The sequence below is a fragment of the Pseudopipra pipra genome, chromosome 4, assembly GCF_036250125.1.
Source record: "Pseudopipra pipra isolate bDixPip1 chromosome 4, bDixPip1.hap1, whole genome shotgun sequence".
NCBI classification, from domain to species: Eukaryota; Metazoa; Chordata; class Aves; order Passeriformes; family Pipridae; genus Pseudopipra; species Pseudopipra pipra.
In genome coordinates this window covers 7871790-8015968 of record NC_087552.1, presented here as the reverse complement: position 1 = coordinate 8015968, position 144179 = coordinate 7871790, and the positions used below count along the sequence as shown (strand labels likewise).

The window sequence follows — 144179 nt, the reverse complement described above, 5'->3', positions numbered from 1 at the left end:
AATCACATGGATGAGCAATAGCTGCACCTCTGCCTCAAGACCTCTGACAAGCCCAAGATTTGCAAATTTCCTCTTCTTAGCTAAAAATGGTGCAATAGAAATGTAATGGATTCTTTCAGGTTCTATAAACCTGTTTTACTCTCCTTACTTTCTAAGGAGAAAATATTAAATCTATTTTTCATCCCAGTACAGCCTTCAAAAGGAAAATTTGAAGCTTCTAGCACATTTGGAAGAGAGTGACAACTATTCATAGGATCCATGAATAAGGTTGGTCATTTTAACATTTCAGATATCTATTAGACAAAATGATGGGTTGTCTCTTGATTCTAAATTATTTTTCTGTAATTGATGTTGCCTAAATATAACATCTCTGGTTTCAGATACTGGCCCTGTAACTTTTATTCATTTTACAAATTGCTAAGGACTGAAGGCTTGAAAAAAGTTACATGCCTAATTTACAACATACAACTAATATTCATAGAATCATAGAAAATACTGAGTTGGAAGAGCCCACAAGGATCATCAAAGTCCAACTCTTGGCTCTGCACAGGGCAGCCTCAAGAATCACACCATGTGCCTGAGAGCATTGTCCAAATGCTTCTTGAACTCTGGCAGGTAAGAATTAGTGGTTTAAATTACACTACTGGTAAATACATGTTCAATTGCATTGAATAATTGTTGTTGGACTGAGATCTTTAGTCCGAAAAACAAAACACTGCAACTGCTTTCACTCAAGTATGCTACCAAATTACTTCATTTTTTATTTTGTTGTGGAGATTCACCAGTAATTAACCCTGAAAGATTTCCAGAAACCCAATTAGGGAAAAGGGAAAAAAAAGAAAGATATCCAGCTGAAGTGTGACAGCATTTCAGACTGAACTTGTTAGATGAAGGGACAAACATACTGAAATTATGAGACAACCTGTTATTTTCTGCAAGAATATTTGCAATGCTCTGCTGATTCAGGTTAATATCTTATGATGCTCTTAAAAAAAACTGGAGTCAGCTGTTCATCATTTTTATCTAACTATCTACTCCTTCTGGGTTTCTTAGAAAAGGAAGCGATTCACAGGTTTTCTCTAAAAATTAAGGATGAAATTTGCCAATGTTTAAACATCTGTTGCTCTATACTTGTGAGGAAGATCTGTCACAGGGAAAGATAGACAGTCTGGAACAAACACAAAGCGTGTTTCATTCTACAGCATTTTTTTCTTAGACTCTTATTTATATTTGCTTAATTGTTTCTGCTTTAATTTGTAATATATGGGGAAGCTCTGTCAGCTACTGGCTCTGTCAGAACAAGCTACAAGACTTTAACAATCAATGATATGATACAGTATAGCAAGTTCCATTTTCTCATTTTCTTCAGAAAAATTACTATATACACCTTTTTCTACACTTACATCATTATTTCTTTTATTCAAAGCTGACATTCTACTTAAACTGATACAATACACTAAAGGAGATACAATCCTCAGTTCTGAAGAGTTCTGGTTTTTTCCATTTATATACACATACATATACACACAAACAGATGGAACTAAGAATATGAAGCTAGTTTATTTAAATATTTGGTTTATACTATAACTTGAGACCTTATGGGAGAGAAAGACATCAGGCTAAGATGAAAATGAGAACATTCTTTTACTAAAGATTGTGAGAACCTTACTGTAAAGAAACCGAATTTGTGTTCTAAGCTGTACGTGAGCTGCACTTAGCTCCTGTGGTTTTCCCATAAATTTAGAATAAAGGAGGTTGATATTTTTCTCTCTATAATACACCACAAAAGAGAGTTATATATTGTTTCAGTAAGTTTATCTTATATTGAGAAGGATGCTCTTTAGTATGGTTATGTAATGAACAGAACTCCACATATGGCACTGGGCAGGATGGTTTAAGTGACAGTTTGAATAAAAAAAAAGAAATTGGCTCTTCTGCTATAATGTGGCCATGGATTACTTTTAATGGGCCTCACAAACACAGAAGATCAGGTCTCATGAGGAAAAGTTGAAACATTCCACCAGCCAAGCAATTTAAATTCTAACCATTTACCAGAAGACATAAAGGTCAGATATGTACCAGTATCTCTAGACAGATAGATATGTTATCTCCTTCTCTGAAGGAAAATAACTATTAGAGAGAGATGGTACATGTGAATCAGAAATTAGATGCAGGCACTTATGCTAGAAACAGCATCAGGTGAAATCTTACCCTTAGGTTGAAGAATCCTCCCAACTCAAGTTCAAAAAAATCTGCAGATCAAAGGAGAATACTCAACATCAGTCCCAAAGCATAACTATTCGTACTGAGCATCTTTTTATTCTTACAATACTAACTATGTGAACTGCTAGTCTCACATGAATATTTTGGAATAACATGGAAATATGCGTCAATACTGAGGGAGTAAAGGTATTGAAAATTCATCAGAAAGAGCGACTGACTGTGGATGCTTGGATAACTGGGATTCCACTGTCTTTTCCTCTAAAAAAATATCCACAATGCTATCTTACTTTGGAATAATGAAAACTAAATGAAAATTACACTGTTAATTTGATTTATTTTAGTCTCCCACAAAGCTTTTTTTCCCCAATCTTTTCAGTTCCTGCTGTTGGTTAGAGTTGATCTCCCTCCTAAATGAACCTCTTCAGAAGGATAAATCTATTTATAAATAGAAAACAAATCAAGTAGGCAGACAGAGCAGTGTCTCTGTGATTGCTGACCTGAAACAAAGATTTTAACCAGGAAAGGGAAAATAACTCTGATAAACTCTTTCTTTAAATGCCTGGAGTTCTTAATGCAATTGCTAAACTAAGGGGTGTATGGCCACTAACCCTGCCATAGATTTAGCTTGGCAATGACTAACAAATCTGCAGGGGCAGAGCACTAACTGGGGTAAATGATGAAGCACATAAGAAGCTATGTTTAACAGCAAAACCATCTATATAAACAAAATAAAAATCAGGTTTCTGGTTCTCATTCAGGTCCTGCTAATCTCAACCATGTAGTTGAAAAACAATAACTTTAAATGTTGTTATCAAGTCTGAAAACATAAATGGGTTTAGAGGAGAAGGACTTGGGGTATATAGAAAAGAAGAATTTAAATAGTAGATGAAACAATAGCTTTTATGTACCTCATGCCTCTAGAGCTTCAGGTCTTCAAATCACAGCTTGGTCATGCTGGAAGATGTGATAAAGCTGAAACTCTAAATGTTATCAGCATAGCAAAACAAACAAAATGTGCTTCTTTCTTTTCTTCTTTGCTTCTTCTTTTTCTTTACATCTTCTTTCTCAGCCACTTCTTCACTTTGCAAGACATCTACCTTAAGGTAATTTGAACTGAGTTTGATTTGCATTTGTTCAAAGTTTGAAAATCCAAAATCTAATCCCATCATTGTGTCTGACTACCACAACTACAACAAAAAGTTCAGTCTTTAGGGAACTCCTTAACACAGAGGCAATAAGGACACCTTCCTGAACACAGAAATACAAAGGAATACAGCAGATATACTCCATGTTAGCTTTTCTTAAAGACATTGTTAATTCTTTGTCCAGAGTCTTATTGGCAATTTCAGACTCAACAAGAAAGACATCTAACAACACTAAGAATATACAAGAAGTAAACACACCAAGGAAAAATTAAGTAAAGAACTTCGTGTTAGAAATAGTTTTCAGGCTGAAAGTACAGTTATCTTCAGACATACTTTCAAAAGTATAGTGACTGATTTTTAAATATATGGTCTTCTACACTAATAATAATATCCTAGAATTGCCATGATCTCATTCCCATGAGAGATTGTTTCAGCCCAACATTATTCCAAATCAATATAATATTTGTAAAAGGATGGAAAGATTATTGGGGTTTTTTTTTTCTCTGTTCTCTTCTTTTTGTTCCCATCTTAATAGAAAAGTTGCCCAAAAATCAGATCTGAATTAAAAATTAGGATATCTGTTACACAGACAGGTAAGTCTGAAAAGGTATTTTTGGAGGAAACTGAAAGAGAAAAGTGAGCTGTGAAAAAGAGACTTGCCTGGATTTTTACGCCAAGAAGCAGAGAAAAGGAGTCAAAATATCCCTCAAAAACTGATATATATATTGTCGTATTTTCCGAAGTCAATACTGTCATCCTTTCAGCAAGAAATCCATGATGTATGTTGCTTATCCAGGAGAGGAAGTATTGCAAAAATATGCTGGGCTTTTGAAAGTATGAGTGTTTAACAAATTTTAGTAAGAACTCTTACCTTTTTGCAGCCAGCCTTGCTGTTGACAAGGCTTATTCTATATGAAAAGGCAGACAACTAGGGCAGGCTGCAGAGCATGCTGCTCTCCTGTATGTATTGTACAACTTCAGGTAGATCTTCTGCTGCAAACTGTACTCACTCAAAGGATTCAGACCTACACAGACCCCGTTTGTTTTTTCTTTTATTAGCATTCCATTGCTATGCAGTAATACTTTGAAATTAGGGAGATAAATTAGTCTTTACAGAAACAGGAAGGTACATCTTCTTCTACACCCATGAAAACCTATGCAGACTAAAGCATTGTATAAGCCAGTGGGATGTCCATGCCTTGCACAAGCTCTGCAAGACTCCATAGAATTTCACAGATTATTTCCCACATGCTCATCAGGGCACCACTGGATTTCTCCTGAATTGCAAATTCTATACTAGGGCCATAGCCTACCACTTTACTTACATGGACAATATCAGGACTTTCCAAACAGAAAGAAATCTGTCTGTTCTTCTTGATGTACTGAGTTGCTCAGTTCTCTTCTTCACACTGCAAAACTCAGGGATTCTGTGAAACTGATATAGCATGAGCACGCTTTGTAAAAACATGCATATTTCAGAAGCCATATGAAAAAACTGGGGTTAAACAGGCTACTTCAAATTCGGGCTTGCTTAATTTGAGAATATTTGTGGTAAAAACTACTAACGGTATGTATGGCATGTCAAAGTAAATAATGTGATTTTTAAATTGATTAAGACCTTTTAGAATTAGAGAAATGATGCTAATTTTCAGAGAGGCAGACTTTTGAGCAATTGATCATACTATGGACAGAAAATATTTTGTACTTTTAAATGCTCACTTTATATTTATCTTTTATTTAAAAATAAAATCAAAGAAGATACTTGAACTGTTCATTCCTAATCTCTATTAGTACACATCTTCCTTGAACCTGAGCTATCATGTCTGGGTCTCACTCAGCAGAGCTTACCCAGCTTGATCTGTAGCTATTTGGTTTTGTACCTCCTGGACCAAGTCCCTCTGGACCTATCTGACCTTAAAAGAATTGCTGTTGACTCAGACATCATTAATTCAGCTGTCAACTTCAGTAGTAGTTTGACTGAAGTTAAATCATCCTTTACCTAATCTAGTTTGGTGGAATCCACTCAGTCTAATTGAGGTATCCATTTAATAAGAGACCTTTCATTAAGGTCATACAGGAAGAATACATCAAACATTAAAATCCTTGTGAGTTATAATACAAAATTATACCTATAGTTTTTTTTTTTTTAAAAAAAAACAAGACTTTTTTTCATACTTGGCTTCATTATTAAGGCTCAAAACAATCATATCTGTCATTTTCAGGTAATTATTTTTGAGTTATTTCATAGCAAAACTGAACTGATTATATATGAGAAGATGTACTCTGCCTTGCTCATAGAACTCACAAACATCTGCTTCAGCTCCTCATGGACACATTGGGAGTGATTTGCTAGGGAATCAAGGATATTTTCTTCTCCACATGTTTTAAAATTGTCTAGTATAAAGTAAAACCCTAAGTCATGCTGTACTGTAGCAATTAATATAGGCTGAATTTGCAGCTCTCCCAATTGAGCTTGAATGTGCAAAATGTTATACTAAAATGAAAATTGTGCTGAAAGGCTCATTTACAAATTCTGTAATGGGTATAGAGATGAATGGGACTTTCATTCTGCCTGTAAGTTGTCCTGATTATGCTTGAAATAGTCTGTGCAGTAGACAACCATCAGCTGCTCCATAATGATTGCATCCAAACAACCCCCTGAGTATTCAGTATCTGTGTCACCCATTTTTGAAAAGCATAGGCAATTGCTAAGGTTTTCCAATTAAAGGCTCTATGGAAAATATTTTTTAAAGTGTTTTAGAAGTTATTAATATTATTGTTTCAGTAAGGCAGTGAAATGCTCTTATATTTATGTGACATTAATTCCATGCTTCTAAAACAAAGATTATAGGTCATATTTACAGTCCTATTCTAGCAGTGATTCTGGAAAAAAAAAAGAGGTCTTTCTAAATGTCCATTTCACATTGACTGCTTAGAAGGTTGTCCAGCTGAAAGAGTTAATATGGTCTTTAGCAGAAAGCTTCCAGAAAACTCCTCTTTCTTGCTGCCAATTATTGCTACACTTTATTGCTGCAAGTGGACATCTGGACAAAAATAAAGTGATCTTAGACAGATCTTAGACAACTGCAAGAGAAGTGCAGGGAACAGAACAAAAGTCTCTATGTAACCTTTGTTGACCTCACCAAGGCTTTTGATACTGTGAGCAAAGGTCTATGGCAGATTTTGGAATGTTTAGGTTGTCCCCCTAAATTCCTTAAAATGATCATCTCACTCCATGAGGATCAGTGCGGCCAAGTCAGATATGGCAATGCACTTTCTGAGCCCTTTCTAATAACCAGTGGTGTGAAACAAGGCTGCGTTCTTGCACCAACCCTATTCACAATCTTTTTCAGCATGATGCTCCAAAGGGCCATGGCAGACCTCGATGATCAGGACGGTATCTACATTCGATACCGTACTGATGGAAGCCTATTCAACCTAAGGTGACTGAAGGCCTATACTAAAATCCTAAATTATCTTGTCCAGGAGCTGCTTTATGCTGATGACGCCACCCTTGTCGCCCACACAGAAGCAGCTCTGCAGCATTTAACATCCTGCTTTGCAGATGCTGCTGAGCTCTTTGGGCTGGAAGTCAGTTTAAAGAAGACAGAAGTTCTCTATCAATCCGCGCCTCAGGAAGTCTTCCATCATCCCCATATCACCATTGGCAAATCAGAGCTTAAACCAGTCCAGCAGTTTAATTACCTAGGTAGCCTCATCTCCTCGGATGGTAAGATTGACGGAGAGATAGACAACAGGTTAGCAAAGGCTTACAGTGCCTTCAGAAGGCTTCATAAAAGAGTTTGGCGGAATAAACACTTGAAGAAAAGTACAAAGATCAATGTTTACAGAGCGACTGTGCTGTCTACTCTCTTATATGGATCCAAATCATGGGTCATCTACCACCACCACCTGCGTCTCCTAGAACGCTTCCATCATTGCTGTCTCCGTACAATCCTAAACATCCACTGGTCAGATTATGTGACCAATACATCTGTTCTAGAATGAGCAGCAATCACAAGTATTGAGGCCATGCTGCTGAGAACACAGCTGCGCTGGGCAGGGCACGTCTCAAGGATGAAGGACCACAGCCTCTCCAGGATCATGCTTTATGGTGAACTTGCCACTGGCTGCTGCAAGAGAGGAGCCCCGAAGAAAAGATACAAGGACTCCCTGAAACAACATCTCAGCCTTGGCCGTATTGATCAACATAACTGGTCTACTCTGGCTTTAACGCTGTTGATACTTTTGAGAAAGCACGCAGGATCACTCTTGAGGAGAAAAGACAACACAGAAAGAATAGTGCCTTGCAGAATATACCACCTAAGGAGTCTTTCTGCTGCGCCTTTTGCAACCGGATGTGCCTATCTCGAATTGGCCTCTTTAGCTACCAGCACACTTGTAACAAACGTGGGTAGAGCCCTCCCCAAATCTTTGTTCACGAAGCCTAACCATGATATCCAGATCTATTCTCCACGTGCTTAAAACTATTTTGCAGTAAGAAGCTGCAAGAATTATTTAAAACTGGGAAATCTGCCCTATGGAAAGAGATTTAATACGTTCTTTTAATTTAACTCATCAAAGTCAAGCCTAATGGATCTATAAGAACAGACATGAAAAGCCTATATCTTACACCAGAGGGCTTTTCCACATAGCAGGGTATATGCCTTGACTGGAAGTTAAAGCTCACAAAGTGGAAATTAGAAATCAGGTCTGTTTTAAACAGTAAGAATTACTAACCAGTGAGAAAAAGAATGTTCTGGATTCTCTCATATTTGAAATATTTAAAACAAACCTAGATTTTCCCTTTTATTTCTTAAAAGACAAGATATGGCAGTTTTGATGTTGAGCTTGAAGATTGTGAGCCAATGTTTGTAGTCTCCTGTGGACGGTTCCAAGTTTGTGTTGTTCCCTCTCTGGAAGAGCCAGCAACAAAGCTTGTGTCTAGTTTGTTCAGCACAGGCAGAGAAAGCTTCGGTCTGTCAGACAAATCCTAGTAGGGTCTTATCCATTAAATGTTCCTGAGGGGTCAATCAAGGAGCTGACTCATTTTCTGGTCAACAATAACAATTAAAAAGGCACTTTCATGGTGGTTTTAATTAATCTATTGGATGAGATTAATCTCCGTAATAAGCTTCCAGAAAACTCCTCTTTCTTGCTGCTAATTATTGCTACACTTTATTGCTACAGCTATAATCTTATTTGGAAAATGGGAAAACAGAGTGCATGTGGAGTGAAGAATTTATTACTGTTTTAACAGGTTATAATTAGAAATTATGTAACTGAGATCTTAAAGAGTTGAACCTTTAGGTGTTTTTAGGACTCATCCCATTATTTTAGTTCTGAATTACTTGATAAAAAGAAAAAAGGTGCTAGTTTCTCTTGTGTAAACTTCTCAAAGGTCTTGGTTGTTTAGTTTAATACAGAAATATCTTCTCTCTGTATTTTTAAGGCAACCATACCATCTAAGCAAGTAATCAAATAACCTTCCAGCTAATCTCCAATAATAGCTACATTTGGTTCCTAGGGTAAAAGGCATAAACCCCTTATCCAGAAAACTGCTCACTTCTCAGTGGTACAGATTTTGATGAAACTTATTCTTGATCCCAATTAGTACTCACCATGTGTCCTGAACCCCAAGGATTCATGAACTTCATAATTTTCATTACAGTTGGTGTAACTGTAAATGATACTACTCATAGAGAAAAATCAGCCCTTAAAGCATCATAGCTGTATTATTACCCTTTGAAGCCTAATCAGCAAAGCTGCAAAGCTGGTATTACCACTCTGAATGGCAGGGAACTTCCTATCTGTATGAGGAATCTGAATGGAATGTAGCTGCTTGGGACTTCTATCAAAAGAAAATATAATTAACATTTATGTTCAAATCCTGATTACTTTAAACATATCCCAGAGTAATTATTGACTTTTCGTATATCCAAAATATGAATCCAGGAACTAAGAAAGCACTCTTTTGGTTATTTTTTAAGTTTTGTCTCTATGAAAGTAAGTATCACGATCCTTCAGAAGTTGTTTTCCCAGCTCCCCTTCCTGTTCAAATGATGCAACTTCAATCTCTCTGATCAGCTGCTTCTTATAAACCCTCTATTTACTCAAACATTTAATCTTGTGCTTTTTTGATGTACATTTACTAAAATAGTGAAGTGTAGGAAAGGGTTTTCTTGGTAATGCTTTCTTTCAATGTTATATTGGAAGAAATTGTGGACTAATTTTCAAATGCACCATGTAACCATTATACAGTTCAGATAATATTTAGATACATAATTTGACCTCTTGGCAAGTGAAGGCATTCAGAAGCTCTTTAAATTTTTCCCTGTAAAAGAATCAAGAAAAAAAGAAGCATTTTGAAACATGTAAGTGAATACAACAAACACTGAAATTATTTCTTTAATGCTTGCATTAAAGGCTTATGTAGCTGAAAGGCCAGCTGACACAAAAAGATGCAGTTCACATTAGTATCTAAGATGAAAAGGGAGAAGAAGTGAACATAGGTAAAAAATCAGGAACATAGGGGGTAGGCAGCCCCAGAAAAAAATATTTCACCAGCACAGCAGGTGGGAAGCAACTGGAGGGGAAGAATGGGAGGACAGTCTGAGGAAAAAGGTGACAAAAGCAACATCATTTGGGTTCTAGCTGCTCTACTACCAATGACATTCTTTTCTTGTACCAAAAACCCCACCATTCATCAATTACCCAAAATTGGGTTCTCCTGCTGCTTTATTGGACGCTTTACAGGTTAAGAAGTGACTTTAACTTTGTACCTTCAGATAGGGCATATGAGTAGTACATTTCATACCCCTCAGTTATCATCCCACTTGCATTTTCAAAACAGAGTTTAGAAGGTGGTATTCTTTGAGGGTAGATTTTAATCACAGCAAGTGCAACAAATTTATGCACAGCTTCTGATAAAAGCAGTGATTAAGATTGCCAGAGGCTATGAACAGGCATACTGAGGAGCATTCTAACACCTAGATACAAACACCACAGTAGTGGACCACATGTAGAGAAACATGAAAAAATATTTCAGCACTGAGTGCTGCCAACCAGTAGAAAACTACAGTTCACCAGAACATATCTCTACATGTAAAATTACCTTCAATCCCAATTATACAATTTATGAAGCAAAAGTTGGACACACACACACACACGCACACTGAGTCAGCTGGTGCTGCTTTTTTTTCTTTTGAATTGTTTTCTAGTATCAGATATCCGCTCTGAATCTGCAGAGCCCAGCAGTTTAATTTTTTTAAAGTTTTTCTTATTTAATACTGACATCAATGTGTTTGTACAATATTTAGAGTGTTCCTCAGAAAAACTCAGTAGTCAGGCTTTTTTATGAATACCATAGTTCAAAGACTGAAAGAGACAGTTGTGTGCAGACCATTTGGCATTTCTTTATTTCTTTATATCATATATTGATTTTTGCTCCAGAGGTGGGAAAACACTTTTGTGAAATAAACTTAAAGAAAAAACACTCAGGTGAGGCCCTGGAGTTTCTTTGTCAAAAGAAAAAAAAAATTAGCAAGCAACAACAACCACCAGAAAACCACCAGGAAGAATATTTGTTAATTCAGAAGATCAAGTTTGTCCTTATTAGGTCTTTTAAATCTGAAAGAGGCTGAGGAATCACTTGCTTAAAATTTCTGCAAAGAATGGGAGACTTCAATTCTTCTGAGATTAATTTCCATCTGAATTGGAAGAGACATCATTCTATTTTGGACCATCCACACAGACCACAGTTAATAGCTGGTGAGTGTAGGACAGAAGTGACTTGGTTTTTAATCTCAAAGTTTTTTATCAGTTTCTTGATAAATGCCCCACAAAGACCTTGTCCTTGCAGAGAAACCTCAGTAGCAACTGGAAGCACCAGTGCTGTTCTGGACCACGATAGTACAAAAAGGAACAATGATGTATATAAGAATCTAGGAAAGACCATAAATATAACCCTTCCTCCCTGAACCCCAGTATGCACACCTTGTTGATTACTTTTTAGAGACAATGATTCCATCGTGTGGCAGGCATCTTGCAGAATTCAATATTCTCATGTGAAATACTTAATGATAAACAATTCTACTCAATGATGTAATGCACAAACCTGACCATAAGAAAGAAGCTTTCAAAAATTATAATTGAACAGGATTACTTTATTTCTCTAGTTTTCAATAGCTTTTTATTTATTTCAATAGTTCTCACTGGGACTTTTTCTTCTCTGCCATAAGCAGTGCCAGAACAGTTAATTAAGAATTGTTACATTGAAAGTACATAATTAAAACCTCTATTACACACCAGAAACGATTTGTGCTTTACTTCCAAGTTATAGGATTATTACATTTTTTTCCCTTAATCATGCATTATATGGTAATTCTGCTTTCTTAGAGTCATTAGCATATAAATACAGACGTTGGCCCAATCTGCAATTCTCTGTAAAAGATTAAGTTTTTAAATTTCAATGGACTAACTATTAAAAAATAAATATGCTTCATGAAATTACTGTTGCCCTAACATTTCCATTAATAAATGCACATCTAGAATAGAAGTGATTTTAAAACTACATTGGGCAATATGGAAAAATGAAATTTTAAATGATAAAATGCGTATGTACTGCTATAAATGCTATATTTTGTTTAATATATACACCTTTGGTTTAGAGGCTGTTTTCCATTTCAAATCATTCAAAAATACATGGTTAATCATTTCTTTGTTGACATTTTTATCTTTTGTAGTAAATCAAAAGAGCAGATGAATAGCCTCAATATTAATTACCGAAAACTGTGGCAATATTCTGAAAAAAAGTTGCTGAATTGGAAGAAATCTCAGAAATATGTTTTTCTACAAAATAGAAGAATTTAAATATTCAAGTGCCCCTCCTCCAAAAAAAAAGCAGGAATCTCAGTTCTTCTTCATATCCTGTCCATTCTTTGTGCTGTCATCATTTGAAATTATATACATACCTAGATCTATTATACTAATAATAAAACAGGCAAAGACCATGCATTCTACCCAGTGATATAGATAACACTCACAACATCACTGGTGAAAATGAAAGGCTGCTGTGTGAGAGATGGTATGTTTGTTTTCAGTTTTATACTACATTCCTATAAGAGGGGTGACAAAGAACCTCTTGCAGGAGGGGGATGTTATTCCTACCTCCTGAGTTCTTGCTCAGCTTCTTTAATGTGGCAGAAGCTGTGGCAGTCACAGCAAAGAGCAGCATTCATATCTCAAGCAGAGACCCTACAGAAAGATCAAGGAGCTCACAATCATGGGGTGCTTGACTTGGGCACTTTTCATTTTAGTCTACATTTTGGAAAACCAGGACTTCTTTGAAAGAGAATTCAGAATTAAGTAGCATAGTCTTTCTCCTGCAGCTTTGCAAATGTCAGGGCCTCTTCTGTCTTATGCTGACAGCCTTTGTAAATCAGTCTGGGTGATGTCTGTCAATCCATAGGGAGTTTCCACATCTTCCTTTGCTTATGAATCAGATGGTGAGCTCTTGACAGCTGACCAGAAAGACAGTACCTTTTCTTTACTGTATTATCAATCAGAAAAGTTTGTTACTGTTCTCTGCTGCAGACACATTCTTTCATGTATTAAATTATGTCAGATGGACCTACTGCAGTGAGCTTAGGACACTAAACCCATTTGACTAGAAAGCATAAAACTCTTTATTACTACACAGACACAGTTGCACCAGCAAGGTGTTCAAAGGAGTTTTCTGTATGGCCTTTTCAGTAGTTAATGTATGTTCTGTAACAGCTTCTCTGGCAAGTTTCCTGCAGCAGTGCCCTATTAGGCTGTATCGACCACTAAACCCACTAAATATCCTGGTGACATAGAAAGGGAGCTGAGATAACACACATGGAAAACAACAAGCAATTTAGTGCTCCACATAGCCTCAGTTCTGCTCTGCAAAATCCATCCAACTCAGTCATAATATTGTTAGAAAATATTGGCAAATCCACTGAAATATCATACCAGAGCAAGAAAATGCTCCTTCCCTTCTGACCTCAGGCAAGACACATAAAAATCACCTAGTTCGTTCTCAATGATCACAGTTATCAGTGATGTCCCAACTCTTCTTGTAGTCTTCTCTAGCCCCCTCCTCTTTCTACAGCATTTTGGGTTTTTTGACTTGGTTACTTTTTTTCCTAATAACACTTCTTTAAAAAAGTAAATTATGTCCTCTTCACTTTAAAGATACTCAACCTATCTTCCACAGCATTGATTTGTAAAATATAGATGTTTGGGTTGGCCAAGCAGACTGACAGAGGACCATGAACTGGCTGGACAACCAGAGAAATGACCCAGCACATGCTGGCAGCTGTTAATAAGCCAGTGCTTGAACATGGGATCCACATTTGTAAACATTTTCATCACCAACCTGGAAAATGACACAGACTGGAGATAAAAATACACTAGAGAACAGAGTAAGTTCTGCTGTGAGACAGAGACACCCAACATATTGGTACAGGCTGGGGAAATGAATACTGTCTTTTCTGAAAAGGACCCGGCAGCTACAGAGGATGCAGGAAAGAATTATGAGCCAATTCTCACTGCAAGTAAGACAAACAGTAGATTGTGCTGCATTTGGAGGAGTGTGGGAAACAGTTTGAGAGGAGCTTTAGTACCTCTACTCGGTGCTGGTGCTGCCACAACACTGAGCTTCTTCTTGGGTTCACTTTTGACTATGTGGAGAAGCTCAAGAGGGTCCAGCCAATGCTTACCAAAATAATAAATTTTGAGGCAGCTGGGCTTGTTCAGTCAGGGGAATGGGTGGCTAAGGGACAATCTATAATAGCAATCTACACATACTGGAAGGGTAGTTATGATGCCAATATTTTGTCCCCAAAAAGGTACAAGGAGAAAAACTGCTCAGAGACAAGTTTTAGTCTTTAAGCAGTGAGGTATGTTTATTTCACGGGCCTCCAGAGTGCCCAGGGAACGGTCAGGTTGTCCTGGAAAAACTGCTCCCCCTTCCCAGTGAAATTACAGGATTTTATACAATTTCTATGAGTGATTGCAACATATTTACATACATATGGACAGGCAGGGAAGAAGAGGTGGAGGGGTGGCTTTATATGTTAGAGAGTCTCTTGACTCTGTTGAAGTTGAGGTCAGCAGTGACAAGGTTGAGTGCCTGTGGACCAGAATCAGGGGGAAGGCCAACAAGGCTGACATCCTTGTGGGTGTCTGTTATAGACCGCCCAACCAGGATGATGAAGGAGATGAATTATTCTACAAGCAGCTGGCAGATGTCTCAAAATCTCCAGCCCTTGTGCTTGTGGGTGACTTTAACCTGCCGGATATCTGCTGGGAGCTTCATACTGCAGAGAAGAGGCAGTCAAGGAGGTTCCTGGAGTGTATAGAGGATAATTTCCTTCATCAACTGGTAAATGAGCCTACCAGGGGTAAGGCCCCACTAGACCTACTGTTTACAAACAGAGAGGGGCTGGTGGATGATGTAGTGGTTGGAGGCCGCCTGGGGCATAGTGACCACGAAATAATTGAATTTTCAATCCTCAGGGATGTAAAAAGAGCCATCATTAAAACCTCTACTCTGGACTTCCGGAGGGCAGATTTTGGCCTATTCAAAAAACTAATTCAAGGCATACCCTGGGAAACAACCCTTAAAGGCAAGGGGGTCCAGGAGGGATGGACATGCTTCAAGCAGGCAATTTTGAGCGCACAGGAACAGGCTATACCAGTGTGCCGAAAGGCCAGCCGGAGGGGAAGACGGCCGGCTTGGTTAAATAGGGAGGTTCTAAAAGAAATCAGGGATAAAAAGAAAGTTTACAGACTGTGGAAAAAAGGGCTGGTTACTTATGAAGAATTTACGAAGAGAGCTAGGTCATGCAGGAAAAAAATTAGGGAAAGAAAAGTGGAATTTGAAGTTAATTTGGCTAATTCAGTTAGGGATAACAAAAAGTCCTTTTATAAATACATTAATAGCAAAAGGAGAGGCAAGGAAAACCTCAGTTCTCTGTTGGACTTTGAGGGAAATATAGTTAACAAAGATGAGGAGAAGGCTGAGGTACTTAACACCTACTTTGCCTCAGTTTTTAGCAGTAAGACAGGTGGCCCTCAGGACAACTGGCCTCTAGACCAGATAGACAGAGACAGAGACCTGAATAGCCCTCCTGTATTCCAAGAGGATGTAGTTAGCGACTTACTGAGCCAGCTGGATCCCAACAAGTCTATGGGACCAGATGGGATCCATCCCAGGGTGATGAGAGAGCTGGCAGAAGAGCTCGCCAAACCGCTCTCCATCATCTTCCAACAGTCCTGGCTCTCTGGGAAGGTCCCAAATGATTGGAGGTTGGCGAATGTCAACCCAATCCACAAAAAAGGCTGCAAGCAGGACCCTGGCAACTATAGGCCTGTCAGCCTGACCTCGGTGCCTGGCAGGGTTATGGAACAGATCATCCTGAGTGCAATCACACAGCACCTTCAGGATGGACAAGGGATTAGACCCAGCCAACATGGGTTTAGGAGGGGCAGGTCCTGTCTGATCAACCTGATCTCTTTTTACGATCAGGTGACCCACCTGGTGGATGAGGGGAAGGCTGTGGATGTGGTCTATCTAGACTTCAGCAAGGCCTTTGACACTGTCTCCCATAATATACTCCTGGAAAAGCTGGTAGCCCATGGCTTGGACAAGTATACCCTCTCCTGGATTAGGAACTGGCTGGAGGGTTGGGCCCAGAGAGTGCTGGTGAATGGAGCTGCATCCAGCTGGCGGCTGGTCACCAGTGGTGTTCCCCAGGGATCAGTGTTGGGCCCAGTCCTGTTTAACATCTTTATTGATGATTTCGATGAGGGGATTGAGTCCATCATCAGCAAATTTGCTGATGACACTAAATTGGGAGGGAGTGTCGACCTGCTGGAAGGCAGGAGGGCTCTGCAGAGGGATCTGGATAGACTTGAGAGATGGGCTGATTCCAATGGGATGAAGTTCAATAAAGCCAAGTGCCGGGTCCTGCACTTTGACCACAACAACCCCATGCAGTGCTACAGGCTGGGCAAAGAGTGGCTGAAGAGCAGCCAGGCAGAAAGGGACCTGGGGGTACTAATTGACAGGAAGCTCAACATGAGCCAACAGTGTGCCCAGGTGGCCAAGAAGGCCAATGGGATCTTGTCCTGTATCAAAAATAGCGTGGCCAGCAGGAGCAGGGAAGTGATCCTTCCCCTGTACTCTGCATTGGTGAGGCCACACCTTGAGTATTGTGTTCAGTTCTGGGCCCCTCAGTTCAGAAAGGATATTGAGGTGCTGGAGCGGGTCCAGAGAAGGGCAACAAGGCTGGTGAAGGGACTGGAGCATAAGTCCTATGGGGAGAGGCTGAGGGAGCTGGGGTTGTTTAGCCTGGAGAAAAGGAGGCTCAGAGGTGACCTCATCACCGTCTATAACTACCTGAAGGGAAGTTCTAGCCAGGTGGGGGTTGGTCTCTTCTCTCAGGCACTCAGCAATAGGACAAGGGGGCACGGGCTTAAGCTCCACCAGGGGAAATTTAAGTTGGATATCAGGAGAAAATTCTTTACAGAGAGAGTGATCAGGCATTGGAATGGGCTGCCCAGAGAGGTGGTGGATTCACCATCCCTGGAGATTTTTAAACGCAGATTGGACGTGGCACTGAGTGCCATGATCTAGTAAATGGACTGGATTTGGACCAAGGGTTGGACTCGATGATCTCGGAGGTCTTTTCCAACCCAATCGATTCTATGATTCTATAATTCTATATTCATATAATTGCAACATCTAGTTATAATATTCATAATAGGCGGAGCTTGGGCAGAGTCTGGGGTGGAGTCATCCTTTTGGGGTGATATCTGGTGGTCGTTCCTGTTTCTTCATCCTCTGGGGGTCATATTTTGCTCCTCTTCCTTGGCTGAACTTTTCAACTTTCTTGGTTTTTGCTGATTCCATGGTGAATTTTGGAAGACTCTTAGACCCAAGCCCCCATTTCACCTCTTATCTTACTTAAGTTAGGTGTGTGTGCATTCTTCCAGTGTACAGTACCACTTAATCTCCATCTCTAGGTTCTGTCAGTACATCCTAGCTAAGTATTGGCAAGGTTCTTCGTGCTCTTGTTTATACCTATATTCTGACTTATATTCTATACCTAAATTCTGATTTTTAACTCTCTACCTGCTTTCTGGGCCTTGTCTGGCTTCAGTTACAAAGATGATTGAGCTAAACTCATGCTCCTGGATCTCTTCAATGATTTCAAGACCGGCAGAGAAAGCCTGAATTTGGCTAAACACCAGTATGTAAAGGGTGTTGAAGAAGACAGAAAAGAGATATCTCTCATTCCAACTAGCTGCTCTGGAAAGCAGCATTTTCTCTTAAGTATATAAAATAATCATTCTTTTAATGAATATATGATGATTTCCTGTATGAAAGTCATTTATTTTTCCCTTTCAAGGGGAGATTTCTGTAGAAATGTCCTTCTAAAAATCCAAGAGAATAGGTACTGAAAAACAGATTCAAAACCAAATTCTAAAGATCTGGCCTCTTACAAGTAAAATTTAGACCCCATCAGGGAAAAGCCAAATTTCAGATCTAAATTCACCCTAATTTTACCAATGTTAGTGTTTCAGATCAAGCACTTAACTCCAGTAAAGTAGTATTGGTAGTTGAAAAGAAATTGATACTAAAGTGCTGTCTCGGACTATTAGTTATTCTATTATCTTCCCATATGATATATAGGCATGTTAAAAAATTTTTATTAACTGCTGTTTGAAAAGGAAATAAAAACCACCTAGCAGCCCAATATTCCGTCATTCCATGGAGGGAAGAGCAAAAAATACTATCAGTGAGAGGAGCATTGTATAGAATATGATAAGTACATAAATTTTGCTGTTCACAGCTCTTTGTATCTAAGTCTTGTGCCAGGCAATATCTGCCACTTAATAGCAGTGGTCTGGAGTGGAAAACATCTGGCTGTAGCTAATGAGCTGTTTTGCAGCCTCCTTCAACGTTAATAGCACTGAGCAAACGCGATGGTGGCTTTACAGGAAGGCATTACAGGAAGTTCTCTTTTCTAGTGCAATGCTACTAGTCTACAGTGTATTTAATTATATTCTTATGTATGGTTCTCCTGTGCATTATTAATGGTTTATTATTATTTTTGATATTATTTTTAAATATTTACTGTTTCCCAGAAAGCACAACAAAATGAAGCAATATGCAGATTGAAGAAATTCTGTACAATCAATAAATCTGAAGAATACACTCATAAATATGATAATTTATGTCATGGCTTCTATCTAATATACACATTCTGTGCAATGATGAGGCTGCTGGTAAAATGACAACGGAAATGCCTTTTTTTTGTCCATGCATTCATTTAAAATAAAATTTTACAGTACATATAAAATATTGCAGTAAATTTTTTTAACCAATGGATCCAGTGTATACACTAAACACTCAAGAAGGACAATAGAAACTAACCAAATAAAGAGGCAATTAATTGTGTGGGATTTAGCTGCAAGAAATTTTGGTATATATGTCAAATTAGAACAAATTTCAGTTGGGGATACCAGGAGAAATACCATGCTACTGGCTTTCAAAGCCAAGTCTCAAGTTAAAAAATTACTTTGTTTTTATACTTTTATTTACACAAAAATAAAAAATATGGGCTCAAGGAGATCTGATGCATTATGATAACTAGGATTGTTGCTTACAAAAAAATTCTCCAAAACCCTGTAAAGCCTGTTGCTATAAAATATTTGCATTTAAAAGAAAAACAACTGAATCAGATAAAAAATTTTAAATGTTCCTTTAAAAATTGAGTCATTTCCTATTAATGTAAGATATAGAATTTAATAAAGAACAGACAGATTTTTGCTCACAAAAGATAAACGATTTTGATGAAACCAAACCTTCCCACTGTACAAGTGAGATATACTCATCTCAGGGCAAGCACTTGTATCTCTGTATAAAAGACAGTTTTCAAAGACAAGTATTGAAGGTAACGGATGAACACTGGGCACAACCTCAGAAAGGTAGATGGACACAGGGGTCTAATATTAAAAGGAAATATTTGGTTTGGGTTTTTTCCTATCCAGTTCAAGTGAATCAGACCACTCAGCTGAAGTATAGCTTCTGAAATGAGAAATCAGCCTAAAATAACTTCTGTTGACCTCAGCTGACCCTAAAAATTGTGTTCAGATGGATATTCATCACCAAAGAATCTAACTGCTTTCTCCAAAGAGCAATATAAGAAAGACAATTCTCTTCTTTTTTGTTGTCTAGCAAGCAGGCGGCCTCATAGGTAGTCTCATTTTTTTTTTTAAAGTCTGACGAGTATTTGTGGGAAAGCTTGGGCTCAAAGATGGATTTTGCATTTTCTTAGAAATAAAAAAAGCAAAAGGCATCTCATATTGACTTGCCTTGGTGAAAATACTATGGACACAATAATGTTTCCAGAGACTGGCCCTTAATTCAATTCACAGTAGTCAATAGCCATTCTGAACATTTCAGAGATGAAAATGGTACCCTTTGAGGATTACTGTGTGATAGATTCTGCCAAAGAGATCATCAAGAGGAAAAAAAACCCACTGCATATACTGCCTAATTCCTCTTCACAGGCCAGAACTCTAATTTGTCATGAAAATCAGCCTGATAATTTCTGTGGAGGAAAACCAAAAAAACAACAAAACCAAAAAAAAATAATCAAAAAACCCACCCAAAAAAACCCATAAAACAAACAAAGAAAAACCAAGAAAAGACAAAACAATAGAAATTATCCCACCCAAAACCCTTCTTATCAACCCTTCTTATCAACATTCTTTTTGAAAGAACCAAATCTCTGGTTTTTTAGGAAGATTCAGAACAAAATTATAAATCATTGCTCTCCACAGCTGGGTCAAGTAGTTTATATCTCTCCATTCTGAGGTCACTTGAAAACAGTAATTTGGCTTAAAATGTTCAGAAGCAAAAATTAACCTACCCTTTTTCAAGGTACCACTTACAGGTAGGACTTGATGTGACATTTACAGGTCACACTGTGATTCTGCATATACAGTTCTGAATGAATACATGAACTGAAAAGGTAATTAATTTATTACAAAAGGCTATTTTTATAGGTTATAGTAACAGCTGAAAGCTTAAAGGTTTTTCTGCTTTAAATAGTTATATTAAATTTTTTTTGGCAGATCAAAAGGAGATTGAAAAAATTATTTCTGTAAGAAGTAGTAGTCTTCTGAAGCAATGTCATTTACTTTTAGCCATGATGTGATTTCCTTTGGATATAAATGTGCTGAGCCTCAATCAGGATGCAGAGCAGCCAGTTAAAGGGGAACTTCAAAAAGCCCTCAAAAAGGGAAACCTGTATAAAAGTTCACAGTAATTTCTGCATACAGTTCTGAAAATGAAAGGGCTTTGTAACATGAGTTCTCAGTGCAATTTAACATGCACTGTTCATCTAAGATGCTTTTCTTAAGAGTGCTTTTTGCTTTAAGATTCAGACAGACAAAAATTGGCCTTTAGATGTTTTCTCTTTTTAAAATTCTGTTTCTTCTTACATTTCAGAAGCCTGAAAGTCTTTAAAATGGGGCCTTCTTTATGTTGCATTTTTTGGACAAAAAGAATAGCATCTAACTGTATCATTTTCCACACTTTTAATGTGAAACGTTAGAATAAGAACTCACGTCAGTGGAGAAGAATGACTAATCCTTCAAAAATATGGATAAAGAAAATTGAGAATAGCTAGAATGAGGCCATAAAATAAAGCATATCCTATCTTAACACAATTTTAATATTTCAATACATTTCAAATATCTTTCTAATTATGAAAAACTAAAGCATATGATTTTAATAAAGTAGCGGGAAAGCCTCCAGGAGTCATAGGAGGCTTAATACAAGGCATATGCAAATCCAGCCCTATGACTTTGTTATAAGTACATGGCATATTGTAAAAAACATATAAATATACCGAGTTTAAAATTCTGTTTTAAAAAATGGAAATTTTTATCTCAGCTATATTTTGATACAAATATAACAACTTGCCCAACATAATAAAATGTAAATAAGCAGTTCCCATAGCAATGACAGTGAAACACAGGGAAAAGCAGAAGTGAAAAAAATTGTGTAGGAAGAGGAAGTATCTAAGAGCAAGTCCCTTTGGCAAAATATTGACAGATGCAATGAAGAAGTACCAGTAAAGGATGATAATACAGTAGGTCATACTCTTGCTGAACACTGCTTTGTAACAGAGGAGAACAGATTGTGGGAAATGTAGCAAACCATCAGGCCAAAAGAGAAATTAAATTTCCAACAGGAGACAGGGATGTAGCAGGTGTTACAAAAATATTTTCCAACAGAACTCAGGTCACTGAGACCAATCCATGATGGAATGCAATCATCAGATAATGATCTCCTGGGAGATAATGCCTTTAGTACAGACCACAGAAATGACTCTAAATAGACGAAATATCGCACATGAGGCTGCTTCAGTGCAAGAAGGGGTCTTCCTCCTTGGCAGCAACTTTCTGGCTCATTTCCCATTGCTATAACCAGAATTATGATTCTGCTGATTTCTCACGAAACAATCCCGAGTAGAATTGCAGTCCCTTGCTGGGAAACCATGGAGATTCTAGCAGCAACAACTGTAAATGTCTGTTTCATCATTACTGCTCTAAGCTCTATTCATACAGTTTCCTACAATCCTGATCCCAGCATGAAGAGCACACCTAACAAAAAGGTTGGCATAATACATACATAAACAATCTGCTGAAGACCAAGACTTGAGGAACCATCTAAAAGTTGACTCAATATTTTAAGAACATTTAAGTTTAAGAACAGAGTTAAAGCAGGACTGCCATGATTCTGCTGCAAGGTGAACACTCCATAGTGGTTGTTTAAGCATGGGATTATTATTAAATCTTCTCTTATTTTGGTGGAGTCTGTAAGATTCTGTTCCTCAAGCACTTTAAGGAATGAATGCACTTCACATTGCTGTAAAGGGACTGGCTAGTATTTATGCAAGTCATCCAACATCAGGACTCTAAATGTAGTATGGAAAATAACTTTTTTATAACCATCTAAAATGCGTATGTAAGCTTTACTCAGAACAATGAGCCTAAATTCCAAAGAGCTCACTCTGAAACCAACCCAGCTCCTCCTTGCTCTCCACATTCTAGCTCCTGAATTTCCTTCTCTATGTCTATATGATCTCATACTGAAAAAACAATGACAGTTGTTCACATACAAGTCCTTAGTTAATTAAATAACTTACTTAGAGCTTTGATAAGCTGCTTCTCACTTTGAGTAAAGAGGACAGATCAAAGAAAATTACGCAATTACATTATACCCCTGCTCAAAGTATACAGTGACGTTCTAGTTAGTCAGTTTCTGAAACTCATTGCCAATCTCTAAAATGTCCAGAATTTTGATTGTTTCTTTCTCCTGCCACACTGGAGCATTTGATATTTTGACATTTTGACTTGCACAAAAAAAAATTTTACTTTCTTAAATGCAGAGAGAAGCATGGACACATTTGATAATTTTTCTTGGCTACTGAGTGATTGTTTTAAATGTATTTTTATTGAGTAATATGTAGATGCCTACCTAAGATTAATTCCTTAGAAAATGAATGCGGTCATTCTACTAAAATTATATTACCATTATTAAGAGGGAAAAAAAAGGCATAAACATAATCAAGGTTCCATATTGGGTAATATTTTTTCTTCAGGGTTCAGCAACACACGAGAAAGGAACAATATCTAATTTTCTAAGTCTGCATGCATTACATCTGAAGCAACTAAAAAGATTGAGTCCATCTATTACAGAGCAGGACTAAAATTTTGCTGTCCATGTGTTAGTTTCCACTTCCAAACATGAAATTAAATGTATTAATGAGATTTTAATTATTAATTTGCTCTATATTTTGGCATTAGGAAGAGAGAAAGGTGAATAGTCCTACCACATAATACACACAGATTCATAGAGGTTAGCTTTGGAAGGAGACTATAATAAATTGCATTTTAGGAAGCATATTTTTTGGAATGGAATGACTGATTTTTTGGTGTTGCCTTGTTTTTAGTGGGTTTGGAAAAGAAACATAGCACTATGATGCAGAAGATATATATTACTACTGGCTTCCTAATAGATGGCTTGTTATACATATGAAAAAAATATACTAATATATATCAAAGTCTGCTCTGATATAAAACCTTCTGCCATGTAAAGTTGGTAAGTAATTTTCACAAGTTTTCATGAATTTTAGAAGAGTTTGGTCAACTGAGTCTGATTTTAAATGCAAAATTAGAAACACTAAGAATAAATCTCAATTATCTAAATACTCAAGAAATAAAAACACTGACATCAGTATGAACAAGAAACTGAATACAGAAAGAAAAGGAATAAACAGAGGACCATCCAGAAAATATGTCCCCCACCCCCCGCTGAAAAAAAAGATAAATATTTTTAAGGATTATGTGCATACATATGTTTTGAGAAAGGTGAGTAACCAAGATTTAAATTTTGAGTTCTAAATGCTAACTGATTTTATACTACTGGTGTTAATCCTTAAAAATCAATACTGAATGCAATCAACAGTATATATCTTAAGTCACTGAAAGAATTCTCTGCTTTAACAAGAATAGGCTCCAAAGAGTAGAATTTATATTAAATCAGGTTAATGACAACAAGAATCATACTTCTAATACTGTCTCACTAAAATGTAAATAAAAGCACAGCCTCAAAAAATCATTTTTTTTTTTCTCTTTCCCTTCTATAGCAAGGCATACCAAGACTCCTATCATTCCTTCATCTTTGACTTTTATTTTCCTGGTCTTGTAGCTTTCAAGCTGCGTTCCTGCATAGTTCAGACACACCAGCTGAGGGAAAGAAAAGGAAAAACAGATGAAGAAAATTTGAATCAAAATGAAATCATGCAGATAACCCTTGAAATACGGTACTGTGAAAAAAAAAGTACATTCCTAAGGTTCTATTCTGTGAGTGCCACCCACTAGGAAATAAAAAATAACTACCACTACCACTGATAGGAAATAAAATAATCTGCACCACATTAATTTTAGTCTTAAATATGGAGATTAAATAAGATCTGCTCATACAACTTGCATGCAAACCTGGATAAATCTTAGTAACTGAGTTGTCTATTTTCATGTATTATAAGCAAATATTTCCATGTGTTTTCCTTAATCTGACGTTTTGTTAATGACTGTCACATGAAAAAGGGAGATTTCCTCAACCCTTAGTGATTTATTTGTCTCAGTGTCCCAAGAAAGCCGAGACCCTTCTGCCTGACCAGTCTCTCAGCATCCTATTATGGACACCCTTCACCACACAGTCCTGCGGGATCAGAAGGTGGTTCAACTGTCCTTTTCAGAAGGCTGAGCTGAAAGCTTAAGGGAGACCCCCTCAGCAGGTCTTCCTACCTTATTTGAGAGTGTTCCCACTGCTGGCAACTGCTCGCGCCTGTTAAGGACTCACTTCAAAAGTTTACAGAATAACACTCTTTATTAATATAAATTATGACAGGTTAAGGTTTGAAGATTGTCGGTGATAGTATCTGACTGCAAAAACATATTTAAAGGAATACACAGACAAGCTCTATCCCAATAAAAGTATTCAGTGCATGTAGAGTACAGTTCTTACCCAACAGGCATCCCAATGGGAGAGAAGACAGGTTCAGGCCACCAACTGATCCCAGCAGTTATGATTGAGTCTTCCCTCACTTTTCCCCTATTCTGGACTTACTTTTAAACTATTTCTTTATGTTTAGCTGGAGCTTGAGTGACTCTAGTCATATATTCCTTTGTTTCTGATTGGTGTAAAATTTTCTCACTTCACTTTTAAAGATACAGTCAAAAAAATGTAGAGCACGTGCCCAATGGGAGGTGGTCGTATCTTGGAGGCAGATAACTCTGGGATGGTGGTGTGCATTAATATTACAATTAAGCTTTTATGAACCAAGTTCATCCAAGGAGAGAGATTTCACCACAGTTGTTGGCTCAGCAGCAGGATATCTTCTCCTCTCTCCCTTGATTGACAGGTGCTATGCGATTTATCAGCTGCAAAGTAACATCAAGTTCCCCTCTCTGCGGGGAGTTCCACAGAGCCTGCCTGCGGTGTCTCCACTCCGCCCCACTCTCCATTCCATCGTCCTGAGCAGGTGCTGACTGTTGTGCAGGGAATCATCATGGAGCTGCCAACTGCATTCCATCCAGGGAGCAACAGCTGCATTTGACCCTATAATTTCCATACCATCATAACTTCTGTTAAGATGTTAATAGAACATCTCAGTTTTCTTTAATTTTTGCCCCCAGCTACCTTCCCACAGTAACCAAATATCAAAGCATACTCATATCATGATCTCTAAAAATACAGTAATCACTCTAGAGACATCCAACAAAACCCAGTCTCAGCCTTATGCAAACAAAAGCTAACCCAAGTAGTTAGACTGTGATTTAATGTTATTTCCATGTATCTGAAATACAGCTTTTCAGAATGATTTTGCTTAGGAACCTAAGAGCAGAAAGTGAAAACTTCCCAGATTTTGCCACAGCTATCTGCTAAATTTTTCAAAACTAGAGGTTTTAAACACAGAAGGTTTTTAAACACAGAAGTAAAACTCAGAACATCTGGGTGCCCAGTGACCCAGACAAACCTAAATCTCCAGGCCCTCAATAGATTTCTGCTAAAGATGTTTGCTTTAAAAAGAAAACTGAAACAAAGGAACTATTTTAAAGCATTTTTATGTGTCCACTCTGAAAAAGAAGAAAATCTTATAGCTATATTCACATCCTTTTGCATATTAATCATAATCTGTAATGATGGCAGTCCTAGTGATAACAATTGCACTGACATCTGAATAGCTTAATAAGAAAAGGCAATTTTATATTGCCAGAGTACACAGGTTTCTTTTTTTTTAAAGATGAATTCTAAATTTGGAATTACTGTAATTTTTTTGAAAACTGTAGACATTTGACAGATGTGTTACTAAAGAGTGTAATGTTGGGGTTTGGAGCTGTACAAAAGAGAAATGAAAATAGAGCACAAAATTGGAGTGAGCTACATTCTGATAGAAAACAGAGAAGCAGCTGCAACAAATCAGTAGTGTGTTATGCTATCATCTATATACAGCTTTCCGGGACACTGAGGCAGAGAAAGAGAAGTGTTAATTTATTCTTTTACTTTATGTTCAACGTATTCATTTCCGTTTGTCAGTGTATGGCCTGCATTTCCTTCTATATTTTTTTTTGCATTTTGTTGCTAGATACAGTTATTGACATTGATTCAGGGCTACAGTTTACAGCTATTTAGCTTACTTTGTTATTGGGTGAAAAATACTTAAATATAAACAACATCAAGGTAACAATATGTATTATTATAATAATTACTCTGGTGTTTGGTAATTCGACATGTAGTAATAAACCATTTTGCATTGATGTAATGCTGTACAAAGCACTGGAGATATCATTGTAAATTGACACATGCTAAATTACCCAAAACTGTGGTACAAATGTGCATCTGCCTCCACTGAAAATAAACAAAAAGGAAATGGGTACAGAAAAGGAGTGTACACTTCCCTTGTTAAAGAGTCTAAGTAAATAACTGAGCATAAAAAAACTAGTGAGACTAAAGCAAAGGACAGAAGCTGTTCTAGTTAATTATTGCATTCTTTCATATTAGAGAAAAAGCACAGCTGTTGAAAGGAGTAACTTTGAAAGGAAGAATAAAATTGCATTGGACTACACCAGATTTGACTTTGATTTCTGCTGGTATTGAATATGCAGAAGGCTGACAGCCTGAAATAATGTTTATCAAGGTAAAGTCATGTTCCACTACCTGGAGGTCAAGGAATAGCAAACCTATTCCTGTCCCTTAGCTTCTCCTCTTAGTTAAGTTTTTTTTTAAGATTTATAGACTCTTATGTTTTGCCACATTTGTCCATATGCATATTTGTAACTCACACCCACCCCTCAAAAAATACTGTTTTGAGAGAACATTGATTCCATAAGAATATGGAATGCTGTCCCCCCTTATTCATGCAATAGTTCATAGCTGGGAAGAAGGACTCCACATTGACAAGATAGTGGGCTTCCACAACTAGTTCAGAAGTATTAAGACCTTAAGAACCTTAAAGTTAGTGCTGTATCTTCAAGGTTATCCTTATTTTTATTATCTGAAGTTGAAAATCTGCCAGGACGAGCTTGGTGAAAGATGATGAATATCAGAAGCAATTAAAAAAATAAAACTAATCTTTCTACTCTGGCCTTCGTCAATCATTCATAACCACTTCAGTTTTTCCCAGCTTTCTGCTTTACAGCAGCACATCCCAGAAAGGCATGTCTTGTGTCTTGATATAACAGGAGGTCCTGCAGATGTAATCAGAGAGCAATGGTGCCAAAAGTGCTTACTGATGTGCAATCTTCCAGCTCAGAAAAAATATTTATTTCTTTCCTGACAATTGCATTCATTCACAATACAACAAATCATAGTCCTTTCTGAACACAAATTTCTGCTAAATAATGTTCCTTCATCATTTAAGCCTTGGGCCCTTTGTTGCCTCAGGCAAGCTAGGGTATGAGACTTCTAATTTCCCTTTTACTAATTTGTTTCTGGTTAACATTTTAAAGTAAAGAAAACATATTTGCCTCAAGCTTTCTCAACATTTTTTCAACTCTTATGTCACCTTTCATGTGTTAGGGTTTTTTTAATCTTTTTTCTTGATGTTTTGATTCATTCCCTATTGTTTCAATGTATTTTAAATACTTCTATTTCCGCTTTAAGTTTATATTACTCTAGTATTTATCTTGCCATATTTTCCTACCTAATTCTCTTCCTTTTTTTCCTGTATGGCTTTCTTTCAGTCTCCTCTCTGCTCCTGTTAGCTTTCCACATCAATCCCTTCTATATTTTTGTCAATTCCTGACTTAAATACACAACGCTCAAAATATCCCCTACCTACCATTAACCTCTCAAGCTCATGTCTGTTCCCTCTATGCAGACACCTGTGCACATCATGTGCACACCCACACACACGTATACAAATACAGATTCTTTGGAAGCCAAGGCACAATCACTGTTTATGTCTACAAAACAATTCACCTTCCCCACATAGACTTTCCATCACATGTATCTTTCCTCCTCCAAAGTATAAAAAGGACATGCAGAGAGGACAAGCAAATGCTTCATTCTTTTTCTGGAAAGGCAAAATCATTAACTCTGTTTTTCATCTTTTGCGGGTTGGTGTTCGACTAAGAGCATATGGTTTAGTTACAACTGAATAATTAGGGAAAAGAGGTATATTGTCAGATTGCCTACATTGCCTACTTATTGGGAGTGAGTAAAGTGGAGACATTTTAGAGAACAGTAAGATATCATGACCAAAATAGAGGCAGCTGCTACTTCAGAAAAAGGCTTTATGTCTTATTCCCTGAGTTCATGCCTGTTTGAACTCCACTATCCTGCCATCGCGTGCCCTATATGCCATTAAGTTCAGCACTTCTATATCCAACACAGCCAGTCTGCAATCCAGTCACTCGAGACTGCTGCCCAGAAGACCAATAACAGCAACACTGCAAAGTGACTGCCTGTCTTTGTTCCGGAATTCCCCTCATCACTACCATTTTAGAAAGACTTCCATGAAGAGGTGACATTTTTTTGCCCATAGAAGTGTCCTCACTTTTGTTTGCATGATTAATTTGAGGTAAATAAGTTCCTTGAGTACTTCTCTACAATCAGTTTTGGAGGCTTGCAATAAACTGAGATACGTGCCTCCAATCACCTTAGCAGAGTCATTTATTTTGACAAAGTGTAGTAGAAGTTATACTGATGAAAGAGAGTGAACCATGTTAAAACTGGACAATCTGGTCTTAGCTGTGACAGGTTTCAGCCTGTCATGCAGAATACAAAGAATTTGAGGTAAAAAGAGATCTATTTTTCCTTCCCACTTTGGAGATGTCCAATTGATCTTCCAGCTTGGGAAAATATATAGAAGAACAGTACACTGTCAATTATAGTGGCATTTATCTCTGTCAATTCTAAACATATTTTGCATGCATTGCTACAAACAGCTGTGCAAGATCAATCCCTTCATCCAGGAATCCCAGGCCAACTAAGGAATCTTGTCAATGGATGAAAGGGTTTTCTTTTTTTCTTACAGTAGAATGTTGTGTAATTATATTGGGTCTTCAATAACTTCTATGTGTATGTTTTAGAAGACTAAAAAGAAATAGTATATTTCTATGACACTTCTTCAGCACAAAATACTTGTTTCTCAGTGTTTCTTTAGCTGTAATATAATCTGTTCTTGAGAACTTACTTTCAGCTAATAGTTCCCTAACAACAAATCACCTACATTACAGAAAAGGTTTTGCAGAATATAAGAAAAAAGAAGTTTCTGATTTTATATAAGTACAAAAGAACATCACAATCTCTATTCTAATTAAAATCATGTGCCTCCTGCCTCTGAGGTATAACATTTTCGTCAGTCTGATTCCTAATCCACATTTGTAGAGGTGACTTGGGAATTCAGATGCTTGAATTTCATATCTTTCACGTGAAAGGATCTGATTGTTAGAAACTGTTCTGAAAGTTTTCACTGAAAAGCAGCTTTTTAGCAATAGAAACAAAGAAAATTTTCAGGTTTGTTAAAGGTTAAGAACTAGAGGCATCAAATGAAAATAGCAAGAAGTCACCAAAAAAATGAAGTGGTTCTTAACAATGCTGTAGTTTAGGGAAACTACTTCTTAACTTAAAAGATTTTTGTGGGTTGTTAAGTTTACATTTATATAGGTCCAAAAAAACCACTAAGCAAGTTCAAGGAAGTAAATGCCAGGAAACTGTGATATAAAAATGACATCTTTAGCCGTCTGAGCAACAAATTGCTAAAACTGTGCAGAGTATTCCAGAAAAAAAATATTGCTATTTGACTTCTTATAATCATTCCTAAGCATAAGATATTTGATTTTGCCCCAGTCACACATTAATGAGCTAGAAATATATTTTATATGGTCTTTCTCATCATTTTCTAACATCAATCACCTTGTGAAATAGTTGTAATCTAAGAAAAGACATAAAATTACAGACAACACCTAATACTTAAAAAATTACAGAGTGAACAGAAGGCAAAATATTCAGAAGTTTTCATAAATTAATATTTAGCACAGATGAAGAAAGGAAAATAGCTCTGTTCACACGTACACATATTTAAACTGAAAAAGGGTAGGTTCTCACAGCCAATGTGGCTAGGACCTTTTTGAAAACTGGCTAGAGTTTGGAGTTGTTTAAAAAAGAAATCTCTATGTCTCCCCCAAAGTGTGGGCTGCCTTTGGCCTTGGAATTTGTGGGTTGATGAGTCTTACTGTTCATCCTTTCCATTTATGGACCTTAATAAGATGAAGGTTGACAGATTCTCATATGCCTATGACACTTCATATTAAAGACAAGAATTACTATCAGCTTTCTGCATCACAGTTTAACATTGTCATCTTCTTGGGTGAAGCTTTTATATATGGATGCTAAATTTTACCTGGGTGGAGTGGAGGACTTGTTCTGCCTGAAAAAAAATAAATCGGCCAAAGCAAGATGCAGTTTATTGAGAGGGATGAATTACCACAGTGAAGTATCTGCTGAAACCATGTATGTATATCCCACTCAGCCAATTTCCATCAAGACAAGTGGTCTTGATGACACCAAAATCTCTGTGGTCCCTGCTGTTGTGCTGTTCTAAAGAACAAAATAACTTTAGTCTAATTAAGATCTCCTGACTCTAGTAATATGAACTACAAAGGCCTGTGATATAAGAGAGACTGAATTAGGTGAAATAATCCCTTTCACCTTAAACTCAACGGAATTATAAAAGCTTTACAAACTCCAGTTAACAGTGGTGTGTATCAATAGCCTGTGTTCTGAGACAGGGATACCTGATATCATATTAGTTCTGCAATGTCAGCTTTACTGAGTTTGAACTGTGGAAGCTTGCCTTTGATACTCTGGCCTTGTTTTAAATAGCATCAGAGCAAATTTGTAAAAGACTGTAGATGAACTAGTGAAACAGTGAGACAGCTCAAATTCAATAAAATAATAATAATTTTTAAAAATTACGTTTTTTATTCTTTTAGAGGATTGATCTCGGCATAGTGTTTAGATTTGGAAGCTGTATATAATAGCTTCAGGCCATGTGGGTAACTGAGAAATTTTTTTTAGCTTTTCTTATAGTTTCTACTGTGACAAATTAGAAAGCAGGAAATAGGTATTATCTGCTTAATTCAGAAACATTCACAGAAATGCAAAGTATTAGGTAGTCTTTACAGAGACACACAGTGAAGCCTTTGGAGCTGAATCTCTTTTAAATGCATGTCACGTGACTATTCAGTTAGATATGCAAATTTAGGGCATCTGTTATTTCTAGTAGATTGATCTTTATTTGAGATGAAGGCATAGATCACAAGACAAGCATATCATAATATCAGATCTTTTATAATATACTGCAGGTAGTTATGTTTGTTTTCTACTCCTCTTGGCAGTTTGCTTTCTTTCTATAGGGAAAGTAAAATCTATATTCTCTTAGTTTTGTCATTCCCACAAGCTTTGATAAAGTGTTTCATCACTGAGGCTTTACAAATAACCCTTTGCACTTCAAAAGGACATTTTGACACTGTAATACCAAACCTACACAATATCCAGCATCTCAGAATTAGTTGTATATTGCAGATAAAGGCAGCTGAAAGATCTGGAAAGTCAAACAGATTCAATACGATTCTGTATTTCTCAAGTACCTAGTTGTGTCTGTAATATATTCAGGCCAGTGAGAGAATGGGAAGAATTGCTACCCTGTTTCAGATACTATTTCAAAGCAGATTATTTGCTAGTTCCTTTAGGTGTATTTTTAGAACAAAATTTTGAGTGTTAGTCCTGAAACTCTTACAGAGAAAAAAATGAAATGCACTGGGGGAAGGGCATTAAACAAAGGTCAAAAGAAAGTAATTACTGACCACTAAGAGAATTCTTGGTTAGTTAAAAGGAGACTGATTTAAAGTTCTGCAAATCTCCTGATATACATTTTGGAACATTAATAAACCGTAAAAGTAGATGTCACTTGCCAGGAGTCCTGAACTTGAGCTGAAATTTCTCCACTTCCAAGAAGACCTTTATATCCTTTTTCTCTCTTTTCCTGCCTTCTCCCATCCCACAACTCCAAAAGGATGTACACAACAGTCTTATGCAGTGAGTAGTTTTATCTTCCTGGGTGAGGATAAACTGCTCTCCAGATTTTCTCCAAAGTAGTTCTTTTCAGGTGGATTCTCTGGGAATAGCTGTTAGACATTGCTCACAACTATCCATTCAAAATTATCAGTGGGTTGTTTAGCCTCTGTACACCTTAGTTAAGCAATAATGGATAAAAGAAGATAAAAGAACTTTTTTTTTTTCTCCCTCCCACAAGAAGAAAATTCGAGCTCAGTTTTGTCATTCTTTAGTACTCTCTGTTCTGCTGTTACTGCAAGGGATTAAAAATCCCTGTAGCACTCTTTTTTTCCTCAGCTATATCACTTGGCACAATGTTCTCCCTACAAACACTACCTTATCTATGCTTAAACCAGCTCAGCTACAGTGATATTGTTAAAAGTTTAAAATACAATATAGGACAGCCAGGTTTCTCTAGAGCAGGGTTTGGATGTTGACAACAGTACAGAGAACAGTATTTCAATGACTCAAGTTTCCCAAGTTTAAGAGAGGGGTACCTGTCTCACTGATATTTTGCTTGGTTAAAGAATTTATTTGTGGGTCCCAGTCGTAGAGATAAAGTTAGTCTTCTTTGTCATGAATCAGTCAAGGTTCTAAAGAAACTCAACACCAGATCATAAAATCCAAGTAAATTTTAGTTTTAGATGCATAAAGTTCCCAAAACTCTAGCTGTGACTAAGGCGAGTATTATATACATGCCCTGTGCATTGGAGTCTCTCGTGCTTTCTCTACAGGATCCTGTGCAAATGAACGGTGTTGCTGGAACGATTTGTTTCAATTAGGAAACTCTCTTTAATTCCTTCCTATGTTAAGAGACTGGTATTCTGGAAAAACAAACTACAGAAGAGATGTGACTTGCAACTGCAGTTATCTGTTAGTCAGGCAACAAGCACATCAATGATAATAAGCAAACAGGAAAAAAAAAAAGGAGAAGTGAGCAGATGAGTAGATTCTTGAAGAACAATAAAGGAACATCAGGGAAGCTTCTAATTAGTAGCAGACTGCAGTGAGTTCTAAGACAACTGAATAACGGGAAAGACTTCTAAAACATATATATTGGAAAGGTATCAGACACCTATAGGTGTTTCTTATAAGTACTTTGCACAGTTCTATTTTCTAATCAAATTACAAAGTACCTTTGAAATATTAATATGCACTACTAATTAGAATCCTTAAAGGTGACTGAAAGTACGACTTTAAAAATTTTATTAATAAAAACATTGAAAGCAGAAATCATTGCAATTATATCAGTCACATTATTCCTTTACTTTCACTTTTTATATATAATCATGGCATAACTTTAACAAAAAATGCATGGTTTTATCAGATGAGCTCATTAAAACTAATTTGAGATTATATTTAATCTAAACAATGAAAAATGACAGCTTTGCTTCAGTCTCTGTATTTTTCAGCAACTGCCAAGAATTCTTTTTCCAGTATGAAGTGGGGCGGGGGGGGGGGGGGGGAAGGAAAAGAAAAACCAAAAACAAAATCAGAAAGATTCTGAATGTGAGCACGTTAAGCCTTTGTAAGCAATTTGAAAGCACTCCTTAGAAAACCTGAAGTGAATAACCTGAGCACCTGAGGACACCAACCAATGGAGACAGTATCTGTTGCTTTTAAGTGACCCATCTAAATTCAGTAAAATGCATCTAATAGAAGCAGACTGATATTCCAAAACATGCATATGAGTAGCCATAATGAAAAACATAAACATTTAAAGCCAGGAGTGACATATTGCCTCCTAAGAACTGGCCAGCACTTAACAAAGCTAGCATTAAATTTTATAAGGAAATTTCCAGTTATGAAAGAAGAGTGGAAAGTGGGAACCATGTATTTTGTCAAGAGATATGGAACTTGTTCAACATCTCTAATGACAAAGAAAGCAAATATTCCACTAAATTGAGCATTATGTGGATTGTTCAGATTTGATTTCAAAGTTACCCTGCTGGGCAAATTCTGAGTTCAAACTATTCAAGACAAAAACTGTCCTTGAAATCAGCAGGTGAGTAGGTAGAAGGACATGTCCTACAGATAGAAGTTTCTGCTTTGTTAGAATCCCAGAAAGCATGGAATTCAGCTGGAGCCAAAAACTGAAAGAATTTTTTTGACAATTTAAATATAACTTTGCAGCCTTCCAGGTCCTGAAGGAAACCTACAAGAAAGATGGAGAGGGACTTTTTACAAGAGTGTATAGTGACAGGACAAGGGGGAATGGATTCAAACTGAAAAAGGGCAGGTTTAGATTAAATATTAGGAAAAAATTCTTTCCTGGAACAAGTTGCCCAGAGAAGCTGTTGATGCCCCATCCCTGCCAGTGTTCAAGGCCAGGTTGGATGGGGCTCTGAGCAACCTGGTCTCATGGAAGGTGCCTCTGCCCATGGCAATCCCCCATTGGAACCAGGTGATCTTTAAGGTCCCTTCCAACCTAAACCATTCTATGATTCTGTGATAATTTCCTTAACTATCTATAATCTCTCCCGCTAAAGGTTTGAAATTCACAATGCTAAATCAACACAATGAAGATGTATTGACTTCTCTTGAATTATTTTTTCCAGTGTATTGCAGACAGGATTTCTGTGCTGCATCTCACAGACCAGCATCCAAAACAAGCAATTTCACAACTACAAAGAGTTTAATGTTTAATAAAAAGGAACTAGAGAAGGTCCTGCGAGTATTAAAACAGTCCTGAAACAATGAAATGTTGTAAAGTGACCTTTGCACAAATAAGAACTCAAAAATAGTTAAGATTTTGGTACATTATATCAACAAGGGACTGAGTGACTGTGAGAGACTGGTTTAGCATCTCAATGGATTATTTGATTATTGGGTCAAATCAATCAACTTGTGTGTGTCGGGGCAGGGGTCATGTCAGAGTCCTCATGGTAAGGCCTTCCACTGAAGGCAAGTGGCCTGCATCAGAAGCCATGTGGCAGAGCCTGTCAATCAAAAGGTCTGCCTGGTAGCTCACCCATACCACACCCCCTGAATCCTCTGGTTGGCTACAGCAACCCTCACTCTGGCCTGGAGAGCACTGAGTGCTCAGTTGAGCCAGATATCCTGCCTGGGAGGGATGGCCACAGTAGCCAAGGCACATAAATAGAGGAGAACAAGGGCTCTATTTTGCCTTTTCGACATGACCTGCAATCACCATGTGAAGTTCTGGATTTCCATAAGACCTTTCAGCACTAGCTATGCAATTCTCTTATTCTAACCTCTTTCTTTACTCCTTCTTTCCTTTCTTAATCTCTTCCTTTCTTACTTTTTCCCTGATCTCTTGTGGGTATTTTACTAAGTTGTATGGGATTGGTGTTTGCTGGGTACTTTAGTGAAATGCTGCTGCTTCTCCTTGGTTGTGTGTTACTCCTGTGAACCTTTTGTCAAAATGTCTATCGTCTCACTAAATTAGAAAAGTGTCTTGGGAAAAAGTGTGTGGCTTTTACTCTTTATGTGAACACGAGGTATTAAAGAACTAAAGGCTCTGCAAAAGTTCATTGGGAACTCTTGGATTCTTAAATAAAAGTAAAATGGTTGAGTGGCTTGTTGTTTTGATCCGGGGCTTTACAGTGACATATTACTCTCTTTGCTTGTCTAAACTTGGATGAGGCAGGGGGGAAGCTTCACAGACTACATGGAAAAATTATTGTAGTGGAATAAAAAGGAAAATTGCAGCTCTTTTTCTTTGCTGGCAAAATAGATTTGAATAAGGTGTAACATGCATACCAGCTACAGTACAATAATGAGAATATCAAGATGAACGTTTTCAGAGTGTTCTTTCTTCTCCCTTAACCTATCTATACAGAGTTAGAACCCTATTGAATTCAGGCTGGTCCTCATAGGCTAGGTGATTTTTCTATGCGTCCCAAACAGCAAAGCTAATGCTTTAAAACAGTCCTGAAACAATGAAATGTTGTAAAGTGACCTTTGCACAAATAAGAACTCAAAAATAGTTAAGATTTTGGTACATTATATCAATGCTTTGCTGTACAATATACAGCAGTTTATCATCCCTTGAGTAAAAAAATGGCTCAGTCTGAAATAACATCACTCACAAAAGCAGATAAAAGCATTGGTATCAACTAATATGGAATAAGTAAAATTTTTCAATAAAAGGATTCTCCTTATTTCTTCTGAATCATCTGCTTTGTGAATTCTTTCATTCATAAAACTAGGCACTTAAATGCTCTAGACAAAACTATTTAAGTGTATAATAAAAATAATGATTTTCAGTATTCATGAATCTACTGCCCATGTCTAGAAGCAACAAAGTCATCCTATTCTTTCACTTCAGAAAAGTTAATTTCTTTGAAACACTGTGATAGGGCAGGGAGGAAAAAGAGGGAGAGGAAGCAAAGGGTTCTTATGTTTTTTTTTATTTCCCAATCAATATGTATACATATTTATTATTTCACTACCACCACCAAAATAAAAATATTAAGAATTTCTTTTATGACCCATAGAGGACATCTGCCAACAGCAAAATGATTCTCAGAAATTCTAAAGTCTAAAAGTCTAAAATTTTACGAACTAAGAAGCTCGGTGGCTAATTCTTTGTATTTCAGTGATATGAGACATGGAGAATGACACAAAATTTGTCTGACAGAAACAGTTTCTCTCCAGAAATAAGAAGTTTATAGAGCATGACATGCATGACCATGACATTGATGAAAGGAAGATCTTCGTACTGATGAACCTAGGATACAGCATTGGAAAAGTTTAATGGCCATTTCAGCTTATGCAGCTATCAAACATTATACGTGTAATGTTTATTATGACCAATAAAACCTATTTCCAGTCCATTGCAAAGGGACTCTATTGAATGGTCAGTTTCCTAATGTCATCATCTTTGCTGCCATTGTGTAAAATCTAATGATAATTCCATTGCAGAGCACAGAAATGCTGCATGTAGATCATATTTGCTGGGTCAATTTAAATGTTGTTACTGGGTTGATTATATTGGCTAAGGCACCATTGATTTAAAATAAATTCCCATATTGTTTCATTATCCTGTAGATGATGAGATTATCTGAGTTGGGTAGAGCATAGCACTAATAATGCCAAGGTTGAGGGTTTTGAACCCTGTATGGGCCTTTCGCTTAGGAGTTGTACTTGAGGATAATTGTGAGTCCCTTCCAACTCAGAATATTCTCTGATTCTGTGAAACATGAACAGCTTCATGTACAGATTTATTCTTCAGATCTAAACAGATTCACAGGATGGCTTCTAATTCTGTGATATATCAATTTTAATAAAGACTAAAAACCTCTGTGTAAACCATATGTAGAGAATTAATCACAGGTTTATGAAGTTGTCATAGTGTGGGAAAACAGAAAAGAAAAGAACATTACAAATATGAAATCTAAAAGGATTCCACCTTGTATAGTTCAGTCAATGACTGATTTAGATTTCAGTTGGAGCGTATACAATACAGAAAGAGCAGTAAGGTTTTTCCTTTTTAATTGAAAGAGATTATTGCAAAGTTTCAAGTCAAAAAAATCATTTTTACACCAAATTTTGGGGGAGGGGGTTTCCTTCATTTTATTTCTTAGTCTGACCATCTACCAGAGGAAGACACTTCTCAATTACACGAGGCCAAGGGTTAAAAATAAATAAAATCAGAACATAGAGTATTTTTACAGAGGTAAATTCAGGCGGAAACCGTTGTTTCCTAAAAACTCTAAATTTCTCTAAACATTAAATTAGACTCTAAAACTCTAAAACATTAAATTAGATATCCAATATAATGCGCTAATGCTTGCTAAGTCAATGAAGGGATCTCTCTGAAGTAAGTATTTGACATAGGTTTACTTGTTCTAAAAAGCCCAGTTTGAAATTTTTTTCCCCCCCGAACTACTGTGAAAGAAAAGGTGTTGAATGAGGGAGGGGGAGGGTGATTCACACACACAAAAGAACTAGCCAGCAGACCCACATTCCAAGCTAATGGCCCCCAGAAGACTGGGGGGGGGGGGTGGGTGTGTAAGGTTTTTTCCTTTCTCCTCGGGAAACGGCATCGGCACTTTACTTTTGCCCTGACTCAGGGAGAGTGTGTGGGAAGAGAAGAGCTCCGGGGTTCATTTTGGTTTTGGCTGGCTCATCTGGCTGCCTTTGGCCCCGATCTGCCTTTGTTCTCCAACACCCTGTTCTGCCCGCAGCCCAGACCTGCTCAGATTTCATCACAGAAAGCCAGGGCCATCTGCGGAGGAACCCTCCTCCGTTCCCGTGTTGGCAGCGACTTATACGCATTGACAAAGGGAGGTAATCCCAGCCAGATCCAGCCACTAACAGCATGACTCCATAGGAAAAACCCTTTTTTCCCCTTTTTCCCTTCCTCTTCTCGGTGTGGGGGAATCTCCATTTCAGCCGGGGTCCCCACGCGGTGACCGCTGGGGCTCAACAGCGCCCCCTGCTGGCCAAGACCCGCAACTGCAGGCTCCGCTCCTCCAGTGATCCAACACCATCCCCTGCTGATCGTGGTTAGAATTGCACCAAAAGGCAAAAAAGTACTGAACTGGTTTTGGAGGGAACCTTGGGTACAGGATTGTTGTTTAGGGTTTTTTTTGTATTCTTTTGTTGTTTTGCCTATACACCTATATCTTTTAATAAAGGGCTGTTATCTTTTCTTTCTCACTATTTCCTCAACTGGAGCCTCTTAATTTCGGATTTACAATTCCTTAGAGGGAGGAGCTTGGTCTTTCTCATAACTCATCCTCCTTAGCAAACACTTCAGTCTCATTAAACTGAGATAGTATTACATACTAAGACTGGCAGAATTCTATCAGTTGCTGATAAGATATAGAGACATTTCTCAAGATATGAAGCACAACTATAAAACATGACCTATGAAGTGAATTTGCAGATAAAAACTACGTTGAAAGTCTTCATTTACATTGCAAAGTCTAGCTGTTGGCATCTAGGGAAGGACTGAACCACAGTTTAATACACAACTGATTAATTGATGATCACATTTTCCATAAACCCAAATTAGGCCCTTCTGAAATCTATATCTGGAAAAGTACTCTGATTAGATACTGGTATTATTTACTGGTTACACAGTAAATATTTGACATTAATTATTTTCCTTGTGTCTTTTGAAATCATTATTGATTTTAATAGTATGTATTTTGTTTGGTTTTTGATAACACCAAAGTAATATTAGTCTGTACATCCTATTTCATGAGCCTTGTATTTACAGCCTATCCCTCTTCGAATTTTAGTGATGTTAAGTCATGGTAAGAGAACTGTCTGTTCTCAGGTCTAGACTTCGGGTTGTTCTGTTTCTTTTACTGTTAAATATGCCCAAGGTTATTAAAGAGTTATGGGCTTCATCTTTTCATTAATCATTACTATTCTGTAAACATCCTATATCTAAGTATTATTACATATTTATCAATAATTAATAGAACACTCTAAACTTTTCTTCAGTGGAAGGTGCAAGTAATCAAACTCCTGCCAACAACAGAGGCAAGTATGCATTTGCTGTGATATCTGGATTATTAGATCTAGTGATTTTTAAACATCTAGTTACATGTCAAAGTGGAATATTCCAATATATCAATAATAATTTTGGTATTATCTTCAATATTTAAAAAAAATCTTATCAGCCTCAGGAACACTTTTCTTATTAGCACCCCTTATGGGTACTCCTGGTCTATCTGAGAAAACATTGATTAAAGTCCCCAGAACCGCATCATTATGTCATTACAAATTAACTTTGAATTCATCTGCTGTATCATCTTGAAAATTCTCCCAGTTTCTAAGAAACAAAATAATTCATATAGAAAAGCCAGCTTAACAAAACTGAATCGCTCCATTATAACAGATACATTCATCTTTTGGCTCCTCATCTGCTCTATCTCTATCTATAAACAACATTTTGTTTATAAATTCACTGGAGTAGAAACTATCATTTACTATATAACTATATAACTATATAACTATATAACATAAGTTTTGATTACTTGAGGATCTCTAGGTGTCTCACCAACATAACTAGTAAATACAGAAGAAATGAGACCTAAGTAGGAGCACAATAACAGGTAATGTAGAAACTTCCCTACTGATGTCAAAATAGTGCATGATCTCTTTAACACAGACATCTGAAATATAATGATTTGGAGTGAAATTATGGCTCCAATGAAGTCCATGCTTTTTTTTTTTTAACCATCTTATTTTGGTAACAATGTAACTTTAAGAATATTTGTGTATAAAATTAACTTTAGAAAATGGCATATGTTTTTGTTTTCCTCTGTTCTGCAATGGGTCTATTATTGTATTTACAAGTCCAATATGACAGAACGTTCTTGTTTTCATCCTTGGTTTCATACAAGAGCTATTTCTTTTTTCTTTCAAGGTTATGAATCTGATAGCTGTGTGTCAGTTTTGTAGACTTGATAGATATATTCAGTTAAGGGAGGAGATCAAAGGGAAAGCTGGTGGGCCTGAAAGTTTTGGCTGTGACAGGATGAACTCATCACCAAGCATTGTGCTGACAAGTGTTGCTGTCAGGGCACAGCAAGAACCAGCTGCTTTCTTAGGGCTGGGGAGCCAAAAGCTGAGGGAGACCCCCATGCTGGCTATGCCCTCACAAATGGGGCACCATCCACAGGGTCTGAACACAGTATGTAGAGCACAGTGATGGTAAGAGGGCCCGTCATCAGCAGTGACCCAGGTCCAGAGAAAGTCCTGTCAGGAGCTGTTGGTGATGGGGCCAGAGACAGGGCTGAAGACCGCTCTACCCTTCAGACAAAGATTGAGCTGGGCTTGTGGGCGTTTTCAAGTGAGGCTGATCAATAAGCCCATTCAGGCTCGTGAGTGAAATCAGGCCTCACAAAGAGCTGCTTCCTTTTAATTCTTTTCTTTAGTTTCTTTTTTTCCTTCCTTTTTCTATCAACAGCAGACCTAACAAGATGAATACAGCTTGCCTCATTTTGTTTGTGAATGGCATCCTGTGTAAACGTCTATGAATAATACTTGAGAGTGTTGCAGTCCAAAATTTGGATACCAGCAGAAAAGGAAATGTTGAGTTTAAACAGAAAGCCTTGGGCCACAGGGGCCGAGGAAAAACCCACCATCTAAAAGACCAGACAAGATCCATTGACATTCATTCATGTGGACTGTCCTGTCTCCCCCAGTAGGATATGGAGAGACTCTGCTGTGATGCTATCAGTTCATGCAAAAGCCCCATTGTTTTCTTCCCACCCTGTGTAATCCTTATTTCAGGAAAAGCTGACCATCCTTCCTTGGTGTAATCCTGATTGCTGGAACTATCAATCCTTTTTCCCCAAAATGTAAATACTGGATCGGAGAAATGTAAATCCCTTTTTCCACTTATGTCGCCCCTCCTACTGGAAATGCTAATGGGTTGTGGAATACCCTAGTTGGCATAAACTGGTCTCCTTATTAGCATATTAAGCCCCCAAGACCCTTAAATAAGCGCTTTGCGTGTTCAATAAACTATTCCAATTTCTACCTCTATATCTGGGATCGTCTAGCTTTATTGGACCCATTACAAAGAGGATAAAATGCTGAAAGTCTTCTTCATACTTAAGGGAAATACAATTAAATTGTCTTTAATTTAATTGGATATGCTGAGTTCTTGAGCAGCCTCTTATGGAATGTTTTCACACACAGAGCTCCATCTGCCTGAATCTACAAATTAGCAGACAAATTAAACAAATAAGAGACTCTTTTTGCTTTCATATCTTTGGACTTTTACACTTACAAATGCTAATTTACTTGCACAGCCACACATCACAAAGAAAATTTCTTGATAATACTGAAGAGAGAGCAAGTTTTTTCAGTGGAGCTGTGATTTCATACTTACTTGTTTGCTATTCTAACAGGTTTATGTGCGAATGTCGAGGATGCGTTTGGAAAGAGTGATCAACACCACCCCTGGGAGCTGAAATAAAAGTAAAACAGTAACAGAGACTTTTGCATTTCAAAGATGGTTCTTGAGACCAAGTTAGTTACAGAGAAAAATAAAACTGACTCTTTCCTTATTCTTTTACCTAACTTAATATAATGCTTGTAAGACTCATGTTTTTCTTATTTATGCTCCCTATATTTGTCAGTCAGATTTCCTCAGTCATTAACCCTTCTTTTGCTATTCTGTAATTTATTTTGTTAATTCATTTTACAAGAGAGCATGCAAGGATTCTTGCTTCTCTGTTCAAGTGAAGCATAGTGCTTTATGCTAACCTTCACAAGTCATGCTGAATTTGTCAGTGATATTTATCATCTGAGTTTAAAAGGTTATCTATACATTTTCCAGTTGGACACGTCATTCATTAGTTTGGTTTTTTTTTACTGATTTCTCAGCATGTAGTGATATGGGATGTGTGATCCATATGGTTTACATTTCAGAGCTGATCAGGTCAAAAAAAGATCAGTAGAAGCTGTTCAGTCACTTTGATTGATTTATCAGTTCTAATGACATCATACTGAGTGAAATGTTTTCAAGAATGTCACATAATCATAATCAAACAATCTTGCCTCAACATTCAGTTCATTGAACTGAAAAGTGACACATAGAAAAGGAATGGAACCATTTAATTTTATCATCATGTTATTAAAAATATGAATTGAAAATCAGGTACTTAGTTATTCAATTTATCAATTGGAAAAAAAATAAATATTATGTTCTTAGCCTGTGAATTTGAAAACAACATATTGGTTTTGTCTTAATAAAACAAATACATACCAGTAAAGCTGGATTAAAGCCAAAATGTGACAGTGCTTTTCAGTGACATTTAAGAACTTATTAACTAAAAGAAAGCTTCTTCTAAAAGAAACTGGGTACTTCACAACATATATCTCATTAACTTTCAATGGGCTTTTTTGAAAATGAGGTGTCTAATTTATCACTTTTATAAGCAGTAGTAATGGAATACTATCCAGCATTTTCATATATCTCAACCCCAATACACGAATGTCGTAAAGGCACATTCATAAATCATCAATTTCTACGTTGATTTTTTGTTCTATTTAATTGCAGCTGTGATTGACCTCAGCACTTCTAAAATTTCAGCCTATTTTTACCTAGATCTCTGGATTTTGAAAGGAAGCCTAAAAATAGGCATTCCAAGTAGACAACACTGGTTTCATTTATGTAATTTAATAGTTTGTCATCACCAAATATTGTAATAATATCCCTTTCATTTTGCCCTTGATTAAGCAGATAATTCATACCAAGTGTTGAAGAAAATACTGGGAAGCAGAATGTGCATGCTACTAATATTTTGGATTCAAGTAGATTTTAGGTCAAAGGGAGGACAAAAATATAATTGAAACCAAAATTGTTCATTTCTTTCCCTTCCTTAAGGACTCTTCCTTTGCTTATTTAGGTGAGTTAGTGCTATCTGTAAGATTCTTTCTGGTATACAGAAATCTCACAAATTTATGTGGAAAACTACTCACTGAATCATTCTATGGGCAATAATAGAAAAGTCCAAAACATCACTATACACAAAAGAAAGTCAAATAATTACAAATATCCACAAATACAAATAAAATTATTGCAAATACCCATAGAAAATAAAACTTCTGTTTGTATAGCAAAGACTGACAAATATACTGAGCAATTTATGTTTGGGAAGAAAAGATCAAAAATCCTTGTGAGACACCACTTTTACCATAGGAGTCATTCATCCCAAGAGAATTTTGAATGCATTAGGTTGTATGACTGAAATGGTATTTATATATCTTTTCTTTAAGGTGTTTAAAATATAGTTTAGCTAATTACACTTTTGCTTGCTGGACAGTTCCTTATCATTTATGGATGTTGACTCCCATAGTTTTGAAATACCACCAAAACTATAACTGATCCTATTCTTCATTTCAACAGTTTTTTTTACATATAATGTGCAGAATATCAAAAAAGCTCCACTGCAGATATAGGAAAACCTCAGCCTATTATTCATGGAATTCTATCTGGGAATGTTCAAATATTATATAATTTAAAAAGCAACAAATGTGGAACTGAATTCTTTTTTCTTGTAATTAAGAAAAGTGTCACGGATATATGAGGATCACCAGTTATATCAAACACAAGCTGGAAAACTCCTACTATTTTCCCTGGGTATAAATTCTCTTCTTGAATTTCCCCATGCCACCACACATAGTGGTGTGTGGTCCAGCTGCCGCCAAGGGACCAGCCACAGAGAGTGAACAGGGGGAGTGATGGGAGACGGCCTTATTGCGGGAGGTCCTGTGGGAGTTTGGAGGGGATAAGAACAGTTGGCAGGACAGGGACAGGCTCTCTTTGTTCCGGCACGGCAGTCAAGAATGAGCAGCCACCTCTTGGGACCGTGGCCACTGTCGTCTTGCTCTCCCTGCCACGGGACCCAGCCAGCCTCCTACCACTGCCTGCCATGCCTTGCTACATAGAGTTTGTGTTGCCCTGCACACCCATCGCCGGTGTTGCGCTGCATATCAGTGGCACCCTCACTGCTGCCACAGAATCTGGGGGAATTCCCTTTGTGTGTGGTGAGCGTCGCTGCCCACACACAGGTCTCCAAAGCTGTTGGCACAGCTGCAGCCAAGAAGAAACTGCTGCCTCTCTTTATTCTGGGATGGCAGCTGAGTTGATGAGCCCCTATGCTCCTACCTGTGGCTTTGCTCCACATACCAGCGCTTTCACTACCAGCTGCCACCCTCCCATGTTCCTCTGCTGCCAACTGCTGGACCAGGGTGCCCCATCCTGCTCACCAGACACCAGGACTGTGCTGGTTTTAGACCACTGGTGGTTTCTGCCATTTTTTTGTCTGCGCTGCCTAGGCACCCCCCTATCATCACTACAGCCAATTGGAAAGAACTGGGAACCTCCTTTGTGCACCTCTCCATGTGTCATCTACCTGGCACGGCGGCGATTCCACTCCAACTCCATTGTAACTCCGTGACTGAGCTGGGACTGCATTGTTGCCTCAGTAACACAGAAGTGAAAAGAGTGATTTCTGGGTGACATTTTTCTCTGTTATTGTGTGGATGTTGCTTTTGTTCTGTTTTGTTCCTTGTTTTTAGTAAACTGTTATCTTTTTTCTATACATTGCTCGAAAGTCTCATATTTTCAAATCGACAATAAGTCTGGGAGCTAGGGGTCTCTATTTCATTGGAGGTACTACCTCCTAGTGTACATTGTCTTTAACCCAAGAGACCCCGCGAAGGACAAAAATTTCACTTGTGACTTAAGGTCTTTAGTACATAATAAAGACATGGTTATAGAATAGAAACAGTTGGAAGGGACACACAAGGATCACCTAGTGCAACTGGTTATAATGGTCAGAAATCTCTCTTTTCAAAGAGCAAAGTTATAAATACCTTATAAACTAATAAAAACCATGGAGAATCAGAAAATCTACAGGACAACCAGTAGAAATTTATCTTTCTCTCAAGATTTTTGGTTGTAAGAAATTCTAATTACCATAAAAAGTATCTTCAAAGACTCTGTGTATTGTAACAGGACTTTGGGAAGCTGATAGAACCTTGCTCCAGAGAGTAAGTCTAATAGATGGAGAGAAGTTGCAGGCTTGAAGGTCTACTAAAAAAAAATAAAATATTTTTAGACTTCGCACTAATTCATTATACACAGGGTATAGCAAGAAAATTTGTGCACCATATTTAAATGTATATATACTTTTTCAAAATTACTGCTTCCTGAGCCTCACTGTTAAAGGTTCATTTACTAGAGTTCTAGCTCAGTTGACTGAGTCTCTGAATTTAGAGCCAAGTGCATTACCTGAGTGACAGCAGATCAAGCCTGAATAAATATGTGAGGAGTTATCAGTGTAAAGAGTGCAATAGCTAATAGTTCCAATCCTTATTTTTAAATTAAGTGTAATACACACCCTCCTCCAGAATCACCAACCAGATTAAAAAATGCAGTCTAAATGCACTGGTGTGAATTGACCCTGACTAGACACTAGACCCCCACCAAAGCCATGCTCTCACTCCCCTCCTCAGCTGGACAAGGGAGCAAAAGTAAAACAAAAGGCCTGTGGCTCAAGATAAGGGGAGGAAGAGATCAGTCACCTCTTACTATCAGAGGAAAACCAGTCCACACTTGGGGAAATTAGTTTGATTTATTACCAATCAGATCAGGATAATGAGAATATAAAAGCAAATCACCTTTTATCTGCATGGCGCCGCTCAGGATTGCATATCCTGTGCCTAGTGGTATAGATCCCACACCTGGCAGTGGATCACAAAATGCTTCACCTATAATAAAGCTCCACCAAACCACATGTGGTTATATTACATTTCTATTATAACTTATGCAATACCCATACTCTCTCTGAAGGGAGAATTTAAGCCATTTCTTAGACTATTACATTCTAAAATTATTCTAATAGTGTAAGGTTTCATTCAGCTCTTTACTTTATTCCCTAATACACAACATACATAACTGTTCATATTTTTGGTGTACTCAATTACCAATTTTGTTATATAAGTGCCCAGAAAGCTCTGGTTGTTACGTTCAATAAGCAGTCACATAACTGCCTTTGACGGGTCTAGATAAGAAATTAAAAATAATGGTGAAAGGATATAAAAAATGCTGTATAGGTTGAACCTAGTTCTGATTTCAATTTCATTGACTGTATACTAATTTAACTGCACGGATTTAATAAACATATTATGATTTACACTGCTGCCACTCGCCTATATTTCAAACACAGATCATAATTCTATAATTCAGTGCTACCTAATCCCTTAAGGCAACAATGAAAGTCCTCTTTTTTTTAAAAAAATAGCATATATTTTTTAAAAAAGTGTGTATGTATAGATATACAAATATACATACATACAGACATACAAATGAAAAATTATGTACAATATCTATAAATAAAAAAAAGCTGCTCAGGTATTATGCAGCCTCTCAATAAAAAAGAATGGTTAAGGATAATAACTTTGTTAGCATGTTAATTTACCTGTTTTGTGTAAAGAGGAGAAAAAATCAAGAGTAAATTTAAAAAATGAAATCAAGGAAGAACAATACTTTATGGGCATTCTTGCAGTAAAAGCAATTAAAACACAACTGTTTCAGAAAAAAATATGAACAGAGATTTAAGCACCAAAAGTTTTTGTTCTTATGTTAAATATGCTTACTTGTATTTATACTACTCATATCAACATATATTATGACACGTTGTTGTGGTTTATGAGTGATATTCCCCAATTTAATTTTCCCATTGAAACGCTCCAAACCATGTGCTGCTTTCTCACTCCCTACTTCCCTTTCCCCTTCCCCTGCAGCGGGGTGGAGAGGAGAACTGGAGGCACAGAAGGTAAAGATTACGGGTTGAGATAAGAACAATTTACTGGAAACAGCAATGAAATAAGAAACAAACTAACAGCAGCAGTACCAATAACAGGATGTACAAGAAAAGAGGTGAATGACTCACACGTTGCTCCACTGCAGAAACCCCCCAAAATACCCAACCACTCCCTCTGCCACGCTACGTGACCTGGAAGAGAGCCCTTCCTTCATCCCCAGAAAATGTCATGAGGTGGTAGAGAATAACCTTCATGTCCTTGTCATGCCCCCTCCTGACTACTGCAAAAATTAACCCTGTCCTTCCATTGAAGATACTTAATTTCCCCCTGAAAAGTCCACTTGTAAGACAATTAGTATTTCTTTGCTAAGTACAATGCAGTTTGATTTCCAACAAGAAAACTTCCCTGTATAAATTTTGAGCTACCTCTACTCTGAGGTCACTACTAACAATGAAAAAGAAAAGCTTAAAACAGCCCCTATGGAAAAGCATAGCCCTCTTCTAAAGAATCAATGAAAAATTTCAAACTAAATTTTAGGTTTGTGATTTCATCAGTCCTGCCTGGGTACCTCCTATAATAATACTGCACCAAGATCCACTTTTAATTGTCACAAATTTTTCATGTAATAAAACTCTATGATTGCAAAAGCAAATATATGGGTATTAACTAAAATATCTTCATTTGTGACATTTACTGCTGATCTGGCTATTTTAAGCCCATACTCCAGGTTATCCAGTTCTTGTTGGTTTGTTTTTCCAATGTGAAAATCTTCAGACAGAGAGGCATGTGGTGCAACAAACACTGGAACCTCTTTCAAACGGTGTCATAGGTTTACTTGTTCTAAAAATCCAAGCAGAAATTTTCCTTTCCCCTGTCCCGCTGTAAGAGAAGGAGGTTGAACGAGGAGGGGGAAGGGGTATTTACTATACAAAAGAACTAGCTGGCAGACCTACATTCCCAGCTAATAGCCCTTCCAGAAAAACTGCAGGGAGGGGGAAGGAGTTTTTCTCCTCCTCTCCTTGCAAACGGGGGACACTTCATTTTCTGCCATAATGGAGGCAAGGGCAGGGGGGTATTGGAAAAACTTTGAGGTCATTTTTGCTCTCGATCTGGTCATCTAGCTGCTCTTTGGCCTCGGCTTGCCGGCGCACTGCCCTGTCTCCAGCCCGAATCTGGGGGAGTACCGACCGCAGCCAGCCGCTGACAATGTGAGTTCTGCAGGAAAGAAACCACCCTTCTCTCCCCTTCTCCCCTTCCCCTCCTCGGTGAGGGGGAGAGCTCCATTTCGGTTTCTCCTGTGCACTGGGGCTCCCACGCCGCGACCGCCAAAGCCCAACAGCACCTCCTGCTGACCAACACAGAGCACTGCAGGCTCTGCTCCTCCAGTGATCCAACACTACCCCCTTCCAACCGTGATTAGAATCGTGCAAGAGGACAGAGAAGTATCAAAATGTTTCTTTTTTTTTTTTTGAAGGCAACTTTTGGGTACAGGATTATTGTTTAGTTGTTTTTGCGTTCTTTTGCTGTTTTTTGCCAATATACATATATCCTCTAATAAAGGGTTGTTATTTCTTTCTTTTTTCCATACTTCCTCGATTGGAGCCTCTTAATTTCAGATTTACAATTGCTGAGAAAGAGGAGTTTGGTCTACCTCATAACTCATCCTCCTTAGCAAAACACCTCAGTCTCCTTAAACTGAGACAAATGGAAACACAGAACTCTACTATAGCCACTGCAGCAGTTCAGTCACATTATTTTAATCACTCTGCAGCATTTACAGTTGTCAGGAAAAGGATTGCTTCCATTGGCTCCATCTGGCCAGCTGTTTGTCATCTTAATGGACATGCATTCCAGGTCTTCTTACGCCCATGGTCATGTTCGAATTCATCTGCCCCAGTGGAATACTTAACAAGAGCAATTTTTAAAAAAAAACATAGTTGAATGAACCATCAGACTTGGTCTTCAGGGTTTATAGCTATTTACCTAATTAAAATGCTTAGAAAACATTTTTTCAGGCTTTCTATGGCTATTAGCTTTTTGTTTTGGTTTGGTTTTCCCTTTTTTACCCTCCATTAGTTATTTTTCCATCATCAAGAATGATTTTTGTTTTACAATAGTGAAGGGAGTAAATTAAGGTGTGGACCTAACTATCATCCTCTCAAAACTTATAGAAGGACCTAACTCTGGAATAGAGATCTCTCATGTAGAGTTAGAGCAAAGGTACAGCTCAGTGAAACTCAGTGGTACTGCCTTCCCTTTTGGGAAACTGCATCATCCCTCAAAACTTCATCAAAAATATAACAGAATATAGACATATCCATCTGGCTTTAAGGTTTTTTTCTAGGTTTAGAAGACTGAGGGGAGGGACATTTGTGATTAAAAATTTTTTGGCACCCCAAACAGGAAGTTTGGCACTTGTTGTCCTAAAGCTGTGTTATCCCTGTAAAGTCTAGTAATTTATGCATATTTCATACATGTGCATGCCTAATAATTTAGAGAAATTCATAGATCAAGAGAACACAGAAAAGTCTAGCCTAAATAAACATTGATTTAGAGGACAAAAATCAGACAAAAAAGAAAGAAAGAAAAAAAAAACAAAACAAAAAAGAACAAGAAAAGGAAAAAAAAAAGAGTAAAAAACAGCTGTAATGACCTACCTTCATAATTTGCAAGTGAAGTGATAACTGAAAAATAATTGTTTTAAAATATCTATACCTCAGTGGTAGGTAGCTGATTCATGCAACTGTGAATGAGACTGCAATAGTGAATCACATTCCAGGATCCAGCTACCAGTAAATCAGATATCTTAGAAACATTTGTCTCATGTTTCTGTACACATGTACATACCCACATAGCAGTTTTAGCTTCAGTAGATACTTTGGAAATGAATTTTAATGGAGCTTCATAAAACAAACATTTTCACTAATTTAAATGACATTAATGTATTTTTATTGATCCCATTTGCCATTGGTTTGGTTCTACAAATTTTCTCTCTGCACTCACATTCCTAAGATTAATAAAATTAATATTTTTGGAAAATTGCAGTGTCCCTGTAATTACTTTAGATACAAATTGCACACATTTTATTGCCTTCATTAAGCCTGTAGTTATATGTGGCTCAGAGGATTAGTAATTAGGTGATTAATGGACAGTTTACTCTACTTTTCCAGTCTGCCTTCCAATTTTTTTTTGCCATCCGCTCATAGCTTCTGGAAGCAGTTGTAGCCTTTTCATGCTGACATATCTCTTCTTCCCTGGCTGAAGGAATCACCTACATGAAGTTTCAGAAAACAGTCTTATAAATCAGCACAGAATTACACAGAAATTAGTTTACTTCATTGAAAAGCTTTCTTTCTAACTAAATGTTGCTGCATGTAGTAATGAAAACTGTGACCCTGCAAATCATAATATGGCTATTGACAATTAATTAAGGACAAGAACTCTTTTATTCCCTACAATATTAACAGTCTAGATTCCCAGCAGATAGCCCACAAGCTCTTAAATTTACCAGTAGTTTTGAGAAAGGAATGTAATGAAATTTAGGAAACCAGAAATAGGCAAAACAGTAAATTGCAAATTCTGCTTGTGCTCTTCCAACAACCCAGGGAGCCAAAACCTGCCTGAGCTTTTGCTTTGCATTGCTCAGCACCGCATGTGCTAGTTATGCTGGGCATCCAATGCTGCAGAGATGGCAGCGGCATCCCTGCTTCTGTTGCCTTGGAAGTGACAGCAGCTCCACAGAGGCTTTTTGTTGTTATTAAACAGCACCATACCTCTTGCTGTGGTCCGCAGCATCCCCTACAGAGCTCATAAAAAGTGATATTGTATACCTTTACTATCCTAACCAGGAAAGACTTGCTTTTCTTTTCTTTGTAATGCAGCTCCAAAAATTATAATTCAACCCTGTTTCAAATTGCCTATGTACCATTCAAGAATTTTAGCAAGGAAAACACTGAAATTGCATATTACTCCACTAGACCATATGACATAATAAGATTCAGAGAGATGGAAGGGTTCTACTTCACAGACTGATAACCAAATCAAGATTTCCCCTCCTCAGTTCAAGGCTTCTTTTGAAGCCCCTTCTCCTCGTGGTTTTAGAACATGGCCCCTCTTCTCCAACAACAACTACAACATCCTTCTTTTCTGGTTTGGTGTGATATGTTTAATTTTGCAAGAGTGAGGGGGTGGAGAGTTGGGGAGGGGGGGGAAGTTTTCCCCCTAGAGTTAAAAAAAATTGTAACCATCGAGGGGGTGGTGTCCTTTTGGGTTTGAGCCAATGAGCGCTCCTGCAAAATATAAACATTATCACAACCAGACTGGAAAAGAAGGATTGATCTTGTAGTTACTGCAGAGAGTAGCCATGTTCTAAAACCACGAGAAGGGGCAGGAGCCTCCCTGGGGGGCCATGGCCCCCCCCGGGCCCCAGATGGGGCTGCAGGAACTTGGAACAGTATTAAAGTGGGCCAGGTGTATGTAGCTAAGAGCTGGGGAAGTTTTTCCACTGTGAGTGGGACCAGAGGACTGAAAAGCAGTGGCAGAAACAGCACTGACCGGAGAACAGTGGGAAAAGCCAAAAGAGATAAGAAGCAGCAGCAAAGCCGGTATTGCAGCCAAGGAGGAGAGACACAGAGAGATGTCTGATGGAGACAGAGCAGAACTAAGCTCTAGAGAGAGAGAGAGTTTGGGGTAAGAACTGAAACAAACTCCCAAACCCCTCTGAGACCTCTTAGAGAGGAGGAGGAGATGGACTCCTATTTGAGAGGAGTCTTGGAGTGCAGCATGCACCGGAGAGAGAGAGGAGCTAAGAAGCTCAAGACGTCCCGGAGCTGGACCGAGACGGCCAGATGGAATGCGGAGGGGGTGACCTTGGCCCTCCCCCGTCAAGACAGAGCACAGGAGCTCTGACAGAACGGTTGAGGCAAAGGCTTTCAATTGAAAGCTGCCCGAGACGTTCTGACTCAAGGGAGCTTGAATCCTCTGAGGAAGGGACCTTCATGGGGGTCTTACACCCCATGATATGATGTGGTGAAGTGAGTTCTGTCCCTGCTACGCAGCCCACAGAAGAGAGAGAGACCTTCCATTGGAGTCGAAAAGCCGAGAGGGGTAGAGGACACCCCCCCTTGTGTGTATTGGAAAGAGATCCAGCTACAACAATCCAGTTACAGCTGCTGCATGGAAGAAGAGAGGCTGCTGCTCTTAGAGTGGAAAGGATCTTCTCCCTTCTGGACTTTTATTGGAGGGAGAAGAGATTGATCCATTGTAAATACTGATTTATCATAGGAGAGATAGTTAAGACTATGTATATGATGTACTGTAATATTTATTTGTGCAGTGATTGTAATATAATTCCCTTTTCCCCCATATTGAGTCTTGTGTAGTGTCTGGAAAACCCATCTCACACTGGGTTGAGATGTGGGGGGGGGCTTGGACTCGGGAATTGGATTTTAGGGGTCTCAAACCAGGACAGTATTGTACACTAATCCACAAAGCAAATAAAGCTTGGAGTTTTTAAAGTCTCTAGTTAAATTTATATGCAAGCCTATAAAAATTGATATGAAATAGTCATTGTATGTAGCCATAAAAAGTCCATTAGATATATCAGATTAATTGTTTGTAGGTGTGGATTATCTGGTGTATAGGTAACATGGAAGTCATTTACCACAGGTGATCTGTTAAAATGATGAAACATTTGTTCTTCTCAGCATGAGCTTCCAGTCGCTCAGAGGGTCTGCTCCTTAAATACCATGCCGATGCACTCTTGAGCCAAGGATCTAGCTGCAGATGGAGTCAGAGGCTTTTTACTTCTTAAAAGCATTAGGCTTTCAAGCATCAAGCTAGAGCTGAAGCAATCAACAGCTATCAGAACATGATGACTGTTCCAGGGTGGTCTTAGTCCTTCAAACGTATCCTGCTCAGTCAACAGAACAAGGATACTTACAAAACAAACTCAGCACCAACAGAGTAGACATATTTCTGTCTTCAGTTACATCTTCATCAAATAAGCTTTACATTATTTTTCAGTCCTATAGTTTATCCAGCTAGCCTGAAACCAAAGGACATGGAACAAGGTGAGAAGACTGACCTCATTGCTTGTGTGTTGGATTTGTACAATCAAGAAGAGTAGGCAACTGGGTCTACAGGCCTCCAGACTCTGCTCTGGTGTGTGTATGCCAGAGAAGGGGAGAAGAATATGACAGGTCTTTTTATTCAAAAGCAATTATTAGATATCCCACTGCATCAGATATTTTCTCTCTACATCTCCTCTGACAATTATTAGATGCATAAAATACTCTAAGTGATTGTAAATATCCTGCAAAATCATATTCTTTTGATCTCTAGTTAGCTTTCAGTTAAGTATGCTCTGCCTACAGCACTGATGGATCAATAAAGGATGCAAAAAGCAAAGCATTTTGAAAGGTGTAAGTCTGTGCTTTGGTTTTGGCGTCAGTATTCAAAACAGCTAAAGCTATTGGAGCTTTAGAATTTCATCAAATGCAAATTGTCAGCTTTGGTACACAGAAGGTTAACACTAATTCTTAGGCCTGGAGCGATGTATGAAAATATACAGTCAGAGACTTCAGGAAACCCATCTACATTTTGTACATTTTTCACTTCATCAGCTACTCTGGTGGTAGCCAGTAGACCAAATTTCAGCAAATTTGTGCTCCTGACAGCAGTCACATCAAATTACAGAATCTTCCAGACTTAGCTGGCACCCTCATCTTAGCCTTTCTATCAAATAATATGCCTGTTGCCTTCACCATGCCTTAATTATGTGAAAATCAGCAGACTGCTGCTTGTGCCAGCAAAGAAAATGGGGAAAGAATTGTGTTCTTTCCAATGGATATGGCTGGACACCCTTCAGAGACATCTGATTTGATTACCAGTAACAATATTCCATTGACGTTCTTTTTTATATCTATAGCTTAAGGCCCTTTTCCTAAAGAATTAGGTTATGCATGCACATAATAACCTGAATAATTTTTTTTCTTGGTGACAGAGATACTGCGAATTTTAGTTCTGATTTTCCAACAGATGCTACTTCGTAGATTAGTATGATGTATCCCTAGGGCCACTCTATTATGCTAAAGAAAAGATTAAGAGGGTGGGTGAAGGTTGTTTACTGCAGAGGAATAAATCTCATGGGAGACACATGAAATACCTTATCCTAGTCCCAAACCAAAATGTTCTAATTTCTTGGAATCAAACACAAAGTCCAAAGGGAATCAAGGTCAACACAACAAACTAGGTGATCCAACATCAACATAATTACATTCTATTGACCCAGAAGAAATTCTAGAAGAAACACAGATACCGCTGGATGCCGGAATGGTATCTATCAATTTCTGGCCTCTGGGTCTTGTCATTACCTGACATCTTCACTGCTAAAACCTTTCCTTCAGAATCTTCTCCTCATTTCTATAACCTGATTATTTACACTGGATGCCAGTACCTAACAAACTGTTCCAGGCTAAATTCTACCAGTCTGCATCATAAAAGGGATTTTGTTCCTTGGAACATCCTGCCTTTCATTATCAATGAAAAATATTTTAAAATAGGCTTCTTTAGAAATCAAACTCTGATATTTGCCATGCATTTATCCTAAGGCATCACAGGAAACTTGACCAGAGGGATTGTCTGAGGACTCTTGTCTACCTTAGTTATAAAAGAACCAACCATCACCAACTTCACAAATAAGAAAGGATAATAATTAAATATCAAAGAAAAATGGAAAAAAAGAAAACTATGCATGGGCAAATTGACAGGTCTATATCAGATATATAATAGATCTCCCTCTTTTCTCTCGTTTACCTAGTATCTCACTGGGACAGGGGTCTGATCTGTGTGCCCACAACACACTATCAATTACAGAAAAGTAATCAAACTCGTGCGTGACAAATATGTTTTACAAATGTTTCTTGCTAATGGCCCAGCATAACTGCTCTTTTCAAGGATGTCCTCCGGAACACTGAGGACAGCTGAAAACACAAACAAGAAAACTACACTGGAAAGATAAAAAGAAACAGAGTATAAGGATTGTCTGTTTCTCACAGTCTGATGACTTTCCAGGGTGAGAGAAACAGACTGTTATTGGCAAGAAATTAATATTAAAATATAAAATAAAAGGTACATTAGGTCAAGTCCTAAGTCTGTGAAGCACTGTGAGTGTGAACTGTAAAAAGCATTCAATTGTTACAACTGTATTGAACTGTACACTATGTATTTCTTTTTGTTTATTGCCTCATGCCACAAATATTCCCTAATTCCAAATCTCAGCCACATGCAGGAAAATATATTTGTGCTGCAATCTAAATGGTCTAATAAAAACAACATTCAACCATTTGGAACTGAAATATTCATGAGATACTCAGGGAACAATGAAACTGAATTGCTTCAGCTATCCTAAAGGAACAAAAGTCAAGAAAACACAGGAATAACTAGAAAGTGTTCTACTGTGCCTTCAAAGTTTTTATTTTGCCTTTTACTCCTCTTACTTCAAATCAAGTAACTTCATTCCAATTTAGTAGATATCACTCCTGGCTACCCAGGTTGCTCACATCCATCTATTTAAATTTTAGCCTGTGTTAAGCTACTATGAAACGATAATAGGAATTTTGCCCAACTCAGTGAACTTCCTCTGCCACAGTATAGTCATAGAGCCAGATAATGTATTTATGTGAGTGTTTGCATCTTCATGTGAGTCCAAATAAATGCCAAAATTAATTTTAAAAGTTTCCTAAAATTGAATGCTTAATCTTAGCGAAAACTGCATATCCCTTGCTTGTTATAATTTAAAGATATTACTTTGCTGAGAACTAGCTCTAGGCTCAAGCTTCTTGAGACACTGGTATTAACTGACCATTTCCTGCTTCAATAGAACATATGACCCAAATAAGAAAAACAGTTTCCTAATTAAAATTGCAAACAGTATAACTCAATTATCTTACATCATTATTTAGAAATCTGGGTCAGTGCTATTCTTGCCAGGAATTAAATGAATCTAGAAACAATGCACACTGGGAGCAGCTATCTTAAACTACTGCAGCTCTATCCCTCAGACCCTTATGACTGACATCTGCAGCTAAAAAGGATGTGCCTCTTCAGTATCTGTTGGTCTGGGTGAGCAGAAATTAATTTCACATGATTCTGCATATGTTTATTATTCTTTATTCTTAGCATCTCTCTAGCTATATCTGTAATGGCAAATATAACTGTCACCTTTCTCTCCTTTTTAATGGATGTCCCTTTTCCAGCAACAACACGCAAAAGTCCTCTGTGTCTTCTATTCCCCAAATGTCTTCAATTAACCTATGCTTTTTTCTCTCAACATTATACATAGGAAGGCAACTAAAACCTAAATACAAAATAAAGCAGATAATCAGCCAGCTAAGTCTGTGATACACGGAAATAAGGGAAATTTTACAGAACTCAAAACTTTACAAGGAGCCTTTGATCTACTGCTGATCTACTCTGAACATTTTAGATTATGTCCCAGCTGCCAAGATTACCTTTGACTCCTACACTGCAATTTTCCCCTCCCAAACCCTGATGCAACAGCCAGCACTGCCTACCCACAACTTCTTTACACATCATATAAGGGCAAAGGCTGCTCTGGCTGCAGCTAGACTACTCTCTTCCAGCTCCCCAGAGCTGTTTGTCAGCAGCTTTCTGCGTTGACTCTATACATTACCAGCTGTTTGAAGTCCTAGTTTGGGCTTCTGCATCAACACCTAAACAATGTTTAAAGTCAGGAAATATTAACTACATTCAAAAACATATCTCTAAATCCAAGATTGGCTTCAAAACATTTAAATTCTTGCCCACTAAAAGATATTTCAATAAGAATAGTATAAAGATTTGGTATGAATTATTGTCAACTCAGCTTTTCTGAGTACAAGAAAATTAATAGCCTAGGGGAGGGGAAAAAACTAAGTTTTTCTTCTAGAAAACTGATTTTTCCTATTGACTTGTTAACTGACAATTTTTGACACGTTCTTTAATGCTAACAACCATTTTTTCTAAGGTAAAATGTGTTTTGCCAGTTTCTTACAGCTTTCAAATCTTCACATAATATGTACCATTGAGAGAAGTCCCATGGATGCAGAATACAAATATTAATAGAGGATTTGGAAACTGAAAAACTAAACACTACCTTACTTAGATTTATGTTTTTGTATTTGTATCAAGCTGTCATGTGCTTACAGCAGTACAGATAAAACAGGATCTTAATGTTTTTGCATCAAAGAAGCTTGTAAGCTAATTTGATTTGATCCAGCTGCTTTACCCCACAAGCCTTATATGTAGAGCCTTAATCATGACGTCTTAAAAAACTTTAGGTGCTGAGAGAGACTGGATTCCTATCTCACTACATTATGTAATTATTGGGTCAAATCAATCAACTTGTGTGTGCTGGGGGAGGGGCCAGGTCGGCCAGCCCTACAGCCTCATGGCAGCCACAGCAGACCACATGGAAGCCACATGGCACAGCCTCATGGAAGGTGTCAATCAAAGGGCCCACCTAGTATTCTGCCCACACCATGCCCCCTGGAGCCTCTGATTGGCTGCACCACCCCTCACTCAGGCCTGGAGAGCACTGAGTGGTCACTGAGCCAGGTGTCCCACTTGGGAGGGGTGGCCACGCTGGCCAGACTATATAAATAGAGGGGCACAGTGTCTCCTTTTTCTCTTCTCCGGCAATCACCATGTGGGAGATTCTCAGTGGTAACTATTGTTCTCTTATTCTAATCTCTTGCTTTACTCCTTCTTTGTTCTCTCTCTCTTTACTCCTGTTTCTTCTCTTAATCTCTCTGTTTCCTTAGTCTCTTGTGGTTAATTTAAACTAGTGGGTTGTATTTTACTGAGTTGTGGGTTGCTGTTTGCTGAGTGCTTTGTGGAATCTTCTTGATTGTGTGTTACCCCTGTGAACCTTTTGCCAAAATGCATATTTTCTCACTAAATTAAAAGAAATCTCTTGAGAAAAAGTGTGTACCGTTTTCTCTCTATGTGATCTCAAGGTATTAAAGAACCAAAGGCTCTGCAAGATTTTGGTGGGAACTCTTGAAGTGTTAAATAAAAATAATACTCCCGGTAAAGCTTGAGGCTTCTGGTCTGGGGTGTTATAGGTGCCATTCAAATTTCCAGATTATAAACTTAGTTTTTGGATGATACCTTGTTCCACAGTGGCTCTTTTGCTCAATTTATACTGTGTATTTTCTGAAGTGTTTAGGAATCACTCTGGGATACCAAGTGTTTCAAAGGCATGAGAATGTGCATCCTCCCCGTTGAATGTAGTCTTCAATGTTAAGCCACACAAAATTCTTCTTTCCACTTCTACAAATATCTGCAAAATATTATGAGAAAAAAATCATCTCTTTACTTTTTAGTAAAAAAAAAAATGCTTTTTTTAACATAAGTTTCCGTTTGCTTTTCAGAAAAACATTTGCTGGAAAATTAAGGGTTTAAGAATGAAGAGGACTTCAAGACATCATATAGTGAATAAAGAAAGACCAACCCAAATAAGTTTTTGTTTCTCTTTTTTGAAGGCATTCTGTGCAGCAGAAAAGTAATATATATTGTTTCATATTTGTAAATCAACCATTAGTTTTGTTTGTTGAAATTATTAACCTGCAATTCTGTTTCATTCCTAGTTTGAAAAATATATATTCTGTTTCTGTGCCTATTAACAGAATTCTGAATCCACTTCAGTTAAGTCTGCTCAACTTTGTGGTTATTGTTAAGAAACATAAGTATTTATATTAGCATTTTTATTCAAGAAAATTTATTTATAAGGGAAACAAGACCCATAATTCAAATGTCAACTTTAAAAAAATTATTTATTTGAACTATGTAAAAACTAAGTCAGAATTTATTCATAAAATTAGTGTAAGAAGATATAAATAAACAAAAGTTAAAGTACAGTACTTTTGACAACTTTAATAATATTTATCATCCTCTAAAACATCATCTAAGCTTCTATTCTGCAATATCATTTTGTTATTTCATCATTTTGGCTGGAGAGCTACTCAAACCATTGGATTTCAAAAAGATCTCAAGTGATTCTATGTCTTGTAAACCAGACATGTTCAATAAATAAACTTCCTAATATGAAGGAATTAATGACAAATTGTTTTCTGAATCTCCCCCTTGCAGAGCACTGCTGCTCAGGAATTGCCAGCAAACAGTGGTTATATTAAGCCTTTATCTATTGAGTTATTTGAGCTTTAGATTTCAATCTGTACTATAGATTAAACATTTTTCTTCTAAGGTATCTTTTGTTATTTTCCTAAAAAGAAAGTCCATTCTTCACAGCACATGTGGAATAGTAAGATATCTGTACTGCATGGAAGAACATGTGCTTTTTTTGGCTCATATTGATAAATCAATTAAACTTTGATTAATGTTTGGCTCAGTGTCACATAAATTTGCCTAAGGGCTGATACCACATAAACCAAGATGGCTGGATGCGAGCTCTCTTAAAACACTGCATTCAGTGCATCCTGTGTATTCCTTTTCAAGCACAGGTTTGCTTCCTCTCACTGCAGAAAATTTCTGACACGTAGAATGAAGACCTAGAAACACCCATCCTGTGTCTTTTGTTTGCAATCAAACATGGCTAAGAACGCAACCAGAAATATTCTTACAGTGCAAATTACAAGTCTCAATAATCTACTTTAGAGTTTACACTCTATTTGCTACTCCTTTTATTTGCATGATAAAATAAAGAAAACCGACAAACTGGAAGATTTACAAAGCTGTCTCATTCTTTCAAAATAAGAATTCTAGATACATCTCAAATACTTTGATCAAAATTTCCTTGACTCATTCAAATCTATTGTCTGATTTAAGTCATCTTTACAAGCAATCAAGCCATCTGTCTCTATACTCAGGCAAGGAATGGCTAATGCTGTGATGAGCTCCACAGCAGCTTCCTTTTAATAAAGCAATAAACTGACTTCCAAGTATTTGGCAATGCCAACCAGGAAGGGTGTAATCATACGAATAGGTAGTTCTAAATAGTTCACATATGAGTTCCAGACGTGCAGGGGGAGACAGTGTGCTAGGAATGCAGAAAATAAACTTCAGTACACAATAACTTATGTGTTAAGAATTCAATTGTCCCCTTGATAATACCATGATAAATTATCCTGTTTAACATGGACAAAGTATATAAAACATTTTTAAATGTACAGCTTCCATCTTTTGGTCGCAACAAATTTGGAGCACCATCTCATAGATTTAATGGCTGCAGTAATGTGGCCAAAGGTTCACTGATCTAGTAAAAGCATTTCTAGAATTATGAAGTCATTAAAAGTCATTAAAAACAAGTAGAGGTAACAAGTGAGAAATACATAGACAGTGATGTTAAAAAAAAAAAAGAAAAGCTGATTGACAAGGAGTCACTAGTATCGCTTTTGATGTATTTAATCAATATTGATTGTACAGTTTAATGACACTCGTGGTCAATAATTCTATATTGTTATCTATGGAAATAATTTCATAATTTCATTGTCCATAATTATGGAATTAATGTATGAAGCACAGTACTTGATGTACTATTCAGTATTTATGGTGAAGTCATCTGTGTCATCTCTATCATTTAGCACTGGGAAAGATCCAGTTACAGACAAATTCAAACTGTAATTAGAATGACGAGTCAAATTTACACTTGCTCAATGGTAGGTATCTATAAAGTGACCAGATTTCTCAATTATTTCAGATGACTTTTCTCAAAATGTCTAAGAATGTTTATCAATGTCTTCATTTATATTTGAATAAGATATGCATTAAGTAATTAGACATTTGAAATAACTGTTAGAATTGTTAGCTGGCTCTCTCTTCTCAAAAGGCCAAAGTAGCTCACAATGGCTAATAACTAAATATTTCATGTGTAAAAGGATATACAGACGCAATTACTGCTGCAACCTCATCCGAGCAGCCAAGTCTAATTAAGTGCCAAGCTAGAGTTACAAAAGGTTTATGAAACTTCCCCTCAAAAATGATGACTCAGCTATGGTGACACATAGACAATAAAACTACCTCCAGGAGCAAGAAGAACAGGACTTTTATATAGCTTTGTGAGTAATGCTATGGAAAGACCCTGTTCTCCCACACTATTCAAAATATATTATTGAAATTAAAACACAATTGAAACATTCAACCTGTAGTCAAGAAAGAAAACTTGTTGTAATATTCCCACCTTCATTAACACATTCCTAAATCTGTTTAAATTGTTCTTGCCTTCAAATCAAACATAGGAAGCTCTCATAAGCCTTACCTCTTTCCATTTGTTATTATTTACATTTCTAATTACTAGTATATCCTATTAATGATTATCTTAATTATTACTAAATTGATCACTAAAATATGAATGTTCTGTATTCTGTTTATCAGCACGTACAAACTATAGAGGTCTATGAATGAGAGTACTGTGTTAGATATTCAGAAATAAAGATGGGAAGGAAATATTATTGGCCCATCAACCTTCCAGTTTTCAAACAGCTTTCCTCATTCCACATTGCACTCAGACAGAGCTTTCAACTTCTCATAAAAATCTTGACAGAGTAATAAGTCCATATTTTTATCTAGCCTTAGTGCGTACTATGTAAAGAGACTGTACATATCTCAGAGAAGATGTCAGACCTTCATATATCACCAAGTATTACAACAAATGTCTGATTCTTAAGAATAAAAGATGTAAAGATGACACAAACACATTTTCTATTGTTTCTCATCCTGCACATATACACCGACATTCTTCATAATTTGTTCTTAATGCTGCAATGACTTCCTCATTTGAGAATCAACTCTCAGAAATAAAAGGTAATCAGTGTGGCTTTATCACATCCCATTATTTCTAGAAGTGGCTGCCTATCTTAAGTTAGAACAAGGCTTCTTCTTTTACTTCTTCCACAGAACTCTGTCATTTTCGTTATATCTGTGCTGAATAATATTGATCCTTTTTTTAATTTAAAAATGTAATAGTGTTTCAAGTCAATTCCTGCCAGATTACTCTTCATGTAGAGCAACAGAGCTATGCTAATACTTGATGTGGTAACAATGCAGAATTTGCTCAGATTTTACTATTAGGAGACATTAAACTCTTCAAGTGTGGTATGCTAATCTTGTTCTAATTCTTCACTCATCTCTTATGAACCTTCCTCCATTCCCTAAATCTGCTGACAATCCCATGCCACTGAATATTATTACAGTTCCTAGAATTGTTCAGGATATATTTTATCTTGCTCAAGGAGTCCTTCTGATGATACGAATATGTACATGGAATATCTTAAACTGATTGGCAACCAGTCACCTTTTCCTCAGTCAAGACAGCTATTTAGTATTTTAATATCTTCTCTTAAAAATGCAAGAAAGAATGCAGAAGTTTAACACCGCCTTTAAAAGTTCTGATTTTCCTTCCTACTCAAGCAGTAGTGTCTATGCTATGTGCTAATCAAATACCATTCAGTTAAGGGGATGAAATACCAGGCTTACTTAAAGAAGCTATAAATAAAGTTTATTTGTTTCAGTAAGGACCTTAGCAAAGGACAGGTTGCTGTCTTTGGTCGTGCTGGGCAGCTTTCTTACTGCTCTTAATACTGGTTTCGTGATAACTTCATAAATTTCTCATGGGTAATCAACCTGGGAGCCAGGTGCTGTGAAAGCTCCTTCTCCCACTGAGTGAGCACAAGTCATGTCAGCCTGTAAACCGCTCTGATTATTAACATGAGCCGCACAACTCTCCTTAAAATCTGTGAACCAAATGCTGTATTGAGTCATTGTTAGAACCATCTTTAACAGTGTCTTCCAATCGTGGGGCATGAACAACATGTGTTACATAAGGTTTCCAAATAGGAAAACATATGGGGCAAGGAGACACCGCTTTCTTTAACAATCTGCCTCAGTTCCTTCATTGCCTCATACAGCAGCCTTTGGAACTGAGGGTTTTGTCACGGTCTGTATATTATGAGACATGCATTTAATCACTTCCCAGTCCTCTGGTCGTTATGCCTCCTCCCGACACCTTTCCCATCTGCTTATGGAAACATTTGTGCCTGCACCTCCATTCTCAGTCTGAGGGATGATGGCTGACCCCTCTCCAGCATCCTCCATTATCTCACCCCTTACCGGACCAAGGCACCCAGTCTCCAACAAGGGCATGTGAGAAAGTGGCCACTGGACCAGAAAAGAAGGACCCTTTTCTGCTGCGTGGCTTGGACAAAATGGCTGTGAGGCCAGGAGAGATGGACCCTCTTCCACCACATGGCTAGGGGAAAATGGCAGTCCCCCATCAGCCACGCAGACGCCACATGGCCGCAGCTCTGCAGCCACTCTGTGACCAGGTTCACCCTGCATACATCCGTCTATTTCGCGGCAGGAATCTGGGAACCGCCCTCTGGTAACAGTCCTGTGGTTTGAATTACACATTCGTGCCCGCAAAACCTTGGCACATAGCTACCACCCACAACATCCCCCTCCCATCCTTGGCTGTAGGAATACAAGACTGACTCCGAGAACATACTTTCTCCTTCCCAAATTCTCTCCTCCCGTGTTCCCGGCAGTTCCTCTCCACCCCCATCTCTGTGCCTTGTCTCTAGGGGAATTCTACGTCTGTCGGGGTTTGTGAGGGGAACAGGAGGGTTAGCGTCTATTTCCACAGAGGGATTGACTCTCCTCTGTGTGCCCTTTAAGGCTTCCATGACCTCCATCCAGGTGGTAAGGTTTCTAAATGCCTCCACATCTCCCAGCATTGCTCTGTCTCTTAAAGTCTTCCTCATTTTTTGCCAAGTAGTCACACTTAGAGTCCCCGGCCAGGGGGAACCCTGGTACAGCTTTGCTGATCCATTTTAATAGCTCGACTAATTTGGTTTCTTTAATTTCTTGCGAGTACTTTTTAAGTATTTGGCTTAAGGCTTCAGCATTTTTCTCTAGGTCTCGGGAAGTACGCTTCCCCATGCTCTCTGCTTACCTGGAATCCAATCTCTGAAGCTGTATTATCTTCTTTTTTCCTTTGTAACTTGATTCTTTTAATATAGGGTTCCTTCCTACCACAGGATTCCTTCCGACCAATTCCAGGTACTAGGCTTGCAATTCTTTTTAGGAGCTCCTTTCTTTATGTGGTCTAACTAGGGGGTGTTGCCGAAAGACATCTGTGCCTGAAGTCTCTTACTTAATGTCCCTGTTTGGGTGTCATTTGACGGCACTGTTTGCACGGACCGAGGTGCCTGGGGTAGCAACTTTATTGAGAACAACAACACCTTATATATGAGGTGCAAAAAGTAACAAATGATGTTTAACCAATCACATACAATTCCATGGAGCACGTGCAACAGAGTACCAGGAACTACATTTCCTAGGATGCCTTTTGGCACTCTTCCTGTGACCTACCTACCACATCAATCTACTTCTCAGAGGAGTAAGCAGCATGAAAGATAGCTCTGTGAATGACTGATTGACATGGAAAAGATCATTTCACGAAGATTATATTGTATTCCTAACAAGACCAAAACTGTGCACTAAATTACTGTTATGATAATTACCTTTGGCAGGTTTTGTCTTATTGTTGAAAAGCAATAGTAAGGTACCTTAAGAGGTACTTTACAAAGCATCATCTCCTTATAAGGGCTGCCCATGTAACTTTGACAAACATGAGCAGCACTGTACTAGATGATATTTAATGTCCCTTCTGAGCCAAACCGCTACTGAAAAGCAGGAAAAGAGAATGCGCCCTTAAGATTCACATGAACAGAGCCAACAGCAAATGAGGCAGAGGTATAACTAGTCAACAACAACCAAAGAAACATTAGAGTTGTGACAACCCTCAACCAGCAGGACAGTGATGGATTTCCAAATGCTGGCAAAGGCCCTAGGAGAAATACAGACTAAGAGACCTAGGCTTTGGATATGTGTTGATAATATGCTCTTTTTCCTTTTTGCAACACTGTTTCCAGGTTTGTAATAACCTGACTGATATTATACTTCCATAAAGTGAACTAGAATGATTTTTTACCACAGAAATTTGCCTAGTCAGCAATATTTTCCTTAATTAGATTTGAAGGAATGTCAGCTTGAGAGCAGTAGATCTATTTCCAGGACATACATACTTACTTTGAGTTACACATCCTAGAGATGTTTCAGATTCTCAGGAGCGGGCATAATGTTTTAGCACCCAGCTGATAGAGTCAAATTTATGGATTTATGATGTCAGGTATTAAATCAGAGGAAAAAAATAATGTCCTCTATGTGATGGAAAAACCTCTGATTCTTTGTGGAAAAATAAGACAGCTTAGAATTTCTGATATATTTTGAAATTCTATTGTGTAGTGTCTTTTTTATTTGTTTGTTCCATTTTTAATATTTGCTCAAATAGGAGACCAATTTATTTTAAATACGATAGAATGACAGTGACCAAAATGGGGTAATTTTTTCAAATATTCTACTGAGTTTCTTTGATACACCTCTAAAAAAGCAGAACACTTATTCTATACAAAACTCCCCTACCAATACACACAGAGGAGAGGGGGAGGCAATAATGCAGAAGAATGGCAACATGATCAGAGGGCTTCTCTCCTGTGAAGACAGGCTGAGAGACTTGGGGTTGCTCAGCTGGAAAAGAGAAGGCTCAGAGGAGCACATTCCAGTACCTAAAAGGGGCTTACAAGAAAGCCAGAAAGGGACTTTTTACAAAGGCATATAGAGACAGGACAAGGGGTAATGGCTTTACACTGAAAGAGCACAGGTTTAATAGCTTTAAGACAATAAAAAGAAATTCTGCACTGTGAGTGTTATGAGGTAACAGGACAGGTTGCCTAGGGAGTCTGTGGATACCCCATCCCTGGAAGTGTTCAAGGCCAGGTTGGATGGGGCTTTGAGCAATTCTATCTAGTAAAAGGTGTTTCTGCCCAAGGCAGAGGGGTTGAAATTAGACGATCTTTAAGGTCCCTTTCAACCCAAACAATTGTGTCATTTTAGGATTTCCACCTTAATTATCAGGGTACAGGCTATCAAAAGCTTTTAAGAACATCCCAAGACACAACAGAATCAAGGCTTCACAATGACCCTTTCAGATAATTTCTACAAGGCTCTGACTTACCCAAAGGCCTTCTAGAGCTACAGTGAATACAAGGAGGGTTTCATTCCTGAGAACACTCTGAGTTTAGACTATAAATTTCATCTGAGTATTCAAGAAGACATGGAAAAATGAAAGCAGTTTTCATCTTTCAAAAACTTATTTAATAAAAAAATAATAATACAATTATTGTTCCCTCATTTGAGAGAAACAGATGTTTGAACAGTTTTCAGTACTTACCACAGAATTTAACACATGCAGCTTATTTAGATCTTACATAATCAAAGGATTTTGAAATCTGCTTTTAGAATGAGCACACCACTCAGCTGGGTAAAGATCATATCAAACAATTTTATCACATAAACATATGTAAACAAACAGAAAAAATAAAAAAAATGAAATTCAAAAAATATTTCTCACTGTGGTATCATGGAGAAACATGCCCTGAAAGAAAATGGATGAAATCCACATAAAATTCGAAATTATATCAGTCACTGTTATGCTTACTCTCAAATTCCTTGTTAGTTTCATAGTACTGAATTTTCACTCCAGTCTACTTGACCACATATCCCCGCAGCTAACATATGGATCCCATCTTTGTTTTCCCCCAGTTCAGTTCAGTTACCTGAATACTGACCCTGCTGCAGACATCACTGGTTAACCTCCCATTCGGGATAATCAAACACAGCTTTTCCTCTTCAAGGACACCAAGCAGCAGAATACTGTTTTTAAGAAACATGTGTCTCAAAATACGACAAGACTGCCTTAAAAAAACAAAAAAAAATAATGCATATGTGCATTAGAAAATCAGTTCATTCATTTATGCTTTGTTCATGAAAAGGAGCCACAAGCAGTTATTCTTGCACCTTTCCAAGCCTATTTGAACATTCACTTAATGAAAAGATGAATGACTAATGAGCATAGGGTTTTGATGAAGGACTTCTGTCCATCATACAGGAGACCGTGTTCTGGGACCTAACACAGAATCATAGAATGGTTTGGATTGGAAGGGATCTCAAGAATCACCCAATTCCAACTGCCACTGGCAGAGACAACTTCCACTACACCAGGTTGCTCAGAGCCCCATCCAGCCTGTCTTTATACACCTCTAGGTATACTCTGGTTTTGTTGTCGTCACCTCTACAACTGGTAGTTTTCAGAAGAAATATAAAAATATAAAAATATCTCCGAGCCACAGGTACAGACTTTAATTCATGGAAAAAAAGGCACTGCATTAGTTTCCTGAAATACTTTTTGTGTGTGCAAACTGTAACACAATATTCAGCTGTATTCATTCAGGTATTCTAAGCTTATTGTCCTCATTATAATATTAGAAATTATTTTAATATGTTTCATCTCAGACTACACACGTACAGGTTTGCTAAAATCTTGCATAACTGGGGATCAGCCATACAGAGAGGAAAAAGATAATATAGTGCAGATATTTGACTGTCAAAGAAGTGTTCAAGTTGTGTCTTCTGCTCTCTCTGCCTCAGCTGCAAGGCCAATTTCTGCAATGGCCTGATGTTCCTCTTCCAATCTTTGTTATTCTACAATCCATTTATGTTATTTCTATAACTGAATTCCCCAGTCAAAGCTCTGACTCTCCAAGAACAGAACCTCTACATATACACTAGAAAACGAGTACTTCATTCAGTTCCTATTGACAAAGAGGTTCCATGCTAATGTCTCAGCACTCCTGGCTTCAAAAGGAACAGTGAAATTCTCAGTGTTCAAAAATCTACCTTCCAGATCTGGTGATCCTACCCGAATCTATCACTGATAAGCAGCATTGCTGATATGATAATTTCTTTTATTTTTTTTTTCCTCATTAAACATCCTTGAGAATCAATGAATACTTTGAGAGAGAGAATAAACCGTTACATGATAAATGAAGCAGGTTCTTATAAACATGATAAAAGTTTAAAAATCATAAAGGGTTCTCTACAGGTGCTAATTTTACTACTTAAATGAAATTAATAAGACTCTCCATGAAACAGCAGGAGATCCTTAGATTACATGAGTAATCAGCAAGAAAATTTATTGTGGATTCACTAAGCAAAAAGTGTTTATGTAATGTATGCAAAAGTGGTATTTTATTCTCCACAGTGAACAATTCTGAGTCCTTATAATAGAAAAATATTTAATAGCTTGAAAACTCTTGAGGCATAGTTTTAAAAAGTTGTTCAACTGTGATTAATTCAAGTCATGACAAACCAGTAATGAAACAGGTCTGCCTTATTTTATATTCAGTAGGATGAATTATTAAAATAACTACTTAAGGTTAAACAATGGTTATAAGAGACAACGGAAAATCCAACTTGATGTCCAGGAATGTAAGAGTTAGAAGAGTGGGATTCATAAATGGGGTGGTATATTAATCTGAAAAGCTAAACTGTTTTACAGATAATGTATTTATTTACATGACTACTTATTTCTGTAAACCTCATGTATGTTTTATGAACCATTTCAGATGAAGAAGTTCCAGCAGCAGATCCAAAGAGGAAATACTATCCTATTTGTGCTATTAAATTCCCAGCAAATTATAGCATTCAAGGAACAGTGTATAGCCAAGCTTTACTAATTTTTCAAAAATCTTTTATTACAATGTACCATGGAATCATGAGTTTGTGTTCAATACTTGATATTTAATATTTATTGATTGCTGCAATTAATTGTTTTTGGTTTGTACCTTGGGGCTTAATTAACTGGACTAAAAGTGTCAATACACTGTGGCTGTTCAACTGACCCACAAATGAAGCTAAATAATGCTTTACTGTGACTAGTTATTAATGTTCTGTCAATGAAACAAGCAAGGGGACTGCATGGGTCAGGGAATTAGTAATAACAATCAAATACAGTGCCTTTAATTTTTAGATTAGCTGCTCAGCACAGATTACCAGTAGCTAAAATGACTGTAATCTTACTAAGGACCCTGATTTACTCATGTTGTATGTGTTATGTAAAATGAGATTACTGATAACAATGTAGTGCTTAAAGACATCTCATGTCCTGAAGAGAGGCGAGCAAACTGCCCAGCTTTGGAACCAACTGAAAGGCACATGGTGTCTTGGTAGAGTGTTAAATCAAAGCAAACACATCTTAGAGACAAGGCCACAAATACTAGCTGGAGCTAGTGAACATGAAAATGTGTTCCCATGGCTTTTTACAAATGTTCCTAATTGAATCTGTGTCGTATTCCATAGGCCTATAGTTCGGGCAACGGCAATATACAGTGTGGATATATCCACTAACAGTTCAGGAAAGAGTTTTTATATCAAGTAATTTGGGGGCTGATCTACACTGTGACTTCTGTAACTGTTCATCCCATTACAAGATTCTAACCCAGCAATGTAAATAGACTCTCTTGCTGCACTTTTCAAGTGTATAAAAAAGGAAAACCACTATTTTGAGAGCTTTGACACTTCTCAGGAATAGTATGTTAAAGCATATGCAAATAAAGATGCTATGTTTGTTGAGGTCAATTGCTACACCTTCTTTGATAGCAATATAAATTTGTAGAAGTGACAAAACTTGGCCTAGAACATGAATTAAAATCCAGTTTCCCTGCTTAAAATATGACTTGCACATTAACAGATCTTAGCAATCATAACTTAGTAATTTCCTATATCTATTCTATGCAAGTCCTTCTAGAGTCATCACTTGAAAATGCAGACACATATTGTCACATATTGTTTCTAAGATCTATTTGGTTAATTTACCCTAAACCAGAGATGTTCACAAATTGTTCATCACTAACCAGAAGGCTTAATGTGAAACTTCATTTGTCAGTATTGCAGGTTATCCATGAAGTTGCTGCCAATCTTTGGGCATCAATATGACAGCAGACTATCTTTTCCCAGGCTTTCAAGATTTTCCCTTTCCTATGTGCAAGGCAATTTGTCATTTGTCAAATTCCTTTCAAACTTCTGCATCTCTGCCCTTATCAAAAGACAGCATTCAGCTACAAATGTTCCTAAGCCACTTACTTTTGAAAAAGCTGACTGACTTGCCACGGTCCATGGGGGAAAAGGGAAATGGGACCGAGCACTGCAATAAGGGTTCTTGGCACAGTCGAGGATTCGTGCAGCAATGCCACTTTATTCAGGGAGAACAGGGGTTTAAATAAGGTAAGTCTGAGGGGAGGATCCAGAACCGGGGAGGAGCAAGGGACTGACAACCCAGGGAAAAGTGTGATAGGGAGACAGGGAAAAGGTGGATGGAACTTCGGAGTCTCCAGGGGAAAGGGCTAATGGGAGCTCTCTCTGCACTGCAGTGAACTGTAGCCAATCAGTGGCAGAGGAGCGGGAAAGCAGGGGAGGACAGGGAGACAAACAACTTTGGGCGGGAAAATCTGAGGGAGAAAGGGGAAAGGGGAACAATATGGAGGTATAACAAACTTCATAAAAATTTAGCAATAGACTGGGGTACATAAAACTTCATAAACGCACAACAATAAACTGGGGAAAACTGGGGAAAACTGTCAGTCCGGTAGATGAATTATCCAGTAGGTGGCAAGTCCATTTAGTTTCCGTATACGCTTCTCCAGGCAACATATCTTTCCCACTTTGTTTTTTCATCCGCCACACTGACTTGGTTATCAAAGTATCACAATTTGCTCAGAACTTTGGAAATCTTCCTTTATGCCAAGGATTAGTGTTTTCATGACTCTTGTCTCCAAATACCTTACCATGTTGAATCTCCTTTTAAAATCACTTCAGCCTTCCTTTTAAAATTACTTCAACCTTATTCCCTTCCCTCCACACACCAACACACATGTACATATTTATATGTAATATTTATACACCTATAGGTTTACTGGGGTTTATCTGATACAGATTTCCTGCAATGCCTTCAGCCATTTTCTCCCTGACTAGAGGCAAATCAGTCTCACTAATACTTCAGTTTACTGTTTAGGGACAAATACTAATCTTGTGTTCTGGGCAAATAAAATCAGTCCACCTTCAATAATAAAGCATTATATTTGCATTATATAACATCTATAAAAAGACAGGTCACACAGAAAGATTAATAATTTGTAAAATATTTATATTTTGAAGCGAAGTTTATGTTTTTTATATCTCTGTAAACACAAATGCAAGACACAAATCATGCTCTTTAACATATTCCTCTGAGTTTTCTGAGACTAGATCAGATGGAACATTTAAGTATGAACTGCTAAAGCACCATGAAAACCTCAGCACTGGCAGATTTGCTCTGTCTCCTCTGCCAAAGGGTGGGCTCATATTCTTTACCCTGAAAGCATTCCACACAAGAGATGAATGTGAAATTTAGTTTTCATAGATGATACATATATACCAAAAATCCTTATCATCATTTAATCTAATCCTGATAAAGAACACAGTAATTTCTATGCTACATTATTTATATATTAATTAAAGAGGCTAATGAAGTAGGCTCAAATAATTATATCCACTCTTCCAAATAGATATCTTTGAGTCCTATTAATGTTAGTTCAGCATCTGTAGAAGTGACGATACCTACAAACACATACACACAAATTTTGCACCACGATGGGCTAGTTCCATCCTTTAATGGCCTCATGCTATGTGACTGCTCTGCATAATTTAAATTCTTTGGCCTCTTCTTTATCCAAGCATTTAGGGGAAAAAAAAAGCCAAACCAAAACAAAACAAAAACTACTTTCAAGTTTTCAGCAATGTCTACACTGGGTGATGTAGAACAAGCACAGGGATTCCCATGTTTGAGTTCAACCAGACCAGTAATATCATCTGGAAATGGTATTCATACAGTGCTCTGCCAAAAGTGCTCTCTCTGAAAGTGCATCTCTCTGCCTGGGATAATGAAAAAAATAGACAGCCAAATGGTATGTACAGTGCCTCTGAGAAAGATCAAGACATTAAAAGCAACAATAACCACAAAAGTATGCAGACAAAATCCGAATGGTCACATAAAGTAAGATTTGGAACAGAATTTAAAACTTGGCAGAGTTGCAACTTTAGTTTCTTCCTTACCTTCCAATATATTCCTTCTATCATATATCATTCCATAAATTTGAGTATATGATGTGGTCAAATTAAAAACTGTACAAGCCCTTTAAAGAAAAGAAAATAGGCCTAAGCACTGAGAATTTTATAAGCAGCCCAACATTCCAGTTTCCAAAATCCCCAAGGCCACTTTGAAAATCTCAGTCTAAATGTTTAGCCAAGTTACTATCTGCTTTTCTTTCAAATTGCAAATCCTAGCTGTTCTCAGAATTTCCTGATGCGTAACACGTTTATCCGTGAAACATAATCTGTGGTTAGGATGAAACCTTTGCCCTGTATTTTCTCCATAGATACAAACTGTCTGTCAATATCCTATAGCGTTGCTACCATTCAGCTCACATTGCAATTACCAACCCCTGTACTTTAGGATTTAGGAGGCTTCTGAAACCAACTTTTTAAAGCATTTTCAGCAATATGAAAAGCATTGTTTGTTGATTTCAAGTTTTTTTAATATGACACAAAAGAATGTGAGGTAGCTACAAACACGAAGTGCTGTGGAAAGGAAGCAGGCATTTTAGATAAAAGTACTTAAGATTAATTTAACATGCACAGAATTTCCCAATTAAAACTTTCACGTTAGCACTGCATTTTAAACAGTTAATCTCCTAATGAGACATCCCTAGCAATAAGAAGTGAATTGCAGGACTGAAAAAGGCCCTAAGGCCTGCATCTGGAAAAGGCTGTGCTTTGTAAATGATGGATTTATGCTGCTGTCCCAAATTCTGCGATGAAAGAGCTGCGCTGCCACCTACCGCCAAGATGTCTTTTCCGATCAGGAACTGTCACTAAAAGTATCAAAGCACACACAAAAGAAAATGGTGTAACTTAATTCTTTATGCACACAATTATTTTTTTTTAACTATAGTAACTGGAAAGGCTGATTGCTTATTTTCTGTGTCTTTTCATCATAATATGGTAAAAGCAAAAGAAAGCTGTGCTGAACAACATGGGAGAGCCTATGCAAAAGTCTGTTTTTTTCTCTTTCTCTTATTCCCAGATATTCATGCCTTTGAATCCTGGCTGACCTGCAGTCATCTCTGCTAATGAGTCATCCAATGTTGCAGTTGACTTCTTCCCTTTCCTTAGGGACCAAAGCCATTACCTCTGTGATGTGCCTGATCTCTAAGAGTCTAGATGTGAAGGAGTCTTGCACAGCAGCTCACAGCACTGCTGTGGAGGTACTGTCTTAATTGAAAATGAAGTTTTACTGCATTTTCCTTTCAGGGTCTTTTTCAACAACTAAACTTGCAAATCAATTAATGTTTTGAGAGCAGCTACTCTCTTTCCTAGTAGAGACAGTCACTACCAATTGCTCATGAAATACATTTTTATAAGTAGCAGAAAACAAAAATAATTAATATTTTAGAATGCAGAGAAAGACACTTTAATAGTGAACTAGGGAAGAGAGAACATCAGGATTAATGAATGTCAGCTGTGCTCTGTAAATTCTAGCCAACGTGAGCAACCATGGATCTAGGATTTGAGATACAGTAGCCTATAACTGTGTTTTTTCTGCTCTTTGCCCTAATTGAATATACAAATAGCATTATAGACATATAGGTAAGACAATTCCCATCCTAATGTTTATAGATATTTGGTAACATTAAAGCAGAAGCCAATTCGAGCTGCTGCTAGGAAAATCACAGCATTACATATCATCTGCAAGCACCCCGGGGAGAAAAATATCTTCAATTCACTGTATGTCAGTGGTGTCTCAGACTGAAGTGATAAACACATACTTGAGGAAACATGTGCCTTTCCTACAGCACCATCAAAAAAAGTCCAAAACAAGGAAGACAGCTTAATTGCATTTTTTAAGACTAGATTTTATTCTTTTTCTAAGACAGAAGCTCCTGCAAGATGCGGTGAGATTCGCTTGTTTGGTATCTGGGGAATAAAACTCCAGACATCCCAACACCACCTCTTCTCTTCTGCCTTGAGGCCTAGCAGTACTCCACATTTCAAGTACAAATTCAACTACCAAATTTGTGTGTCTCCATTCTGTGTCTTTTTAGATTCATAATATGGTCATGGCACCAAAGGATTTTTGTGTTTGGGCCTTAGAAGCGAATTGTTTCTCTTTTAAAGCATAAATATAGTACAATGATCCTTGAGAAAACATAAAGTTCCATACATTTGCACATGAAAAGTGTCCTTTCACTTTTCTTTTATCAAGAGAGTAGTTCTGAAGAATTAATTCTGTTAAAAATTCTATTCTATCTGTTACCCTAAAATTAAAATCTTGTATTTTTATGTTTGTCATCTTATGTGCTTTAGGGTTTTTACTGCAAATACATCCAAAGTTTTTGTCTCTATTACAAAACAGTGGCAATGGAGGTAATAAAAAGCAAACAATTTTTTGTTCTGTCTTTATAGAAATGCTACCTTTTCTTCCCATTGGAAATGCATAAAACATCTTCCTTTCAGCAACAAGCCCAGATGAAAAGTTTTATATAGCATACTACGTGGCATTAACAAAGTTGTATTTTATCTATTTCTTTTATCCACTGTGTTTATCCACTTTAATGTAATTGTTACCTTCAGGAATAGTAGACTTTTAAGCCATCTCTACAAAAGCCCTTCAGGCAAAAAAACTAATCTAATTAATTATATGTTTTCATGTTGTCTTTACACAAAATCATCTGACAAGACAAATACATAGCAAGAGAAAAACAGAAACAACTTTAGGAAGACTAATCTACCCCTCTGCATTTTCAGTAGCTGCTGTTTGGGTTTCACTCCTAGTTGGGCAGACTATTACATACTTAGACAACATCAGTTGTCACTTTTAGATATGTTAGCAAGATGTGTCCAGGAAAAACATCTGAGCAGTAGCATAAAACCTTAATGTCCTATAACACAACAAGTATTTAAGTGGTGCTTGATTCAAAAGTATTTTGGATTTCCATGTTAATCAAAAATATTGAATTCCTATCTCTACTTAGTTTCATAGAACTGGGCTTTTTTTCCCCCTCTGCTCTTTGTTATTGCCCAAACTGACTCTCTTGGTATTCTTTCTCTTTCAGTGAAGAAACATCCAACAGTATTTGAGCTGAACCTTCATGTTCAGTGGTGCCCATAGTAGGAAAAATAGGCTGTCCATTTTAAAAAGAAATTACAATGAATGTGAGAATCAGTGGAGAACAGAGGAAAAAAATCTATAGGAAAATTATGAAGATTCTTTTGGCAAGCAAACGAATTTCTAACAAAAATTATACGTATTCTTTTTTATTACTATTATTGTTTGGGAAGGACCTCTCCTGCAATACCTTCTCTTTTGTAAGTACTGGAAAAACAAAGAGAAAGGCCAGAATCTCAGATGCTCTAAATTATGAGACTTGATGGCACATAACAGCACTGCTGTAATGGGAAGCATGATTAAGCAAAATCTTGATGTACTACAGTTCAAAACCAAGATTTTTACTGTTTGCTGTGAACTTGAGAATTCACTTAATGAGAAAGCTTCATTAACACACAGCAGATATGCTGTTATACAGGCTAACAGAATAAACCTCTGGCTCTCACATAGAGATGAAACCTTTCAGAGCCCTGGTGCCACTTTCTGACAGAGACTGAGTGAAGTACTGCCCAGCTTCCTGATGGTGAATGACAGGATGTCCAAATGACAACATGGCAAGTTAATTGAGCAAAATAAAGACACAACCCTCTGAACGTCAGAGGTGTGAGAGACTGCATTCAAATCTCACTGGATTAGTTGTTGGGTCAAAACTAACCCAAGTGTGTGCACTGGGGGAGTGGCCAGGTCAGAAGCCTCATGGCAGTACTTTACTCCTGTTTCTTCTCTCCCTTTACTCCTGTTTTTTCTCTTAATCACTTTCCTTTACGCTATTCTTTATTCTTTCCTTAACCTCTTGTGGATAACTTAAAACCAATGGATTGTATTTTACTAAGTGTTGTGAGTTTTGTCATGTGCTTTAGTGAAATGCTTCTGTCTTAACTAAGTATGTTGTGAACCTTTTGCCAAAACACCTGTTTTTTCACTAAATTAAAAGAAATCTCTTGAGAAAAAGTGTATGGCTTTTCTCTTTAGTGACCTCAAGGTATTAAAGAACCAAAGGCTCTCCAATAGTTTGGTGGAGACTCTTGAAGTCTTAAATACAAAAGTAATAGTCCCAGTAAAGCTTGAGGATTCAGGACTGAGATCTTACAAAAGGTTAACCACATACAAAGAAACATCCAGGCTAACAAGAATGCCACACTACAAGGCTTTAGTTGTAATTTTTCTTAATATTGCTACACTAATTATAACCTGATCCCTACTACAATAATGAACACCGTTGTCAACTGTTATGATTAAATGTGTTGGCTGACTAGCAAAACTCTTTTATGTCTTTCTCTGCTCACAAACTCTATTACTGGTACTCTCAGATAAAAGCTCATGAAGTATCTGCAAGATCTGTATAAATAGTTAGAGATGTGCTAACTAAGAATTTGAAGTTCTCTTTTATAAATACTTAGTGGCAAGCCTGGATCATTTTAAGGCATTTCTTCCTGAAAAAAGCAGCATAGCCAACAAAAGTATGGAAAGAAATGAAAACTGCTCACCTTTTACACAGCATCTCTGTTTACTTGGAGATTCAGATTGGTGTAGACTTTTACATATCCTCCAGTTCTGCCCTCCTCTGAGGCAATTGTTTCACCTCCACCTTGGTCCTACAGATAGAAGAAGGGTTGCATCAGGATTTCTTACTCAGGAGTTGATATCTCTTGAGGAATTTAATTTTGTTTCCTGATTATTTAGGCTTCAGCTGATTAGGTAAATTAAATAGCCTAATGTCTCAGAAACTAGTGGTAGATTTAGTAGTGAGTACTGTCCCTCATTTTGTACTAGATGCTCTATTTTGCACATTTATACTCTTGATAAGGATCCTCAAGGAAAAAGAAGAAAGATAAAAGAGTATGCTTTCAATTTTCATTATCCACTTAAAAATGAGGTCCTGTATCCTAAATTCTTTACCAACAGACTTCTTTGGTTTCTGATCTTTGTGATGATTTGGAAAAAATAAAAATGTTCAAGAGCTGGAAAATATTCCAGATATAGAATCTATTTTCAAAAGTAAGAATGCAGCTCAATCCTAGACATAAAAATAGTTTTGATATTATAATGTCTTTAAGTAAAAGTGGTTAAGCTTAAACCACCATAGTTTAAGGAAAAGCACTTTTTCTTCAATTTTTTCCCCACTGTATTATGCACAGGGAGTTGCAATGAATTGTTCTTGACATTAAAGAGAAGACGATCAGTAAAATGGTCTTCCCATTTCCAGATGCTGGCAATAATAGTGCAAAGCAATACAATGTACGTATTGACATGATCTTTGTGAATATCTGGCAAGTATGGAGCATACTTGAGATGAAGGCAGTCTCTGCACCACAGTTCTTCCAATCACAAAGAAAGCAGAGATTGAGACAAAGAAACAAAACCCTCAAGTGGTAACTCTGCAACTGGGAGAGATAGGATACTGTTGAGATGAGTGATACCTTTGAAAAGAGACAAAGTTAAATTGGTATTACTTATCCACATACAATGATTTTATTTACTGGTTATACTTGTGCCTGGTTGGTTCTTACACAGTCATCTATGAAGCACTTCTGCTGAATGTAAGTGACCCTCAGAGATCCATCTAATCCTCAACTACATCAAACAACATGTTAGATTTCATTTAATCCTCATTATTGTACATTATCAACAGCTTGACTTAGTTTTAAGTTTTGCAACTGTATTGATGTATAACGAAGTTTATGTGCCTCTTACTTGGATAAGCATTGGCGAAGGGTGTGCTGGTTAGACACGGAACACTCATTTGTTTCCAAGTTGAGTAATTTCAGACTTGATATCAGCTGAGACTCTTCATTTCTGAGAGGTTTTCTCCCACAGCTTGATCAATCTGCTATGACTGCTTACTTGCCAGTTGAATTATTAAACTCATGGCTAAAGTTTCAGTCCAGTGAAGAAGAGCTGTATGAACAATGCAAACTGAAAGAGCTCCCAGGCTAAAATAAAGAAACAAAAAACCCCCTACAGTGTTAAACGAGAAAAGGAAGGGAATTATAAGCTCTGAAGAGATTTTTCTCACCCTCTAAATAAAACTAAATATTTCAGAGCCCACAACACAATGAGGTTAAATAAGGTGGGAGCCTTCCACCTCATGCTTGAGAAACATACATGCTAAGATTATTTCTCTTTAATGAACCAGCCTACATTGACCCATCTTTCATCTAAAGTATATTAACATGAGCCCCTTTACCCCAGGAACCTTTTGTGGAGAACAGGCATGAGTACTTTTTGGAAAAGAGATTAACCATGGCCAGGATTGACAGAGTACCTGAGACTATAGCCTAAGCTCTTTATGACTCATTCCTCCACCCTAAAAATATAATATAAAAATATTATTCTTGAAGGAATAAAGTGAATGTCAAGAAAGTTTGCCAGAATTTCTTCTAGGTAGTTCTGTCACTTTCTTTGATCTTATGGCCTAAAAGACCACTGGTTTTTGTTGTGCCATACCTATGAATAAAGATTAAAGGTGCCAAACCGCATTTGTGGGTTACCCAAAGCACTTGCTTTGCAAGAGTTCCAAGAGTTGTGTTCTAATACACAACAGGAAATAAAAGCAGAAACACCCACCAAAAATAAGATAGTGTTGATAAATGTACTATCACTTACAAGACAAAAAAATTTGAAACATAAACCTGTCATTTTATACTTAACGATGCCAGACTGAGAGGTCAAGGTGAGGTGAAAACATTATATTGACAAAAATATCTTTGCTTCAGTCTTTGTATTAAAGTGCTCTTCAAGTTTTACTGTACTAAATAAAATTGAGAACATTATTTCAATAGCATCACACTTCTGGGCAGAAAGGAACAATATATGTTGGAGAACACACAGATGGACCCGCCTCTAGAGAGCCCAAGTACAAATGAAGCTTCTTGGTCTGCTGGCAGGAACTCCTGAAACAGGTAGCCAGGGTATGACATAGCCTTTCGATAGGATGAATCCCCATCCTGCAGCTCATGGAGGACTTCAGCCAGGCACTCCTCTATCCTGGCCCTCCAACCTCAGTTCCTTTATTTAACCCATGGTTTTCAGAATCTTCATACACACAACATTGTTTTAGTGTCTCCTTGTTGTCTACAGGTTATATTTATTTTTAGTGTTGTGCATATATGTCCATGCAAACGGACATGCCTATCTCATATTGGCTTTTTTAGCCATCAACACGCTTGCAACAAACGTGGGTAAAGCCCTTCCCTAATCTTCGTTCATGAAGCCTAGCCATGAATATGTCCAGGTCAGCAGCTATTAAAAGCAAGAAAATATATTCTGCGCTGGAAGAGCAATTTTTCCTCCAGTAAGACAAATGGTCAGACTCTGCTTTAAATAATCTAGGTGTCCATTGTGCTATAATATGAGCACTGTTTCTAAATAATGTGTAGAAAAACTGTAAAGCATAATCTAATATATTTTCAATCCCTCCAGATCCTCATACAATCACTTTAGGATTAGTTTTAGACTTCTAAAAATATTAGATTAAGCACAGATAGTGAAAAGTCATTAATTAGCTCAATTTTTTTCATTTTATGAAGCTCTCATTTTGCAAAATGAGATACAACGAAGGATGACGAAATGCATGAATTGGTATATTAAAGATATTCTCATCACCACCAATACACTTTTTTTACCAAAACTGACTGCAGTCCTAAAGCAGGAGTAGCTATCAGGAGAGAAAGTTTGGTCTCACTACAACAAAGCCCTTAATTTAAATTTTTGTTCTTTTCCTCCTTTCTCCCTTACACACATTTATTCACCTTCCAAAATCATGGAAACAGAAGTATCTTAGGATAAGTCAGATAGATTTAAGAAGTGCTAAGAAGTACTTAGAAGAAAATCTGTGCCAAATCTGCAGCTTCAGAAAGTTCCATAAGAATCTGGACATCTGAATCCTATGGAAATGTTGTGTTATCTTAATTATTAATATTCTATATGGATTGGTTATTAATTGGTATTCCTATATCGTGTACAAGAATGGGCACTCTACCTATTAAGTCTGCCTGAGACCTCCTTTTAACCAACAGGGTTAGTGGGAAGTAGCTGACAAACTGAAATTGATGCATTGTCTCACTATATTACACACAGGGTAAATTGTTTTCATATTCTGATCTTAAGTCTTATTTTAGAAGGGGCAAAATCTTTTCTCACATGTACACAGCAATATGAGAAAAGAAAACCATGATGCTCTGCATCAAACATAATTAATACACATTTAATATGGAAGTTATTACGTAGTAATAGACAATCACACATAGACAAACACACATTAATTTCTGTCCCTTTCTATGCGCTAATTAAATAACATCCTTTTAGAATTTGTGTTTCTATTAATGCTTCTCAAATTGAAAATCAGAACCATTCTTGCAAACATGTCAACTTCTGCAATGGTTTTCAGACAGTCATCTCCTGAGAGGTGGGAGACGACAGATGCTGATGCACAGTGCTTTTCTGTTGTCTCTGGGCTTATTCACTTGCATGCATTTATGTGTCCTGAATCATCATGCAGTGACAATACAATTAGGATGGACTAAGATTCCACTGTATATAGGCTTCCATCAATTAGTTTCCTTTTTTATATGATTTCCTTGTTAACTTTGCAGAAGGCTCAAAAATACCATAGTCTTATTAGGCTATAATAAATGTGTACATAGAAGCCATTTTCTAATATAGCATCGCAAATTAAAGAACTAGCAGCACTAAGCATTTGCAAATACGTGTTCAGTTATAGATGCATCATGCTGCATTTGTGACTTATTTCACTTTCCATAAACATTCAAATGAACACATTTTTCTTCACACAAATATGCATTAAAAAATGCAAAAAGCGATGTGAATAATGATATGGCCATGCAGCTGCATAAGTCCTTATATTAGATGCTTTGTGTGTAGTTTGAAAGCTTTTTGTGGGGTTATAGTTCATCAGATCACAGTAGAGAAAAAAAATAGTATGTAATTTCCTGCTCAATATATTACTGAAATTCAAACAGTCCAAAGTTAATTGATTTGTAACAGAACAGAAAAGCATAGATTGAAAGTGATAGTAGAAAGGTGCTCTATGACTCTAATTCAGTTGTAGTGGAGACTTTAGATAGGCAAACTATAATTTGCTGTCATGGTTTGAGATAGCCCCAAAATCTAAATTCCCTAGTCCTAGCCCCCTGTCACATCTCAATCCAATGTGAGATGGTTTTTTTCCAGACAAAACACACCAGAGTCCAAATGGGGGAAAGGGAATATATTACAATGACTGTACAAATAAATACTATAATACATTATACACACGATCACAACTATCTCTACCATGACATAAGTATTTACAATGGATCAGATCTCTTCTCCCCTCCAAATAAAAGTCCAGGAGGGAAAGAAGGACAGATCCCTTCCACATTTAGGGCAGCAGCTCCTCTTCTGTCTTCCGTGCAGCAGTTGCAACTGGATTGTTGTAGCTGGATCCCTTTTCAATAAACACAAGGGGGTCTCCAAGCCCCTCGGCTCTCCTTCGACTCCAAGCGAAGGCCTCACCTGTGGACTGCGTAGCAGGGACAGAACTCACTTCACCACAGGTATATCACGAAATGCAGGTGCATCTTCCTGAAAGTCCCTTCCTCAGAGGATTCACCCCTGAGTCAGAACATCTTGGGCAGCTTTCAGTTGAAAGTCTTTGCCTCAAGAGTTCCACCAGAGCTCCTGTGCTCTGTCTCAACTGCCAACGTGGCAGCAGCAAGCAGGGGGGGAAGCAAGGTCATCCCCCTCTGCATTCCATCTGGCCGTCACGGTTCAGCTCCAGGACGTCTTTGAGCTTCTTAGCTCCTCTCTCTCCGGTGCTGCAGCATTCCAAAACTCTTCTCCTTAGTAGGATTCCATGTCCCTCCTTTCCCGGAGGTCTCAAGGGAGTTTGGGGGGGTCTGGTTCAGTTCTTACCCCCAAAAACTCTGTAGCTCTGCTGCTGACTCTCCTTCTCGACTCTCCGAGACAACTTGGTGTCTTCCTTACTCAGTTGCATGCTGTTTCTGCTGCCTCCCCGGTTCAGTTCTTATCTGTCCTGGCTCTTAGCCAGAGTCTCTGGACTCTGCGTCTCTGCTTTCTGCTCTGTCTCCGCTGCCTACGGTGGAGAAAACATCTCCTGGCTTAACTACAGACACTTAGTCCAGTCTAACACTGTTCCAAGTCTCCGTAGCCCTCAGCTGGGGCTGGGGGCCAAAGCTCCCCTGTGGGGCTCTGAGCCCCTTCCTCGTGGCTCTACAACATGGCCACCTCTCCTACAACAACCAAAACCAACTAACCTTCTCTTCCGTTTGCTTGTGGTATGTTTATATTTTGCAGGAGCGCCCATTGGACAAAACTTCAAAACTTTCAGGGGTTACCACCCCTTGGGGGTTACCACTTTTTCTTAGCTTCAGGGGGAAAACTTAGTTCAAACCACTACGTTTGCAAAGTCAATTTGCACTGTGATAAGGATACTATTGTATGGCAGCTAGTACTAATTTCAAACAGTTTCTTCAATAACGTATGGATTTCTTTATCTACAAACTTGTCTTTTTATGTTATACTATCTTCACATTTCAGATGTGACCATTCTATAGCTTTAACAATGTCTTTAGTAGAAATTACAGATAAGTATTAGCTGTTATCATTACTTAGAAATACCTGTACTTCTCTTATATTTTCAGGTTGATAAATTTAAAATTAAGAAAACATGCGTTTCCCATCAACATCATTTACAACAATTTTATGAGTTGTTTAGATTAATTAATCCTGGTACAGCTTTCATTTATAGTGTAGTAAATATGTGCTGTATAATGAATGCATTTAATTTAAATTCCATTTTGCTCTGCTTTTTCAAACTAATCCAGTATCACCTAACATGAAGCTGATAATATTTTTGTCCAATAACTACTATCAAATGAAAATCAAATAAGATGCAAGCTTAGACATTTGTGCAGCAAAATATGTCAACAGCCATTTGAAATTAAGCATGCAGTGTCTTTTATGTTAAAATCATTATGGATGCTCACATGATTAAATCTAAGCAGGCCACTAAGTGGTAAATTGGATCAGGACCCAAAGATTTAAAGGAAAAAATCAATCCTTTGAAAACCACCAAGAAATCCAAGGAGAGAAAGCTTGGGTTCTTACTAACCAAGATTTAGGAGAACAGTCAAAAATTATTAACAGGAATCAATTTGCACACATTGTATGCACCGTATTTAGATCGCACAAATTACTTCATATTAGCAAATTGTTACTTCCATTCAATGCAAGGTCTAAGACTGATTATCCCCTGCATCTCTGAAAACATACTATAAATACACTAGGTTATCAATATTTGCTTTTTTGGAAATGACCACTTAATCTACATAAAATAATAATAATATAAATATATAATATAATAATATTAAAAACCTCACTCCAAATAATCCAGCTGGAATAAATCAGCAACATAACCTGATATAAAAATCCATTCAAATAGGGCCTGTAATATAATGATGAGTTGGCTGGAATGAGAACTGGGAAATACAGATTTTAAACAGAATGCTGTTAGTGAGAATATGATCCTCAGTACTAAAATAGCTAGGTGCAGACTCATTCTGTTTGCTGGCAGAATTGTCCTCAGTTGAAAACTGTGAGATTGTATTACCAGACAGCTGAGCTAACAAGCCCACAGAGAGCTAAGGCAAACATGTACAAGTTCAGCTCTCTGCCTCTGTGGCTATTCAGCTTTTACCAGTCTTTTACCAGGCCCCTCTCATCTCTCACCTTCCAAGTGAATTGGTTCTCAGTCTGGGGCAAGTTACTTCATCTTTTTGTTTCCCCTTCCACTTCCATATCTTACCCACTCAGAGTAAAAGCTCTGCAGAACAGTGTAGGCATGACCTCAGTTGGTACTTCTAGATGCTTTTGTAATATGAACACTAGCAATAAATCAGGAGAGGATAATGGAAGTGTCAACCAATTCCTAAGTGCAGCAGCAGAGCTGTAATGTACTGTGCTATACCCTACATGTAACATTATTCTTCAAGGTCTTTGCACAGTATGGTTTATTCCACTACAATAATAAATGTATTCATGATGCATCTCCAAGTATTACCCAGCATTAAAAATTAATCACAGTAATGTTACTTTTACTTCTCCCCAACAAGAAGATAATACTTTTTGGATGTGATATCACTCTGTATAGTTTTTGACAAATTGGAAATACTTTAATGAAATAAGACTGTACTGGAAGCACAGAATTCATCTTGAGGCAGAAGTATACAAAAAGAGAGTGCTGAAATAAGTGTGGCAATTCAATTTATATCTGTTTAGCTGTGCTTATTTATATTGTTTTTCCTAAATGTTCTAGATTCCAGCAGATATTTCCTTTGCAGTTCCTCCCATTTATCATGATCAATAGTTTCTAAGAGGCTCATGAGATGCTACAAGCTAAGCAGGAAATCTCAGCAACTCTATGTATCACTAGAACATATAGACAAATAGTAGAGCAATCAATGTGTAATTTTTAATTCTCTATTAGGGCGATGGTGCTCTTTCAAAATTTGATATATTGCTGCTGATTCTCTTGTTTCTCTCAAAAAATCAGTAAATCTGATTACTGATAATCCCATGAATGCAACTGCAAAGAGCATAAGAGAATCATTAGCATTTCTATTCATGCTGTTCTTTTTTGCTGGATGCTGGCTCAGCCCGCGCTACTCTTCATTCTATTTCAGCAGGTTTGGCAGGTTTTATGATTTTGTAAATCCATCTAAGTATCAGATGTTTTCCTAAAATGTCAATAAGTTCTGCCAAGTAGCTGTTTCAATGTTATCTACTAATTTAGCAATGTTCAAACAAAACACATTTATCAGTCTCAGTGTCCTTTTTATAAATAAATGCCAACAGACCTCGCAGTGAATATCCTGTAGTTTTACTAGCATTTTCTATATCTTACCAAGACAATTTAGTGCATTCCCTTAGCTCCCACTACTCTACAAAAACATCTTTCTCTCCCATACTACTGATCACATCTATTAATCCTCTTAGCAAAAGACTTACTTTTTTCCATTTCACTAATAATTTTTGAAGCCTAAAATATAATTTTTCTGATTCTTTGTCAGCTTTTGATCATTCTAATTGCCTTATATCATCTGCTCTCATACAGCAATCAAGACTTTTAAAGTTTCGTGTGCTAGGAACGAAAGGGAAAAAACGTGAGCAAAAATCTCTTTGTTCCTGGAATATTACCACCTCCACAGTTCATAATCATTAGGGAGAAGAATTCATTTTAGCCCTCTGTTATGTCAAAGTTTCATCCTTTCAGTGGCCCCACTGTCTCTTTGCAATTTTGTTCGCTTCAGGAGCAAAATGAATTGATCATTGCTGCTCCTTTTGCCATCTACTATTTCTCATGCTACTTTAACATCTCAGAATAATGATTTGTACTCACTTCCTTAATTTTTCTATGAACTGTCTTATGCCTTTTTAAAATATACTGTCTTGTATCTATGTATAATAAAAAAAGTATCATCATCACGTTTGCCCAGGACCTGAATTTTATAATCTCAGTTTTAACATCTTTTTCTTCCTTACAAGGACACACTTTACGAAGTGGAGGTTTAAAAACATGACAACCTGTGCAGATTTGCCCAGCGTTTTGAGTTCTGTCCTTTGAGAAGTTAGAAATGGCTCCTAACAGTACAGTCTCTACCACCATTCGAGTTATACCACCTTTGAATTTCAGACTTCAGAAGCATCTATCAGAAGCTTACACCAAGTACCACCAGAATCCCAATTAAAAAACTTTCCAGAATATCTTCCAATGATTTTGTAACCTGCTTAATTCAAAAGCAAATGAACTAATCTTGTGATTTTTTTCTTCTCTTTTTTTTTTTCAGTCAACTAAAACTGTTCATAAAAACCTGTCAACTTAAACAAATTTTTTCTCCAGAAGGACTTCACAAGTTCACAGTGAAATTAGTTCTCAAAACAAAAGGCAAAATCAATAAAGGAGAGAGAGAAACAAATATTTCTGCCCAGGTATAGTCCAAATCCATTAATTCCCAGGAGATTATCCTAACTTAAATTAGTGAAATAGTCTACCCATAGTACAGTGAGTATTTGTTTTTCATAACTAACTCCAACAGTAGGAGGAATAACAAGATAACAGCACTGGCTTTAGATTTAGAAGATAATTGGAATTGTTCTTTCTCACTGACTGCTGCTGAATTTTCACAAGTCTGAAGAAGGGACATGACTATGTCTTCTATATCCCAATGTACAAACTTAAAATATTTTAATTTTTTAATTTGTGTAAATTGTTCAGTTGCACAATTATGCTCAGACTAAAAATTCCAGCATTTTCTGAAATTTTGTTGTCACTGTATTCCTTTTTTTAGTTCTTTTTGTTTCATCATGTGAAACAGTTTTCTTTATTTTTAATCATAAAATAATTAATTATTACTATATTACTGTAGGCCAAAAGAAAGTAAATGCACATTGAACTTGGCAGTTACTTTCAGCAAGTCTAAACATGAAAATTGCATTGTTCTTACTAAAGTTATTTTGCAGATCACTTTAATTAAATAGTACAGATCTGTGTGAACACTTTTAAACTGTTTGCAACGTTTCTTGTGATTTAGCTTAAATCAATAAGAAATCTACTTAAGGTAAATCAATAAAAGCCTTTTGTAAAACCATTTAGGAGTAGCTATATGAGGGCTTCAGGATTGTAACTAAATTGATTTATTTAAATGTGAGTGCAATTAAGCAGGTGCAGCTTTTGTACGGGAACAAGGCCTAAAGGTGTGACATATTGTCTTGTCTGCACTGACTCCATACCTACTTTTAATGGTTATTAGATTTTTAATCTTGTTACTGTTATGGGCCGCCTTCTGAAAGGCAAAAATGCCAACCTTATTTATACATACTGTGATCTATCCCTTGCTCAAGAAACAATTACCTGTTGGTAATCTCTTAAATACCTCCAATCAAATTCCAAAATAAACTTTACTCGTTAAGGTGGCAACAAAACTGGTTAGTCAACTAAGCCATTAGGATAATGAGTTCATATTGTTCAAAGAATGGTTTTCTTCAAGGCTGCAAGTAGAACACAAACACCATGACCATTACTAGTAGGCCTAGTGACAGTTTTGACTATCACTAGTCACAATTAGGTGTTCTCTGGAGTGGACCATCAGAGCTATGGTGGGATTAGAAACCAGAAGCTATTCACACTTGCAGAGATTCACAGCTGTTGCATTCTGCAGGGCACATCATGAAAATGAACATGTAAATGATATAGTGTTAAGATTTTGTAGTATAATCAGAATGGTGATGGATGTCAGGTAGTCCAGGCAGCCAATAGGCTGCTTAATACAGCTAATTGCACTTTCGTTTAGTGTTCAGTCCCCCAAAAACCAGAGAAGAGTGTGTTATGACCTACCTGCCAATTAATAGAAAAATTGTGTTCTTGTGGTACCAAAGATTATGGATTCTGGCCCACAGAAAGAGTTATTGCTAATCTTGACTGGATTGTTCACTAGCTGGGACTTTCTCAACACAAGGCGGAATCGCTCTTTTGTAATTTTATGAGATGTGAGGTACCACTTTAAATGCTTAAAAAATAACAACTTCTGCAAAGAAAGCCTAGCTACTACTGCCTTTCCAAGGAGTCTCCTTCCCTCAGTTCTCATGAATATGTAGAGAGATTTAGGATTTTCAGAAGTAATACATTGTCAGAATGACTTGGAAACAGTTCTGGTTTGATTTGTCCCTTTAAAAAACACAGTGATCATGAAACTGAGACCTTGGAAACACATGGCCCTCAAGTTTGTGGTACTGTCTCTAACAAAGTTTAACCAAAATGAACTGAATGCCTCCAGGCACATTTGCCTGAAATTAAATTACTATTTCTTGAAATATAAGCAGATTTACTGAAAGACTGCCGTTACATTTCCAGGTACACCATCATTATCATCACATTATTCTATGCAACAGCATAGAATAATGCATAGAAAAAACCATTCATCTAACCCTAAATTAAATTCAGAGGATAAATATAAATATATATTTCTACTAGATCAGCTGTGATTTTGTGAGAAAACTAAAATGTTCCTCTCTTACATCTTTAATAATAGATAGCCATGGAGCCAGCTATGCAACCAGTGGGGGAAAAAAGTAAAAAAAAAAAAAAAAAAAGAGGAAAAAGAACAGTAACAATTAATTCATAGCTATGCCATAAATTGTAAATTAACAGGTATCTTCATATTTTAAGGAATATATTCTAAGTGATAACCATTTATACAGAATTGTAAATGTATGCAATACATTACAAAAACTTAAAGACGTTCCTTTGTCTGGATTGTTTACAAGCTACCAGTAATAAATATTCTAATCAGCTTTTATACCTCTCCTCTCAGGGTGATACCGCAGTGCCTTTCTATTAGTGCATTAAGTTACATGACTAGCATTTTTCTGTCTTTCTGGCCCTAGGTGGAAAATTGCATGTATTTAAAAATAATTAATATTTTATCTTTTATCTATGCTATGCATGCACTTCCACAAGCAAATGCAGCAGAATATCTCTCACATTTTACTGTATTGAATTTAAAGTACTAGACAAGCCTATTGTATTAAAATAAGCATATTTATATGCTTAACTGGTGGACATAGAAATGTCTTGAGGAATATGTTTCACACCCTTAGCAGCAACTATTGTCCATTACCCATGCTCCAGAGTAACCACTGATGAACCCTTTGGATGGATTTTCAGATATGCACAGTAGTGGCCTAACTTTGCTTCAGCTGGAAGTTTTATCTCATAGTGTAAGGGGACCAGAGTTGGGCCACTGCTTAGTGCATTTGGAAACTCCAGACTCTGAAGACAGTGTGAGAGCATAAGCACACCGGACAGCCCAGGAGTCCCTGACTGGCTGCTCAGAGACTTAATTAATCTGCCCCAGTTCCCTCCCAGTCTGATGTAGTTCTTTGTTCACCTCCATATGTAGAAATTGCAAATTTCTTACTGCTACACCAAGTGTAGTCACCAATAAAAGTTTGCTGTTTCTCATAGGCAGTTACAGTTAACTTTATCACTTTCCAGTTTACAATAGGATGGAAACCAGAAAATTTTAAATAAGAAAAAAATTACATCACCTCACACATAAGGTTACACCAGAACAACATCTGTGAGTTACCCAAAGAAATTCTGTGGCTGTACTTTATTGTGCTAATTTGCATATTACACTGACTATTCATTATGCTACTTTCTTATTAAAACTCCTTACTTCTTTCATTTCCAAGACATAACCATATAGAAATTTCAAATCTCAGCCAGTTGTAGAATATATATTTTAATCAGATTGAATAGGAAAATTCTGATACTCCAAAATGTTTTTTCTGCTGGAGACACGACATAAAAAGGCATTTTACCAAAGATGCTCATAACTTAAATTGGGATTAGATCTGTACAACTTTGCAAGGAAAGCATGGAAACACGTATCCAGTTTTGAAAGATATAAAAGTCAGTGCAGTTGTCAAAAGTAATGGATCCTTCCATTTACTCGATGTGCTTCTAGCATTTGTTTGGGAACCAGACTCCCGAGAACAGACTGTAAAAGTCAGAGGTCAGGGAGACATTATACTATTACAGAGGAAACTATGCTACTACTCAGCTATCCTACCTGGATTTCTATAAGTGGTAAATACAAAATTTATTTCTCCCTAATTTTTTGTGCAGATATCTCTTTTTCTCTTAAAAAAAATAGAGGAAAAAGTGCTTTATAGCAAAGTATCACAAACTCTGCAGCAAAAAGATGTGAAGAGATCCATTAACAAGAAAGGGTTTTTCAAAGAGTGATCTGAATTATGCAGCAGCCTGATGTTCCGAGTGCATTGCATTACTGCACTGGTGTACACAATCCATTATGCACTGGTGCATACATTCTCACAGCCCCATCCCCAAACCCAGTAGTCATTTCAAAATAATCTCTTGAATCTAACTTCACTAATTTATGTTTCTATAGTCTAAAATGACAAAGTTTTGAACTGCATTCCCCCTTCACACACTGTTACGATCTGTTTCAGAAAGAACTTTTAGATTCGAGTATTCCCTTGAGCAAAATTAAAACTCATACAAGTTATCTGTTGATATCAAAACTGTTTTTATTAATTGCTAAGAGATGCAAAGAGAAAGAGGAAAAAATAAGAAAAGGTTGGAAAATGCTAAGATTACTTTTAGAAGCAGAGAAAAGATACCACCAAAATCTACCTTTCTGTCCGAGCTGGTCTATGGCGTGCGGGTGGAGAGAGAGAGAGAGGTAGTTTTCTGCCTTTTTTTTTTCTCTGTCTCTACCGCTTTCGATGTTTTCTCTTTAGCTGCAGGGGGTCTTAGTTCTCTGGAATGCAGCCAAGCTGTGGGCCTCGCCGATGTTCACACTGGGCCGTGTCCCAGGCCGCGCGGAGGTCTCGGTCTGCACCTCTCAGCCCTCAGAAATATGGTCAGGGTGGAAAAACTCACGCAGGTAGCACAGTGGATCTCAGTCCACTTCAAGACAGCAGAGGTCCAGTCTCTGGTGACGGCAGGCAGCTTACAGTGGCAGAAGAAAAGGTGAGGGCGAGGTGGAGGAGAGATCCTATATATGCTATAGCTAATCCTCTCTCCCACTCCTTTTTCCCCGCTTTTCCCAAATTTTTCCCCATCTTTTATAGTGTTCAAAGGAGGTTGTGTGTGGTTTCTTGGCATGTAGCCCTATTCAGATGTTCACAGAGATATGATAACCATGAGCAATAACAGGATCCTTTGGCAGGAAAACTCCAGTGGGAAAATTCTGGTAAGAACTTCTGGTGGAAAACTGATACAGAAGTTTTGGCAGGAAGTTTTTGACAGGCAGAAACAATGGCAAAACATAATTTTTGGCATTTGTATGTTATCTGTCTGCTACACACCCCAAAACCTGTTCACAGAACTATATTTTTAATTTGTAATATCAAGAGGTGTGTCATTATCATTCAAATAGCTTCATTGTTACAATACTATCGTGATTAGCACTTTCAGAGGACTTCTGAGCTCTGAAAGACTGATGAGGCAGATTTTCTTATGGATGTATATCTTCTCTTCCCCTTACATCTATACAACCATAAAGTCGTCTTCTGCCTCATCTTTTCCTTTACCCTCCGGTGCTCCACACCATCTTTCCAAGTATCCCTGTTACTTTTCCACTGGCCAATAGATAGCACATGTAGTCACTATACAATTATTTTCATGCTGATTGACTTGCTGTGTGTGGCCAGAGCATATAACATCTGAGCTGTTCCTGGATATTCCTCTGGAGGAATATCCAGGAGAGCACAGGGAGGACAAACGTGGCTTTTTGCTCTTCTTCCCAGCTTTGGGTTTTCATGAAACTTGCAATTTCAAGATTCCTACCTTCTTTCCAATTTAGATTGGTTCAAACACTACAGGGAACGGATTAGCAGACAAGCAACAAGACAATTCAGTGGTTCACCTGCAAGTAAAGGCAGCAATAATGTGGCAATTTTCTACCAGAGAAAAACAGAAGTATCTCACAGTCATTGTTAATGGGGTCAGAATTTTGTCATAGTAACATCGGTATATTCAGAATTATCTCTGTTTCAAAGATCAGAGATCACCCAGTCCTGTCATTTTCCCAGTACTTAATAGTGCGTATACATAATAGCAGAGAACTAGGACAGCATACCCCTCAGTGTTAAACTATTATCTTTTTAAGCCATCTATACTCGTGAGCTTTAAATTCTGTTAGGACATCTATTCTTGATTACAAAGTGAAGTAAATCCCTGTGGCAGAGCTGCACCAAGACACTTACATATGTAAACTCTGTTCACCCAAGAAAGCTTGAGAGATAGACAAACAGTACTTGAATAAAGGTACACTCCAAGTGTCATTGTTGATCCAGGTTTTTAAAAGTTTATGCCTCCTAAAATGTATAACATGCTGTTTGCTTGACATATAGAAGTTTTGAGAAGAAAAGTTTAAAAATCTATGTATGCAAAACACAATCATGTTGGTAAAATCCCAAACTAGTAAGAATAAAATAGTGAACTCCTAAAGTGTATGTTTTAGGATGTTTGTAGGATACAAAGATCTTCTAATAACGTTAACATCACTGGATCAGTTCCAAATTTTGATGAAGAAAAAGGACATTTTTAACTGAAGTAAATTTGAACCTGACTGATCCTCCATTAACAGTGTATAGGTCTCTAGTCTGTTTTAACAGTGGTGTACAGATCACCTTTGTGTGTACACACCTGTGTGTGCAGCAAGACCATACCTGCTGAAACACATGGAGCCCCAGAACTCCTTATTGTGAAGCTGCAAGGCCTTTCCAGCTGGAGGCTTAGGACCAGCTCTACAAGTCTGTGCTTATCACTCTATCTGGTACTCACCAAACTGCCTGAAAAGTATTATTAATCACCTTACATTTGACAGCTTACTGTCGAAGACTGTTGTGGAAAAAAAAAATCTTACAGAATATGTAGCATATATCATTTTACAGATACATCTAAAATTAATTTTAAAGAAAATAACAATGTTGTCTAATCATTTCATAATCAACTTAAATATTATTTTCTTTCATTTTTTGACCATCCTTACTTAAAGACAAATCTGTGCAAATATATCAACCATAAAACAAGAGCAAATTAAATTGACATTTAATTAAAGATATATTTGAATCCAAAGTTATATTAAATCTGGTGTCAAATTAAGATGATACTCTAGAAAATAAAACATCATACAAATGTATGAAGGCAATCCATTTGATTGCACTTCATAAAAAATATTTAATCTTAGATCTTAGGTTTTATACTTACATGCACTAACAGAGTAACTCTAAGATAATAAAAGCAGCAAGGAAAAAATTATTTACTCGTATGGTTACAATAAGATCCTTTGGTGAGCAGTTTAGTGAGCAAATAACTACTAAAACTTTTTCTTATTTTGCCAATATGGCATAAATACAAATCAAAGATGCATAAGAAATTTATAAATCCACATTTTTATTAATAAGAAGTCTCAAAAACTCTTATTCAATAAATGGTTCCTATTACACTCTTTAAACACAGCAGATTATTTAAACCATGTTTGGACTAGAATACTTCTATTTTAAAAAATAAAGCAGGTTTTTCAACCTCGGTTCAATTCATTAGTGTATTCAAAAGCTACAATAATTAAAACTATAGGTAGAGCAGGAATGTCTAATTTTTTATGTTATATTACTTCTTCAGCATTATTATAAACTCAGCCTGCCTGATTTGAGTCTAATTTTCTACTCAACCTTAGGCTGAGTCCCGCTGGGAAAGTGAGATATTGTGATTATTAAGAAAAGCAGAGAAAGAAGAGATTAAAGACTTCCTGCTAACGAGTAGAAGAGAAAAGAAAGAGATGTGCCAATCTACAGTGTAGTACCTCTAAATTGAACTGCCAAACAATAAACAAAAATAGGAAGTAAACATTCTTCATCATAAAGAGAGACATTTTTAAATGTTTGTAGATAATAAGTGCAGAATGAACAAAAATACTGATCAGAAGAGAAAACATCAGAGTAGTAATATACATATTGGAATTTATAATGTTTGACTACTTCCCCTGCAGTCTCTGACAGAACAAATATAATACAGACATCTGGTATATTTACTAAATATTTGAAAAGATAGATGAATAATAAAGGTCTAGCAACATATTGTTAATTTTATAAATTTTAAATCTACTTAGCTAATTAAAATAAGGAACATAATTCTTCTTCACTGAGAAGGAATGCAATTGTGCTGTAGAGTGGTATTCAACAACAAAAGCATTGAACTTATCACAAAGATCAGCAATTGTGCAGCCAAAATATTTAGCAATGACAGTTCTCCAAAGTTGTTTGAGGTACTCTGGATTTTTAACCTCCAGGCAGGAAGTCTCACAACCCCTGTACTCCCAGAATCTTAATTCCATGCAATTTAGAAAAAGCACTATGATTATAAAGAAAAATGTCTTTGAAGGTTGTCTACAATGCAAATTCCCTAAAGATTGATGCTACAGCATTGGGTAAACTATTTCTCTTTGCAATATTACTGAACAGAGACCATCTCCTCATCAGGACATATCAACACATTTTACAGAGGAAAAATTTTTAGGTGGAGAAAATCAGGGTGAAAAAACAAACAGAATCTCTAAAATTAACCAATATATTAATACAGCAGAAGTAGTAGTAGTAAATATTACTTTAAAATTCACACTTTTACAAAACAATATTTCTAAATTGCCAAGAGGAACTTGATACTACTTGACAGAAAGACCACAAAGATTGGTGAAACTCTAGACATGCCTACATCTATTAGATGGCTGCAAAATATCCCTAGAGTACTCAAGAATCTGAGCTCTTTTTGTTCAGATGTCTCAGTTTTTGTATCATCTACACATTGTGTCACTATGAATGACATTTATTCCAGGCCACTGACAAGCCCTGGAACAGTGGACATCCCTAAGACCACGATACCTGTGCCTGCATGATGATTACTCAACACTCATTTAGCCACTCTTCATTCATGCAGCATGTAGTGGGACGACTTTGTACTGTTCTAGCTGCTTAATCAAAATTCTTTGCCCTCCCAAGTCCCCCTTTGCTATAAAAAAGCCTCCCTACATCAACAGCTCTCTAAGATCTGTCAACCTAAACTGTAATCTCATCAAAAGAGTGTCATAACAGCTTTACAGTATCTGTGTTCCACAAGCCTAACAATCATTATTACTCTTATTTCATTCTTTATAACTGAGTCCTATATCAGTCATGTCATTATTTTGCCTAAGATGGATGTCAGTCTGACAGGCCTACAATTACAATGTAACCTCTTTCACCCTTTCAAAATATTGTCTCAGCAATAGACTTCTTCTCGTCTTCTGGATTTTTCCAGTGCTAGTTTTATTGAAAAGCAATGGTAATAGTTCTCCAGGATAGTTTTTCTGTAACATTTTGACATGCTAATAAGAAATGCTGATTTTAAAAGGTCCAAGGTTAGATACATGTGCCCATTTTCATCCTCATTAATTGTTGAAACAAGGTATTTTAACTTCAGCATCATCACATGACAATCATCCTGTTCTTTTTCCACAGAGAACCAAGCAGAGCATTCTGAATCAGCACTAACTTTGAATTTTACACACTAACCTGTAACAAGCCCCACTTGGGAAAGGCAGTGAGACAATAATGGAGCAATAGACAAGACCCCGGCTTAGGGAGTAAAACGGGTTGGAAGGGGAGAATATCAGTCTTATGGAACACAGAAAGGGCAAAGTTGTTTGCTTCCCAGTGTGCAGGCTACTAAAGAACCTAGGGATTTGAAGGGACAGCAGCAATCTAATAGCTTAAGGAGAAAAGCGTCTAGGTACAAATGAAAATCTGTTCAAAATGAAGGCTTGCAAATTCAAAATCTTCAGTAATTTTTTTTCCTCCTCTGTAATAGGGAGAGTTCGGAGGATACTGAAACTGAAACTGTCACACCGTTGAAAGCTCAACAAGCACTGATATTTATTACCAAGAGGTGGCCAACAAAACAAACAAACCCGAAAGAGAGGAAGAAGGAGGAGAATAAGCCCTTGTATGACTCCCCATTTACCCAAGTGTTTCTTATAAAGTTATCTTACCGACCCAGAATGCCTAGAATTACCCATACAGAAGCTGCATTTCTGGAGAGAGTCAGCAGGTTCACAAATTAGCAGGCGTCCCTGTGAAAGGCAATGTTGTCCTTGATGTGAAGCTTGCTCCCGTCCAACATAAGCTATCTGCTTTTAATACAATTAATTGCTGACGTCTACCAAGGCAAGTGTGGTCAGCACGGCCCAACTAGAGGCCTTCAGTCCCACTTCCTCTTCTGCACATGTGTAGCTTTCCCTGCACCTGCATACTGCACCTGGGGGAGTCTTTTCCAAATGAGTCTAGGGGTTTATGTCATCACCCTAGTCTTCAACTTCTCCTTCAAGCGACCTTGGAGGACGATGAGCAAATAATAAAACAGCAATTAGACATAGTTTATATAAGAAGCTCTCTTCAAGGACAAAGTTCCTGATTATCAGTGCTTGTTTTCTCATAACTTGGTAGGAAAAAGATGAACTCTCACAGGTGGCTGGGCCAAACGGAGACCAAAAGTATCAGCATAATTAAACCCTGATACACTCATCTCATCTCTAATTATTTACCACCTTACAGGTCCTCTGCTGCTGCTAAACCCCACCTACTTCTGCCTAATCAACAATTTCCCTCTTAGCACTGTCTTCTGTGCCACCTAAATCCACCCAGAGGAGATCACTGAATACTCTTTAGCTAGGAAACTAGGTGTCTTAGCTAAAAAAAAAGTGGACAGGTTAGCACAAAATTCAGAAAAGTAGTTAATCATGTAACAGAAATGTTTGTTGACTACCTGTTTTTCCTGCATTTCTGCCTTTTCCACATAATAACAAGTCAATAACAGAATCAGTATTTTTTTCACTTTAAAAAACTTTTTTAAGTGCTTAATCAAATGGTCATAGATTTATTCTTGTGTCCCTCTGCTTCCTTTACAAATGTCTTCAATTCCTAACTTCTCATTTATATTCATTTATTCTTTGCTATCAACTTTCCTTTTTATCCCATTTGTTTCATTTTATATTACAGCTGCTTTCCGTTCCTCTGTAAGCCAGGTTAGTTTTTAACTGTTGGAAAATTTTCATTAAAAAATGTCAATGAACCAATCCTGAAACATTTCACTCAAGACATCTCTATTTTGATAAAACTTTTGTCAAAACCAGCAGAGGATTCAAGAAAAAAACTCAGATGGGATGACTTGGGACTGCCACAGAGCCATGCACTCTCTCTTCCTGGCTCTGGAGAAGATCCAACAAGTGCAGCAGCAAACACAAAAAATTTCTAGTTACCAAAACAGAAAAAATAAAAACAATACAAATAGGGGAAAAAAAAATCACAACAAACAAACAAAACCCAAGACACATCATATTTTAAATTCTCAGTGTTTAAAAACAAAGGAATGTATCTCTCAAATGCTTTCAAAACAGAGATATGTGAACGGGGGCTGCAAAAATACAAAATCACAGAACAAATAATCTAAGTCTTAGTATATGCTTGTCTAAATTACCAGAGCCTGCTTAGTTATCCATGGGTCACTCAATTCCAACACTATATTTTTAACAGTTGTTCATCTAATTCATAGAATGTCTCAAGAAGTGATGGATGTCTCTCTGGGTGAGAGTGACTGACAAGTGCTGTGCAGGCACACGTGTGATGAATGTCACAGACAACATGGAGGCCTCCTCAGAGAATGACACTGCAAGAGACAGCTTGTCTTCTGGCAGTTAGTAAATAGAAATCCAGTGGGAGTTACATGGATTTGAGCTACTAGTCCCTTTACTCCTGCCTGCTCTCTGTGGGAATCAGGAGAATAAACAAGTGCTTTTTATCATGGCAATTCCCATCCACAGTGGAAGACAGTATCTGGTCACAGAAGACTAGTCGCAAGAGGTAATCTGAATTTTGTTTTATCAACATTCCAGTCATGTCGTTACAACTGCACTTGTAGCCAAATAGTTATCATAGACCTAGATTTCCACAAGATGCGTTTTTATGATGTGCTTATTCTCTCCACTTTCAAATAGCATACCATACACAAATAGCACATGGGATCCTGAAAGCAAAGTCCTTTAGAGATATATTAAATGGGCATGACTTTTACTGCCTATTTTCCTGAGTTATACCTGGACACAAGAGCAGATAGTTTGCCAAGAGTGCTCTCACACATGGATGTAGGCAGCCTGCTTTCAAGTTAAACTGTTCCTATTCAGAATAATGAGCCTTTTTTTTTTTTTTTTTTTTTTGGGTTTTGATTTGTTTCTCTTACTGCATCTTTCCATCACGAGAATAGCAGAGCAAAGGTGAGGAGCAACACCTAGAGTTTTATTCAGTGAAACATGGACACCGGGAAAGCCATACACAGTTGTTGTCTTTTGGTCTGGACATCCCTAAGGCAGTTGACAGACATGAGAGAATGGTATTCTCTAAAGCTGTACCTAGGACCTGGCACCTGACATAACAATACACACACTTTCAGAACAATCCCTGCATACTGAGGCTGTCTGAGAGGATAAAGCCAGCAGGTGGCACTCAGAAACATGTACAGGCCTAGATGAGAGCAGGATCTTCTACACAACACTTTCTCAGCAGTATCTTCTCCTCATAACCAGACAGACACAAACAAACAAGGAAAATAAATTTCTGTTATGCAGAAAGTCTGGGTTTTAACCTAATATCAGAGAAACATCTATGAATTCCTAGCCCCAGGTGAAATACTCTGTCAATACCATCTCTAAAGTCACAATCAGGAAAATTCACGTACTCTCTGTTCCATTTTGTTTTCTTTACACCAGTGTGATATGCCTGCAAAGAGGATTTTCATGCTTGATTACATTTCTTCAGTCCCAAGAGGGAACAAATTTTATCAGTCTTCTGTAACAAGTATGGGATTGGAATCTGTTTTCCACTGCCTTCAGTGTTCATCAGCGAAATATCTGAACATCTGTAGGCAATTGCCTATTCACTGAAGATGATTAGTTTTCTAACATTTTTTATGCTTCTTCCCACCTTTTCTTTCAGCATGTAGTTGTTTGCTCAAATTACTGTGGGTCCAAGCTCAAAAATAAAACTTGTTTTAAAGTTTGTCTGCAATAGCAGACATTTATCACTGCTTTATTAATGATTAAACCATTGTTGCTTCAGTTTGTGAAAAGGCGTCACTAATGGTCACCAGGCTCCTCTCTCAGTAAATAAGAAGAAATCAGTGTTGCCTGTCATTCTGAGAAAGATACTGAATCTAAGGCTGCCACTTTAAGCTCAGCTCTCATTATTTATTCTCTTTCTTCTACACAGACCATTATCAAAATAGACTTCCTTTCAGATTTCACATTTTTTAAAAGTTTAAAACTCGACATTTGCAGGCTGGTGTTTTCTCCCCCAATTAGACTTTTGGGGGAAAAAAAAAAAAAAAAAGACCTAAAAAATTTGCAAGGTTGGATCACATTGCTAAAATTTAGTTCCTACGCTTTTATAGTTTCATCCCAAGGCAGTGAATTACAATTTAGAGAGCATCCTATATATGGATTGTTAAAAACAAAGCCCGTACTTAAAACTCCTTCTAAAACACTGTCCATATTGATTCCTAGATCAAGCAGACTCGCTAAAGTGGTGAGACAGACAAGGCAGTAAGAAAAGTCACAACAGAAATAAATAAAGAAAAAATACTCACACCTCTTTTTTTTTTTTTTTTTTTTTTTTTTAATATGAGCCTTATTGTTCATCCAATGTCAGGGCATGATCAGCACAAAAAGCCCAAAATTAGCATATCCCTTCCCACCACCAAGAAATCCAATAAGAACAAAACTCTTCATTCAGATTTGTACAGTATTTAGCTTGTGAGATACAACTATAAAGGTCAGAAGTACTTCAAGACACAATAAAAATTCATACAGTGCTTCAAGATCCTTCATACTCCAACCACAGAGTCAGTGTTGCTGAATGTGTCTCCCGATAAGAGAGGGAAATGCTACATGCTCAGATTTAATTTTTTAAGTGATACAAACCCATATTTTGTTACCTCTAAATGATCAGATGGGATATTTCAGAGGTGTTTTTTCTTCTCCTCCCAACAGGAGAGATAAATATAGCATACATGGCTAAATTGATTCTGTTCTGGTTCTTTTATTAAAACAATTACACTCTGTATATCCAGAAAAACTGTGGGGATTTTTTTTTTTAAATTTATTATTAATTCCAGTTCAACACTCAAATGAATAAGCAAATAAATCTAGTTCTAGTTAAGGAATTTGTTAAGTGGCTTTACAAGGTGCAAACTATTTTTGGGTATGCTAGACACAAATTTTACAGTCCTGATTAAAATACTCTCAACTGTGAGGAGATCATTTTCTTCATCATTGAGTCAGAGCTGGATTTCAAAAGCAATGCTCAGAAACTGTCAGCCTGCATAGAATTGTCACCTAAGTGACACTTTCAGTTTTGCAAGTTTCGTCTTAAAAAATATTACTTCCCCAATTACTCTGCCACTCCTATCTTGCATAAAATTTTAATTTAGTTAAAGGTGAAACAAATAAGATTTGTTTTTATTATAAAAGAGAAAAAAAAGCAACCTTTATGTTTGTATTTCCTCTTTCTCCTACTTTTAATGTGGCATAATCTTTAATGGAGAAATCATTCGTGTTACTGCTAGATTACATATTTTGCTTACAGCCATAAATTAAATATTAAGTAAAAGTGACCTGCATTTTAAACATTAATTAGAAATTACATACCTACCGTACAGTAGATGGCTCTATGTTGATCTGACTGTTTTAATTCATTCTGGCTGACTTAATTACACAACTTATTTTTTTTCTTTTATTGCAAGCAGATGGTAAATCTTAAAAAATTCTGACTTTTTATTAAGATTAAAATAAACCCCACAATACATGAGATAATTCAGAATGGCACATTATTAGTGATTTACACAGAATACATAGTAGTTGGTTAATAATGGGTGATCAGGACACTTCTGTGCAAAAAAATCCCCCAACATTCAGAATCAATTGTATTGCCCTTAATGAAAATTCAAATTCCAACAATCTTATTATTTGAGGACTTTTAAAATGCAAACATACTGAATTATTAATATATCTATCTATATATTTATATACACATTAAACATATTTTTACATGAAAATCTGTTTGCATCCATCCTTGTTCCTAACTGTCTAAAACACAAGCTGTTGGGAATGCATCCTGTTCTTAACTGTCCTACAGAGGTAAATGTCCAGGATCCTTCCATGAGTCTACAAAGAAAAAACCTTTGAACAGACACTAAGAGACAGGGATATTTTCAGACTTTGATAAGCAACAAGTTTTCACTGCTGTCAGTGTTAGATTGAAGTCTGGCTTTATTGTTTTTATGATAGCTACCTTGATTAGAGAAGTAGAAAACCAGCATAATGAAAACATTAGCGTGGCAAATTTTATTAGAAGGTTGGGATCCACAATGAGGTAGAATTTTTTTTCTCAAATAGAAATAGTTACAATTGCTTACACATAAGTTTATAGAATTTCAAATGAAAAGCATTTTTAAAAGTTATAGAAGGTATACGGCCGTTCCTCTTTGCCTAATTTTTGGGGGTTTATTTTTTTCTACATAAAGTTTTACAAGCCTTAGACTCAATAAATGACATGGGTGTCAGAATATATTTGCATAGGCTCTAACCATATATAGAATGTTGACATTTGGAAAAATATTGTTTCTTTTAATCAGAAGTAGAGTCCTTCATTCTAAGATGACTGACTATAATTAGATGGTTAACCAAATCCTCCTACTCTCCCAGCTTTCAATACAACTGTAAGTTATTTACTCACAGAATAAACCCTGCACCAAGTTAATGAGATGTACAATAAATGCATCATTAATTTATGCTAGATACTATTCTATTCCCTTCATATCTATTGTTGTTATCTTCCCACAGCACTCAAGTTAATTCTAATTGATGGTTTCCATCAGCAAATAAAAAACAATATATTTCAGACTATAGTGATGAAAAAGAGAGTAAAACAATATTTTCTAAGAGAACACCTCACTTTGTTATCTTTATAGTGCACAATGAAAGGTAAATTAGCTAAAGAATGCTGTGCAAGTCTTTTTGTTTCTTCTATGATAATAAGATACTCCATATTTGTTTTGATTGGATAGTACAAATTCATTGTCCTGTTACAAATTATTGATTTGGTTGAAAGTCAGCACTGCCTGATTTAATACTTACAGGTGTTTCCTTCTGATAGTTTACATTTGCAATTTAAATGGCATTTTGAAAGCTTAAATGACTAATCCTCAACTTCTAGGCACACTCCTCAATGGAAAATATAAATCCAGTGTCAGACGTCTTTTTTTTTTAAATAAATTATTGGTGAAGAATTTTTTACTTGTCCTGTGAAATGAAGAGAGAATCTTGAAGCTTTAGGAAGGAGGTAGAAATTTCAAAGGGGTGGGTGGAGGTATTTATAAGTTCCTTTAGTAGGTGTTTGACAGCAGCCCCAAGATAATTGCATTTTGTTTGGTCTACACACAGAAATAATTTTATGCTGTTACAGGGAGGGTGGTAAAGGAACTGCAGCTTATTTTGGGCTCTGCAGCTAAGGCAGAGCCAGCCTGAGGACCACAGCCATCAGGCTCACCTGGTTGTTCGGGCTATAATAGCAACATCAGTATGGCAGTACAACGTACCTTACTCCTAAATGGGGTTTATTTTGACTTCTGTTGAAAAGCAGTTGTCTTTTAGAGACAATAAACACCACCTCTCCACAGAAAACTATCACTTCAGCATGCATTGCCCAGCTCTAGGGAAAGATATAGAAAATCTTTCACATGTACCCTTCCACCCTCACCATCAATCTGAAACTGGACTATAACAGCAGCTTAAAATCATTTTACACACAACTTTTCAGATACCTTCTTTAAACAATTGATTTTCCTCCCTCTCTTCGATCTGCTCGTCTCCTTCAAAACCCCATGATTGGCAGCCTGGACCTCTGGCATTGCTCAGGTCCTGAACTCGACACATATAGTGATACATTTGCTGGGTTTAGGGAGCTGCTTGCCCTCTCTGTATCTCAATTTATTCTTAAACTGTAACTATAGCAGTACTACTTCTGTACAGTGATTTGATGGCTAATGTTAGAAATGAACATATATTCCGAGAAACCATCACTATTTTTGACTGTTTCTCAGCTGACAAAAAGATTGCCCGTGTTGATATTTGGCTTATGGCTTTAAACTGAGAATAGATTTAGATTAGATATTAGGAAAAAAATCTTTATTGTGAGGGTGCTTTGGTACTGGAACAGGTTGCCCAGAAAAGATGTGGATGCCTCATTCATGGAAGTGTTCAAGACCAGTTTGGATGGGGCTCTGAGCAACTTGGTCTAGTGAAAGGTGTCCCTGCTTATGGTAGGGAAGTTGGAAGTAGTTTATCTTTAAGGTCCTTTCCAACCCAAACCATTCTGTGATTCTATGATGTTTTGGTTCAGTTTTGGGGGTTTTTTTCCACTTAATTTTATTCCATTTAAGTGTCTCCTAAAAACCATACACTCACAAGAAAATGTTAACATTCTTCCTCCTGGTTCTCTCAGGCCTTGGTCAGTAGTAACCAGTTCTCTTACTTAGGTTTCCATTCCACATCTTTGTTCGTGAAAGGTCCCCTTCCTCAGGCACATGTTAGTAAGAGATGACCAATGTAGTTTTATGACTAACATGATACTTTTCTAATGTTTTTCTAACTAAATAGTCCATAAACAAACAATATAAATATGGTTTTCCCACCTGAGAGTATCTGATATTTTCTCATAATGATGTTCATTTATTATCATTACCAACCCTGCCTCTGACCAACAAAAGGAGCTACACTGACACATGAATTTACACAATTCCAGCAGATTAACTACACAAGTAAACAACCTTCAGTGAGAATGATATAGACATAATCAGTTTATTTTTAAAGGAAAAATATTATTTTAGGGCAAATACCTCTTAATGCCTGTTGAGTTCTGAAGTTTTTGTAAATTAAAAGAATCTATTCTTTCCTGAATACCTACTAATAAGCAACAGAAACTCCAAACCTTTTAACATATGTGTATCATATTCCATTCAATTATTTTCCTGTAGTTAGCTTTTAAAAATTAGCTGAAAACAAGAGAGATATAAATTCTCTATACAAGATACGAGTCTTCATTTGAAGTCTTGCTTGAGGGATGAGAAAAGGATTTGATACATACATTACAAAGTGCATTAAGCCAAATTTCCAGTTTTAACCCAAAGCATTATTTATAAGTCTCCTCTCCAATTATGTAGGTGAACACCAGGACTATGAGGTTTGGAAAGAGCAACTTTAGAGGCAGGTCCGTTGCAGCGGCGACTTCCGGGATCGTGCGAAGCAGAAAAACAACGGCTACTTGCGTTATTTATTGTACGGGTTCTCTCCCTGAGCTGTGCATTTTCCCCCGACCCACACGGCCCCATTTGGAACCATATTGTCTCCCCTCCCCGATCGCGGACTACACCCCTGCACAAGCAAGAGGCTGTCACACCCGCCTTTCTCCAGCCCCCGGCTCTATTACTGGTATGCGACCCTCCTGTCGAGGGAGCAGCCACAGGTGTTGATTCTTCTATCGAAGTGTATCAAGGGAAAGGAGCTACAAAGGGGAAGAGCATTCTAAAGGCCTGCAGAGACAGAAGGTGTTCATTTCAGGTTACTGCTATTGAAAGGAAGTATTGTGTATGTGTATTCACTTTTAGCACCAAATTAATATTTTAAAGAGAACCTTGAGTACTTCTTAAAATGTTACTACTTTTCACTTTTACTGTTTTAATGCCCTCTGAGAACCTTGAAAATCCAATATGTTTCCCTATTAGTTTTGTCCTTTTCTATTTGATAAATTCATTTATCTGAGTTTCTTAGCAAGACTCAAATTAAAAACTTTTTCTTTCCCTCTCCCTTCCCCATTTCAAAAGTCTGTCTTGCTTCATATGCAGAAGATAAAATATATTACAGCAAACAGCACAGCACATCACAAAACTCAGCAACTTCATTTCAACTTCCCAGAGCATGATCAGGAGCTGAAGAACCTATCCCGCAATATGAGGCTGCTGTAATAGCAGCCATGAACCAAATGGTAAAGGAATAAAGGGACACTAACTGGTTTCAAACAGCTCAGGTCCAGGCATCCTAGCATCAAAATTCAGATTGCTAACTTAAAATAACCTTGAGCTCGGACTTCAGAATTAAGATAGAAATACCAAATCCAAAGCAACAGTCCTGAAACCCCTAATTCAGCACCTGCCCAACTTGAAGGCCCCTAAAGCGTAAGTATATTCCATGTAGAATTTTCAAGCTATGTTCTTTAACAAGTTACTACTGTTTGCCAATTTAACAGATGCTTTCTATGCCCCCAGAACTGCCTCACTAAAAAGGAATTGACACTTCTAAGGCAAACCAGTATGCAAGCAATCTCACCTATGCCTATGAGGGGCCAAATCCAATAGTCATTCACCGTTGCAGTTAAAACACAGCAGCTTGGATACTTAGTGAGAGGGTCTGCGGGTAGCTACTTTGATATTATGTGTCAAAACTCTCCCTTTGATATTATGTGTCAATGAAAAGTAACTCAAAGCAAAGCAAAGAGGCTCTGAAGTGTAATCAGGAAAAGACTCTTTCTCCGGATGCCTGCAGAAGCCCAGCTAGACAATTTTGCTGGCTAAATTAAATGTAAAGAGCTAATGTAAAGTGATACAAAGAGTTCCCTTTTGTCATAAAATTGCAAAGAAAGGGTGAAAATAGCATTTAGTTATCTTTCATTCAATTCCTCTTCTCTGGGCTGTTTATGTCTTTTAAGACCCTGACTGCTGAATATAAATCACACAAAGGCTGCTGTAAACAGAGAGTAGATTCTACTACTCCTTCTGCAGGCATGCTTAAGCTATGTGAGTCATCTTGTCACTAGTGCTCTCTCTTTTCTTGTGACTATGGCATCCTTTTCTACATAGTGGTCAGCTTCAAGGGCAAAGTTAAGATGGCTGCTGAGGTTGCAGACCCACTCAGATTACTTTATGTTTCACATCACTTTCCTTGTGCTAAAGAAAATATGTATGAAGCCAAGCAACAGCTCTATGACTATTGCTCCTGTCCAGTTCTGCTTTAGGAATAAACAAGACACATGCTCACTTCTTAGAGAAGCTAGTTAGAAACTCTTACCATGACGAATTAGTTCTTTAGAGTGGAGGTGGTGAAAATGCAGGTGCCTGCTTACAGGTCTGAGTGGTATGGTAAAGAGTAAGAGGGTGTGATTTCACACACAGCATTTATTTGTTATTTCCTACTTACTAGTTAAGCAGTTTCTTATTCTCATTGTGTGATTTTGGACGACTTTTGAGCAATTTAACTCACCACACACAATGCACAGGATCACAGATTAGTTACCAAAGGATCTGTTTGCAGCATGTACCTTGCAGATATTTATATTCTTTATCAGAACACAGTGGAAGCAGTCGCTGCAAACAATCATGTTGTCAAGAACAGATGACTGCAAGAGAGAATGATTTGAAGATGTCATCACTTTAAATATAAACCAGCAATAATGATTTTAAATATATTTTTGTGCCACATTGGTACTGAAAATTAATATTTTAAAAATCCGACTTCTACAAACCCCTGCTATTACTTTTCTTTTCCCTAAGATATTTCTGAGTAGTTAGCATTTCTCTATGTTCCTTGTCTATCAGCTACTTTTAAAAACTATTATAAACCTTTAAATGTTTTTAAAATAGTTGTCTCAATTTTCTGTAACTTTCCTTATGCAATCTATTCTCTTTCTGTGCAGAAAATGCACCAGCCACTGTTTTGGAGAAATATCTGTGTGCAATGTGTTGCACAGGACTTTATTTTCACTCCTTCTATTTGTAAGAAACAAATTACTGATGCAGAAGTATATTGGTCTTTGTGGACAACTCACCCCTCAAAAAAATGAAAATTGGAATGACACTTTCATACAAACTTAAGCCAGCAAAATTCAACTAGAAAGGTATGGGGAAAGAAGCCAAAAGTGACTGTGTTTCCCAAGAACGGAAACCAAATTTCAGCCCGTTAACCTTCACTCTCCACTCCTCTCTTCCTTTACAGAGGGCTCATATTTTTCAAATGATGGTTATCCTAAATGGATTACTTTGAAAATTCTGCTTACGGTGACAGTTAGTTTTATGTGAATAACACAGGTTAGCTTCTATCTTTTTTCCTTTCTTGAATAGAACTGAAAGGTCATTTTTCTAACCCCATTAATACTCTGCTAGTCAGATTTCCCCTGGAAATACCCCATTGTGAGAAATATCCCACAACGTGAGAAGTGCGGGAGTAAAGGATAAGCATCAGCAGGGAGGACATAGTCTGAGCTCTATTTCTCAAGTATCCTGGATTTCTCTTGGCTTCTGGAGTCATACTCCATTAGCCAATATATTTACTTCACCCATCTTACTTGAAATGAAAACTGGGAGAGTAGCGATATTAGTAGGAATTAGTTTTTGGCATGAAACATGCAATAAAGTAACATTTTTCTTTGTTCCTGTGTTCAAATAGACACTTGAGAATATTGACTTTCATTCAGAAACAAGGCAAAACCAACGAAACCTCCATCAACTAGTTTGATACAGCTCAATGCCCTCAAGGCCTTCTCAGAACACCATAATAAGTTCTGACTCTTACTTTCATCACATATAACACCACACATAAGACAGCAAGCTGGCTCTGCCGCAGAGGACATGTCAGTCCTATCTTTTACTGGAGATGGTATTCTTTTTTTCTCTCTTTGCATTCAATTTACCAATTTGGGTAAAAAAAAAATGTTAAGAATGTTGAGACTTCAACCCTTCTTTCTAATCTGATTAAAATTGGCTAGTTAGATTCAAAAGTTATTGGAGAAAGTGATGAACAGAGAGGTCTTAAATCATCCTTTCCTTAAGAAACTCAGTAAACCAAAGGTATATAGATATGAAGAAAATAGTTTGAAATGTGACTTCTTATACACTCTCTTAAAAGAGAGTGACAGCTCAGGTCTTTTGAAGCTGCTATATATTTTAATTCTATATTTAGGCAAGAGAAGGCTTGTTAAAGAGATTTTAGAAAGGGCAGTATGAAATATAACAGAAGAACTTCATAAAATCTGACTGACCATTTTGCCTCACAATCAGCTTTATCATGCTCAGAGAAAGATTCCGAAGCAGCTGTTTCTTATAGGGGTGAGGTATTAAGAAAGTCTCTCATAAATCTAGTTTATGCCTTCTTGCTTGGGAAAGAGCTCATATTTCTACTGCAAGTAGTATTCTGCTATGTATAATGCTCTTTCAATACAAGAGAGTACAGAAAACAGACTGTTAAGGCTTTAAGATTCACTGCACTTGCTTTTTGTCTTAACTAGTACCCTGTTTACAAAGATCCAATTACTCCAGTCATCTTGTTTACAGATATTAGGTCAACAAAGAGCAGGATGGGTACACTTTCATGTGACTTGGGTAACCAACATGAACATCTCATTCTGCAAATTATACTCAGGGAAGTACATTCCACAAGCCTAATGTAATTGTAAGATTATTTGATGAACTACGTAAAACACACACATTCATATTAAAAAATCATTATCAGGTCATGAATAACTCACAGACAGAAAAACCCATTAAATCCCAAAGCAGTTATATACAATGAATGGCCCTACCCTCTCTATTCAGTACATGTGCATTGCAGAAGCCAAGTATATTGGTTCTTTTCTGACATTTCATAGATATTTACATACACTATTCCAACTATTCTACAGATTAGAGTAAGAAAAAGATGTTAACAAGCTGCTTCTGAAAAATCTAGCAATTACACTGATTCAAAAGCCAAAATATGAAAATCCCTTAGATGTTCCATTAAAATTTACTTAAAATCTTTTCTTGAGTAAGCTGTGGAGTATAAAACCAATAGTGTTCTATATTTTTGTTGAAAAAATGCCTTCACTGGTTTAGAATAGCAGTTTGCAGGTACTCATTTGACTCTCTAGCCAAATCAATTATTACAGGGTTATTTAGAATCCTGTTCCAGTAGAGTTGCTCCGTGTGCAAATGCCTATTGATTTCAGTGAAACACTATCTGCTGTGAAGTCTTACTTCTTTCTCATTTAAAATCTTCACTCCTGTGTTTGCTCATTTCATTTCATTTCATTTCATTTCATTTCATTTCATTTCATTTCATTTCAATTGGTTCAAATTATTGTGATATTGAAGCTAACATATCCAAAGTAAATCTATGAAATGAGAGAGACTACAAATCAGAATGATAATGAAAAAGATGATCACAAAGAGAAGACACCTATTTTTAAGAGTACTAGGAATAAAGAAATCTAATCAATAAACAACACAATATTTCTTAACTCTAATATACCATATATAATCTTATTTGTATTCATTGTTTTTACAGAAGTCTCCTTGCAATATAAGCTTAACTCTGTTTAATAATTAAAATTACTTAAAAGCAAAATTGACTACTTACAGATACGAGCACTGATTATGTTCATTTAAATTATAAATGTTTTTCCTTCAGTATGATCATGTATTTTTAAGTCTTTTAGACAATCATGTCTCAAGCACATTTAGTATGGAGTATGTGAACTGATAACTTTCATATGGTAATAAGTTTCCTATTTTATGTAAATCTTTGTTTCTTTCCTTTTTTTTTTAACTGAAAGCATTTATCTTTTATTCATTACCTAATCCTCTTTGCATACAATAGCTATACAAAAGATCAGTAATTACTTATTTCATCTTTTTGATTGTTTAACAATTTCATGAAGACCAAAATTTCATTTTCTTCCTTTTTTCTTTTTTTTTTTTTGCCACACAGTCTTCCGTATTTTGCTTGGTTCATTTGTTGCTCACACCCAAACTTGATGTAAATACATGCAGGCCTGATTCAGTAGCAACACTTAAAGCACGTGTATTTAAGATATCTGTGGCATAAATGTGCCTATTGAGTGTTTAAAGCTAGGCAGGGGGTGATGTGCTTTGCTGCACCTTAAAAAACTTAATTTTATATTCAAGGTATTATAGACAGCCATATGACTGTATTCTCAGATGATACCTTATTAATAATCAAGCAAGTTTCATGTATATAAAAATAGTTCACTGAAGAATCAGGTCTTGATATGCCATTTACAGGCGATTTACAACCAAATCTTTTTATAACCCTTTATACCGCAAAAATAAGAGCATCACTGTTTAACACATTCAGAATAACCCTAATTGCTGTGTGCTGGACTCTGGGATGCGATGCTCTAACAGTTTGAATGGATGCTTGAGGTACTGTGGAGCCTCAGCAATGACAGGAGCAATGGGATTCAACTCATCTTGCTGTAGATGTCTTCTTTGTAGTTATTGGAAACTTGAAAAGAGGGTTGTACTGGGGAACATAACAGAACAAATACACTACTGACTAGTCTTAAAACAGCCAGTGTATTAAATATAAAGAACAATGTTGGTCTACAAGACCAAAAAAAAAAAATCAACACAACCCTATGCTCTTTTGTCCAACTATTGATGAAGGTAAAAAAAAAGGAAAAATCCAAATAAGCCCAAGGATACTGCTAGAGTAGAAGGATGTGTGAAGCAAATAAGCAAATTGAGAAAGTTATCCTTCTAGGGAGGTGTTCATTAGTCCAAAATTTTATGAGAGTTCTTGAATGTTCCAGAACTTCTAGTGCTGAGGAAAATCATAATCTATAGCCCAGATAAGATGATAGAATTATTACAACTAGTCCAACTGTTGTAACCCTATCTAGTTCATCATCCAGTAGCCTATTAGCAGTTCTTCAGAAAAGATTCCAAATAACATCCTTTAATGTTTCACTGAAGAGTATTCACTGTGTACAAAGTTCTCTGGATGGTAGCTGGGCACGCAAACACACCAGGTTTCCTAACTGTTTGCTAGGTGGATGGTAATTTTTCTGACAGTCACTTTTAACAGAGTGACCACAGTTTTTGCACTCTATTTTCAGGCAGAAACAGTTCACAAAGATAAGGTCACTCTCCAAGACCTGAAATGTCAGATAAATCACCATCCAAGTTGCAAACTGTCTCTAAAGGAGACTGGTGTGATTTGCAGCTTCGGGGTTGGGGTTTTTTTATTGTTCATACTCCTGAGAAAATCACCTTGGAGCTCATTTGTTTCAGAGCCTGCACAGTCAAAACTCAAGTATGAGGAACTCCTAGAAGGCATGACCACCAAACACACTGCTCTTTTGTTCACAGAACAGTATCTTCCAGAGGTCAAAAGAAAATAAGTCTGATAAGCTGATGCCAAGTCATACTTCACTGCAGTGTTGGCTGACAGAAAGGGGCAAAGTCAAAGATCTGTTTGAAGCTTGGATCATCCAGTACATCCCCCACAGCCAATTTCTTAAACACAATACAGCAAGAGAAAAAACACAGTGCGTGCAAGCAGCTTGAGAGATTAAAAGGAAGTCTATGGCTGTGTGTTCACAATAAGAATGCTTAGGTGAAGGTTCAGTCACTGGATTACATGGTTTTTGTTATTTTTTTAAACATGCCAATCCGATCCAATTTTTTAGCACATTCTCTTGAAATTAAAATGATTAGCAATATGGATAGTTTTTATTAAATAGATCATAACATCTTCCATCACATACTAAAAATTCCTATAAAACTGAACTAAAATCTAAACTTTTATAGGAACATAGGTGACATCACACCAGCTGTCCTACTTTGAATTCCCTTTAACCTGTAGGAATGAGGCTTAGGTTAGGAAGTCTGAATTCTGCACAGATATTGTTACATAACTTAGGTATATAAGAAAAGTCAACAGGAGACAGCATGGAAAGCCATCTACATTAAAATACCGTTAAATATACATCATCAGCTATGTCTCTTCTGTAGTTCATTGCATAATCCTGATTTTCCTATGTCTGAGAGCAAAACAGAGAAAGGGTCATCAGAGTATTTTTTGCAAACATCTGGACCACAGACATGGTATTTGTCCTCAGACAACTGCAAGAGAGGTGTAGGGAACAGAACAAAAGTCTCTATGTAACCTTTGTCAACCTCACCAAGGCTTTCGATACTGCGAGCAGAAAAGGTCTGTGGCAGATTTTGGAATGTTTAGATTGTCCCCCTAAATTCCTTAAAATTATCATCTCACTCCATGAGGATCAGCACGGCCAAGTCAGATATGGCAATGCACTTTCTGAGCCCTTTCTAATAAAGAATGGTGTGAAACAAGGCTGCGTTCTTGCACCAACCCTATTCACAGTCTTTTTCAGCATGATGCTCCAAAGGGCCACAGCAGACCTCGATGATCAGGACGGTATCTACATTCGATACCGTACTGATGGAAGCCTTTTCAACCTAAAGCGACTGAAGGCCCACACTAAGACCTTAAACCATCTTGTTCAGGAGCTGCTTTATGCTGATGACGCCGCCCTTGTTTCCCACACAGAAGCAGCTCTGCAGCATTTAACATCCTGCTTTGCAGATGCTGCTGAGCTCTTTGGGCTGGAAGTCAGTTTAAAGAAGACGGAAGTCCTCTACCAACCTACACCTCAGGAAGCCTTCCATCATCCCCATATCACCATTGGCTAGTCAGAGCTTAAATCAATCCGGCAGTTTACCTACCTAGGTAGCCTCATCTCCTCAGATGGTAAGATTGCTGGGGAGATAGACAACAGGTTAGCAAAGGCATATAGTGCTTTTGGAAAACTCCATAAAAGAGTATGGCATAATAAACACTTGAAGAAAAGCACCAAGATCAGTGTTTACAAAGCCATAGTGCTGTCTCTTCTCTTATACGGTTCCGAATCATGGGTCGTCTACTGCCACCACCTGCGTCTCCTAGAACACTTCCATCAATGCTGCCTCCGTACAATCCTAAACATCCACTGGTCAGATTATGTGACCAATACATCTGTTCTAGAACAAGCAGCAGTCACTAGCATTGAGGCCATGTTGCTGAGAATTCAGCTGCGCTGGGCAGGGCACGTCTCAAGGATGAAGGACCACCACCTCCCTAAGATCTTGCTTTATGGTGAACTTGCCTCTGGCTGCCACAAGAGAGGAGCCCCGAAGAAAAGATACAAGGACTCCCTGAAACAACATCTCAGCCTCGGCCACACTGATCATCATAACTGGTCTACTCTGGCCTCCAGTCGCGAGGCCTGGAGACACACCATCTACAACGCTGCTGTTTCCTTTGAGAACACACGTAGGATCACTCTCGAGGAGAAAACGCAGAAAGAATTGTATCCTGCTGAATACACCACCTAAGGAGTCTTTCTGCTGTGCCTTTTGCAATCAGATATGTCTATCTCATATTGGCCTCATAAGTCACCAGCGTGCCTGTAACAAACGTGGATAGAGCCTTCCTAAATCTTTGTTCGTGAAGCCTAGCCATGATGATGATGATGGATACAGAGCTTTGAGAACTTGCACTGCCTCATCTTGCATATCATAAGTAGTTTATCCACTAGTATCACCTACATTAGGGGATGATTAGATACATAAACAGAGTCCAAATCTCAAAATATTCCCACGTAGGATCTTCTCTTCAAGTTAACGATGACAAAGAACTACTTTGCAATAAGAAGGAGGCACATTTGTTCAAAATCCTACCTTGGAAGCTTTGGTAAAAGCTGGACTCCATCAGGAGTGAAACATCTTCACTACATCAGGAGTGAAACATCTTCACTACATCTGACTTTAGGAGCATGACCACAGGCAGAAACTGCAGGGCTCAGTAGCTGAAGATCAGTAGCTTACAGTTGCAAGTAGTGTCTATTTCATGTTCCCAAATGCATTCATGGCTGGTATTTAAGATTAAAAAATAAATAAACTAAATTCCTTCTTGTCTTTCCTGGCATTTAGAAATGTTACAGAAAAACCTACAGTAGTAAATATTTCTTACCTGAATTTGGCCTAATTCTGTCTTTTCACCAGACAGATCAAAAAAAGGCTAACTGTGCATTTAAAGCTGGTGCTGATGTTACCAGGCAGTGTTCATTTAATTGGGTTGCACACAGCTGTACTGAGCGACAAAGATAATTTAGTTACACATAAATTGTTCTGATTTACCCCTATTGTACTCAAAGTGGATATTCTTGTGAAAGTCATTATTTTATTACACAATTATCTGGCGCATCAGTACCTCTTTTAAGTGATGTAATTAATGTTACCTGGTGGATTCTTTCTCAAATCTCCTGAATTTAATATCTGTCTATGTAGGCAGAAGCCAGATACTCCACCACAGTATCCAAAACTGTTGAAACTATGAGCAGTTCTTTAGATTTAAAAAGCTCGGGAGGGGGAAATACAATTTTTACATTAGAGATGGAGAGCAAGAGCAGAGGCAAATGGAAATTACTGATCCCATACCACAAAGGATAGATGTGACTTGACAGAAAATTTACCCTGGGTTTTCTACATCCAAGCCAAGTACCTCAGACTCCAGGCCATCATCCCAAGTGCAAAGACAACTGCATACTAATTGTTATTAATTATCAGATGTGCAAGCTTTCCTTATGCATGCATCACTGAGATTAGTGGGTTTGAAATATTGTGTCACTCTAATCTTCAAAGAAAAGGGATTCAAACATATTCCCTCATCCCATCCGCAGACATTTTTTCCATTATCATTTTAGAGGCCCTTAACAAATGGAGGACAGATGAGAGAAAGTGCATGTTATCATTAAAAATGCTTTTTTGAGGCTCTGGAAAAACACTGGCCGAGGATCTGCTTTCAATACCTTCAATATTGATGTTCTATTAGAAAGGTCTTTCCCCTTTCTTTTATACTTTGACACTTGCAGCAGTTAATAAATTAGCACTTTTCAATTGCACTAAAGTTACCCCATGTGGTCTGAAGTAATTTTGTTATTTCCAGTGTAAGTTAAATAATAATATTTAAATGCAGTTATTTAAGAAAAAAAAAATGGATAGTTCAATTCTACCCTAGCAAAATCAAGCAGAAGTCTCTTGATTCAGAATAAAAATTTGAAGCCACCTGAACTATTAAAATACACAGAAGTCCAAAATAAAGCTTATGGAGTAAATAGTAATAAAATAAATCTAAAAAATTCAGATTAGAAAATATTGCATTGCTATAAAACGAATATTTCAGCCTCAGAAGAGCACTGTGTTAAAGATGTATGTTTCTGGAAAGTTCTGTTTTAAAAGTTTAAAAGTGAGAAGATTTTGGAAAAGTCTCCTAAAACTTCAGTCTTGAATATGCAGATTTTTTCTGTAAAAGATATCCAAACCTGACAATGATCAAGTAACCAACTTCAAATTATAAATCAAACAATAAGGACCCAAGTCAAAGATATTTCACCACAAAAAAAACCCCACAACCTCATAACAGGGCTTGACAGTTCCTTTGTAGTTCCTCGACTATCCAATTCACAGCATAATAACTTAGATATGTCAACCAATAGGTCAATCCCCAACCACAGTTTTAACATTTGAGGGAAGTAATTCAGCTTGTAAGAGCTGTGTATGGTGTATTTTTTGAGTCCTGGTGTTTTGCTTTAAGAGCTAGCACCCTCTAACAGCAATTACTGTATGCATTTAAATATTATCCACATTGCGTAAAAATATTTTTTACCTTGAGAAACAAGAACTGCAAGAAAATGATGAAGCACAGAAGAAATTCCACTTCATTGTTAGCTATGGAAAAAGCAGAAGTGCTTTTTGCACTAGTTGCATTCTGGTTTTAGTCTGTCTGTAAAACAGTATAACATAGTTGGAGAGAAAACAAAAGCCATTGCCTAACCAAAAGCAAGCTTACTTAGAATAATTGAATTGAATTTCCAACCAATCTCACTAATGGGTATCCTCAACATTTCATTTTGATTGGTAAAGATCACTTCAGTTCTCCACATTACTTCTCTATGCTCACGCTTTAATTGAGTTTATCCATCAATGTCATATATTGTTTAGAGAATGGATGCAGGGCTGGAACTGTTAGCACTGCATATGGAAAGGACTTTGAGTTAATTAACAATAGTATTTCTGTAGAAAAGTTAAAGACTATATTCATTCTGTTCTAATAAATTGGATTCAGGCTTTTTGTTTGGACAGAGAGTGGTGAATAATATTCAGGTTTATTTCTAAGAAGTGGCAGGACATGAAACAGAGATGGCCTGCAGAATGTCAGTAACTTCAAACCATTTAAAAAATAAATTATTACTTCACCTTATGAGAAATGTACCATAATGCTGCTCTACAAACCCATCTGAAAAAACACTATTTCTTCCTACTTCTGTATTTCTTTCATCTGCCAGGATGAAAATTCAGTTTCAACAACGGTACTGAAAACCACAATACTGTGGAGTTCCACCTTAAACGCATAAGACATTCCGTGTTGTTTTTGCCTTGGCAGTCAACACATTGAAAAGGCTGACTAAAGGTAATTACTCATGAGGCAATATTCAAAGCAGACCAAGATAGTCTGAATGTGTGTTGATACTGGCAAATGAGTCTCATTCAGCTTCATGGGTTACCATACATCTTAATTTGTTTTGCATTTTGTACACTGCACTGAGCATCTCAAAATAATAGCCAAATAAATTTGTTTTTAAAAAAAATTTCTGATTAATGCATGAAGCATAGAGTTGACTTTGGATCATGAAACACAGAGAAGAAAATGCTCTCTGAAATTCTCCCTAAATGCAGTTAAACACCAGCACTTGCAGAACTGCTTTCCAATATTTGATTATGGTACAGAATGGGCACATGATGGAATTTATCTTCTGCTTTTTATAGTAGCTTCTAACCTGGTGTGTCAGAGGCAGTAACAGCACATGACAAGTAGAAGTAACAGTGGTTGTTCTCATTTTAATCCAGGAATCTTACTTTTTAATGTCAAACAACCAAGAGTGAGAACCTTGCAGAAAGATAAATGGAACACATTATTTCTGAAGTGGAAATGTGCTAATCAGTACCAAAAGGTACTGGTGGTTCTAAACTTAACAGGGGACCTGAGAAAAGAGCAAGAACCACTGATAAATGCTTCAGCAACAGCTGATAGGAGACTCTAAAGTATTGATTCTATCTTTTATCTTCCTTCTCTATGTAAGCAAGTAAATAAACAAACAGCAGGACAACATCAAAAACAAGACTATCCAAATGGGGAGGAGAAAGCTCAAAGTAATTCTGAGTGTGTTTTATCATTGTTTCCTGCTGGTAAGTAATGTTAAGTGGAAACATAATAGGAACATGTGAAAGCAAAACAAGAGTTATTTATTTTGTACCAGAAGACAGTACATAATATCTAATTAGAGCAACTAATAATACACCAGCTTAAGTCTAAAGACAAAAAATGGTGTTACTATGACACCCAGAAGTTGAATTTAACAATTAACAATTCTACAGTATTTTAGAACACTTCAGGTTGAATCTTCTGTGTGGGGCTTGTTTAGCTTTGCTGTGGTTTTGTTTGCTTGCTTGTTGAAAGAAAAAGAATACGTCATAAGCTGTCACCATCCATAAACCAGGATGATGCCTCTTGTTAAAGATGATAACATTTCACCTAGCATAGAAACATTATTTGAATTGAGTAATCATATGAATAATCCTCAAATCTGGCTGAGGCACTGCTTGATTCAAGGTAGCTGCAATGAAGTAACAAGCACCACCTAAGAATTGTACCTTTATGGCAAGGTAAAGCCAGTTCAGTCTCCAGAAAAAAAATTAAGTAACATAAATACTGCTTTTAGCTGCCATCAATGGTTAATGTCTCAAGAAACATATCATAAAATGCTCTATATAGAGAGCTCTATATATGGTCCTATATATACAAATGTAATAACAGGACAGAAATTACCATGAATAAATTTCAAGTATCCTATACTGTCAAAGTTTGTTTACCTTCCTGTTTGTCTGCACAAATCTTTACACTTTTTGAAGATTTTCCACTCAGCATTTCTTCTGATAAGAAAAAGACATATAAGAGCATCAGAAATATTTACCTTTTTAAAGAAAATTCTGTGATTCAAGAAGGAAGAAAGGATTAAAACCATTAATAGAATTTTAGGGAATATTTTCAAGTAATGCAAATTGTCAGAAGCCCTTAAAGGGTCTATAACCATTAACATCAACCAGAAATCTTCGTTGTTCACATCTTTATTTTTCAATGGTTTTCAACTTTTCAACTTTTAAAAATCCACAGCCTACCAAATTGTCCAGGGAAGATGCAGCTCCCTTCAAAAAGTTTTTGCATACATAGTGTTGTAGAACACATATTAATTTTTCTTCTGCTTTTTGTATTTTGCAATTTTCTTGGAAACAACCAGAGATCCTCAGCCTTTGACTGATAACAGATAAAAACCTCTAATGTCTTAACTATAAGCTCCTTGGGTAAGAAATCTCTGATAGCCAGTCGATAGGTACTGTTCAAGGAACTTAGTTCACTCCTTTATTACCTTCCTGACTCTGGACTGTAGATGTTTTAAAGTTTTGTTATTATTTTTAATTCACAATTTTCACACAAAAGCCAGTTAGAAAGAATTAGCTTCCAGAAGGTTCAAATAATTATTATATTCCTAATGAAAAACTGAGTGAGAATGAAATGGAAGAAGTTGCCCAGAGAAGTTGTGGAAGCTCCATCCTTATAGGTATTCAAAACGCCATTACGCATGGCCATAAACAACCTGCTCTAACCATATCTGCTCTGAGTTGGATTGGACTGCTTGATTTCTGGAAGTCCTTTCCAACTCACATGATGCTGTGATTGTGTGGGAGGCAACATTATAGAAGTGTGTTAGACAACACTGGACATTCAGCAACTGTTCATATTTCAATCATAATTTTCTAGTGATCTTTAATCTTCCATAGCTTTACACATATTTGTGTGGCCCCACTGCTACACTTTTATAAATTCACTCAATCCAGATTTCCTCCAGAATAACAGCCATGCTATTCCATGCTCTTCTGGACTAGATTTGTTTTAAGCAACTCCTGTATGTACTATTGTCCAGGACTAAAATCCAATGTCAGTGTAGGTCACAGACACCAAACTAGCAATAGGTAGATAATTATCCAGTTATCTACAGTGAGAATTCTAGCAGATCAGTGTAGCTGCCCAGAAAGCAAAATGTGTTCCCTGAGGGCTGAAGTATTTTTCACTCCTTATAGTTCTGCTCAAATTCTTAAGGTGGCACAGAAGGTCTTGATATAACTCAAAGAAACTTCCAGAAAATAGTCCTAGAAACAGGATATGAAGTTAATGTAGAGCCAATGAAGCTTATAAATATATAACTCTAAGCTCAAAACGTAAATTTAATGCACATAACGCACTACATTCATTTATATCGGTATCAATCTCGTTTACAGTCTAGATACTTCCTACACATGGCAGCCACAAGATAGCACATGCTTGACTTGGAACATTAATTTAACAATTTTTTGGGTTTGCTTTTTTGTTTGTTTTGGTGTTTCTGTATTGGTTTCTTTGGGTTTGTTTGAGGTTTTTTGCATGCCGTTGTATAATAACAAGGTGCTTCGTTCTACCACTAAAGAAACAGTATGAATTAAGGTTGACTTAGCACTGAGCATCCATGGACAATCACTGTGGCTGGTCATTGCTTCTTCTTGGCAGAGAGAACTGCCTGAAGCTCAACAAAGGAAAATGCAGGGTCCTGCACCTGGGAATAACCCCATGCACCAGTACAGGCTGGGGCCCAACCTGCTGGAAAGCAGCTCTGCGAAGAAGGACCTGGGCATTCTGGTGGACAACAAGCTGTTCATGAGACAGCAGCATACCCTTGTAGCCAAGAAGGTCAATAGTGCATTAGGAAGAGCATTGACACCAGATTGAGGGAGGTGATCCTATCTCTCTATTCAGCCCTAGTGAGGCTGCATCTGGAGTTCTGTGTACAGTTCTGGGATCCTCACTACAAAAGAGACCCGGAGTTCCTGGTTCAGGGTTTAGTGGAAGACAATAAAGATTAAGGGACTGGAGCATCTCTCTTGCAAGGAGTCTGAGGAAGCTGGGCCTACTGAGCTTCAAGGAGACACAATTGAGACAGGACCTCATCAGTGTCTATAAGTAGCTCAAGGGAGGGTGTCGAGGATGGAGCCGGGGTCTTCTTGATGCTGCTGAGCAACAGGACAAGAGGCAATGGGCAGAACCTGATGCACCGGAAGTTCCACCTGAATATGAGGAAGAACTTCTTTACTCTGCAGTGACCATGCACTGGAACAGATTGCCCAGAGAAGTTGTGGAGTTCCCCTCACTGGAGATATTCAAGAACTGTCTGGACATAATCCTGTGCTATGTGCTCTGAGATGATCCTGCTTGAGCAGGGAGGTTTGACAAGATTACCCACATTCAAACCTCACCCTTCTGTGACTCTGTGATTGTTTCTTCTTTTTTTTTTCTTTTCACTAAATGCAGCCTAGGGTACGTAAGTCATCCAAGCTCTTTAATATCACTTTTATTTAAAGTTGTGTAAATTGGATCCTTTATTTCTGGAATGCAATGCCATGTTCTTTACAAATTACTTGAATTTTTTGTTTCTCAATACATAGTTTTGCATTTTCTCAGTGATAGTTATGTACCTTACTGTTTACTACTCCATCGGTCTTAGTTTCATGTGTAACCAATATCAGAATTATTTTAAAATTTCTTTCACAAAAACTGAACAGTGTGGCACTGTTTCCCAGACATATCCAAATAAATTTTTTCCTCTGAATATTAAAGTTGATAATGAAATATTCAGATGCTCCAATTCTCACCTTTCTAAGAGAAATGATAATCACAGCACTGACATTTTATAATGGTGTTATTTTGATTGAGATGCCCTCTGTTTATACAGCCCACCAGGTCTATATCCTCCATTCATGAGTCTCAATATTGTTCTGCTGTCAGCAAGTAGTACATTTTGAAATCCTAAGGTCTCTATCCATAGTAGATAGTCTACCTAAAAAACTAGGTAGACTAGAACTTATCAGCTTGATGAGTTAGATCAAGTAGTGCTATATAATTCAACGTCCCATGTGGAGACCAGTGTGGTTCCACCTGATAGAGTTTTTCATTTTTTTACTTTTCACTCAAAAAAGTAGAAAATTTTAAATTAAATAATTGTATTAAAGGTTAAGACTGGAAAGCAAAGCTCTCCAAAAGGTAGGAAATAAAATAAAGGTGTATACTGTGCAACGTAGCTCAGATTCTTTAGGCACAAACACTACAATTTCAGTGTTGCCTTGCACAACATGTGCATGCCCTGTGTTCCTTTCCCTTTTTCTTCTCCCCATTCTGTTGCTCCCAGACAAAATTACCCACACTCTTTCATTAGAAAAAGGCCAAGTGCTGTGAATGAGATGGTTTTGTCCCTTGGAAAAGAAGAAAGATGATATCAAATCAGGTGGATCTTCTCTCCACTGACCCTAATACTGATGTTTCAGATCCAATATAAGCATAAAACAAGCATATGCTGAAAAAAATTCCCCAGAGTCCAGTGATTTGCAGCTCAAGGTTTATAAAACTGATGTGATAACTATTCAAATCAACAGAAACTGAGCTTTGAATTTAAAAACTACTATATGAATAGTAAAACTAATGGAAAACTGGATCAAGTTTCACATTCAAAACTCATGAAAACTTTTGGCTTTAAATTTTGTTCTGTGCTAAAAAGGGATAAGAAAGCGAAAGCAAAGAAAATCTTGAGGTTGCTGTGAGGATAAATTCCTTAGGGTTTGTGAAGTAGTTCAATAGTCCAGCTATATCATATAACAAAGGGGCACACAAGGAAATCAGTAATTTTTTACTCTGTGGGGTTTGGATGGCAAGGTAAATAAGGCTTGGGGGTATGCACCATATGATGCAATACAAGCAAATGTTGAGCAATTATCCCCATGGTAACCATCATACCGTTGTGTATTATATGCATATATAAACTACACATATACACATACAGTGTAAAAGGCGGGGGGGGGGGAACTATGTTAAGTGGCGATTAAAACCTTTCCAACTGTAGATTAGCTGAAGAGCTGAATGAAATTTCCATAGATTTTCCACATTCTGATATTTGAAAACTTGCATTTTCTATTTTTCTTAATGTGTTTCTCTGGGGTGCAAAATACATACATCTATATTTACACAATGTCTACAGATAGAATTACTTTTCAACAGATGTTGATACACAGGACATACTTTCCTTTTGTTTATGTTGTTTATAAACATATGCATAGAATATATACACACAAAGTATTTTATTGCATTATTTCAAATAATTGCAATAATTCAATTTGATTTATATATTTTAAGGTTTTTTTTCTCTAAGTACTCAAGTTGACTTCATTAATAAGTCAGATGATGAAACGACTATTGAGAAAATATTCTCCTCCCTCTTTTATAGTTCATTATGACATACAGCTTAATTCCTTACTAACAGTTTCAAAGGCATACTGAAGCCTCCAGAATACTTAAATGCTATGTTGGGCCCTGCACTGCTAAGCCTTGACCTAGCCTGTCCCAACTACTTACCACATGCAAGATCAGTTTATAGAAACTTGCCTTGGGGCCCTAGGTCAGTAACAGAGCAAACCATACAAGTTGCCACAGAACATCTGCACAAGCTCCAAGTGATGTGGAAAGATCTACCCTGGATTTTGGAACTGAGATGAATTTCACTCCAAGAGGAAACATTGCTGAGAGCAGTGACAAGCAGAGAGACAGTTATCAAAACAATTTTATGTAAAGGATATTGAATCCTCATTTTATTTACAGTCCTTTTGAAATTTCTATCTTTGGACTCACATTTATACAAACTTCCCCTTAAATTACTGAAGAGTTTTTTCACAGGTTTTACTTGACAAATTTGCCTCCTCTGAAGTCTTGCCTCACCCCTCAGTAATACAACAAAAGCTCATAAAAGCATATTGCAAACTTTTAAAACTATTATTTAGATTCTTTGGGAGAAAAGTCTGGGTTATAAGAAGCCTAATGATTAGAAAGCCTTTGGGTGCATTCTGATTCTGGACTTGTTCCTGTAAAGTCCAAGTTTCATTCACAGGGAATGCAATAAGCCAGAAACATTGGAGTATACAAGAAAGCAGCATCTTGCCAACCAGCATCAATACAGAAAGAAAAATCAAAATTAGTCTTCAGTATGCAAAGAAGCTAAGAAGTGCTGTCTGGCTCTGGCTCTCATTCTGATATAGCTTCTGCTTCCAATATTTCATAAATATTTGCTTTTATTTCTGTGCTATGGTCATCTAAAACTCAAGTTGTTACTAAACTGTCACTAAGCAGTGTGTTTGAGGATATACATTTGAAATCTATGTATAAAGGTACAGTTGATTCAGCTGACCTTTTCATATTACTGTGAATACAGATATTGTAATGGCTAATACAGGAAGCCACTGCATGTGTCACACGGTATTCTACTTGCTTCAACCTTCCACTGTATGTATGTTTACAAGCACCAAAATGTCAGCACCAAAAAATAAATGCACTCAAAAACTCTCCTATGAGATCTTTTATTCAGTTTCACCTGAAGAGGTCAGGTTAAAAGATTAAACTGAAGCTCTTCAGTAAGCTGTTTGTTTGTAAAGGGACAAGAAGGACCTTAGAAAATTAGTACATCTACACTCCTAGCAGATGTCTGTGACAAAGGAATGAAAAACAATTTACGGATAACAGCTGCCCCAACTTTAAAGGACCTAGCCCAAGCTTCCATGTCTCAGTAGCATGAAGTTCCAACAGACATATCTATCATGCTGGAATGTAATTTACCTTTCCCTGGAGTACTCCCGGTGAATAAAGGGTGCACTCTATCAAAAAAAATGGCGTTCACTGTGCCAGGGGCATTACATCATCTCCTTCTGTTCACGTATTGACACAAATGTGTTTCGAATAAGACATCACCTCTCCATTGGCAGCCCTATCTGGTCTCGAAACTGACCCTGACTACCATACACAGAAAGCAGGACAGGTATTAAGAAATAAAAGCAAGTCCTCTTCTAATCATAAAATGCTTATTGTCTGATCCAGTAGTCAATGCTTAGGAACACATACATTTCAAAAACAGTACCACTGAAACGTTACCAATCCACCAACGCGCTTCTACTAATGGCTGTGGGCATGCTCTGGTTAGCTTGTGGGTAAGCATTGTCTGTGTAAATGACTTGTTGCTTCTTCAGCTGTCAAATGTATAAAGCATACAAAGCAGCTAGAAACAATCCAAAAATAGCACATTATCTCATAAATCTGACCTTTATTAGGAACAATTCAGGAAAGCATTACAGTGTGTTTAGAGCAATTTAAACTGTAACTTTTTGAATAGATTAATAAGGATTTGTCATCTTTAGAACATGTAGGTAACAAAAAAGCTTCCAGTCCTAAAACATACCTTAGATAATTTAAATGCATATAAATTTTACAGTAACAAACTAAAGCTTGAAGACGTGGGGAACCAGTTTAATATTTTGTATAGATGGAGAGGGACTATGTGTCAAGGGAGGAAAGAAGTTCACTGTTTTAACCCACCTTCACATTCTCAGTTTTAAAGCTGGTCCTGACTCAAGTCAGGCTTCTGCTTTATGCTATGATGTGGTATTCTCTACTGCCAAGAATAAATGGAAAGGAGCAGGCAAACTAGTAGCATGGCAGACTGCAAGAAAATAGTCAGAAAAATCTTTCACAAGAGAACTATCCAATGGAATATTCTCAAGTAAGATTTTGCTTTCTTTCCTGAGTCAAAGAAGTAGAGAAAATGCAGGGTCAAGCAGTGAACTCAAGTATCAGGTGCTGCACTGACACTTTAGAAATTGTAATATAATTCTTCAGTTTTGTCCATAGCCCTTTAACTGAATCACAGAATTATTTCAGTGAAATAATTTAAGAGTCTGGTCTTGCTCTCAAATAGCTCAGCAGAAATGTTATTGCTTTCCTATATGGGACAATCAATCAAAATTTTGGGTAGTATGTTTCTCCATTTATCCATCTCCAAAATGGTGTTCACCAAGGAAGAGCCAAGGCAGACCTCCATGAATACTTCAGTGACTTGTATAAGTTTTTCTCCAGAATCTTAGTTTTCTAACTTTAAAAGCCTGCAATGACACTTTCCTACCTCAATAGTGCATTAGCTGTGAGTACATACAGAACTGGGAGACGCATAAGAAAATTAACCTTTGTCATGTACTATTCACTCCCTGGTGCCAAGTACAGCAGCAGAGAATTCATTCCACTGGGCCATTATCATATATTTAATGCTTTTTGGTAGTCAGTGCTTCATAGGAAAATGCAAACACTGCTCGGTGAAACTGCATCAATCTCAAAATGTTAGATGAACAACTTCAAAAGGGAAGCACCTGAAAATGTGTCTGAAAGACAAGACAACCCTCCTTCTCCGAGAACTGAAATTGCAGACTGAAAAATACACCAGATTATTCTTCCCTGTGTATAAGATATAATCAGTAAGGTTTTAGTTCCAACATCTTGAAATATAAGAAATTCATCTTTTTGGTAAAGAGCAAGAGCGAGAAAGATTCCAAGATTAAGAAAAATCAGACTGCTATGTGAAACTGCCTGCAACTTCTGTGGACCTCCCCAGGTACGATTCAAGGGATCCTCATAGAACTGTAGCTGGGACACTTCAGCTTCCCTCAAATTCTAACTCCCAGTGATAGCCTAGTTTGCACAGCACACAGTTAAATCTAGGGCGAAAGCTTATAAACCATGTTATCTTTCTTGATTGTTTTTCTTAAATCTGAAACAAAAGCCACAGGACATCCTCACACTTCAGCACAAAAAGCATAATAATCAGATGGAATAATGTTTATTCCTGGGCAATTGATATTCTTACAGCCTCATACTTGTAAGGCAGTAGATGGTCCATTCCAGAGAACGCTACAGGTTTCATGGACTCTTAGTGGCCCATGCAGCATTGATGTCCAAGCACAGATAGCCTCAAATGTCAAATTGTTATATTGTTGTTCATAGAAAATTTTTCTTAGAGTATTTCAAAGGTTCTCTTAAATCTAGTAAATTAAAATTGCTTTCACTCTCTGAGACTGGACCAAATAGATTCATGTTACTAAGGAAACCTATCTGTGAAAGTGCCTAGATTAGAAAATAGCAACAACAACAACAAGCCCTAAATCCATTGTTAATAACATTCTTTTCTTTCATAATATTTGTGGCACACGCTAAAAGTATGACTATAGTGTTACAAAGGCATTTGCTTGGATGACCTACATGGCTCATTCATGTCTTTGCTGCTTATGAATCTTTGATACATCTATCCAAAAGAGACATCAGTAAAACACACCACACCTTGCTATTCAATGTTCTGTTTTTATGATAAATGCAAGCTGTACCTTAAAGTAGCCAGAATATCAGTACAGGAACTTTTCAATACTGAATTAAATTTCTGCTCCTATCTTCTTATAAAAGCAAATTGCAAGATCCTAAAACCAGTAACAGACTATAATAAATTTCAAATTTTTCTTAGGCAAATGTTTAAGTATGTAATGGGGATAAACGCTAAATATATAAACCCAAGATATGCAAGAGAACGAAAAACGAAATATGCTTGGAGTGTCTAAAATCACTGACAGACAATCTATTTGTCTAATGTTAGACTACCAACTAAAAGATAAGGAAGGCATATGAGGGGGAAAATTATCTTTTTATACTACAATGGAGAAAAAAAAATAAGCCAGAAATCCCCTGTACAAAACCCCACATGTACAATGCCCATAATATGACAGAGCTTATCTATGTATCCATCAATTACTGTATGTGTAAGGAAATATGAACCAAGAACCAACGTATAAAAAAAAAATCACAGAATCATAGAATATCTGAGTTGGAAGGGATCTATCATGATCACCAAGTCCAACTCCTGGCCCCGCAAAGGACACCCCAAGAATCACACCATGTGTCCAAGAGTATGGTCCAGATGCTTCTTGAACGGTGTCAGGCTTCGTGCTGTGACTGCTTCCCTGGGAGCCTGTGCCCAACCTCCCTCTGGGTGAAGAACCTTTTCCTGATATCCAACCTAAACCTCCCCTGACTCAGTTGGATGCCATTTTCTTGACTCATGTCACTGGTCACAAGTGAACCTGACCCTCCACCTCTCCTCGTGAGGATGTTGAAAACCACAATGAGGTCTCCCCCTCAGTCTCTTCTCCAGCTGAACAGACCAAGCATCCTCAGCTGCTCCTCATACAGTTTCCCCTCCAGTCCCTTCACCATCTTTGTTGTCCTCCTTTGGACACTCTCTAATAGCTTAAAGTCTTTTTTATGTTGTAGTGCCCAAAACTGCACACAAGACTCAAGGTGAGGTCATCCCAGTGCAGAGCAGAGTGGGACAATCACTCCCTCAACCGGCTGGTGATGCTGTGCTTGAAGCCCTCTAGGACATGGTTGGCCCTCCTGGCTGCCAGGGTACTGCTGATTCATATTTAACTTGCCACCAACCAGGACCCCCAGGTCCCTTTCCGTGGGGCTGCTCTCCAGCCTCTCATTCCCCACTCTACACAGAACCAGGGTCGCCCTTTCCCAGGTGCAGAATCCAGGCCTTGCCCTTGTTAAACTTCACATGGTTGGTGATTACCCATCTCTCTAATTTGTCAAGGTCTCCCTGCAAGGCCTCTCTCCCGGGCCTCTCTGCCCTCAAGGGAGTCAACAGTTCCTCCCCATATAGTGTTATTGGCAAACTTATGTAGTATTCTTATGAGTCGTACACCCAAGCCGCTAATGAAGATGTTGAAGAGAAGTGGGACAAGGATGGAGCCCTGTGGAACCCCACTAGTGACCGAACTCCAGCCTGATGTTACTTCATTCACTGTCACCCTCTGTGCTCAACCTGTGAGCCAATTGGTCACCCACCACTTAACACGGTTATCCAGCTGTGTGCTGGACATTTTGTCCAGTAGGATACTGTGAGAGATAGCATCAAAGCTTTGCTGAAGCCCAGTATATATTTACAGTAGAATAATGATGTGTAGCGATGTCCTGTATCTAGGAGATAAAAATATGTATGTAGGTACTAAAACACATTTTATTAGGATAAATCCCATAATTGCTAAAACAATCAAGTATTCATGCACAGAAATATTTTTTTCGCATAATTAAAGGTGGTGTAAATTTGAAACCATATCAGTTGGTCTAACAAAAATGTATTAATACTATTTACACACCTATTTCACTTGTGTCCTAAGGAGTTGCTATAGCAAAACCTCATTGCATCTAACTAGATGTGTACCATTCTTGTTTGATTTAATATGATTATAAGGATTTGAAGAAATCTGTGATAGTTCAAAAATGCACTCACTTATATTATTACTCAATTTCTAAACAAAACTTAACAAGAAAAACCCTCCAAAGAACACATTAAAAAACACTGAAAATCACCTCTTACTCTTTGTCTATCAGGATATACATAAAGTTTTGTGGGATTCTTTCAAACAGCTGAATTTCAAACAGTAATTTCATAAGAGAAACGCTAAAAAGCAATTCCAATAAAAATGCAAGAACAACAGAACAGACAAGCTATGGTTAAGAAAGAACAGAAATTTTAAAATGTTTACTGAACATAATTTTAAATAATTGTTAAGTAAAAGTGCTTTTTAGAATAATAAGCAGATGTTTAATCATGAGTTCAAAAATTTAATACCAGATAACAAAATTTTAGGTTATTGGTGTAATATTCCAAATTCAAGGTAAAATAAAGTGGTTCAGTTACCTGTGTGCATATGGATGGAAAATACTTTGTACAAATTTTGTTATGTAGAAATAGTTTAGGCATTGACCCTGCAAAAAGACACTTTTAATTTTGTGAGCTTTGAGTGGCTGACTTTTATCTCTGGAGCATTTTGGTCCCATCTAACCACTGCATGCTGCACAAGCACTTGACATTAAACATAGTATATTGTCTGACATACTCTTAAAATAATCAGCATTTAATTAAAAGTTAAAGAATACAACTTATAGAAATAAATCTCGAGGTTACCTGAAGAATTAAAATGTTCCAAATGCGGGGTATTATTTTGGCTGTTTTGTCTACTGGATTACTGTTGGATTAATGGATCTTGCAGGAAGAGCATTGTTAAAATGGAATTTTCATGACAGTGAGAGACATCTCAAACACACTTGTTAGTGAAACCTGTATTAAGAAGCATCTGTTACCAGTGGGTTTTGGACTGTTGCACCAAAGAGAGGAAGGGTGAAGACATAAAAACAAATTCTGTGCATTCCTCAGCTGTACAGATAAAGAATGGAGGAAGAACTGAGCAGACAGTTTTAAAGAGAAAATAGGCATGCCAAAAGATACAAAAAAAAAAATATTACCTAGTTTAAAGGGAAAATAAACTGTACAAAAGGTGGCTGTCAAGAAGTTAGACTCAGTATATAGGCTGGAGCTTGAATACCGTCCAACTTGATCTAGTGGATGAGGAAAAGAAAGTCACGATGGAGAAAGACCTTGGAAGAATTTGGCACTAGCAAAATGGAGACAAAGCAAAGCTCTAAGTTGAGATGTCTGTGACTATGGTTAAGGACATATAATTGTTCTTTTTTTTCCTTTAAGTTTTTCTTTCTACTGTGACAGTGATCTATTCAAATCTGAGTAATGATAAGCAAAGTTTGTTGTGTGCTATATGCACCATGCATGTTGCGTGCTATATGTAGCATGTATGTATCCACAAAACTGTAAGCAAACCTGAAGCAACAAACTGCTTGTAACAATTCGCTAGAATGAAATTCTGTTTATCATCTCTAGATAGGATTAATAACAGCAAGTAAATTTATATTCCCTTGAAACCAGTAAGCAGAGACACACAGCCAGTAAAGTCTGACTCAGTTGTCTCCAGTGCAATAAATTTAGATGAGGTGTTCTCTATGTAAATTGAAAACAGATATCTGATCCAAAAGAAAGCGATGCTGTAAGAAACAATTTGCAGGGATGTGTCAGGCTGCATTGAGTAATGCTACTTATGCTATAAATTAGTATGATATGAAATCCATCTAACCAAAAGCACTCTCTTTTTGACTTACACTATGAGATACAAGATTATGTAATTGACAGGATGGGTAATAAATTGTCTACACTTTTATTTTGTGTTAAAATTCCAGTGACCAGCAAGATTAGAATGATGTGGTTAGTAAAGGATTTTTTTTTCTTTACATACAGAAATGAATCATTATAAAAATGTAACAACTGATAAGCTCTAGAAAGCTCAGAGGCTGATCCTGGTAGATTAATGCAAAGTCTCATCTTGCTGACTGGACCAAATAGAATGAAAATATTGCAGCCAAAAGGTCTTGTGACAGTTTCTTTAAGTTCTACTTTCAATGCAATCCAAAAATTCTGCAAAAGGGACCCCTCTCATCTTTCTGTCCATCTTTAATTTATTAGGTAAACTTGTTTGATTTCCAAAATAATAAAGAAAAAAAGATTTGAGGTCTCAGCTCTTCAGAGCTTCTCTTGGCACTGAGAGTTATCTAGAGAAACTCTCCGTGCCATTCTATACTACCCTGACATCATTTAAATGAGACTGAAGGACACTAATATGTACCAGTTGGCTGCAGTCCCTAGAGCAAATATATCAAATAAGCACAGCCAAAACACACTGTCATGCCTCTCCTCATGCCTCCTGCCTAAGAGGTGAGTGCTGTGCACCTTTCCTGTGCTTCATGAAATTCTAGGCATGATCCACACATTTAAAGTCCTGCTGCATTGCCTGAGTGCTATTCCTTCCTAGATGAAATTTGTATTGCGTGAAGTAACCAAAACCAGCATGTAGCCCAATAAGGTTCAAGTGCTTGCAAGTGCATAGAAAGCAAGTATGTTTACCTGAAGAAGGACCATAATGGGGAATCTAATTTTTCATATATAAAAGCCTCTCAACAATAAACATTCAACACAGAAGTCAGATTTTGCATGGATTGAGAAGCTCACTGATGGAGTGGCATCTTATTCATAAAATATCTTCTATGGATTTCCCAAGCATGCAAGATGCCACCATTTATTATGAGTATAGCCACCTGATCCAAGAATTAGGCTGTAATTTTCCCAGCATTGTAAATCTGAGCAAATGCACACAGAGCTTCCAGTGATAAAATAAAGGCTAACTTTCAAACAAACAGTGCAAAGCAGCTGTACATTTGGAGATCGAGAAGATTCTCCGGTCACAGTTGCATGACTTAAGTCACATTAGAGGAAAACAGTCTGGATTCCCTTGTTGTCCCACTTTAATACTTTAAGTTTGTCAGCAGTTCAGATGCGGAGTTATACTTGGACAGGAAGACAAAATTGTTTGAGTTACCCCAAAATATTATACTTGGTTTAGAATCTCCTGGATTCCAACAGAAACTGAAAAAGAGACAGATTTTCTTATGTTAAATGTGCCAACTGTTACCTGCATCAGTAAAAACATGTACTTCTTGTATTTATGTGCTTGTTGTGAGACTGTGGCATACTGTCTGCCTTATGCCTTGTACTGAATTGCATGTTCTCAAACTGCAAAACCAAGCTAAAGACTGAAGGCATTATAGTTTTAATGTCACCAAAAGTAATTAAATACATGTAATTCCAAATTATTCATATGCTTCTGCTGCCCGTATTACTACATAAGTGCATTTCACTAAGACCACAGTATTAAAATCACACAACATTGAAAATATGACCAGCATTTCAGGTATAAAAATGGTTGTAGAGGGTCAGCCCAAAGGTTCTCAGACCCATTGGAACTTCACCAATGCTAGAGTGCGAAATAACAGAAGAATATAAAATCAAGAAAATACACATGCTTCTCCCTTCAGTACTCTAACACTTTCAAATATGTGAAATAGATTACTCAAATGAAAGGTTTCAATGGATGTTGAAATGCTTATGGGATTTATCTTCCCATAAGTGTTTTTTTATTGAACCAGCATAAAGTTTTACCATACACAAATGTTTATGGCAACACATTTCACAGCTTCTTGTTATTATTATTTCACAACTTTACATTGTTCTATACATATTATTTGAATGTACTTTGGAAAGGTACCTGAACTCAAAGGGGTTTTAATCAAGCACAGCAAGGTAAATCATCATTAGAAGCACGAAAACAGTCTCAACTCAATCATGTGCATGTTCTCTTAATTTTATGCTCAAGAATTTTGCCAGTGTAAAACTGATATTTGTTCATTTATATGGATAGTGCCAGAACAACTTGTAACTCTAGACTTACATCCTGCAAATATGTATTAAAGAAAAAGCCTTTAGTCTTAAAAAAATTCTTAAGTCAAACGCAACAGTGGACACTTAATTAGCTAATTATCTTTATATATTTTGTACTTCAAAGTAAATGGGCATCTACAGTTTTGCAACTGAAATATTGCAGCATCATAGAGCATTAGAAGTCAAAAACTGAAACAGTCTGTCAGCTTACCGTAAATGAAAAGAGCTGCCTTTGCCCTACCTGAAAGATGAGCCAAAAAAAAAAAAAGGTGATAGAGCAACAATGAACAGGGTTTTGATCAAATCCTGAGTGAGGACCCTTGTATTTCACCATAAAAATATCCCTTAGGCTGCCATATAAAATATAAAAGGCTTTAATAAAAGATTGCAGCCTCTAGCTATAAGCTGAATGATAATAAAATGTATATGGTTTTTAATGCAAATGTATTAGGATATACTTTGATTATTTTTTTTAAATCACAGATTTTAAGATAGTAGAACATGTTCATGGTCTGTGCTATCATTATTATCCACATCCAGTATTAAAGGAATCACAGTGTCCCTGGTCTGGCTAAAAAATAAATACCATCAATGCAAGATGTAGCAAATTAAAGCCATTTAGAAAAATAGAAATGTTACGTATAACACATGTTGGAAAGGGACACCACTAATTGCAGAGTACACAAACAGGTCTTGTAGAGCAGTGGGTCAGAAAATCTAAAAAATGTTCATATGCAAATTTTGTTGTTTTTTTTTTCCTGGGGAAACACCAAAAGATCTGCAGAGTTGGTACTCAAAAGTCACCAGCATTTTACACTCAATAACAGACGTCCAATTATAGCCAAATCAACTACTATAGCTCTGCTTTAGGGTGTAACATATTCAGATCTAACTTATATTATGCTGTCAAGCATATCTTCAAAGTGTTTTGCAATTGCATGGCACTAATGTTGTATGAAGATGTTTACAAGCACAAATGAAATTCATATTCATAACACTGGAATTCTGGATTTAGATTGGTGTCATGTACAATTTAGCTGAAGGAAATGTGCACTGTTTGGCTGGATAGGATGTGGCTGTGCAATCCTCTTTTTTTTCCACCACCAGTGATAGTATGTGCCTCGTTCTGCTGACAAGGAGCTTACTCTGCTGCTTCCTTTCAGGATTCTCAAACCCTTACAGATTGTTTCACTTGCATTTAGTTCTTCTTGAAAGTAGGCATTTCATAAAAAGAAAAATTCACCTTGCTCTCCTTTGAAAATCAGCAAAAATCCAATTTCGACTTTACAATAAGGAACTGCATGCTATATCACGTCCTTAGCAAATGTAGAATTGGTAGTTTTGTGCTCACACATAAGACATTATCTCAGTCACACAAATGCAGCACCAATACAAAGTCTCCTATTGAGTAGTTAGTTACCATTATACATCTGCTGTTCAATATTTGTGTTAAAAAACCTTGGTTCTTTCAGAGCTTTGAATATCTGACTTTGTCATACCACTTGTCCCAAAATGATTGAAACTGAAATATATATGGGAGAAATCAGAAATGTTATAGATACACTGCAGGCCTAGAACTGTCAGTTCAGAATTCAGATTTTTTACTTATTCGATGCAAGATGGAAGCAATATCTCTTTTTCTGACTGTGTCTATAGCGTCATAAGCAATGATGTATCCCTGAAGACAGTGACAGCACAGGGCATCATCCTTGACTAAACAGATTGGTTACTGTTCTTACACTGGGAACATTTCTGCTTCAGTGAATTCATCAAAGTAACAGTATTTATAACCTGAAAATCATCTAGAGGGTTTTTTAAAATATGTTTTTATGCTTTTAATAGTCTTGAGTCCTATGAACAATAAACTGACATAATCCCATTGATGAAATTATCGGCAACATACATATTTACCTCAAGTTCACAAGTAATTTGGTCCCACACTGAGAGTCCAATATGTCCTGTAAGACTTCTTGGTGAACTTAAATTTCTAGAAAACAAAGCAAAACATGTTACTGGCATATCCAAATTAATCTGTAGGTATCCAGGAAAAAATAAGTTTCAGGGAAGTCTCAGTTTTTCTTCAGTATTTTCTGATTAAAACTTTCACAATTACTTGTTATTTTATACACTGTTTCCCTATCTCTCACAGCTACTGATCTCAAATATATGGCAGGAGCTAATAGTATCAAATTAGTATGAGCAACACTCTCATTTACATATCCTCATTGTAAGGAAAGCTCATTGCTTCTCCAAAACTGGAATGTCTGAAAAAATATAGGCATGCCAGCATGTGTCTTGTGTGATTAACTCCACAGATGGTGATTTTTGTTACTTCCAAGGAACAAAAATCATCATCAACGACAGTAACAACAACAACAAAAGAGGATTTTCATTGACCTATAGTTATCATAAAACCTTGCCTGTATACCAGTTTCCCACTGTGAACTTTATACTGATGCTTCTTTGTGGGTTGCCAGACATCAATTTATAGTCAGCATGAACAAATCTGAGCATCTAATTTCCACTTTACTACCCTAATTAATTTTTCATTCTTTATAAATACCATTAACATCTCATCTGTAATTCAAACTGAAGACCTAGGTACTGCCTTCAATGTGGATCTTTCCCCAGTCCTCACAACACTTGAGATATTTTTATCTCACTCCATCTTCCTACACAAATTTTGTAAAGGGAAGAGTTTCTTTTGTGTCTGAACAGATGAAAATAGCACCTTGGTTTGGTAACCAGCACATTTCAATCTTCTCTTGTCAGCCTTGACCCCCTCAATTTTACACCAGGGAAATGTAGTCGAAATGCTGCACAAAAAGTCGATTTTCCTTATTAATCGCATGTATCCTTGTCAACTCTATTTTCCTTCAGCAGCTTTCTTTTCTCTCTGAATTAAATAGAAAACTGTCTTCCTGTATCACCTGTTCCCTAAATCGTCATGCTCTTATTTACCCAACCAGTTCTCCATCTGTTGAATTTTCGAAGATCTTTCTGTAGAATCCTTCTGAGGCCATATTCTGTAGTTGGAAACACTAATTTCCAAAAAACACCTCAATATCCTATTTCTCTTCTCCAAATTTTACCAGAATGATGCTAGAACATGAAATTTATAAAACTTTTTGTTCAATGCAAGAAGCAGGTGGGATGCAAATACTATCGACCATGACAAATATTCCTTCTTCTTGATTATATGGTCTCACTTCTTTGTTGTAGGTAACACTAATCCTAACACAAATTTTGCCTTCTTGCTTTATGAAGGACTTTTCATTGCATATCTAATCTTATTCCAGACAGTGGACACATAGACAGAAGACATATATGCTAGAATGAAAATCATCAAGCTGTGAACAGTTTTCTGCTTCAACTGTCTACTGCACACTGTGGATTCCCATAATAATTTCAACTTTGAACTGTTTGCCATTTTAAAATCTTAAAGTCACATCAGTTCATTTTTCTGAACTCTTCTCTTTTTTCCCCACATATTTTTCATTTGAAACAAAAATAAATCTCTGCCATTTTCTACTGAAAACTTCTAAAGATTATACAAATTTCCAATTCTTAGGTGACTCAAAAAGGGAAACATGACACCAGCATTGCTGACAACTCTGAGTAAACCACTGAATTTTGTTATCATCCAAATCTCTTTCACAGATATTTGCAGTACATTTTTATGAGACTTTTGATGAGAATACCTCAAAATGATTAAACAACAAATGTATTTGAGGCCCTGGGCTTTCCCTCATCAGCAGCTAGTGTTTATTTTCTCTATTATTCACAGACTCAACCTTTCGAAAGTTTTCATTCTGTACTTTAAAAATCAGTTTCATTTTTTTTTAGTATCATTGGTTTCATAGTGACTGGTAGAATTAAAAGAATTCCTGAGACAATTATCATCTCATTTGGAAAACCACACAAAATCCCATTTATTTCCTCCCTACCACAATTTCTTGTAACACCAAAACTTTTCAAAACCACAGAATATTTTTACTTTCAATAGTCCTATATTCTATATCCTACTTTTACTCACTCTTTCCTTATTACAGCAATGTCACCACTGTATTTACCACTCTTCACCATCTTCATCTCCTCATGGACTGTGTTTCGGAAAGGCATAAAATGCCAGAGCATTGAAATTTCTCATGCAGGTTGGAACCATTTAAATATACAAATGATTTTTTTGTATGTAATATTGAGATATCTGTATCAAAAACTTGTTTTCCTCATTAATAAAAGTCTAATGAGATTCAGCTTGCCATTTAGCACCATAATAGTCACTGCTCAAATTGTACTTTGCAGTGGGAAGTTCAAATTAAAAAATTACCCCAAGTAAAAATATTGATGTTCAGATAATTAATATTTTAGTAGTTTCCTTTTGAAAATGCCATGTGATTCTCTTCTACAGACTTCTCTATACAGCCTTACTTAAGGGAACGTGTAATTAGGCAGGACTTAAGAGGTCCCGCTGGCCACTTCAAGTTTTATTTTTGCTTCAAAAAGAAATTGAAGCCACCTACACTCATTGTTTAGTTTTGTGACTGAGATATCCTAATATTTAACAGAGGTGCTGGAAATCCAAAACAGCTTTAAACAACCAGGGAACAACGTAGAGCCAGAAGTCAAAATATTTAAAGAGAAGTAAAGAGGATTTCAAATCCATTTTACAGCTGCATCTGCTGTGACAGTTTATTAAGCTGCAGGGCAAGGGATTTTTTTTCCTTGCTGAAATATTTACCATAAGCTATATAGAATTGTCACGGTGTCTCAAGTCACTGCTGTGGAAAACTGAGCATTAGCATTCTCAAATGCGAACAGGACTCCATTGATTCACTGAGTGAAAGGGTGAACAAAATCAGATCAAAATGGAAGCCAACCTGCAGCACTCAGATCTGTGGAAGGTCCTGAAAATGGGAAAAAAATTGGAGGGGGGAAATAATAGGCTTTGTGCATTGGTGGATGGAAAACAGATGAGAATTTACCATTTCTGAACAGGTTCCAGGTTCTGATATGTTCCAGGCAGAAATTTGAATCTTCTTTCTTGCAAAAGAAACTGAAAAATTTCAAAAGGATTTTCTTTTTGAGAAAATTACCACCTTGGCTGAGGAGAGTAATGTGTAAAATAATTATGTTGTTTTCTCTTTTGAAACCGTTAATGTAAGTTTCCTTTAAGTTGCATCATTCACAAGTGATGTATTACTGGATTTGGTAGAAAAGCAGAAACACAAATCCCAGCTGGCCTATCACTGGAAACATCTTTCCCAAAACCACATGTCAACTGCAACAAGCTAGATTTGCAACCACCAAGCCTCCAAGAAACATTATTCTTCTAACTAAATCCTTCTCTACTCAATCCTTGTTAAATTTGCAGTCATGTGAAATAAGAGTCACTGGCATCCATAATACCAAAATAAAGGTTTAGACTTTCAAAATGGACAATTATTTCAGACGATCAGTTCCAACACTAAATTAACCATGAGAGTGCCCAGTTTTATTTCATACATGTAAACAGAGTATGTGTAGTAAAACAGTTATGTGTAGCAAAGGAGGGAAGAGACTTAGGAGTAAACACACAGGAGCGAGAGGCAAATCCCACCTGCCTGATTCCTGCAAACTTCTGCAGAAGTCAACAGAACTGCCTCAATGAATCAGGCATGCAAGATGTGATCCCTCACTTTTCCCCTTGATATTTAGAGAGAAATCATTGTACTCTGTGTGTCACACAGCTAGACCCTGGAATAAAGATATTGACCTTTAAGAGTTTGTTCCTAATTAAAGGTACTCCTTTGAAAGCACACGAGAAGTTCTGGCACCTTTGGCCATTCATGAATATTAACTGTTATCTGAAAAAGCACTGGAACATAGTCTGCAATTACATGTTCTTTCAAGTTCTGTTCCTTTTAAATAAGTAAGAATTTGCGCTCAATACCGATAGCTTTCTTTCAAGTCTTCTGAAAATATTTTCAGTACTTCATTTTATGATTAATTAGACTTAAACTGAGAGAATAAACACCTATGATGTTGATAGGAAATTGCATTGGAAGTCAAAGGTTTCGTGACAGTATGTCACATCTCTAAGAAGCTATTACATCGGTTCTGAGGAACTGAAATATAAGCTAGGCCACAATGACTTACCTGTAACACTAATTTTCTATCACATATTCTATTTCTACAAATTAAGTTATTCTGGAAATTAAACAAGCATAAGTTGCTGTGTTCTCTCCTTACAAAAATACGTCCAGGTTCTTCTGATATTTTTGTGATCTACGTCATCACAGAACCTTCAGTTTCTTACTAAAGGTTGAACTGAGCTCTAACCCTTAACTTTTTCCTTTCACTTTTTTTTAACACAACTTTTTCTTTCAGGAATAGGTTGGAGGGGCTGGAGAATGAGGAATCATCAACAGGAATATTCTTTTCCAACTGGTTATGACTTTGATGAAACTTATAGATTTAGTATCTCTGAATCTTGTAGAAAGTTGCATCAGCAGTGAAGGGAGATCAGCAGTGGCAGATATTGGGCATACCAGGCTTAAGAATTTAAAATATATTCAAAAATCCAAACTAAATTAATAAAATGAAAGAAGGATAATATCTTTAAAAAAGAAGAATGGCATCGATTTAGGTTGGGAAGCAAAGAACAGTATCAGAAGTCTAATGTGCAGATAAGAAGGTCCTTCCCTTCTGAAACCAAACATCTGAGGGATGGGAGGAGTAGTGAATGATTATGACTGCCCTACCCTGAAGTCCCATTAACAAGCCAAGATGATAGAAAAGTCATCACAGAAATGTCTGAATAGGAAAATATGAAAAGTGAGGTGCAATGCACTGCCCTGGACATGAATTGATCAAGCAACCCAGTTAATAAAAAGAACAAGAAGCTCTAACATCAGCATTCAAGAGAATGTCCCTGAGAGAGTCAAAATTCTACACTCCTTTTCACACCTAGTGCTCCAGTGATGCATAAAGTAAATTTTCATGTATTTATGCTCAGCAATACCACAGAATATCAAAAACAGAACTAATCTCAAAATAAGCAGGATATTTAGTTCGAGTGCAAAAAGGAAGTATCCTTATGGCAGATTTCTAGTAGCTTTTTACCTCTATAGTACATTTTAATTTCATTTTCTCTGTTTTTGTAAATGATCAAACAAGCTAAACCTAAAACCATTCTATCAGTGAAAATATTCTATCAACTCAAAGCATGATTCATTTGACTCAGATCGTATTTTTATCCAAGCAGGATAAGCTGGGAGACACCGTTTTGGCAGCCCTCACCTTAGTCTCTGAGCCCCCTTAGAATGGGGATCCTTACAAATACTTTCCTTGCATTTTCAGCACATGTATCCAATCAAGTACATCTCCAGATAGTAAAGAACCATTCAAACTGAGGCCTTTTCAGTGATGAACCTTTACTTTAGAATGTTGACACTACAAGGACCACAGAAGTGCATCACAACAGCAGGCTTCAAAGTCACCCTCTAGCATCTTTTGCTCCTCTTGAAGTTTTTGACAAACTTCAGTTCCTCCTCTGCACCACAATCACTGGGTTGCAATTCAAGTAAAGGACATAACAATCATTTGAAAGGTCTCTGTCTTACCCATACTTCTGGGCTCCATACTGGTGGGTTTGTTTTACAGGTGTACGGGTTCTTATTAAACCTTTCCCATTGTTATTTGACTTCATGCATGAAGCTATTGTAAAGACATTTTTAGCCTTGTGAAGTGATTTCCCTCTCTCCCTTAATTATCAAGTACCTGACTGATTGCTCATGATTGATGGCTGATGGGGAGAAGGTTCAGCAGGTGCTAATGGGTTGGTTGATGTAAGTGGCACAGAGGAAGGAAGTGGCCCAGAATTCCATCAAACTGTGCTTGTTGATGTACCCTATAAATGGTTTTTTCTATGGCAGAGTGAGCATGAACTTGTATTATAAATGAAAATGGAAATTTCTGTAATGGGATATTACTAATAAGAGTATTACTAAATGAGTATGATTATTTCTGATCTTTGCTAATGGAAATTTTTGTTTATTAAAACTTTCAAATGATACAGAAGATATAGTCAAGGGAAAAAGAACTTCAAGTGGAATAATGAAATTAAACACTACAAACTGAATTCAGTATCAGAAAAGATATCTTGCAATGCAAACCAAAAACCATTCAATAGCTTCATATAATTATGAAGAGAAATTAAGTTACATTAAAAAATTGAATAATATTTGAAGTTAATAATCAAACAGGCAATCATCTTAACAATTACTTCCTCTGAGATATGGGAAATGCAGTCAATGCATACAAAAATCCAAATTTGAAACTGATTTCTAATTAACTAAAACACAGAGCCACCTTCCTTATGTCTTCTTCTTTGGTGAACTCTGTGCTATCAGGGTTATTTTTATATGTTCATATGCATTACTCCCCATCCTATGTTTAGCTGGCTCTTCTCGGAAGCAGATCCTGAAGAGGGTAGAGTGGTGCTTCAGACTACATAGCATTTCAGTGAAAAAAATCTGGATACTTTAAAAAAAATTTCTGGTAAGATTGGGTATTATGTAATCTCCTGTAATCTCATGTAAACTGAAGTGACTAAGCCAATTAATAGAAGTATACAAGCTTGTAGAGTATGGATAAGAAAAAGATGACCTGAAGATCTTTTCATTTAGTTCCATTTATGTATTCTATAACACTTATATTTTCCTACTTCCTAAAGGGGAAAAATTCCTAGAAATAAAAAAAATCTCATTCCAACAGAAAATCCAAAGAGAGACTTTAGAATGTTTATGAAAATATGTTAATAATTGGATTAATAAATGTGCAAGAAGAGGCATTTTTAGGCTAAATTAATGCTTAAAAATGATTCAAAAAAGGTAGTTAAGATTTTGACATTCTTTCAAAACCACAAAGTAGAAAAATTAAAAGGGTATAGAATATATATAGTGATACATAAATATATACTTTTTATTATAGTTAGCAGTGAATCTTTTCTTATGGAAATATTAAAAGCTTCTTTTCTAATATATATATATATAGAAGAAATTTTACAGGTAAATACAAGGATATGCATGTTTGTGGAACAATGGATAGGATTAAAAATTATAGGAGACTAAGAATTACAGGGTAAAATGCAGCTGTTGCTTCCCAGATGGAACATGGTCAACATGCCCCACTAAGGTTCCCTAAACAATGAGGAGCACCTGCTATGGGGGATAGAACAGAGAGGGGAGTAATGTGAAGGTGCCATGGCCTCCCTCCATAAACATCCTGCAGAGAGGGGAACATGGTGACACTTCGTAGTTCAAAGACTGTCCACCGATGGAGACAGATGCCAGGGAGGACTACCTAATTAAGTACTAATGACTAGAGTCACACAACCTCCATCTAAAGCTAAATAAATAATATAAAAGTAAGTTGGAAATAGGGAGAAATTGGAGAAAGACTCTACCAAAACTGTTGGGATCAATCAACGGGCTGAGCCTGTCTTCCCCTGCCTATAGGGACACCTGTTGGGTAAGAAACTTATTCTATGCACACTGATTGCTGCTTTTAGGACTAGAGCTTCTGCCTTGCTCCATGGTATATAAATAGATTGTTTTATATTAGAGTTTGTGTTTGTCCTTGCTTTGTTGTATTATTAGATCGCTCAAACACGTTTTTACAGTCAGATGGTGTCACTGATGACCTACAAACCCTATTAACCTGTTACAATTTGTATCAATAAAGAGTGTTATTCCATAAACTCTTAGAATGAGTCCTTTATAAGGTGCTAGCAGTTGCTGGTGGCCAATAACACCTCTGCAAGACCTGCTGAGAGTTCTCCACCCTGTTTTTCATTCCCCACCCCAAAAAGGGCAGTAGAATCATCTTCCGATCCTATGAATCTGTTGCTGGAGGTTGCCCCCTTACAGGATGCTGGCAAACTGGTCAGATGTAAAGGGTTTTGGCTTCCCTGGGGCACCGACAGACAAATAAATAACTGAGGGTCAAGAAAATCTCCCCTCTCTAAGGGTTGGGCAAATTCCCTCACCGCCTTTCATGTGCCAATATTACCTTAAACTATCAAAAAGTTAGAAAATCAAGCTAGTTGTGTGCTTTGATGCTAAAATGTGTATTTATATTCATTTTGAAATATATGAATTAGACAATTCTGTATTTGTAAATCAAGATAAGACTGATGCAACCATTTCCTATGAATTATCACATAAGAAGCAACTTCTGAATCTCCTGTCATCATTTCATTATAGTGTCACTAATATCCATAAAATCCTTCTTTGAAATTTCAACCAGTTTTCTATTCAAAGTTGATATGATTAGTGAATTCCAAACCCAAAGTTTGAAACCTGTTAATCTAACATGAGGAAAAAGAGAGTTTCCCAAATTAAATATAAAACAAAATGTTACATTTGCAAAGACACAGTAATTGTGTGATGTTTGTAATGTCATTTCTTTTATGTTTTAGAAATGTGAATTTCATCCTAAAGGAGAATGAAATATCATATGCTGCTCACATCACAAACTGTTTATAAAACGGTTTTATTGAAAGTAGTTCTTACATTTTAAAAGCAGTTATGAATTGTAGGTCTAACATTTAAAATTCCTGTAAAGTTCCGATAGGATTTCTACTTCTAAATCCAATAAGAGCTTTTGTAAAATACCAGCCTCTGCTCTACCACACTGGCAACTGTTTTCTGAAAACCTGTTGCTGAAACTGATTCTTTTTGCTCTTGAGCCAGAACAATGAACTCCTTAAGCACAAGGAGTGTGTGCTAGATTCCAAACTATTCTGTGGGGACAAAATTATTTGGCATAATAGAATTAAGTAGGAACAGCAAGTTCCACGTTTATCCTTTACTAGACTTCAGTATTTTCAAGCTGAAAATCCATGTCAGTGACTTTAAGGAAATCCATAGACAAAATAGGGCTTTTTACGACGACACCAAAAAAAAAAAAAAAGGACAAAGAAGAAATTGAGAACACACAAAACAGATGAGTAAGAGAACTTTTGAGGAAGTTAGAGATTCAAAAACTAGTTTCCTTCCTCTCTAAACCAATTTCCTTTCCTTCCAAACAAATATATTGAAACAAATATTCTTACTGCTTTCAGTAGTAACAGGGTACAGCTTCACCACTTGTAACAAAACTCAACAATGAATGTAAAAGAAATAGGAGAAATACCAAAAAAATGAGGCATATTAATGGTCTTGGTAACTTGCTGAGGTCAAGAATTCAGAAACACAGGAATCTACTAGGAGTACAGCTGTTTATGCTGCATCTCAAGCAGCACAGGGCATGCATTTCTGGATTA

The 144179-nt window shown here is 37.0% G+C and overlaps 2 long non-coding RNA genes across 3 annotated transcripts; both read right to left on the bottom strand.

Moving 5' to 3' along the window:
* Positions 1 to 23800: 23800 nt before the first annotated feature.
* Positions 23801 to 46883, bottom strand: LOC135412721 (uncharacterized). The gene is made up of 3 exons (XR_010429913.1): positions 46025 to 46883; positions 42428 to 42505; positions 23801 to 24227 (listed from the first exon to the last, which is right to left on the bottom strand). It is a non-coding gene; the product is annotated as an uncharacterized LOC135412721 (long non-coding RNA).
* Positions 46884 to 48779: 1896 nt separating this feature from the next.
* Positions 48780 to 134860, bottom strand: LOC135412720 (uncharacterized). 2 transcript variants are annotated; one of them, XR_010429911.1, is made up of 5 exons: positions 134783 to 134860; positions 77539 to 77646; positions 59047 to 59218; positions 53537 to 53652; positions 48780 to 51145 (listed from the first exon to the last, which is right to left on the bottom strand). It is a non-coding gene; the product is annotated as an uncharacterized LOC135412720 (long non-coding RNA). The 2 variants fall into 2 exon arrangements; XR_010429912.1 differs by lacking the exons at positions 77539 to 77646; positions 134783 to 134860 and adding an exon at positions 70933 to 71525.
* Positions 134861 to 144179: the final 9319 nt, after the last annotated feature.